Source organism: Epinephelus moara, chromosome 5 (assembly GCF_006386435.1).
Source record: "Epinephelus moara isolate mb chromosome 5, YSFRI_EMoa_1.0, whole genome shotgun sequence".
NCBI lineage: Eukaryota > Metazoa > Chordata > Actinopteri > Perciformes > Serranidae > Epinephelus > Epinephelus moara.
The window spans coordinates 41,172,196-41,311,568 of NC_065510.1; the positions used below are offsets into that span (position 1 = coordinate 41,172,196).

General features: G+C 40.0%; 6 protein-coding genes and 2 non-coding genes across 9 annotated transcripts in view; 2 read left to right on the plus strand and 6 right to left on the minus strand.

Annotated features, from left to right (window-relative positions):
- dlc1 (DLC1 Rho GTPase activating protein) overlaps nucleotides 1-15,392 on the minus strand; it is a 126,943-nt gene extending 111,551 nt beyond the window's left edge. Inside the window, exons 1-4 of the mRNA XM_050044088.1 lie at nucleotides 14,799-15,392; nucleotides 11,797-13,804; nucleotides 2,229-2,363; nucleotides 1,529-1,642 (exon numbers count right to left, since the gene is read on the minus strand). Of these exons, the coding sequence (XP_049900045.1) occupies nucleotides 1,529-1,642; nucleotides 2,229-2,363; nucleotides 11,797-13,737 (2,190 nt within the window). The 5' untranslated portion in view covers nucleotides 13,738-13,804; nucleotides 14,799-15,392. The remainder of the gene's footprint in view (nucleotides 1-1,528; nucleotides 1,643-2,228; nucleotides 2,364-11,796; nucleotides 13,805-14,798) is intronic.
- Nucleotides 15,393-30,457: 15,065 nt separating this feature from the next.
- LOC126390802 (choline transporter-like protein 1) lies at nucleotides 30,458-45,813 on the plus strand. Its single transcript, XM_050045268.1, has 16 exons — nucleotides 30,458-30,712; nucleotides 30,983-31,069; nucleotides 32,246-32,388; nucleotides 33,481-33,617; nucleotides 34,592-34,685; nucleotides 36,648-36,817; nucleotides 37,484-37,573; nucleotides 38,974-39,116; nucleotides 39,351-39,537; nucleotides 41,514-41,682; nucleotides 41,845-42,001; nucleotides 42,601-42,684; nucleotides 42,781-42,918; nucleotides 43,762-43,998; nucleotides 44,979-45,053; nucleotides 45,295-45,813. The coding sequence occupies exons 1-16, from the start codon at nucleotides 30,689-30,691 to the stop codon at nucleotides 45,316-45,318; spliced, it is 1,959 nt and encodes a 652-aa protein (XP_049901225.1). The 5' UTR covers nucleotides 30,458-30,688; the 3' UTR covers nucleotides 45,319-45,813.
- Nucleotides 45,814-53,181: 7,368 nt separating this feature from the next.
- Nucleotides 53,182-78,663, minus strand: spock3 (SPARC (osteonectin), cwcv and kazal like domains proteoglycan 3). The gene is made up of 11 exons (XM_050044331.1): nucleotides 78,513-78,663; nucleotides 78,230-78,352; nucleotides 64,550-64,589; nucleotides 61,078-61,186; nucleotides 60,261-60,369; nucleotides 60,005-60,113; nucleotides 58,823-58,936; nucleotides 58,522-58,743; nucleotides 57,431-57,493; nucleotides 57,186-57,323; nucleotides 53,182-55,523 (listed from the first exon to the last, which is right to left on the minus strand). The coding sequence occupies exons 2-11, from the start codon at nucleotides 78,350-78,352 to the stop codon at nucleotides 55,366-55,368; spliced, it is 1,185 nt and encodes a 394-aa protein (XP_049900288.1). The 5' UTR covers nucleotides 78,513-78,663; the 3' UTR covers nucleotides 53,182-55,365.
- Nucleotides 78,664-91,305: 12,642 nt separating this feature from the next.
- On the minus strand, nucleotides 91,306-100,461 carry LOC126390676 (ladderlectin-like). The gene is made up of 7 exons (XM_050045080.1): nucleotides 100,416-100,461; nucleotides 99,248-99,347; nucleotides 98,501-98,569; nucleotides 97,843-97,934; nucleotides 94,885-95,001; nucleotides 91,659-91,758; nucleotides 91,306-91,406 (listed from the first exon to the last, which is right to left on the minus strand). Exons 1-7 carry the CDS (start codon nucleotides 100,428-100,430, stop codon nucleotides 91,339-91,341), a joined length of 561 nt encoding a protein of 186 aa, XP_049901037.1. The 5' UTR covers nucleotides 100,431-100,461; the 3' UTR covers nucleotides 91,306-91,338.
- Nucleotides 100,462-106,848: 6,387 nt separating this feature from the next.
- LOC126390449 (ribosomal protein S6 kinase beta-2-like) lies at nucleotides 106,849-123,155 on the minus strand. The gene is made up of 16 exons (XM_050044767.1): nucleotides 122,808-123,155; nucleotides 121,473-121,527; nucleotides 120,044-120,081; nucleotides 119,828-119,942; nucleotides 119,315-119,383; nucleotides 118,921-119,068; nucleotides 118,183-118,240; nucleotides 116,176-116,276; nucleotides 115,505-115,595; nucleotides 115,139-115,229; nucleotides 114,260-114,367; nucleotides 112,746-112,808; nucleotides 112,036-112,113; nucleotides 111,638-111,745; nucleotides 111,044-111,156; nucleotides 106,849-109,689 (listed from the first exon to the last, which is right to left on the minus strand). Exons 2-16 carry the CDS (start codon nucleotides 121,524-121,526, stop codon nucleotides 109,512-109,514), a joined length of 1,413 nt encoding a protein of 470 aa, XP_049900724.1. The 5' UTR covers nucleotide 121,527; nucleotides 122,808-123,155; the 3' UTR covers nucleotides 106,849-109,511.
- A 5,433-nt stretch (nucleotides 123,156-128,588) lies between these two features.
- trnak-uuu (transfer RNA lysine (anticodon UUU)) lies at nucleotides 128,589-128,661 on the minus strand. The gene has a single exon. It is a non-coding gene; the product is annotated as a tRNA-Lys (tRNA).
- Nucleotides 128,662-129,887: 1,226 nt separating this feature from the next.
- On the minus strand, nucleotides 129,888-129,960 carry trnat-ugu (transfer RNA threonine (anticodon UGU)). Its single transcript has one exon. It is a non-coding gene; the product is annotated as a tRNA-Thr (tRNA).
- Nucleotides 129,961-130,728: 768 nt separating this feature from the next.
- The window catches only part of LOC126390025 (E3 ubiquitin-protein ligase DTX4-like), a 43,193-nt gene continuing 34,548 nt past the window's right edge, over nucleotides 130,729-139,373 (plus strand). Inside the window, exons 1-2 of one of the 2 annotated variants that reach the window (XM_050044094.1) lie at nucleotides 130,729-131,066; nucleotides 132,243-132,469. In XM_050044094.1, the coding sequence (XP_049900051.1) occupies nucleotides 132,259-132,469 (211 nt within the window). In that variant the 5' untranslated portion in view covers nucleotides 130,729-131,066; nucleotides 132,243-132,258. Of the gene's footprint in view, nucleotides 131,067-131,468; nucleotides 131,948-132,242; nucleotides 132,470-139,373 lie in introns of those variants that run through there. The other variant, XM_050044093.1, reaches the window with a different exon arrangement.

Here is a 139,373-nt window from a genome sequence, read left to right on the forward strand (position 1 = left end):
AAAAAATCGCCAAAAATGAAACCAACCGTGATGGACTCAGCCGATGGGCGATTGGCAATATATTCGTCCAATCGCCCAAGCCTAGCCGGTGGCCGGCAGGTTTAACCTGTGTAACAGCAGCAACAGAAAGTTTGCTGATCCTGCAGAGAGTTGGGACTGTCTGGTCCCCCGGAGTTGTGGTTTTTATGGAGTTCAGTTTCCAAAACTGCTGCCCACTCTCCTCCTGGTGAAGTGGTCTGTAGAGGCGAGGAGTGAGGCACTTTGCTAACAAGAGCTAAAGGCTCACGGCTATGGCTTCAAGTTCACGTTTATGTGACAATAGCTAGAGCCTTGAATCAGAGGGCTAAACAATTAGCAACATTTTATCTCCATCCCTGAAACACTTTGCCGATATTGACATCTTTTATTTGGTTTATTGTCAGATTCTTGTAGACTCACTTTTTGATAAGCCTGTCTTCCTTTTTTGGGTTGCTTTGCAGTGTAGGTAGTTGTTGCCAATACTGGAATAGCAACTTTATCTGCAGGATTCTCTGGCACTGAGTCAGTCTATTTCTAAAGGCACGTGCACATGCATCTACATTTGTATAGCAGCCAACAGACACGCCCTCTCTCTGAAATGAACCTGTGATTTACCAAAGTCTCCCATCAAAAGCAGAGCCAAGAGGAAGAGCAGCAGTCTATTTTCTCTCCACATGAATTACAACATGCTTAAAGGTTATTATGGGATTTTTGCCCAGTGATGTCAATATAAAACTGCTTACCCTGGCTTTAACGTTAGTTTTATTTTTATTTTATTTTTATATTTCCATTCAAACAATTGTAAGAGCTTGCTTGAGTGCTAAGTCCACTGGCTGCCGGCCTTGTTCCCTTTGCCCTCATTCTGGAGGCAACAGCAGAGCAAGACTGACAAAGTCATTAAGTGAGCAAGCAAGAGGTTTGAAGACACACGTCTCACTTGAAGCGNTGTGTTTGCTGTTTGTCCAAAGATGAAAAAGTTTGTTTCATTTGAAGCATAAAACGTGTTTAAAGGTCACTCTGCACTCAGCTAAAAGACTGTGGAATTGAGAAGAACCAGAAACTAAAACATCCTCAACTGTGTATAATTTATGTTTCGAGGTTTCAAAAACTTCCAAATAGATTTGGAGCTCCAGTTTTATCAAAGTTTATAATTCCTTTAATTCCTCTGGATCTGGGATAGTTTGTGAAACTGTAAATACTGCAAAAATAAAATTCATACTTTCCAACCTGGCCATTTCAGTTTAGATGAAACACAAAAAAAGAAAAGTAAAGGAAGAGTGTGTGTGTGTGTGTGTGTGTGTGTGTGTGTGTGTGTGTGTGTGTGTGTGTGTGTGTGTGTGTGTGTCTGTGTCTGTGTTCCTGGGGGGGAGGGATGTCTTATTTGATCTCCAAGCAATCATGCTGTTCATATCTGTGGTATAGAAAGTGCAATCTTTCCAGATGTGTCACCTCGTGAGTTGCTGATTATGGTTTTAATGTGCATTGGAGTGATATAGAGCTCCTGACTTACCCCACTCTTAGGTTTTGCTCCGAGGGCTGGTGCGGGCCCTGAAGTTGAGGCAGCAGGAACGTGTGGATGAGGTGGATTTTGTGATGCTGCTGGCACAGATCCTAAATCAAACTCCTACACAGGTAAAAGACAAAGATAACAATGTAGGTATTAAATTGTTGGACATGAGCATTGATTTCCTCTAATATTTTGGTGTTTCTTCATGATGATCAAGAGCATAGACGAAATGCAAATGCAAAGTACACTATTCCTAGTGTCTATAGATACTGTTACATCTAATAATGGTCACCAGGGGACAGAAATGATTACTGTAGGTGAGGGAAGGTATGAAAAAATTAATTAATGGTGGTAATTTCCACCATTCATTGGCTGCAAAACATTCACCTAAACCCATGAGTACATTATGAGACAGTTGGTTCCTGTGCACAGATATGCAAAGGGACCCACCACCTCTCCTTTATCAGTTTGTGTCTCCTTGTGGTTGTTCAGTGTCTCTTTGAAGTAATTTGAGTCTCTTCCTGGTTGATGACATTTGACATTTTGCAAGTGAAGGCCAGGGGAGCCCTTGACACTTTGGGCTCCCGGACCTGTGCCCTGTAGGCCTGTTCAGCAATCCATCCATGCTTGAACGTGCTGTAACACCAAATTTACATAAAGAGTTGTTTCCAATGCAGTAGAAAGGTAACATGCAAGTGTGTACCAGGAGTTGTCGTCGATGGAGGGTCGGGGTGCTGTCCATAGAGGAGGTGGCACTGAGGGCATTCTCAATTTCCTGGTCCAGCTGGTCCAGCTTCATCAGCAGCAACACCATTGAGTCCAGACGAGAATGCTCATGCTGAATAAAGAGAGACAATAAATTTAACTGTTGCATTGAGCTCATATATGTGGAAGGATACTACTATTACAGGATGTTTTTATGATGCATCATGGGAAACTTTATTTCCATTTCCATCCTGGGCGACTGTGACCCAGGGTGTCATCCATTAATTGCATGGTGGTTTGATCCCTGTCTCTTCCTGTCCACATGTCCAGGTGTCCTTGTGCAAGTCACCATACCCCCACTTGCTCCCAACGGACAGGTCAGCACCTTGCATGACATTTCTGCCCCATCAGTGTTTGACTGGGCGATTGATTCCCCCTTTTCTACCTAATTAGATTAAATTATTCCACCAGTTTCCATCACATCATTTGTAATTGAGGATGTGTCAGTGGAGGTCATTGCACAACAGAAGTAAACTGTGGTAGCAAGATGGCGGCTCGCACTGTTTACCTGCAAAGTTTTTTCTGTTATTACAAAAAAAAATTTTTTTATCCAAAATCAATCACAAACAAACTATTAAAGAGACAACTGCACAATCTTTTTTTGCAGATGATTTCTGACTTAATGTCTCTGTTGTTGCCTTCTCCACCCTCTCTTTCCAACCTGTAGAATGTGACACACCCACTGATATTGTCACAGTTTGCACTTCAGGTCAAGGAAAAAATGCTTTTTTTTGGTTCCAGCTAGGAACCAACTTTTCAGGTTCCAAATCAATTTATCTTTCGTCAAAATGCAAGGCGGTACAAAGAAAGGTAGAAAAGCGCCATAGAAATGCAGTCCATATAGCCCCCTTCCTCAGTTATCTGGGGATGGAGAAAGTGACAGAAGAGTGCCACTAGTGACAGCAGCCAATGGTAATATACTTCGATGTTGGAACAAATGGAGATGTTTCTGACATGCACAGGATGACAACATTTATTTTTCATGAATACAGAAGTATCCACTGCTTTGCCTTTCCGCACACACCCTGTGCATTTAATATTCATGTCTTTTGTATCATCTCTGGTCCATTTTTAATCATATGACTTCAGGACTTCAGATATTCTCCCTTTAGTCCTCTAATCTGCAGGTTTCAATTATCCGTTCTGACCCTATGATAACAAGTCTCACACTGACCTCAGGTGGCGTGTCTCCAGTAAGACAAGCTAAATGACATGCAATCCAGCCCACCTTCACACTCCACCTACCACTCTGTCTGTGTTTGCCATCCCTCAATCCTGTTTTGTTTGATGCCGTATAAACCCTTGTCTGGAGTTCAAAAACTTGTAAAGCCCTTTCTGGAGTACTGAGCATGGTATATGTCTTAATTTCCTTCGGCCTATCTTTTATCCTGGCTTCGGGTGTGGCTCTCTGTCTGAGCTTCTCTCCCGACTAGAGCCCCAAGAAATGACATCACACAGCTGGCTCATTAGTCCCAAACAAACCTTGTTACAATCTTCACTAACAGACCCTGTTAAACACTTTATGAGGTTGAGCTCATGGGACATACAGCCACTGGGATTGTATGTTGGAGCAAAAGGTATACAGACATGCGAGTGAGCCTGTTTTTTTTTATGTGCTGTGTGTGTTCCACAGTGTGATATGTTAGAGAGAAATGTCATTGTTTCATGTAGGATAAAGTGCTAAACATCCCCTGTGAAGTGGCTGATGTGGCTCGATATTGTTTCAGTAAAGTTTACAGTGGGTGTGTGCAGATGACAACATTCATATGAGCTGTGACTAATGCTAATGTGCGTGAGGTTGTCAGGTTTATGGATCCTAGATAGAATCCGCATCATGATAAACAAGCTCCAGCCCTGCGCCTGGCTCCCTACTCCAGCCCTAATAATGTCTTATGACTTGCGCTTACATTTATTTTCCAGTTAGTTCCCAATTAGCCTGTCAAAAGCAGCTCCTATTGGGTTTGCTGAGAGAGCGAATACACATCGAGGGCCATGTGTGTCATGGAAATGTGTCTCACATTGATGCATTCATTGGCATTCCTAGCTAGTGGCAGCACACATCACTACGTTCTGTCTCCTTGGCAAAGTATCACAATGAAACACTGTGTCGTGGTAAAACAATGACATCTTTACGAGGCCTCTCTGAATGAACAAAAGCATCTGGCTCGAGATGGCAATAACAACCACAAAACAGCAGAGGAAAAAAACAAGTGCAGTGCATGTCAGGCGCCTCGAAGAGGCAAAGTTTTTTAGGGGGCATTCTGGTGGTTTGGGTGTTCTCAGAAGGTTTCTTTTCTCTCTTTCCCATCTTTTGAGGTTTTTCTTACATTCCTCTCCACTTCCTGTTTTTTGAGATGGGAGACAGTTCCCACACTGTTTGAACTCTTCAACCCCTCCTTCCCCTTTACTTGCTCTCCTTTTACACCCGGTGGCCTGCATCCCATTTCTCAGACCTGTCCACTAAAGCTGTAGGTGGTGGTAACTTTTATTCAGAAAAAAAAAAAAAACACAACTGCTTGTCATAATTCACACAGCACTAAATGAGACGGATGATCTGTAAAGACATCATATTCCTCTGCCTAGTTTATTGCCTCGTAGTGTTTCTAGTGGCATTACCACATGTGAACAAAAACAACAAACCAGAGCTGAGGAGTCTCAAACACAGCTGTCAATCACTCAGTACGTTTACATGACACTTGAAAAAAACAAATTATTGCCTTAACTGGACAACTGAAGTGCATGTAAACGCCTTACTCCGACTAATATCGGAGTTCTCCAACTCCGATTAAGACACCCAGATAATGCGATTGGAATTCGATTTTCTCCAGCATGTATACGCCTTAATTGGAGTTAAACTAGACAATGCATGTGCGCATGCTCCACACCCCCTGCACTGGCATATGACCCCGGAATAGACAAGACATGCTATTGTTGTAGCCCTCCAACAGCATACGGCGTTCTTGTCTGCCTCTCGAAATCACCATGACCATGAGGGATAGCGCGCACCTTATCTGCACAATCAGTAACACGTACATTACGTACGAGATGAACAAAGCTGTACGATTATCCATCTTGCTGTTGTTCGGAAATGCCGGTCTGCCGCCTGACTCCAGTTGTTTATTATTAAGTGACGTAATAGGTCAACCAGAAAGGGGGCCGTATTAACCCACTGAAATGACGCATATCGCCACCTAGTGTTGAGGAGGAGGACATGTTCCTGTCAGTAATTCGATTTTCTCAGTTGCATGTAAACTGGGACAATCGAATTTTGAGCATAGCTCAATTAAGCTGTGCATGTAAACGTACTGACAGATCTTTGACTGCAGTCAAACTAGGCAGTTCTGACCAATTATGAATCAAGATTGTTACTACATTGAGTATTTCTCAAATGTTTTTTTACAAAGAAGTTTGTGACGCAGCTGCCCTGTTGGAAACACTTGAGCAGAAACAAAACAAGGCCCACTGTCTGCAGAAAACTTTCTCATTTTACAGCTCAACAGTACACTGAACAGTCTTATGAAAAGATTTGAGTTGAGAAACAGGCAATGCAATAACAGAATCTGGATTCATATTTGATCAGCACTGCCTAATTTGACAGTTTGACTGCAGGTCACGATCAGTGATTGACATGACTGACAGCTGTGTTAGAGACTCCTGGCTCTGATTTATTGTTGTTGCTGTTGTTGCAGTGCTGGATCTAACGAATACTAGGGTTGTAACAATCCATCAAACTTGATCAATATATTGATTTAATGATCAACGATCACATTTCATTGATGCAAAGTGAAAACATCGATTCATATCATCTTATTAGAAAGGTCTGTGTCACTGTCAAACAGCAGGAGGCAGATGGTAAGCAGCCCAAAGAAACAGGATGAGGATAAGGTTATTTGCTTGAGAATAAATCAGCAGCAGTGTGGAAATATTTTGGATTTCAGAGAAAATACAGGTCGACAGACAGAGCACATGGTATATGTAAACAATGATGTTATGTTATGAGATAAAATATTAAGGAAACAGACATACTTGTCGTCTGGTTGGGCATCTCACTCTGCTAACTTATTGCAGAAACACAACAACATTAGCTGCTCTGTTTCAACAATGTTTGGCTGAAAAAACGTGCATGCAGGCTAAAATTCAACTGAGCTGTTCTGTCTAGAGATGCAGTGACTTAAATCAATGATGAGTAAGAAGAAATTAGAAATAATACATGTAATTTATGAAAGTCTAATTAAGGTAATGTTAAAGTGCTTAAAGGGGCAAAAAGCGAAATCGTTTCACCGCTAGGTTCGCTGTTGTGCACTGCCTGTAGACCAAAACAAAGTGTGTCATGAGCCACACCTCCCTCTACCTCTGCTCTCCACCCCCCCCACTCGCCTCGTCTGTGCAGCCGCAGCATCTCCACGGACTATCACATCCAGACGGTCCCAGTGTTTCTTCCGCAGGCTCCACTTCACTCAGCTGCCCGATATACCCGCTGCTTCTTCCCACATTAACCTGAATAACAAACCAGTGCTCGGTGCTCCGGTTGGATCCAAACGGAGAGCCGGGGCTAACGTTAGCTGGGAAGCTAGCGGAGGCTAACTGGCTGTGCTGGCAGCTGAGTGAAGTGGAGCCTGAGGAGGAAGCACCGGTTAGCCCCCACATGAACGTACATGAACGCGCAGCCGGACCCGCTTGTAAACAATGGGCTGGAGATCAACACAGAGAGAGGGTGTGTGAGGTCATGTTATACTCCAGATGAAATTACACCTCTAGTTCTTCACATAGCAATTTTTTAATTCCTTCAATCTAGAAACGATGAATTTCGCTTATTGCTCCTTTAAACTAATATGGTGACTAGCAAGAAACAGCTGGTTTGTCTCTGAACCTTTGTAGTTATTGTTGAGATGAATTTGATACATTTGTTCAATGATCTTGTTAATCCATGTTTTCTGGCTGTTTGGAGAAGTTTGCCTTCAGGGCTCTGAGCCAGATATATTTTTTATGAAAAAGATTATGGTTTGGGTTAAAATGGAAACATTTCTTCCAGAAAGGTCTTTCTGAGAGAAAGCCCTCAGGGCTGACTCATCCCATGTGCTGTTTTATGTGTGTTAATGGAGTCAGTTTCAAGTAAACTTTACTGCATCTGACTAGTTACAATTATTTACAATTATTTATGTGCTGTTTTTATTTTCTATGGCAAAAAGCAAAAGAGAAAGGGGTTGGCAGCTTCTTCTGTAACAGACTGTGTTAAATGGCCATACAGTTTCCTCTCATATCAATCACAGGCCACTGAATCTCACTGAATCAAATCGTATTATGGCAGACTTTGTGATATTGGCAAATATTGTATTGCTGTCCAAAGAATTGATACAAGATCATATTGTGATGAAACGAATGATTAACACCCCGAGTGCCACTAGAAGCAGGAGTAAGAGGACGAGAGACATGATCTTTTCACAGTGATGTGTCTAATGTACTTCTCTGTGGATATAGTGACAGTTTCAGAAAATATGATAAAACGTTATTTTCATGTAAGCTACTAACTGCATTATTTCATGTAATCTACTAACTGTATTATTTTCATGTAAGCTACCAACTATAGCTTTAAACTGGGGGTCTCTTTCTTTGCTGAGCTAAACATAGGGTTTAGACAGTGATGCATCAAAACACTGCATACACTCATTTAATATAGGTATCTCATTAATGAAAAATGAGCAAAAGACAAGCATTTAATAAATAAATAAACAGAGAGAGGCAGAAAAGGAGACAGAGAGAGCCCTGAGATGATGATAATGTTGTCACATAAACGACAGTTGAGCCAGTTTGGCCCTGAGGTCGAGATAAATCCTTGTTGCTAAAACAAATAAACAGTAACAAAGCCCACTATCAGGCTAATCTGAAGCCATTATTCAAACCAGATGGGTTTATTTTACAAAGTGAATCTGGAATAACAACACTGGGGACATGATCATTTGTTAGTACAATATCATGTCAGAGATAATTCCAGGTTGCTATTGCCATTGTCCACTAACAGAGAATAACATCAGTTCTGTCACTTCCTTCATGATATTCATGAGCGTCTTTTCCTCTACATGCTGAATGCAGTATGTTCCCTGCCTTGGGGATGATAATGTTAATTTTTACTGCCTAATTTCCTTTCTGTCCTCATGACCTTCCCTAAAGCATATTTTCTCAGTGAACTGGCTTCATTCTGCATGTAAATACACCCCATGGTGAAAACCCTGTGGTGCTGTCAAAGAGCAGGCAAGCCATCACCATATGGTGGATGAATTGCTTTGGCGCCTTCCACTTTATGGCTGAACTCCTCTGCTTGAGTTCCAGGAGTCTTTTTTTTCCGAATATTTAATCCAAAGGTTGAAAGTCGTCCTAAGATTGAAAGTGGAGCCAGTGGTAATAAATGCGGCACTGGTTTTCCATGTCCCTGCGCTGGACTGTGATGTCTCGTTTTTGGCAGCTGATGGAGTGACATCAACATTGGTCATGACTGAGAGGGCCTCCAAAGTTTCTATGCAGAATTTATGTTAAACTAATGCAGTGATAGCACATGAAAATATCTGGGACTACCCAACTCACAGGCTTTTCAGGAATACAGATACAACCAGCGTGTCATGCCAACACTGAGTGGTCACATCTGTTACTCACTTAGCACCAAAGCTCATGCCATGCTTTCCATTTAAAGAAGTATTTCACTGCTGAAAAGATGGTCTTTTCATAAAACTGGGCTGTCTATGCCATAAAAAGACACAAATACTTTTGAAATTGGTAGAGAATACAGAGAAAAAGGGCTATGGCTAACTTTTGCATAAGAGTAGGCTCTGGCAGCATCATGATATTATGGTATACCAGGGTATTTAAAAATCCAGAAGGTATGCTTTTCAACACTCTCAGAAATAAAGTCGCTCATCTTTCTTTAAACTCACTGCATGTAGTGCACAGCAAGTGCCACCAGAGGTCATTCTCTGGTCTGTACTAGTGGAAAAGGCAGCCTGTAGTGGTGGGGATAACGTCACAGACCTCTAAACAGCCAGCAAGCAACGGCAGAGAGAAAGACAGAGCGGGAAAACAGCATATTTTTAACATCTGACTCAGTATATAAAGTGATTATTTTGACCAAACTAGAGCTGGAGATTGTTGGAACAGTAGCCTAACTAAATAAATGACTAACAAGACAAACCAAGATGGGTTTGATGGGTTTTTTTCTGTCAAATTTGAATGAAAAGTGATTTACCGTGAATTAACGAGGCAATGAAGCTAGTTGTAATTAAGTGAAAGAGAAAAACTTGAATTCAAATGGTGCATGGTTGTGATTCTCTGTTTAATAATGAAAATAGGTGTAAGAAAAATATACATTTCTATTGTGAGTTTCTATTGTGTTTTTATTATCCTATAAAAGCTGAGGGAGCTTGGGAAAAGCAGTGGGTGGTCACATGTGGGGGGAGACACTACTACTGTCATATACAGTATACCCTGGTGAAACTTTAGGAAGGTATGAACATATTAAAAATTAGATACTTACAACATTTGAAGCAAGAAATAGACAACGCAGTAATAGAATCTTTGTTAATATTTGCCTTTTTAAGTCTCTGTTTACACAACACAGGAAACAGTAGGGTGCCCGCCTTTTTTTCACAACTCTTGTAATACAGCCAAACTGTGCACTAAAATATGTTTCTATAAACGTTTTAGGCGAGAAAATAGACAATTAAGTAACAGAGTGTTCTAGGGATGCATGGTAATATTGGCACATCATCATCGGCCAATATTGGCTTTAAAATGACCTATCAAAATCAGCCAACATGCTTACTCTCAATTTGCACAGTGAATGAATATTACATACACTGAAAGTATTGTATTTCATGTCACCATCTGCTGGTGGGTCATTGTGATAAGAGTATGCATGAATAATAAGATGTTAATTCCAGTACAGAAGAGACTTGATGATCACAAATTAGGGAGGGAAAAAAGGTGGATATATATCTTTATGGGTTATCAGCCGAATAAGTTGTTATATGTGGGCATATTGGATGTCTTTGTTTATATTTGATCAGCACTGCCTACTCTTACAATTTAATCACAGTTTAAGAGAGAGAGCGAGAGAGGGGTGGCTCTTTCGCCAGATGGCACGTTTTGTTACCCGGCAAATGAGCAGGGAGATCTGGGCATTGGTAGGATGGAGGTAAGTTTACTATAATTCATTTACACACACCACCCACATTGTTATGATACAAAGCTTGTTAAAAATCAGCAATTGTGAAAGCCATTTATCATATCCTGCCTTGGAAAGAGGGCTGTCGTAGTGTGTACTAGCATCAGCATGACATCACACATTATCTGTGTGGACAGATACAGAGCAACTGCAATGACAATACTTTCGAGCAAGTTCAAAACAGTCTAAAACTGAACATGATGAAACAATACCGGTGCAGCACATTGTCACATTATATAAACCATGGGCATCAAAACGTCCCACACACTGACCAACAAGCCACTATCAACCGCCACGTTGCATGCTTCAGTGTAACACTCTGTTCATGATATCCTATCACAGGAACGCAGCTCAGAAAATAACTGATGATTATGATTATCTTGTTTGTTTTATACTGAGATATAATAGAGAAAAATCATAGTGATTAATGCTTAGCAGAACTAAACCTAGATGTCTACAGCCAGGTCTTTTTGGATGCACTATTTCTCCGTTGAAATACAAGTTCCAGTGTTCTTTCTGATCTCCGCACCCTCTAATTTTTATAAAGAGCACACTAAACCTGTACAGAAACACAGCCTTTCGAACAACTCAAGCACAGGACTTTTGGAGAGGAAGAGTCACTGTTCACAAGCGGGTAATGGTCTTCAGCTAGAATGTATCACAAGAATCTAACTTTCCACAATAAGGTACTTGTCTAAACAACATGCCTGCTTAATGCGCCCTGAGTTGTAAATAATGGATTTCTTGTTGTCATTCCAAAAAGGCCAACACTGCAACTGCTAATAGTGGATAAATACTGTGTCCGTTCTTGGACTGTTGCTTTGTTTCAACAAGCCCAAGCCCTTATTACGTTTTTGGCACTTTCCCGTACCCGTCTAGCACGCTAGCTAACAGTGTGTAAATAACACAACATACAGTATTTTGTGGAGAGAGCAGTTTAAGCCTTTCAGCACAGAGATTACATGATCTTCCAGCCCCCTCTGTGTTCATAGTCTGCATGCCCTTATAGGACCTTGTTTTGCAATGAGCGGTTGAGAAAGAGTAAAACATTTCACAGATCCCCCCACTCACAGATCTGTAAGCATGTGAGAGTGAAGTCATTGTTTTCCAAGACTCTTGCCAGAGTGTGGGACAAAATTCATTTGAAGGCCGTATATGCCCAGAGGGTGTCAGTTCATTAAAAAAAAAAAAAAAAAAAAAAATGCCAGAGTCATGATTACTACAGAGAAACTGAGACAAAAATCAATTTAAACACCAATTAAGATTCACTCTACATCTATAAACACAGCCTTACCTTTCTCATGCGCACTTTGACCCTGTTATCCTCTTTTTGATCTCCAGGCTCATTCGTTTCATCTAAAACGGGACTGACAAGTTGTGTGTCACTGTAAATAATGGTGTGTGCAGCCTCCATTCTAGAGACTGTGGCTTCTGGCCTGTGCTGTTCTCTCTGACCATCTGCCACCTCAGGGCCAGGTGACTCACTGAGGTAACAACCAGAGGCCTGGTTGCCATGGAGTCCCTCTGGTGAGAGCTCATCGTTGACCTCTGCAGAGCATGCTGGCAGGTTTTCGGTGTGCTGATCAGAAGCTGCAAGTGTATCATCAGTATGAGAGTGCTGAACATGTGGATTTTGGGTGAAATCTGAGGCAGTGTTCTTTTGAGGATCCAGTCCGGGGGTGTCATCTGGCTCAAGGTGGCTAACTTCTGGGATAGTACCCAGTTTTGAACTGCTATTTTCCAAATGCTGGGCTACGGCTTGATCCTCACAACAAGCCAACTCTTTGGACACTGAGCTTTCATCAGTGTGTGCTATTGGTTGACTTATGGAGGTTGTTGTTTCCACATTCTGCTCTTCACACTGAGTAATGTCTGTCTGTACAGGGTTGCCTTCTGAATATCCAGCATCCAGTTTTTCAGATGAAACGTTGCTGTTAACGGTCACAGAGCAACACTGACCTTTGAAACAGATAACAGACGATGTGATTGGCCCATACCTGACTTTTGCTTCTTTCTCGCTGCCTTCTGCTTGTGCACTCTTCTCTCCCTGAGGCCCGTTCATCGCTGTCATTTCAACATTATGCTGTTCCAACAGTGTCTGGTGGGATATTTCACAACCATGAGCCTGATCCAATACCACAGTGCAGTCATGATGATCCTGCTCTCCTCCTTGAACGTCTCCTGAGTGATGCTTAAATCCTGTATTTTCATTTAGAGTTCCTGGGTCATTTAATCCATCCAGCTTGTCAGCGGAATCTGCGCTCTGGCTTTCAGTTACTCCTTTGTCACATACTTCATCTGCCACTAAAGTCACAACTGGGTCCACAGTTTTGGTAGCCTGTGACATCACATTATCGCTCTCCATCATATTAAGTGAACTGTGCTGAACAGGTAAGGTTACACTTACACCAGCATAGCCAGAGCTGGAAATCTTCTCTTCCTCTACATCTGGAAGGTCAGTTTGAGGTTCCAGTTGAGCAGCAGAGGACCGGTTTAGTGTGGCCTCAGAGATTTCAGGAGGTCTGCTGTAACCCTCTGTATGGCTCTCCTTTGTTTCCTGATGATTTGGAAGGTTGCCAGGCTTCTCACCAGCAGATTCAGACAGTGGAGGCCCATTGTTTGAAGAGATAGAGATGCATTGTTGCTCTTTACGTGAGATATGTGGACTTTTTAAGACATTATCGTCATTGCAGATGCCCTGTCTCTGGCTGCTGTCTGTGCCAACTTCACATTCACCACTGATGGCTTCCTCGCTGTGACTGCTGCTATCACTTGCAAAAGAAATATTTCCCCTGGACATCCCACTGTTTGAGTTACTGTGAAAATCTCCAGAATTCTCCATGTCCTGGAGATGCCCTGATGCAGTGGAACTTTGGGGAATATTAACGCCTACCAACTCATGAGGGCCATGAACTGAATCCTCCTGCAAACCCACTGGAGCTTTCACAGTGCTTTCCAATAGCTTCAACTCATCTGATCCAGTATCATCATTCGCAACAGAAGCTGCCACCTCAAGTGTCTGAGCCAGGTCTTCTGTGGTCAGTTGGTGGCAGCACTCTGGCATGGAGGCACACCTCGTCCTTCGACCTTGTTTGGAAGCCCCTGCTCCCATCCAAGGCCCCTCACTGTCCACCCCATGACAGCAGACCAGGTCCAGATCATCGTAACTGTACTGTAATCCTGAAGCATGAGTTACATGCTCCTCCCAACTTCTTTTCCTTATGGCTACTGGCATGGTGGACAGCCGGTGCTATCCCATAGAGCTGCTTTTGACGGCAGGCGAAAATGGAGAACTGGATCTGCTGCAATTGAGAAGAAAAATTGGGATAAGAAATAGCCAGTGTTCGCAAGTCATGAGTTACTGAATGTGCAGATGACAATATGGTAAATAATGTTTCACTTTAAAAGTAAACAGTTGGAGTAGAGGGGTGTATTCATACTGCATGCACAATTCCCTGGAAAGTATAACCTCTGCGGTATCTGCATGAAACGACAGGATTCCCAGTTATGTTGATCGAACATGGGATTATCTGTTCCAAATTTCACATCACAGCGTGCTGTCTGCATTGAATGTATTTGATCTGGAACAGTTGTTTTTGACAGCTGTTCAACAATGAAGTTTTCAGGAATAAAGCCAACAAAGCTGCCCAGATTCTCAAACATCTAGATAATCATCAAGAAATATGCAAACGTCCCTTGTTTACTTTTCAACATCTTTACACGGTGAACTGTAAACCGAGCCAGTTTGTCAAATTTACACCGCAAACATTCAGTACGCATTAACTTTAACTGTGCAAAAGTGGTCTGAAAAATCCAGGGTGTTGGTTAACTGTCATTCTGTAGCACCCATACACCCACAAAAATGACAATGATGACACTAAAGGCAGTTTAAACTCCAAATGACATTCAGTGTCCCTAAACAGCTGGGTCTCCACAAGCCAACATTATCATAATACATACTGTGGTTCCTATTACATGAATCAAATCCAGCTCTATACTGCGCTTTTTTTTTATTTTCCCTGTTGTTCTAGGTCAGAATGTTCAGAAGTAAAGGAACACTGGGATTCAACAAGCAAGATGTACTCGGGTCGAGCTGAACATCTGCTATATTAAAAAAAAACATGACTGAAGAATAAGAATAGAGTAATGTATCATGAGTGACCGAGAACTAGAGACTTCTAATCTAACTTCCAAACAATTTTTCTATCATTTTTTATATGTATCGAGAGACAATTTTTCAACAGATCAGATTTTCTTAAGGAGTTTAAGTGAAACATTTTTTCTCAAATTTTTCACCTTTTGTTTCCTCAGTAGAGGAGCTGGATGATACCAACTGCAATCTGCACCCTCTGGCATGAACCTGCTCCTGGTTATTAGTTAAATAAGGGAGGTTACAAAAACATCCCAAAGCAGTTGCTTCTTCTACCGACCATCGAACCAACAGCAAAAGTGACACCTCAGTACATTTCAGAGCTGGATGCTGGAGTAACAGTGTTTACTTCTTGTAAATTCTCCGCTGATGGCACGTTTTACGATATAATCCAGCAGCTGTATATTCAGTAATCTAACACCAGGTGATAATCCAACAAACAGATTATAGATCCAGTAACTTCTTCGAGTACAGTTATCCAGAGATGTTTCGCCAGTTGCCTTTTCATTCATCCACAGAGAGCAATGTGTTCTTGTTTGGGAAATATGAGTCCATCTCTTTCCAAGAGACTTGACATCTGTTTTATTTTGTGAGCAGTCCTTAGTCTATGTTTCTGCAAGCTGTTTTCTGGACTCCAGTCAGTGTCTTCGCTGTAAAACTGTCGGAAAGGTAGTGAAGCCCCCAAAGGCAGGCAGAAAGCCGGGGAGCGGTGAAAAGTCCAAAGACAACTTCCATCTTGATCACATTAAGGTTTTTGCTGACGCTGAATGCCAAAGAGTCGGGGTGGTGTAAGAGGGGCCGGGTTTTCTTTCCCCCGCTCCACCCCTGCTCTCCTCCGTTCTATCCCTTTTCTCATCAGGTCCCCTCCCTGCTGGTTTTGACAGGGAGTCTGAGTCACATCCTAGGAGCCCCATCCCCCGTCTCACAACTCACCCATTTATTCACTCCACCCTCCTCTCATGGACTTCTCTCTGCCCACTATTTCAGAAACTTCCTCTCCGCTTCTTCGCTCACAACTTGTCTCTTCCCTCTTCTCAGAGGACTTTTGCTTGTTCTGCCTTAGCTTGCTATTTAACTAAACTGGGCAAGGCTCCCACCAGTTGGTTTAGATTAGTAACAGACAGGCTGCCTCGTAAGACGTCTGGCTGCGGGCCAAGAGATATTGCTCTAATGTTTTGGCAGTTATTTCTGAGGCATGCTTTTTTTTTTTTTTAAATTGTCATCTTGTAACTCTACAAGCATCCTTAACCAAACATTCTGGCACTAATGAAAAAAAGCCAAGCAAGGTATCTTTGCAGATATGCTTTAAGAGTGCATTTTTCAACTATTCTGTAAGACTATATAATATTAGTAACTTTTAAAAGGTGGTATGGCAATGGGGACAATGTTAAAGGTGCTATCAACCTGATATCTTTGTTTTATAGTAGACCAAGGGGAAGGAAAAACATTTAAGGACCCAAATGCCAGTAATTCATTTCCTAATATAGTCATTTGCCAGAGGCACACAGCAGAAAGTAAAGGCAAAGCCAAGGATATTTACACTTTAATGTCCCTGAGATAATTTAAGACAAATGTAAATCAGCCAATCTTGTCTTTGAAGTCTGATTGAGGCAGAGGGAGTAAAACTAATTAAATATTCCTGACTTCCATTTGCAGAGCCCATCTCAAGTTAAAAACCTCAAGGGCCCCAAAACCTCCTGATTTACATAAAATGTGCGCTATATGAATTCTAACAACACCACCTCCATTCAAGTGCTCCATAAAGTTGTGTCACCTAGTTTTACAAACTCAGGCTACGACCATATTTATCAAGACTATATTTAATTGGGGTCAGTTGCACAAAAAGAGCAATGCATCAAAACACTAGGGACAATTGGCCTCATTCACTAAAATGTCCCTAGAAATGTTCTTACTCTGCGCATACAACACATACACAATTACCATCAGATTCATGACAATTGCACAGCGGCCAATTTCTTTCTTTCCACCTTGCATGTGTTAGTGAATCACAATTATTTTACACTCAGTACGTTTACGTATGCACGGTGAAGTCGAGCTACGGTCATAGCTCAACCAGGGCATTTCATTGGACCACTGTCCTTATCCCAGTATACAAGCACAGGAAGGGAAATGATTTATTGACCGAAGTATATCTGACTCTGCTACGATACGGTGTAAGTGGCGATATGGCCCCTTTCAGCTTGTAAGGACTGTTTTCTGGTTGACCTATCATGTCACAGACCAAACAATCGCCATTTCGTGTTTCTCTACCATCCATGTCTTTGAAAATATTTAACTCTTTCAGTTGACACAGCATGAATTGCGTCTCCTCATCCATCCAAAAATGCACAGCTCTGGATACAGATTTCACCATGTTGTTACTGCCTTCTTCTTCTGTTACAGATTTACTGCTATTCGACCTCCAGGTCAAAGCCCAGGGCGAAAAATGCGGAGCATGCGCAGAGCGCCTAGGCCAGTTTGTCCAACTGACTGTATACATGCAGGAGTAATTCGACTCCCAATCGCATTATCTGGGTGTGTTAGTCCGACTTTGAGGAATTCGATTTAGTACGATTTCAATAAGACTAACATGTTTACATGTGTTTTAAAGTCCAGCTTTAATTTAATTTCCACTAATGTCATGTAAACGTACTGACAGGCTTGTGCTCACTATTAGCAATCAGCATGCTGCCACGTTTCCATTGCACTTTATAATTGTCCAGAGATGTATCATGGAGAAAGCAGTGACATTCTACACACATATGAAGGCCCTGACACACCAGTGTGGGACTATCAGTGAGAGTCTGTGAATGTCTCAGCAGTCAGAAACAGCTGGTAAAACCTCACTTCAAACCTGTAACGTTATGACATTACAACAAAATTCAAGATGCTCATAGAGTTATTATTAGTATGACTGTTTTGACCACCACCAACAGTGCTGGGCTACCGTATGGTTCAATTAATGTTAGCCACAGTAGCTGTATGGGTAGTCGACTCATCTAATGTTGATGTAAGTTAGCTAGCGTGAATAAAGCTTTTGTACATTTCCTCATCCATAAACATGATTTCTGCCTCAGTCACATGAGGTAGACTTTCATTGGAAATGACCACACGCAACTTCACGACATCGTCAAGTCCCTCTTTTGCAATTGTTTTGATTGAGAAACGGCAGAAATTACATACTGTAGTATGGGTGTAAAACTTTGTAAATGTTTGACATGCTGCTGAGTAGAATTAAGATTAATTACACATGAACTTTCTCATATCCTCCACTGAAAGCTAAGACTGGGACGACACTCAGTTTCTGTAGTCAAATAGTTTAATTATGACAATAACTGATGAGGATAGAAAAGCGTCACATTAACTCATAAATCAATTTTTTTTTTTAAATTGGTGTCTGTTAAAGCCTTTTTTTTAATGAATGTCATTTTAATACACTATGCTTTTAGTGTTAGAGCTGTGTGTTTACATCTTCTAAAACAGCAGGGCCTTCATCATTTGTGTGTATGCATGGTCTGAGTCAATTCTGTTCAATATCAATGAATTCCAGATTTGTGCATAAAATGTCTGTATGTAGTTTTAAACACAGATTTGTGTGTATGCACTGCTTGTGAATGAGCAAGAGAGAACTGGGATGAAGCCCCCTCCAACTGTCCCTGCAACCCCGGCCTCTAACCTCTGGGTCATCCAGATGTGAGGTGAGGCTCTGGATGAGTCTGTTCTTAGGGGCCTCGCTGGGAAACTGCACTCTGCCGTCAACGCTGGCTCTCCGGGGACACAGATGGTCGCACTCAAGGAGAGGGATCCAAGTTCAACAAAACTCCTCTGTAGCATATCACATGATGCGCTCTGTGGTTACGCCGAGTGCAGTGTAACAAAATGCAGATCTTTTCAGTCACAGTAGCTTCCATGTGGATATGGCTGGTGATTGAAGTGCAGAGGCCGACACAGAGCATGACTCAGGCTATCCACTCATTACCGCCTGTGGACATCCAACACAGGCCTATAATTTAAGGCTCCCCCTCCAACAATCCTGCCATCCTATGCAGCCACAGGGCAACTGGTCTACGTCACAATGTGATCCATCAGTGACACTGTGCAAACAACATGTGTGAGACTAGATACTCATCAGCAATGTCTCTGTTTGTGTGTTTGTGTGTGAGATGCGAGCGTAATGAAGCATTCAAATTGGAACTTAAGAACAAAATGTATCTTGAACAAATCTAATCAGCCATGAGAGCAGCTCTGTGAGGCACACAGTGGTGGACACAACTCTATTACTTGAGTCAAAGTATAGATACTCCTGAACAAATATCACTCCAATACAAGTGAAAAGTACAGCAGTACTTTCTTTTAGAAATACTTCTGTATATAAAATTATACTTTATATTTAATGTTAATGCATAGTTGTATTGTTGCCATAATGCATTTACAGCTTTCTTCATTTCAAAAATCTCACACGTGGACATCAGATATGGTCGTAGTGCTCTGGTGGTGAGGAATCGTTATCTTTATCTGGCACAGCCATCATTACCACTGACAAGTTCAAACTGAACTGTTCAAAAACTGCAGCAAGCACTTTGAACGCGACAGACAGGTGTAATAGGAGTAGTTTACTGTGACTGATTTCTCCTGTGACAAACAGCATATGGCCTATCATATTTTAGAAAAGAAAATCCATCTGCTGACTTCAAAGCTATGCTTCAAAGTTACAGAGTTACAGAATTAGCTAGTTAAAAGAACCTTCATAGAAATGTAGTGGGGGCCAGAAGTACAGCATTTGTTTTCCAAATGTAGTGGAGTAGAAATCAGAAGTTTACAAAAAAATTAATAGTCAAGTAAAATACAGATACCAAACGGCAACCTCTGGGGCTGACATGTTGGGTCACTTGAGGCTGGCCACGAGCGAGTCACCCCCATGTAAAAATGCCCAACTTTACAGCAGAAATAAACATGTTAACAGCCTGGTTTCTACAGTTAATTTCTGCATTCATGACAACTGTAAGGGGGTGGTTTTCTTTATAACTCACCTGTTGACATTTTATTAAGGCTTAAAGTTATGAATATTTAAGAGCTAGGCTGCTTTAGTGCCAGGCTGTTTGCAAGGCATCACTACAGTCTATAGATCCACTCCTCGCTTCTCCACAGCTCCACCCTCTCATCCAAATATGGTCGCTTCTGGCTCCAAAAAAAACAAGATAGCAATGACTGAAATACCAAATTCAAAACTTCAAAACGGCAGTTCACATACCAGTGGGTGATGTTACATTAGTTATGTCCATTTGTTTTATGCAATTAATGACAGATACTCAAAAAAATGCCCTTAAGAACAGTACACAAGCAAATGTACTTCATCACTGTCTACCCATGGAGACACAGCTGTGCTTTGAGGGAAATGCAAACATGCTAACACACTAATATTAGTTGGGTTTCTGTTCAAATTTAGCGCAAAATTTAAAAGAAAATCGGCAAAAGAAAATGCTAATTTATGCAATTTTCTTTTGCCGATTTAGAGTGCTTCCAGGGATGATGCTTTTCTATAGGCAAACACGAACGTAAGCATTGCCCTGGTTCCTTCCCCCATTGTAGGGATTTTTCCATTGGAAAACCAACATCTATGATTATTTTTTATTCGTTTTGTTCAGGAAGATAATGTTAGGCTATAAATAAGGCTGTTGGGCCGTGTTTGGGGGGATGATGTACTGTAGTCTCATAAAACACGTCATCACTGACGTGTTTTAAGGCACAGAACAAAACATGAAAGTCTCTTAAGCTTGTGTTGACCAAAGACCTTATTTCAGGCATCTAACCAAAAACCCGTAAAAAAAACGACCGACTTTGAGATGGGGGATCTGCAAGTGCAAAAATGCTAATGCTAACTGATTTACCGGTTTTTGCCTTCTCAAAAATACATTTGTAATTACAAAAGAAGTCATGTTAAACTAAAAGTAGTGCTATTTGCTATTTACTGTGCCCTCAAAGGCCCCCCGAAAAAAAGACCAAGTCAGTAGCAATCTATAGCAAAAGGATGTACTTATTATACATAAACTATAAAAACTAAAAATAATTAAAAAAAACACTATTCAATTACATATTATTATTACTATCTTATTTTCTTTGGTATTTTCATCATATACAGATGACACAGAAGACTGCTGGGTAATATACATGTTGATGCTGTCCAATGTAAAGTCTCTATTTGATCGTTACATCTTCATTTATTTATCAAATTTGTTTCCATTGCACTTAGTTGCATTTAATCCATATGCCAACTTTCCACCTCCCCCAAATGTAAAATATTTTTTGCAATTTTTAAAAAAATATTATTTTTATTTTTGGTATTTCCACTTTTATGCCTAAACATTTGCATAAAAAAAGGTGAATAGAGATGCACCTAATGACATTGCTAACATGCTGTTTATAAAATTAAATATTTATTATGTTTGCAATCTAATTTAAGCGCAGTCACATGCTAACATTTGAACAAAGATATCCTGTTTCATTTTTGTAAAAATTTGTGTGTGTAGTCTCTTTTGGAATCTGTGTAAATGACTGTATATGAAAGTTATGTCAGAATGTCTGAGTATTTATCTGCCCTTTCAGAGTCGTTGGTATAGGCCAGACTCTGTCTGAGGACGAGCATGAGCATTCACACAGGCATGCAGCATCATTGGTCACATGTTCAGAGCGGTCACATACATGGTTAAGAAAGACCTATTCATGATTCACCCTATAATCCCCCACTGTTCGACCCCTCGCCTTCTTAAGTGGAGCAGTGAGGGTCCAAAGGAAACAGCCTCACATTCCTCACTGATATAGTTTATTATTGGAAAAATAAGCCAGTCTAAATCATGGGCATTGAAGAACACAGTGTTTGCCCATGGAGGAAAATGTAGGTGACGCTTGTTGAGAAAAAAAAATCCCGTCCCTCCCTTAACTGAGTCATTTTAAGTCCTTGCATATACAAAGACTGCTTTGAGAAGATTGTGTTGCACCCATTTTAAGGCTTCTTTAAATAACCATTTTCTACTGTATTTGCCTAGTAGTTATGTGAAGTTGTAAAAACAGATCTTGGGGTTCATTTACACTAAAAAGAAAACTAAACAGAATGCCAGAAGCTCATCTGAAGATCTAAAAATAACATCAGCAAACCACACCAAGATCCTTGCAATCCTTTCCTGTCACTTGCTATGCCCTGTGGTTAACAACTCCTTTCCAAAAGCCTCGAGTCATGCCGGTTTAAATAACAGCGTTTGAAGCCCGGGTGGGAACTTGAGCAATTGCAATATTCTTGAATGAAACATCCTAATGTGGATGATGCAACTTCAGAGCATTTAAAAAGACAGTTGAGGGCTCTGCTGCCGTCTTAATTAAAAAATGGTCTTTAATCATCTGGGTCTAAATGCAAGAAGTCATCGTGGGAGAAGCCGAGGGGGCCTTGGCCACTGATCATGGGGACTATTACCGTGGGAACAGGAAGTACAAGTTATTGAGGATACAGACCATAACAATCTCCAGGCTAAAATAATCTAATCTTCTTGTGAGAGGATCTGTATGTGTGTGTGTGTGTGTGTGTGTGTGTGCGTGCAAGAGAGAACGTTATGTACTGTACATGTGTTTGTGTGACTGGTGCAGAGTGCTGTAACATCTTTGGTTTGTCAAATCATATGACACAGACTTGTGTCATCAGGGCCTTATATTTTTTATGACGACAGTGGAAAACACTGTCTCACACACTGAGAAAGTCTCATCAGTGTCCCATGACTGGAGACTTAACATCAGCAAACATAATCGTGTAAATACCAAACCACCAACACCGTCAATAGAGAGGAACATTACAGTCTGTTAAGGCTCCAATGCTCTGGCTTATATCTCATACTTTCAAAACACATAATACCACGCACACCAGCTCCCTGTTTTTGTGCCGCTGCTTGTAAACATGATATGCCATTTATTAATATTGGAGAGGCCTTTATGTTGCTTTTAAACCTATAAACAGCGTTATATACAGGCTAGTGATGTGTGCGATTGATCGACTTATCGATTAAATGTTGCTACCCTCTCTGCTCAACTCCAGAATCGGAGGTGGAGTTTGGATTTTTTTGCAAACCGTGGATATGTTGCACTTACACATTGTTATGTAGCTGATTCATTGAAACTTTACATTTCAAAAACGCTGTGGTTCACCTGTGTAGGCACAGGCACAAAAACACATAGTTATGTTTAGAAAAAGATCATGTTTTGGCTTAAAATACTAATATTAAAAAGCCACAGGTTACTAAAAAAAACACCCACGTTTGGTGCCTAAAAAGCAGCTGGAAACAGTGATGACTCACTAAAAAACAACCAGTTTTACTGTTGATCTAGCACAGCGGTCTGCAACTTGGTAGGTGTCACATCTAAGCAGCATTTAAAATGCGATTTGGTTATTAAAAAAAGTGAATAACAATTTCAAATGGCTTTTATATGCACTATTTTTTCGTATGTTTGACCTTACTGATTAAACTGTGCTCAAGTTTAAGTGTTTTTCAGTGTTTTCTTACTTTTCGACTAGTTGACGAGTTCAATATTTCTGTTTAAATGTCAGTGAAATTAGTCATCAGGAGCATCCCTAATATAGGCTTATTCAAAAAAAGGATACTAATATACATGTAACAGCCCTAAAAAAGACCTTGACAATGCCACAAAATAGAGACTTGAATGTCCCAGAAAATTCCCCTTCTGAAAAACAGTGAGTCTTTAGGCATGACCTCATCCTGGACAAGCAGGCATAAACAGAAACTCCAACCAAGAGAGCTATGACAAAGTTTAAAGGACTCTTGCCTCTCCGTCTTGCTCTCTTTGGTTGTTTGTGCCTTGGATCTTCTCCCTCTATATGAATAGTATCTTTGAGTTTTGTGTCTTGTATGTGGTGTGTAGATGTGTGGTGTTAGTCCTCTTTTCAGGTGGTAGAGAGGAGATTGGTGTGGATCCATATTCATCACATGTTTACGATCTATCCACTAATATCGTCACTCTGTTTTTCTATACTGTGGTTTTACTACTGTTATTTCTGTCTACCTTTTACACACATCTATTCCAGGAAGGATCCCTCCTGTGTTGCTCTCCCAGAAGCTTTTTTCCATTTTGTTTCATCATTAAATTGGTTTTTGGGGAGATTTTTCTTTATCTGAACCAAAAGTTTTAGGACACAGGGTGCCTGTGCTGTACAGATTGTAAAGCCCTTTGAGGCACATTTGTGACTTCTAATTTTGGGCTTTTTAAAAAAAAGTGGACTTGACTCACCTTTCAAATCAAACAGCCTTTATCTCAGAGATATCCAACTGGTTTGCAGTTAAGATTACAACATCCTGTTTGGGCAACAATTACATCTGAATAAAGACAGAAAAGATACAGTTTCTTCAAAGAGGACATGTGAGTCAGGGAGCACTGCAAGGAAATGCAGCATGTTCTCAGACAATCAAACTGTATCTCAGACAGATTGTTCCACATGGACCGAGGCAGGACTAGTTGGCAACAACAGCTGGATTTCATCTATGACTCAAACAAATGCCCCATAACCCTTTCACCAGGAGCACCTGAGCACATTCCCACACTTCTGTAGGCTCAAAACATGCGCAAGAGTACACATAACACTAATGTGTACATTAACTTTAAATGTGGTATGTGTTTCACAGGCTGGTATTAAAAACATGCTGCCATGTGGTAAAATTACACTGGTTTACCAAGCAGATGTTTGAATTTGCTTTTGTTATGACCTTTTCTTTCAAGGAATAGTCCTGATCTTTTGATGTGGGGTTGTATAAGGTACTTATCCATAGTCAGTGTATATGCTGTTGGGTGGCTTCAGTGTTTAAAAGTGTTAGTTCAGATTCACCAAAGTCTCACAAAAACACAAACAAACTAGCTGATGGAGGCAGGAGTAAACCAACAGCTGTCATGTTCAGCAAGCTTAAATTAGTGTTTTTGTCAGTGGAGTCTGGTGGCTTAGACAAGAGAACTGATAGGGAACTGAAACCGTTACCAGCTTCCCAGTCAGAATTGGCTGTCTGATGGAAAATACTCTCAATATAGTGAACACTTCAACTGTTGTAGATCTTTTAAGGTGGGACTTTTTTTGGTGGCTAAAATACATTTTGTGACTTCCCCCCGTCTACAGCAGTAGATTGCTTAGCTCCCTTGTCGGTACTCTTCTACAAACTGGGGCGTGCCGACTGACATCTACTGTATGTAATGCACTGACTATGAATAAGTTCGTCATACAACCCCACTTCTAAACATCTTTACTATCTCTTTAATATCATCCCAAACTCAAGATTTTGAGTTTCATGAGATGTTCCACATGAATGAGAAATGATATCAGTATTGGATTTCAACGGCTCATGTTGGGAGATGCGCTGTTCGTATTAACAAAGGTCAATTAATTCACAAAGACTTCATAGTGAAACTGGAAAGTCAGTAATTTATCACGACCCTTTCTATCCAATTTTTTTTTTTGAAACATAAAATAAATAATAAAATAAAGTCGGTGCAATGTAGACACTCCAAATGATTTGCCTTTTGGAATCCTCCAAAGCTTGACATCCTCTAACAGCTTGGATCTTAAAAGCATCTGAGAACATACAATATTTATCGTTTTGTCTTGTTGTTTATGAGGAATGATTCCTGAGCTCGGACCAGACCTTATGAGGGCCAGGACAGTGACGTACTGCAGCCCCCTCTCGCCCTCCCCCACCCAGGATTCTGCTGAACATATGCTGTGCTGGCACCGACTCTTCCAGTAGAGATCCAGGAAAACGTGTTGTCCTTGGACACCGTTGCCACAGCAGCATCAGCAGGAAATACTTGAGACCAAGAGTCAGGGGATGAGGGGCCAGGAGCTGTTTCATCATATGATGAGAGAGACCTCCGAACACTTACGTTTCCAAGTGTAACCGCCCAACATGTGCCCTTGTTCTCAAACATGCATTCAGAAAGCGTAGTGTTCATCATCAGATGTTCTGGACCTGCAACATCTCAGTTTCCTTGCTCTTATTTTTGCTTTTTATCCATACCGACACAATGATAACTATATCAGGTATGAGGGAAATGTGCATGTGTATCTGTCAGGAATTCAGTTTTAAAATGGGATTATCTGTGAGGTCTAAGACAGGAATTTTGTCAGGGGTGCACCTTGTGAGAAGTGAATAAGATTGCCACAGTTAAATATTTACCTTCCCTTCCGGTCTTCTACGCAGTGCAATGGAAACATTTATAGTGCAATAAGAGCAAAAGGACAATAATACACAAGGCGCTTCTTCTTAAGCAAACTGTTTGACATTCCAGCCCACTCAGGAAGAGTACAGGTCAGGAAACCTTCAGTATGAGGAGAAGAAACCTCCTGAAAACCAGCAGGCAGGGGGGGAAGCCTTCTTGAATAAGATGCTACTTTGAAAATCTTGTTAGGAACCAATAACTATAACACTTTTTTGGTAGTATGCCCAACCAAGTACAAGCAACATAGGTCAAGTGTATCGGGGTAAAAACTGCTGTTCCTGAGACAGGAACAGGGGAGGTTTCAGAAATATATTGAACAAAACTTTAAACGCAACACTTTTGTTTTTGCTTCCATTTTCCAAGGGTTTATGTTAAAGATCTAAGACTTTTTCCATGCACTCAACAGATATATGTCTTACAAATTTTGGTCAAAGATTTGTTAAAATCTATGTTAGTGAGGGTCTTGACCTGACAGCAGAGTGTTGTCTTAACCGACTTGTGTAGTTGTGAGGCTGGTTGGATGTACTGCCAATTTAATGGAAATGGCACTGCAGGCATCTCATGGTAACGTCTCCTCTTATTGTGACCATGCCAAGGCACACCTGTGTAGCAATGATGCTGTTTAATCAGCATCTTGATATGCCGCACCTGTCAGGTGGATGGATTATCTTGGAAAATGAGAAGTGCTAACTAGCAAAGACAAAAGTGTTGGGTTTAAACTTCTGTCCAGTGTATAAAGATGCTTAAAGATAGAGCACAGGCACAGGATTCAAGTGGGATTCCAGATCACTAACCTTTGCCGCTGCTTAGACTTGCAAATATGTGTGCCTCTCCAAAGCTCCGACCACATGCAGTGATGTTGCACAGTGAGTGAGGAGGAGACCATCCTTCAGCTGGAGTGCCTGCAGCAGTCTCTTTGTCAGCGGACATCCCCACTCAACTGCCTCTGAGCAAAGATGAAGTCCTGTAGTCCCCCAGCAGCAGGGCCACCTCAGTGTCTAAAAGTAGCCTATTCAAACAAAAAGCATTTGATGAAAGAACCTGGCTGTGATAACATGGCACAAACTGCTGGGGGCGACAAAACGTTACATTTGTCAGTGTGGGTCGTTGTTTTACATACAGATTAGCACCATCTGCTATTTTAAGTTTGTATTTGTCTGTGTGGATTATTTTTGGAACATTGTCAGCTAATTTAACATGCTGGAAGAAAGCAAATTCAGGACTGTGAGGTAAAAATTGCCTGAATTGCGTGGTCCACCTTCTGCTGCTTGCACTTAGTGTCCATCTTTACATCTGCTCTGTCAATGGAAATTAATTTAGTGGTTAACATAAAAGCAGCTTGTGGCAGGAGCCACAAAACCTTCGTTTAATGTAGATTTTCCAAAAGGAGAAGCAGACTGCTCGCACATGAGGGAAAAAGAATAACATACAGTTACCAACTTTTACCAAAAAAAAAAAAAAACTCATGACATGAGCAAAGACTGTGTGTGAACGTGAAGCTCATCACGATTTACCTTTTATGGGTAAAATGTCAGCTGTGCGGTGGCACGGTTAGGTTTGCACGCTGGCAGTTCCCCCGGTTTACGTTACTTTTAGTCAATTAATTAAGCGTTATTTGTCTTTAAAATATAACTGTCTTCAATTATGACACACAAGCCTGGCCACACTGTGAGTCATGTTCATCCTCAAGTCACAGTTCGCCTTCATTTCTCCATTACTCCAGCAAACGGCGCCAAATTCAACACGTGTGTCTTCTCTACATGCCTCCAGTTTATTACTGTTATGCTGCTTTCACTGCACCTTGTAACTTTGTAAATCCTGCATGTACTAAGTAAGCTGTCTGAGTCACTGGCTCTGTTAAGGTCTCTCCTAAAAACGTACTTCTATCGGAAAGCATAGCTTGACTTTATCTGAGCTGTCTGTCTATTTGATTGCTATCTTACTGATTTTAATGACCTTTTATTATCTTGATTTTAGCTTTGGCCTTCCTTATTTTATCTGTTACTAGATGACATTTTATGACATGTTATTTCTTTTACTCTTCTCGTGTTTTGATTGTGTTTAGTTTTCTTGTATAGCACTTTGTAACTGTGTTTTGAAAGGTGCTATAAAGATAAAGTTTATTATAATAATAATAATAATTATTATTATTATTACACTTTTGATGGGGGAACATTATTATTATTATTAATTAATATTACTATTGATTATTTATTATTATTGTTATTATCATTATCATTAGGCCTATTTGTATTTGCACAATCTCACAATTGATTTTCACGTTTTTCTTCACATGCACATGAATTTAGTTTAAGTCTTTAGCACTCTATAATGTAGCTTATTTCAGATTCTTACTGCATAATTCACTCTGCAATTGTGTGTATATCTTTGATATTCAATTGTTCATAGATACCACATGCTTGATTGTGGCCCTTGTAATTTCTGAGTTGCGGGCATTTTCATGTCATACTAGCTTCAGTCTGTGGGCATGTGGGACTAGACTATAGTATTTTTCTTTGATATTGTGAAATATATACTGTAGGACAAAAATAGTAATTCCATGCGCCTGAAGTCTATAAATATAGTATGATAAGATAAGCAAGCCCAGAGAAGAAATTCTACATTTCAGTTGGCACAAATGAAAAGGAGTTGCTATAAGCAATTATATAAAAAATGATGTCATAACAGGGGTTAATTATCAGTTATCATTTTGCTTTCCTTCCTTTCTGTCTTTCTTTTCTTTTTTGGAATCCCGATTTCCATTTCTTGGGGAAAGACATGACAGTGTGTACGTTGGTGCTCCACCAGTATAAGCAGTCACTCAGGCTCTAGCTGCAATTAGAGGTGAATCCCAATGTAGGGGTGGACTAAACCATTTGGGGGTGAGAGGGGTCTCAGAGAGCCTCATACAAAGTTTAGTCTGTGAACTGATTTATTCCACCAATCTTTTTATAATTCAAGTTTTTATTGGTTTGAAAGGCTTGGTACATGGCATACATATATTATTTTCCAGGACATACAAGAATACAAGGCACATATTTTTTTATAATATGAAGGTGGACTCCAGTGCATAAAAAAACTGACAAATTAGTCTTGAAGGAAAGAGAAGAAAACAAACTAACAAACAAAAACATGTCCCGCATATGTCCTCATACATCACTCTACAGGGTCACATAGTCACAGAACAAGTTCATAATTATGTAGGCTTATCTTCCATTTTGATATGAGTCCATATCGGGTCCTAAGGAGATACTTCTTTTTCCTGATCGGCATTTATACTGAGCATACACTCATGTCTTGCAGTGTCTTAGAATAACTCGACAGACAGTTATTAGACCCACAATAATCACAGGAAATGCACACTTGGATATGTTTGGTATTTGCGACCGATCCCCCAGAACCAAACTACTTAAAATTTCTAAGACTCTAATCTAGAGCGGCCTGACTGAACAACATTCCCATACACAGTGCAGGAAAGTTCTTATTTCAGTTTTACATCTCCAACAGCTATTGTTATTTAACAGCTTCATTCTGTAGAGACGTAAAGGTGTATGATAATATCAGTGCAGTACCTTATATTGTGTGAGCTTGCCCCTCACTTCTCTCACATATTTACCACATCTGGAGACAATTTTAGACCATCTGTCACCATCAGTTTCTTTCCTAAGGCCCCTTTGCCAAATCAATTTTACATTAGGAGACATCATACAGGAGGGAGTTAGTTACTTTATACAATTGTGAAGCTTTGTGGTTTTCTGGTGGTAATTTGGGATAGTTTGCAGTTATGTTATCAGCTATATTGTAGGACTTTGACATAATACAACTTCTTATCTGTACTTCCAAAAATGTCCTTTTCCTACCAAATTAAATCCCTCAACCAGATAAGTGTATCAAAGAAATAAACGATCCTCAAACAACTCACCAATGGTGCATCAACCACAGGAACGCCACTGCTTTCAATACACAGTATTTTTTCCAATACGGATTGCAGAGTTGTGCCACAGTGAGGAGTAACTTTGTAAATTATGTGTTAGTTTTAACATTTTATGGACTTTGATCCACACATCTGTTGAATGGAGGACTGGGTTTGTAATATTACTTGTTGTTTGAGATAAAGCAACAATAGGATTACATGGTGAGTACAGCTTGTATTCAGTGTCCATCCAGAGTGCTTTATCTACTGCATCATCCCAATATTTTGCTGTTTTAGCCATTTCAAAAGATAAGTGGGACAGTTTTGAGTCCAAACCCTCTCTCCTTGTGAGTATTCGACCAATTTTAATTTAGTTATGGCATTAATTACTTAAACATCAAAAATTGCAAACAAAATCAAACTTTTCATCCCAGGATTTTTGAGACTGGGCCCGGGTAATCAGTTCTACTTTTCTCCCTCTGTGACGCCCCTGCTATACAGCAGCAAAGATCAATATGTTACTTTAAGGCTTTGATGACAACAACAGCTGCAAAGTGTTGAATCTCCACCATTGCTGTATGTCTTCAGTTAGAACTTGATATTTCTGATAGTCCTTGAAGGCAGCACAAGACATTTGACTTCTTCCGTGTTTACCTGCAGCTCAAAGGGAGTTTTATAAATGGGCGTTAGTTTTTGAATTGAACAGGTCCCAAACAAAGGTGTAATTTGTGTCTTTGTTTGGTTTGCAGGTAACGGTAGAAAGAAAAGAGAAAGGGAAAAGGAAAGGGAAATGAGCCGAAAAAGTTTAACCGAATAAAACGAACTTGAAAGTTTAGTTTTCGTCAAAGTTAGCTGAAGTCGCTCAAAATGGGATGTTGTACCAGCACCGAGGTAAGTTAGCTGCAGCAGGATGGCAGCTGTGGCTCCCTTTAAAACTTGAAAACTATGGCAGTAATTCGCGGAGGAGTTTGACACAGCGTGTGTAACGACAGCGTCACTTCTTGAGTCAGTGGCAGCATTTTGTTTTACAGCAACAACACAGTGGTTTGTCTGCTGATTGTGGAGCACCGGGCGAGCTACTGCAGCAGCAGCAACCGCAACTAAAACAGAATTAAAGCTATCTGTGTCTTCTCTTATTGTCCTTTATTTATGCCTTGGCAGAGCAAACGTGACTGGAAACCGCTGGAGGAGCGCAGTTGCACGGACATCCCATGGCTCATCATATTCACTGTGTTTTGTATTGGGATGGTAAGTTTTAACTGAGTTTCCATTTTATCATGTCCACCCGGCTAAAGCTGATGCAGTCTAATACAGTAACTATAGGAATGCAGCAGCATTAAGTCATTCACCAGAGGTAAAATAGTCAATTTGTGTTCAAACGTTTTACAAAGAGGTTGATTTAACTTTATGGTAATTTTTGGGAACTGTATTTGTGTAGGCTACAGGGTTGGAAATAAGCACCAGCCATCAGCCAAATGCCTCTAAACTATGTAAGTAGCTGATAGATTAGTTTCGACATAGTTTGCCATTGAAAAAGGGTTATAAATCACAATTAGGGGTGTTAATATGGCCCCAAATTAATATCACAATATTTCAAAGTATTTTTGCAACAATATTCTTGACAATAACACAAATTAGTAAAAAAAAAGAAAAAAAGTTATTAATTTAAGAAGAATTCAATATGTCAACAAGTCTAAATATCGCAAATATGAATTTTTCATAACATTAACAATTATGCCAGTATTATCATGAACAATATAATATGGCACACCCCTGATTGCAATATATGACAATATGTTTTATTGCAATGAGCAGCATACACGTTTAAAACTGCAGTAATATTGTTTCGCGATTTAAAAACTTTGTCAACAACTGTTTTATCTAACAGGATTTTTTTTTTCAGCTCGTTCATCTCACTTCAGTCATTTTATCTGCAGCAAAATGTATCCAGTGGACTGAAAAGGCAATTGATAATATTATTCTAGTAGACCACCTTAATTTGTATTTTTAATATTAATGATTTATTTGATTGAAAAAAATTGATACATGGCATTATGTGACAATACGATATTGCCACACAAAAATATTGCGATACTATGCTGTATCATTTTTCCCCCCATCCCTAGTAGTTTGTGGTGCTGTTTAATTACATTGTGCTGTACTGAAGATTGTTTACCCTAACACATATAAAGGGTGGACAAGTAATTAGAAATATGTGTTAGTGTAACAAAAAATCAGTTTAACAGCACCACAAACTACATCCTGGCAAATTAAAACTCAAGTTTTGATTCTAGATTCTTGTCAAGCATAACCTACTAAAGAAGAGTGCATGGGTCGATCTGATTATTGACATAGTAATGCCATGTATTTTATATTATCCTGCAGATAGTTAACATGATCTGCTCTAATCTGTGTCGTCCACAGCTGTGTATTTGTGGCTATCCCATCGCCACAGGAGCTGCGTCCAGGCTTATCTCAGGATATGACAGTTATGGCAACACATGTGGCAAGAATAACACCAAGATCGAGGGGGTACCCCTCAGCGGCCGGGACATGACGGAAAACAAGTTAGTCTGATTTTTTTTTTCTCTCTCTCTTTTAGATGACTTAATGTAAGACATAGGAGTTTATTTACAACAAATTCATGCTAAAATATGTAGCAGCAAATCCCTGATGTCCCTGAAGTATTTTCATTTGTTCTGTTTTGGTTCTGATTTAGTTACCTGCAGTACATTAAAGTAGAAATGTTAAGACCTCTTTTGCCCTCTGTAGATGAGTGTTGGTGGCAGAGAAGAGGCGTTCAGCATTACTTGTGTGCATGCAAGGATTGCATCATGTAATCCTTATCTAATTTGCTACAAACAACTGGATACTGCATTTGTAAACACTTCAGTTTACCTCCCATTCTGGCTTAGATAGTTGATAAGGTTCAGCTGCCCAGATCGTGATGTACTTACCTTCACCTGAAAATTACACATTCCAAATAGCAGCGTAATAATTCACTCTTACACAAAAGTTGTAGAAGCTACCAACAGACGTCTCATGTTAGGTCTGTTTGAGCAACTTCATTATCATAAATTGAAGAGAAGAAGATGTCATAGTCGGAGGGCTCACGTAGATTAATATCAAGAACACAGAGCTGTACTGACTCAATTTCGCACTGTACTCTGCTGTTTGAATTCCTCACATATCTGAATGAAAAGCATAGTTTAAGGGCATATTTCTGGCACTAAGAAAGCCGAGGTTAATGTGTATTTTTATCACCCGGACAGAATTGTCACAAATTCTCTCCTTGTCATAATTTATGTGAGAAGTATTTGATGTTATTCCTCCATTTGGGCAGTAGCTCTCCATCAGCATGCAGCCTGTAGGCCCAGTTTTACTGGAACAATGGGTCATGCTTTATTGATGGGCTGATTGCCCATGGAGGCTTTGAATAAAAGGCGTTTCGGCTACAAAGACGGATCTGTGTGGCAGGGTAGCAAATGTCACCATCTTTCATTTTCTGCCCAGACAGAACAGCCCCAACTGGCATAGTAATAACCAAATATACAGATTTTTTTTTTGTCAAAGTGAAATAGTTGGTTATTTTGAGGGTAAATGTGTGACAGCACTTAATATTTAACAGTTAATGAACATGAATTCTTTCTTCCTATCAGGTATGTGTTCTTTCTGGACCCTTGCAACGTTGACTTAGTTAACAGGAAGATCAAGTCTATTGCCCTGTGTGTCTCCAAATGTCCTGCTGCTGAACTCACGTCTTACAGTGATTTAAAGCAGTTTGCTCTGAACAATGGTGAGAGAAAAACAGAAGTAAAAAATATTTTGAAAAAGGTGGATCCTACTTTCCCATGGTTTTTCTGGTTTCTAAGTGACAAAAGGAGACAATTTTTGATATTGGTTCAGTACAGCATGTGGGCCCCGTCAAGGTACATCCAGTAAAAGTGCTTGTTTTTGCCACTAACAGGATTGTTACCACAAATGTCTCACAACATTATGGAAAGGATCCTCCAGAGAAGTGAAACATTTTTCCGTACCTTTCACTTTTTCTGGTCTGTTTCATGTCCAAGTCTCCCTAAAGGAGAAGTCTCATTCTGAAATCTCGTGAAGGTGACTTGTTGCAGGAAGAAAACGATGGAAAAGTTAGTGAGAGTTGGAGGGAGAAATGCCAGTAATAGTTTGTTGTGTTAGTGTATAGATAGCTCATCTCGCTGTTCTCTAAAAGATTTAAATGTTGTGGCTAATTTTGGCACTCTGAAAAAGTCTGCAAGATTTCAGAACAAGACTTCCCCTTTAGCGAGACCTGTAGACAAAATAGACAGAATCAGCCAAAGTTATAAAAAAATGTTTCATTTCTCTGTAGGGTCCCTTCCGTAATGTCATCACACACTAATAATAACAATCTGAGCCTGTCAGTGGGAAAACGAGCACTTTTAAACACTTAAACTGGACACACATTGATGTGACACACCTGACCTGAGTAGTTACATTGCAGCCTGTTTCACCGCTACTGGCTGCAGCGCTCTCTCTCAATACTGGACCAATTTTAAAAACTGTTTCCACATGACACCAAAAATGGGAAAATAGGGTCCAGGTTAAAAAATACCAGAGATACCCTTTAAGTGAGAGAGTTCTGTTTACTGATATTTCCATGTGTTTATGAGAAATGTTGGACTTAATGGGATATAAATTGATGACATTATAATTACTTGCTGACACATTTTAAATATTCTGAACTTGTAATCTAATTTTTGGTTTTCCTGTTGATAGGATCTCACCTCTGCTCCTATGATATTACTCCTACAAGATACACGGGCCATGGAGACAGATTTACTAAATGTCCCAAACTCCCTGTTGTACCAAGGTAATCCTGCAAATCCTTTAGGTTTGAATTAAAGGAGCTGTATGTGGCGTTCAGAGCATAAAACAGCAGCAAACAACTATTTGCTATGTAACGATGTAGCAGACTAATGGCATCCTGTGCAGAGAACGAAGTCAAGCTCCCTCTGTGTGTGTTGTAATATGAGTTTCTCTGTATGTTGTCATTGTAGACGGCTATGTGTGCATGTTAGTGCATGTGTGTATCCCACTGGCTGGCTAATTGCCACTGCTCTGCACTGTGCTCTATGGCAGTTACCTTTGGCAAGCCCTTTGAAAATTTAATTAATAGGTCTGACTTGTAGCAATTTAGTTTTCACTGGTCAAAATGACATTTCGACATGTTGGAATGTTAATTTAAGATGTCCACGGAACAGTTTTGACATGTTACAAATATATTTTCACATGTAAAAATGACATTTCGACGAGTTAAAACTGATGGATATCTTTAATTTAATTATAGATATCAGTGCTTTCTTTTTTACTACTAAGAGCAACAATTACAAATAGCACAATTATTTCAGATATGTACATATGTCATTAAAGATATCTACAATTACTTTTTGACTATTAGGAAGTTTCTGATTTCTAAAATTAAATTATAAAAGCAACTGTAGATATATCTCAAATATGTGCCCGCATATACCCTGGAGTGCTACTAGTGTAGAAATAATTTTCACTGGTTACAATTGTGTGTCAGATATCTGAAATGCAATTCTAGATATCTGAAATTACATTCATAGTCAGAATTCCAAGCCACCCTATCAATAATTTAATTTTGACTTGTCAGAATTGAATTTTAGATATCTATATCATTTATGATATCGGTAATGTAAGAACAGTTGCCTGTATATAGAATGAACATTGCCACTAGTGAGAATTGAATTGTTGATATCAAGAAATAACATTTTTGAAAAGTGAGAACGAAGTTGTTGATATGATTGATTAGTATTGCAACTAGTCGAAATGACATTATGGATATGTTGACTTGGAAATAGAACAAGTCAAAATTGAATTACAGATATCTGTTATTGAGTGTGAATAGAAGTCAATGGTAAGGTGTCGACTAGTTGTAATTAAGTTACAGATATCTACAGTGAAGACTTTCACTACTAAGAAATTCATTGTTATCAAGAATCAACATTTTGAGAAATGAATTGATGGCATGGTTGTGCAGTAGTTAGCATTGTTGCCTCACAGGAAGAGGGCTCCTGGTGTAAACCCAGGGTGGGGGGTTCAAACCCTGGGCAGGGGGGTGCCCTCCATGCAGAGTTTGCATGTTCTCCCCCTGTCAGCGTGAGTTTTCTTCGGGCACTCTGGCTTCCTTCCACAGTCCAAAGACATGCAGGTTCATTGGTGACTCTAAATTGCCCCCAGGTGTAAGTGTGAGAGTGAATAGTTGTCTGTCTCTATGTGTCAGCCGTATGATAGTCTGGCGATCCATCCAGGCTGTACCCTGCCTCTTTATCAGTGTCAGCTGGGATAGGCTCCAGCCCTCATAGATATGCTCAGAATGTCACATACACCTCCTTTAAAATGCTGGAATGAGAGGTAGGGAGATGGACAGACAGATCACTGGTCCAGTGAGTAAAGTTAAAGATGGATGGCGTGACAGCTCCCTCCATGTAAGCGGATGGGACATAGGCCAATCTAAAAACTCAAACTACACATTAAAATCTTGTCATTTTAGTTAGTTTGTATCACGTTGATGTTCAAGTGTTCATTTTTTCTGATAAGTTTGGTTAAATAGTTTGATGCTATAAAAATGAAATTTTGTTTGGTTAATTCCAAAACAAAATGTCGCACAAATGTGCACTGTAACATTCTCCTACACATTCCAGGACCAAGTAAAGACTGTAGATGTAGTGCTATAGTCCATAGTCTTCTGCTTCAAGACTTGCCATTAAAAAAAACTAACCTGTGTTCTTCATCTTTGTCATGTCTGTAGTAAGCCTATCCCAGTGCTCCACCGCTGTATTCCTGTGGATGTTGGCTGCTATGCTGAATTCGCCCAGGCATTCATCACATTCGTCAGTGACAACACTGTGCTGCGGCGGATCGTCGCTGGAGTCATGGCCAGCAAGGAGATCATCATGGGCCTCTGTGTGCTGGCTTTAGGTATAACACATGGTTGCATCTGGCTAACAATATACATGTAGATATTTTGAGTGAATCATTAGTTGTTTCTATTAGATGACAAGCAACTGGTGTGGTTTTATGTTGTTATTGTTGTTGTCTGCTCCCACTGCACTGCCAACAGGATGGCTCATGAGGATTCAGTAGGAAGGCAACTTTCGGAAGCGAAGCTATTTTTGTCGTAAAAATAACAGGAAATGTCTGAGTGGTTACAGCCATTGTATCCGCTGAAGTTTAGCCCACAGGCATTAATTTAAGGTCTGCTCTAACTCCTCCCATTGGTGCAGCAGAAAAGACAGATCCCATGTCAGTTTGAGACATCTTTTTTTCTCAATTATTTTATCTGTGTTGTTTGGTGGCATAGACTGTCAAGGCTACATGATTTAAAGCAGTCTCCACAAATGGGATGTCTGGCCTGATCTCATTCACTCACTGTTTAAATGATAAACCCATGGCTCAATTACATGGCAGTTATAGTGTTCAGTGTGTTTATTTTAATTTAAGATAAAGCAATATTTTATCAAACCTTGTAAATATGTATGTATATATATATATATATATATATATACATAAGGATATAGATCATAAAATTAGCACTTTTCATGATGTAACTTTTATATACTCATATGTTTGTCGTTTTTTTCTCAGTCCTGTCCCTGATCCTGATGGTTGTCATTCGTTATATCACCAAGGTTCTGGTTTGGATTCTAACAGTTCTAGTAGTCATCGGCTCCATAGGTAAGCAATTTAGACATTTTAAAGGAATACTTCACCTGCAAAATGACCATTTGTATATCAGTTACTTGCTGTGTGTTATGTTGTTTCAATGAAGAAAACTTTGTTTTTCTTGCATGCCTCCTCGTACTTTTGGGCATGTTTTGGTCCCCAGATTTTACAGCAGAGTGAGTGCTCTTCACTTTCATGCTGCTCTTTGGTACAGGCAGCTGTGGACACAATGCAGCGGGCCAGAGGAGGAGAGACTTTTCACAGCGCAATGCCGGGTTCGCACTGAATGCAGAAGCTTCCTGATTTGTTAATTGTCGCACAGCCGCCCGTCAGCAGTCGCCTAACTGTTCACACCAGAGGCCTGTTTCTCTGCTAGTCATCTAAGCGATCACATATAGAGCTTTGTCTCTGTGTGTGTGTCTGTGTGTCCACTTGTCCCTTGCGCTCTCTGTTTAGACACAGCGGACATATACATGGAAGCGTAGGATGCATATTTTATTATTTATTATAGTCAGATCATTTATATCATATCTAATATATCCTCTATATTGTTCAGAATCGATGATCAGTGTGCTTTCTTGCCAGATTCACTTTCAGCTCATGGAAAAAATAGACCAGATACTTAAATCTATTGCTGCAGATAGCAAGTTGGCCAGGGAGCTCGGCACCGAGCAGTGTCCATTGTTAACAGCCCAGTCGGTTAACATGGGTGCCGAAAGCAAGCGGGCAGCGCTCCCTAGAAAATCGGCATGCTTAACGGTGCTTCCACATCCAGTGCAAAGTCGGTGTAAGGCTCTGAGATAACGTAATCTTCCGCCCTCTGCTTAGAAGTGGTGAAATTACATGTCACAGCAACTTAATAACACACAGTTTCTGGCTTTTGTGTCATATCTAGTGTCTGCGGAAAAAGTTGTGCACATTTCCCGTCTGTTGTTGGAGCATTTAGCTTGTTTACTATATCCCTGTTGCTGTCACTGAGCGTCACGCTGAACCCCATTAAACTCTGAAAGTCTTTATTGAAGACAAGGAACAAACAGATTCGATATTCGAATTGAACAACCAAATCTGATTTGACGGCATAATTCCGAGTCAGGTACAGCCTTAATTTTGGCTAAAAAATGTTTTAATATAGTTTTGCTGTTTTTAAACTTTATTTCAGTTCATGAAGAGTGTTAGCTTTTTGAGGGGGATTCTCCGTTCACAGTGGAGGCATGCAAGAAAAACAGTTTTCTCCACAAAATCAAGGCAACACACAGTGAGCAGTTGATGTGAAAAAGACCATTTTGTGATTGACATACCCTGTAATATATGTTAATATTTCATTTTGTTTAACTCAGTTACATCACACTGATACAAAATAACAGCACAGGGTGTTTTATACTTGAACTCTTTTCTGCTCTGATGTTTTGCAGGTGGGACAGCCGTCCTCTGGTGGCTCTATGTTGACCACAGGAAAGCCCTTGACAGTAACACCTTATCAGTATTTGGGAAAGAAGTGGCCTCAGACAATGTTAAGGCTCTGCTTATATATGCAATTGTTGCTACGATTTTCACGGTATGTTTGAGAGCATAGGTACCGCATGTGTGCATGCATTTGGTGATAGTTGATATCCTGTTTACATGTTTTTTACAGTTTCACAAAGTACTTAATAAAAAAACACAGTGTGTGGTTAGATGGTTAAACTTGTGTCTTTTTGTAAAACTGTTCCCTAAAATGACAGGAAATGTCCATCTCTGCAGCTCCTTTCAGTGAATTCATTAGATCACAATTCTTTGCATAAAACTCCAGGTGGTTCTCCTGCTGGTGATGTTCTTCATGAGGAAGCGTGTGGCTCTCACCATCTCCCTGTTTCACGTGGCTGGTAAAGTGTTCATCCACCTTCCCCTGCTGGCCCTGCAACCTTTTTGGACCTTCCTCTGCCTCATGCTCTTCTGGGTCTACTGGATTGCTGTGCTTCTCGCTCTCGGGACTTCAGGTGAGACAAAGGCTGGTGGCACTGGTTGTTCATTTCTGTGGATGTTTGTCAAAACTGCATTTGTAATTTAGCATGATAAATTGTTGTATACATGCTTCAGAATAGTTTTGTATTATCTGTGCAGCACACAGACTACAGTAGTTTGCAGCATCAGTGTCAGCGGTAGCGTTCCCAAACAAGTAGAATATTAAGTTTGTTCCTTGTGACATTTTGTCCTGGTTTTGAGGCATGACTAAACTCCCACATTTGGAATCTTGTGCCAGTCTCGTGATGTGGGAGGATGGAGTCAAAGAACGACTTCTCTCTTCATCTCCCACTTCTCTTTTCTGCAGCTGATTTTAAATTCCTGCAAAGAAGTATTTAAAACAAAAGGCCAGTGCAAACAAAGTCAAAACCTTTTCTTGCTTTCTGTTTGCTATTTTATGGATGTATAGTGGTGAATATTAAAATGTTTGTAATCATATTAATGTGGTAGTTTTTATTTCAGTGACATTGAATTTTAGTTGCTCACAGTGAAATCTTGTCTTACCATATATTATATGAAAATATACTCTATAATGAAGCTTTCCAAAAATGTATCTTTTGGTTACACTAGTTAACCTCTTTCACTTCCCCCTCCCAGAGACCCATTTTTTTCTTTTTTAGGAGGAACAGGGGATCATTATGGGGTGATAGCAGGTCAATAATATATGTCCCATAGTAGGGGTATACCTCATCTGAGAGCTGGGAATCTGAAGATTCATTTGAGGTGCAGCACAGTGTGTCAAGTTTTTCTTGTTATAAATCTGTAAAAAAATAAACGTATTTTGTTTTGGTGCCTATTCAACTTTGAAAATTTAGAGTATAGTGGCTTAGAACATTATGATGAACATATATGATGGCCATTTTCATGCTCAGTTATGTCTCAAAAATTGTTGCAGTAATTTTTTTGGTTGATACCATTTGTTAAATAGATTTGGTGCAACATTAAATAATTTTTATGACTTGAGAATTAGTTAAATGGTACCAAAATACCACAACAAGACATCGGGGACCTTGAGGAACACCACAGAAAAATATCTTTTGCATTTCTTAGTGTTTAGATAGCGAGCATTTCTGTTCTACAAAGTGCTGAGAATCTCCCTTGTTGTCAATATACCTATGAAAGCCACCACATCATCTGTGTGCTCCAGGTCTCTAGTTTGTGGTCATAACATTTCATGAGGCTGGGATTATCCCTGAGGTCACTAAAAGTGAGGTCAATTTGGGAAAGAAATGCCTCAATACAATGAAATGGCTACTATAGGGGCTAACATCATTACACATGAATACAGTTGGGCTCATTGAATCCACAAGAGTCTCAGCTTTCTAGTCATACTCAATTTATGTAATTTAATACTGTTTAGGAACCCCAGCATGCAGACATATTCAAATACAGTGGGCAAAAATACACATTTGTACTGCAGGCAACAAACTACATGGTTTTGCCCGAAACTGTATGAGACTAGCATAACACAGACATGTCTGTAAAGGGAAGGCTTACAGGTACTTTTTAAAAAAGAAAAAAAATCTGGACTTGTTTGACGTTCTTCCTCTCTGAGGTATGGAAAATTGCTGTGCAAAGAGGAAACGTTGCACAATGTAAATGTGAGAAAAGAATGTGGTAAAATACAAGTTTCCGGTTTATAAAGTATGGTATATGTTACTGTGCATTTCACACAGTTGGTCTCCAGCCAATTTATGTATTGTGTTTAATGTTCATGAAAAGCAGTTGTGACAGGGCAGTCAGTCAGCTCAGTAGCTTGGCGCAGACATACATTAATTACAAGTAAAAGTCAGACAGGTGCAATTTATTGCAATGGTTTCCAGATAGGATGCTAAAAACTATTAAGGAAATATACAGTTGTGTACAATACACACGAACACTTCCTGTGTAAAATGACACTGAGTGAACAGTGCTAGATCTGACCCAACCTCCTGCTCATATTCCTTCACAGGGATGCCAGTAAAAAACAACTCTACAGGTGTAGTTGAATATCAGATGCAGGGGCCTCTTCAGTACTTGGTGTGGTATCATGCTGTGGGTCTCATCTGGATCAGTGAGTTTATTCTCGCGTTCCAGCAGATGACCATCGCTGGAGCTGTGGTCACCTACTATTTTACCAGGTACGAAAGGAGTGACAGAAAGTAATTTGTATTTCATCACATGGAAGACTTTGTGTTGTCTTTGCTGTCATGTTTTTTTGATTATTCTATTTTTAGACTATATAACTTCAAGTCTATCCTGTCTCTCTCTCTCTCTCTCTATCTCTATCTGATTAACTTTAGGAATAAATCCCAGTTGCCAGCAACCCCCATCCTCTCCTCAATGTTACGTGCCATCCGCTACCATCTGGGTACTCTGGCCAAAGGCTCCTTCATCATCACGCTTGTTAAGATCCCTCGTCTCATCCTAACATATCTCCACAGCCAGCTCAAAGGAAAGGTGAGCTGTGACATTTATGCAAAGTTTATTGAAAAATGCTGCAAACTCTGTTATGGTCTAATTTTGAGCCTGGAAGCAGGATGTCTGCACGTCCTTAAAAAAGTCTTAAAATGTCTTAAAGTCAATTTCAGAAATATTACACCTCAGTGTAAGTCATTAAATAGTCACACATTCTTATTCACAAGATCTTACTTGCTACAAACTTTACCTAACTTAATCATTCATCATTTAACTTCATCATCTTTTCTACATCAAAGTCCACATTTCTGATGTTACAAATCTTTAAACCTCCCACTGAACCTAATACTGCCTTTTTACTTTATACTTGCACTTACCTAATGGCAAAATGTAGATTAATGATAACCATATTCCAACATAAAACCTTCCTTTTAACTTACCTGCAATGCTTAAATTAGAAAAAGATCATTTGTGTAAAAATCAGTCCTGAATTTGGTTTAAAATTATTTTGAAAATATCTTAAAACACTTTAAACTCAAGTGTCTGATACCTGTAGACACTTTGGTAAGTGGACATTATCAACTTTTAATACACACATTTTAATTGGTTTGTTATCCTGTAATGTCTGTCTTTTCTCACAGGAAAACGCCTGCGCTCGCTGCATGCTGAAAGCTTGTGTCTGCTGTTTGTGGTGTCTTGAGAAGTGCCTTGCATACTTAAATCAAGTAAGTAATTTCAGGTTGGTAAAGGGGGAAAATTTAGTATACTGTACAGTGGAGACAAGTTTTTACAGTGTACATGTTTGTATTGCTTCATTTCAGAATGCTTACACTGCGACAGCCATCAACAGCACCAGTTTCTGCACCTCTGCCCGTGAGGCTTTCGTTATTCTGGTGGAGAATGCCCTCCGAGTGGCCGCAATCAACACTGTGGGCGACTTTGTTCTCTTCTTGGGAAAGGTACTGCACAGAGACATGTTCTTTATTATTGTCCACTAGGCCTGTCAAGATAACTATGCTATCGACTTAATGTCATATATATGGACATGACCTTTATATTGCCTGTTGTGTTCACATGCGTGTTTGTTTATATAAGAATGTCACCAAGAATGTTTTTTTTTTCTTTTTTTTTTTCTTTTCCCTCACCTCTTTGCGCCAATCCGGAAATTAAAAAAAAAAAAAAAAAAACACTTCAAAGACGACGCAGTGTAGCTGACCGGTAGCTGCAGCTGCACTTTTGGAATGGAAAAGTCATTGTCCTGATAGTTGTCAGCTTGGCAACCCCTGGCAACGAGCAATTCAGTGCATCGTTTGTAGTTTTACCCTTCAACAACTTCATCCTCCACTTTGCAAATCCACCAGTGAACTGGCTCCCAGGCCGTCCATCCCCGGGAGCCGACTGCAGCACAGCGGCTGGATGAAAGAGGAAACTACTGTGTTCTTAGAGCTTCTTGAAGCTTGCCTAATAGTTGCAAGAGGCATCACTTGGTTTTGTTTATGTTGGAGGAAAAAAAAGTCTCAAAGTATTTTTGGGCTACTCCTACAAAATTACTATAATTTTATATGTACTTTTTTCATATTCCAATAACTGAAAGTTCATTGCTCTTTGCAAGGGTGTGCTTTTATTATTATGCTATTATACTGTTATTATATTGGGGCATAAATCTGTGACTATATATTGTCCAACATAGGTAGTTACTGTGACAGGCCTATTGTCCACTAAAACAATGTTTTATCTGAGATACTTTCCCAAACTAAACTGACCTTAATGTTTTTTAACTTCTCTTTTATCTACACTCTCAGATTCTCGTAGTCTCCTGTACAGCTTTCGCCGGCGTCCTGGCTCTGAACTACCAGCGGGACTACACCGTGTGGGTCCTACCTCTCCTCATCGTCTGTCTGTTTGCCTTCCTGGTGGCTCACTGCTTCCTCTCTGTCTTTGAGAATGTGGTGGACGTTCTCTTCCTCTGCTTTGCTGTGGACACAAAGTACAATGATGGCAGCCCTGGACGCGAGTTCTACATGGACAAGGCCTTAATGGTAAGAGGATAGTGCATGTAAAGGGATATAAAGGCTAATGACTAATGATGTAACAAATAACAACCCATACGAACAGATTAATCCTAAAGTAGTACATACAAGTTATTTAAAGCGAAAGTTCAGATCTTTTGAAGTGGAGGTATATGAGGTACTTATTCATAACCAGTGCATTACCTACTGTACCATGATGGTTTGGAGAAGCAGGCAGGTGTACTGCCACAGAAACAAAGCAATCTACTGCTGTGGATGGGGGTCAGCAGCAAAACCTATTTTAGCCACCTAAAAAAAATCGGTTTCATATCAGTATTTTTGCTGCTTTACCAGTCAGGCAGTCCTTTACCTTAACAGCTTCAGCTACCCATCTATGCGCTCTTCAAAGTCACCAGACACATTGAGAAAAACAGTAATGTAAGGTCCCTGAGCACAGGAGCTGCTGCTGCTTTGATCAGTAAGTTAGTTTGTGTTGTTGTATGACTTTGGTGAATCTGAACAAACCCCTTAAAACGCCAAAGTCACACAAAAACATAAACAAAATAACTGATGGAGACAGCAGTAGACCAGTGCCTCCTGAGTTAAATCACTGTTTTTCTCAATGGAGTTTGGCTTTTAAGAGATCAATATAATGGCTTCAGCTCCCAGGTGGAAATTGCTGTCTGACAGTAAGGTCTAGTGGTGATAATATTCTAAATATAGCATACACTTAAACTGATATTGATGTACGTTTACACTAGGGGACATTTTGTGTAAATTCAGATGTGAATATTTGGCACTCGGGAAAAACAAGATGAAATCCAAAAAGGGTATTTCTAGTTGGCATTGACATTATGAACTTTGAGCACCATTTTTCCCTCAACACCCAATGCTTTCTGATTCCATACCATGACACTTCTATTCTTGTTCTTGTAACAGCAACATACATATTCTCTGAAATAAAAAAAGATTAAAATAAGTGTTCTTAAACTCTGTCTCTCCCTTCTTAGGAATATGTTGAGAACAGTAAAAAACAGGGTTTGTACAAGTCTGGTGATGGAGATGGACGAGAGATGAAGCCCATGGTGAGTTGGAAAATCTTTGTAGTCTTCTCACCATATTGTATGGAAGCTGCTTCAGTCCAGCTGGAGAGCAAGCACAGAACAGTCTTGAGCAAAACATAAAGCGTAAACTGGGTTCATGCCTGTGACGTTATTCAGAGCAAGTAAATAAGCTAACCGCCAGGCTGTGTGTGATTCCAGTACTTTGTTTTGTGGTTTGAAGGAGAGTAAATATATGATTGTTTTTTTTTTCCATTTCTTGCAGGCACGTGGAGGGACTTCAGCTTAACATCAGAAAGTCGGCCAAAACCACTAAAAATACACCAAAGTTTAACTCAGAGTTTATCAACATTTCACTCCAGGGACATCGGAAAGATAACAATGCATTTTCTACAGAGGCTGCAAAGAGTTTCAGCTAAAGATGCATTGGGTTTTATTTTTTAATATATATTTTTGAGTAAGAGGGATTTAAAGTCTGACACTAATACATGTTGCTGTAATAAGGCAAAGGCTTTTTGGGTGTGTTTTGTCATAAATAGATAGGTTTGCTTTTTTTGTCTGTTTCCTAAGTAACTTTTTTCTCTTTTATTCCTTTTAAATAATACGAACGTTTTGACATGGTTTAACATGTTTGGCTCTCTTTATTACAGAATTAGTGTTAGCTATATTTTAAATGGTTGGGTGTACATTTTGTAATAGATGGCTAACTGTTTTGTCAAAAGCTGTTCAAGTTGTTTTATGGTTCCTCAAGTTTTATACTTAAATAAATTAAAATGCAAAGTTGTATTGTTTGATCTTTTGTCTTTGTGTATACCACCCTGCATGTCACATGGAGTGTCTCCTTTCTAGCCACGGGTCTGTTGCAGGTTACTTCACTGAATTTTGACTGAGATATCATGCACAGCATAGCATGTACGGTCAGTGTGGTATTAAATCCTGGTAATTATACTGCACATCAGCCACTTCTAGTCAGCAGGGGGCAGCTTATGAATTGAAACATACAGTCTAGACTGTAGACTCCTCTCATCTTTTGCTGCAGGGTTTTTATATTCACACAGTTACACTAACAATAAAACAGGCAGTGCAGATTTAGTAACCTATACTCCAAGAGCTAAAAGAGATGTGGACTTGGTAGACCTTTTTAAATGGTAGCTAAAAACATCCATCCATTTTCGTAACCACTTCTCCTCTTGAGGGTTGAGGAGGGGCTGGAGCCTATCCCATCTGACATTGAGTCAGAGGCAGGGTACACCCTGGACAGGTGGCCAGACTATCGCAGGGCTGACACATAAAGACAGACAACCATTCACACTTAGAGTGACCAATTAACCCATCCCCAACCTGCATGTCTTTGGACTGGGAGGAAGCTGGAGTACCTGGAGAAAAGCCACTCTGACATGGGGAGAACATGCAAACTCCGCACAGAAGGGCTCCCTCTTGGGATTGAACCAGGAACCGGCTTTTAACAAATGTCACTCTTATTATTATCTTTATTAAGTCACTTATTTTTATTATTCTTGCTTGGCTCTGTTTTTGTTTGCCTCTACTAACATCTACTTTCTTTTTTATTGTCTAATTTTGTTGCTTTTGTTTTAATGTGTCGCATTTTCAGTTTTGAGGCATTTAGATCTGCATCCCTTGTATGAAGAGTTTATTATTGTAATTATAATAAATATTTAGTTTTAGATTTACATAATGCAGCAGCTGTAAAACGAAGTGCAGACAGGATGTATAATAGAAAAATGGAACACCAATTTGATATTTTTGCTGAGTTTAGGATACAAATATCTGTTAAGGATGTCACCGTCAAGTCCTTGATCCCAGATTTCAGGGTCTGCTGACATAAAAGTCTAAAAGAAGACAAGGCTTTAATTTATTGTAAAGAAGCACATAAAAAGCAGCACTTACTGCATCAGCATGGTCCATATGATTTACCAAAAACAATCACGCTAAGGATGCCCAACTTAAAGTAAGTGACAGATACAAACTGCAGATTGAGTTCCTGAACAGATTCCAGGTTGAATGAATGAAGTTAATTTTCATTTTTCTTCTATTAAAGACTATAATTTAAATCTTAACACAAAAAGTAAAACTATTCATCTGCCTACTGCACTGCTCAGATGCAGTTCAGACAGCAAAACTGTTAGAGGATGAAGCTGTGGGGTCTAACTTTAACCACCTGAGGGCAGCAAATCCTCTAGAATAAAAGACATTTCCATGTGGCCCCACTTCAGATGTTCAAAAACAATGAGAGCAAAAATACAGTTTTAAAAGTTTAGACTTCTCTTCATTCACATAGGGAATAAAAGCTTGTTGCCATTTTGATTTCTTGTTGCTTTTTGGACATCATTCCACATTTCATGACCTAATTTGATTTCAAAAAGACGAAACCTGAAGTTGGTAACTTCTGGAACATTTGGGCAAAGATGGGGTGTTGACCATGGTGTTGACACAGGGCCACTGCAGGTCCTTAAAAAATGTCCTAAACTCAATGTTCTGAATATCAGACCTTAAAAGTCATTTAAATTTTTGAAATTCCACAAACACTTTATCTAATTTCATTTATCCATCTTTTCATTTGTTTGAATAACATTGGCCTGTTGGCAAAATGTAGATTAGCCTAACTCACTCTATTAACCATATTCCTACATAAAACCTGCCTCTGGATGAGACCACATTAGGGGTGTAAATATATGTATATGTATATATGTCAGTGCAGGCAGTGCAGTTGCACTGGGGCCCATAGGGTGGGTGGGGTGTCTACACTCTCTCTCTCTCTCTCTCTCTCTCTCTCTCTCTCTCTCTCTCTCTCTCTCACATTCACCTTGCAAGTGACTCAACTTGCCACCTCAGAAATACACCTGTGTTCAAAAAAGAACACTTCTTAAAATACAAATGCTGCCGTCTGCTATATATGCCCTTGTCAAATCCATCTCTGTCAATGTTTCTTTTCTTTTTCTTTTGTGAAATAGTCAGTAGCAATCTATAACAAAATGATATGTTCATTTTACATTAACTATAAATAAACTTTCTTTTTTTTTAAATCCATTAAATTTTTTTTTTTAATTTGGTATTTTTGTAATCTACAGATTTGCAGTGATGATTGGTAATATGTGTGTTGATGTTGTCCAACGTCAAGTCTTTATGTCATCATGTGATGATACTACAAAATATACAGTGACTGTTTTGACCCAAAATCAGGCACTAGGGACCGTTATAATAGTGTGCACTAGGGCCCATTCCAACCACTGTATGCCACTGGACCACATACAGTATACTTATCTTCCTACTTATGTGTAATGCTTAAAGATGTAAAAGATGATTTGTCCAAAAATCTGTCTTAAATTTGATTTAAAATGATCCAGAAAAGGTCTTTAAAAGCATTCAGTGTAAGTGTCTGATACCTGTAGACACCTTGTTACATATACACACTCTCTCTCTACATATAGTGCTGACGATGGCTGTATTTTTTCAGATATCTCTAAAACAATTTTCATCACATATTTTAAATGTATTCTATCTCAGTATCTCCACCAAAGGCAGAAAGACATGTTTTGTGCCTGCTAAGAAATGTAAACCTATTCTAAATGAAATATTAAATGTATTTTTTTTCCATGCAGCATCTCAGATTTAGAAGTAAATTATTGAAGTTGTGATACCTTGTACGTTAAAAATGTTTATGGTCACCATGGAGGTGGACTGACCTGCCATAAATCTAATACCACCTGAGTGTATCCACAATCTACTGATGTATAGATCACTGCGTCATCCCCTCCAGTTTCCTTCCAATCCAGCATTGACCAGGCAAGAATCAAGCCACTAAGCAGTTAGGGGTTATTGATGGAAGAGCTCTCTCTGCTCACTGCTGTCTGCCTCCATAAAACGCAGGAATCCAGAGGAAAACAGCTCGATGGCTGCAAGTGAGTCACACCTAAGTGGTTTCTGTAGTACTTAGAAAACACCAACCATTCCTGGAAATCCTTAGTCATTGGATAGAAGGACGGGAAAACACGTTCTGCTAGAGGCCGCCTCGGCAGGATGCAGCAAGATCTGGTAGCCTGAGGAGGAAAATTTTTATTTCATAATTCACTTACTGGAATTATTTTGATTTGGTAATTATAGTGAACAATGCAGGCAGACTTCACAATGTAAGTTAATGGTTGAAGATTACTGACCCATGAAAGCCACATCCTGAAAAGCATCTTTTACATATCATTCAAAATAAGACTACAGAGATCACATTTTTGTGAATTATGCTGTATTTTGGACACTGGGGGAAGATGTTAAAATACCTTTGTCTCTATTGTAGCCTCTCAAAATTCATTTTGAATGCCTCCTATATACATGTATTTTTAAGCCCTTTTTATATTTTAAAACCTCTGTCTCAACACACTCTGAGGTATATGTGCATTTTATTTATTTACTTTGCAGGACAGGTGCAGTATGTCATACTATAGTGTTCTCAGCACACAAGCAGTGTATGAAATAATCATCTGCTTCTTGACAGCAGCTCTAAAGCTCTGATTCAACTGGTAAATAGTTTACAACCATTAAACCTGTCCTGCCCCATCCTATATGGATGGATGTCTATTGTTTGCGCTGACTCAGGCGCTGTAACATGAGCCTGCTAAGTGTGTGTGTGCGTGTTGGAGAGTGTATTGACCAAACAGTGACTTCACCATTAAGGTGAGCCTTACTGCCTCCTCAGCAGCTTCGCCCTGGACGCTCAGTCCAGGCCTTTTTCAATGGTACTTACATTAAGTACACAAACAAGACTGCAACAATGGAAAGAGCTCACAATGCGTCTGTAGACGTGCAAACACAGGGGAAACCTCTTATACAATAGGAAGTAATGTCTGTGATCATGATTATCATCATAAGAGGAAAGAAACACGGCCACACACGTGTAATTCAGTTTCTAGTTTCTCAAGCCACAGAGAAACCAACAACCATCACACCATCCCAGTGTATTTTGTAGCAGGGCTGGGAGACATAGTGGAATATTTATTGTATGATTATTGTATGAAAATTGATTTCTCAGTATGCCATGCTATGGCAAATGGATACAAACAAGAGCACAAAAAAGTATTTGTTTATATATATCTTTTATTTTTATTGAGCCAAAGCACACGATACATACAGTGCACTGATCAGTGCTCATTTCCATTAATTTGAAAAAATTATAAAATCATATTCATGTAAAGTCACAGATGATACAAAAAGATGAACGAACAGTGTCAAAAATTTAAAAAAAAAAAATTTAAAAAGGAAAGGAATAGCTGACAGATAAGGCAGTCCAGGAACATTTCCTACCTTTATCTTCCCCCTTATCTTTCAAAACCTCTCCTGTTTCCTGTCCTTATTTCACTCATTAACTCATCACATAAAATGAAACAGTGGATAACTGTAGGCTACAACCATGGATAGATTACTTAGCAGGCTTACCCAGCCTGTTCTCATTCCCAACTTGTTAAATCTCACCGCTTTGTCAGCTGACTTTCAGCTGGGAGCCCACTGTTAGCTTCCTGTGTGAATGTTGAGCCAAACCATGATGTTTCTTTAAAACCTGTTCTTGTTGCACAAGGACATACATTTAAAAATGAGGTGTTACTGTGTCTGACCTGTTTGTCTGTTTTGTGTGGATGAAGCCAAATCACTTAAACTGTGAACCAAATCTACCCTCAGGTACAAATAAAGTTACCTTACCTTACCTTACCTTACCTTACCTTACCTTCGTTGCAAGTGTTAACATTTAAAGACTGTATGTCTCCAACAAGCAGAAACTGTACATTTCCTGTGAAAACGGAAGTGTATTTTTGAACAGACACTTCATGTCACAAGCAGATCTTCACAGGCCAACAACAGATGCAAGAGGATACCTAGCAGGTAATAGTTAGACATTGAAGTCAACTGACAAAGTGGCGATGAAGAGTTGGAATGAGACAGCATTGGCCTCCCGGGCACAGGCCCAGGGGCCCTAAGTGTCATGGGCCCCACTGGTCCTTCATCTGCAAAATGTCACTCAAAGTACTGTAATATACCGACCAGGAAAAGACTCAAAATGACCACAAAGAGACTTCTATGTGAAAGGTGTGACGTGATGGGTTGCCAAATCATATCATGCTGTGGGAGATTGCCCTTTAAGACATATTCAGCCCAGCTGCTAGAAGAAAATGTTGGCATCATACGTTTCTGCAGACCATGTTTCATACATAGACTATCATATCAATGTTAGAAGTGACATGGTATATGAGCTGACTGTCATCTGGAGGTTAGAAGGATGGTGGATGGTGTGATATCTACATGCCTGCAAAGCTTCAGACCACTGTTTGAAACCAACAAACATCAAAGCCGGTTGTGATTTAGCAGTCATTGCTGTGTTGCCAGAGGCTTTTCAGCCACCAGACGTGGGTGTTTTGGAGTGACCTGTCACTATTCTTCCAGTGACTATTTTAGCAATCCGTTGCCTTTTTTCCAGCGGCTGTTTAAGTGACCCATCACTGTGTTTCGAGCAGCTTTTAGGTACGGAAGCGGTTGCTTTTTTTTTACAGAGACATCACTGCTTTTTCTGCCAAGATTGTGACCCCCAGACCAGATATTTTCAAACCAAAACATGATATTTCCTGACAATAGCCAAGAGATTTTTGTGCCTACAACCAAACCTAACGTTAACCACAGTGTTGTTGAAACATAAAGTGCCAGTGTATCAAGTACATAATAATGTGCAAATGTAATGTAGCAGTTTGCAGAAACGTACAATACCAACATATTTTTTTGCCGACTGGGTTGACATGTCTTTTTCTTTCCAAATGTACTGATTAAATCATGTTTTGAAGTAGGAATCGTAGTTTCTTTCCATTGCATACGTAGCAGTAGGTTTTTTTCCTGCTGTGAGGGGACAGTGAGAAAGGAACTGTTATTGAGTTGTGGTGAGTCTTTTTTCATGCCTCTGGAAGCTAAGGTTCAAAGATCATTCTTGAACAAGAAGTCCTTAAAGTTGATCAAAAAGCCACCAAATGGACGTTGTTGTCAGCATTGTTCCACACTGAACTGAGATAGTCCTGCTGCTGTCATATACGTCAGTGCCAATATATCATGTCTAAGAACACAAACTTAGTAGATGATCCCACCTCATACAGCAACAATAACTCCGGAGTGTGGAGGTGATAAAAGAACCTGCGTCACAGAGTATTGCTTATCCAAGAAACCTGATTTCCGAACATCATAAGTGCTTCCTGCAATTTGAGGCATTTCCCATCAGCGCTCAGTCATGCTGTCTCCCCATACACTGGCAGATCCCTTTTTATTGTTGGACGGCCTCCAAAGGCAGGCTCCACTGTGTGGAAATTAGCCGCAGAGATGCTATCTGTCCACATTTCTATGGTCAGCACACACAGGCAGAGGAAAAGTGTGTGAAAATGAACATTTGATATTTACCCAGTGACTTCCCGATCTGGAACTGCTGACCATTCCTGTTGCCAACACATACACACACGCACACACATGCACACACACACACACACACACACACACACAAACATTCACTCATTGTGCGACTTTCTGTAGCCTGCTTACCCTGCACTGTAAAAAAAAATGTAGTAGTGAAATCAAAGGGAAACAAGCTTTTCCAGGTCACTGAATGTGCCTTTTTACTGTACTAACTCATTTAGTGTATGTGTTTTTGCTCTACATGTGTTTACCTGCTGTGTGTGTGTGTGTGTGTGTGTGTGTGTGTGTGTGTGTGTGTGTGTATGCATGCATGTATGGTGTGGCTGTGACCATGGCTCATAAAATATTCACCTGTTCTTCTCCTACATAATGCAGTAATGTTTCTGCACAAAGAACACATTGCCTACAAGCGAGCAGAGTTTGTCACTTGAATTGGTGCATAAATACTTTCAGCTTCCACATATGACAGGTGTTGTGTCATTTCATCATTACACATTTAAAAAGCAGCTGTACACCCTACGCGTTTTCTCAGTTCCCGTATTTGCATATACTTAAACATCCTCAACTTTTATAGCACAGACCCGACAGCTTGCCTGCGTTTTCCTAAAATGAAGCTCGAAAACACAGAACCGAAACACGGAAACAAGAGTTTGCTGCGGTGTCTGTCCTCCAAGCAGCACTCAAGACTCTGCAGTCAAGCAAACGTTGGTCAATATAGCTTTTATTTCAGCAAATCATACATACACTGTAAAAAAATGCATCTGTATCATAACCTTTAAACACTATCAGAGCTGTGATGACAGTGTGTGATTGGTTGAGAGTGGCTACAGTGTCTGAGGTCATCAAAACGATTTGCATGTCATCACACTCATGAAACGGCACACTTTGAGACTGAAATGTTTCCCAGTTTCTAAAGTGAATTGAAATTCCAAGTTAAAAGGAATGAGGGGAGCAAAGACAGAAAAGAAAAACAACTATTGGACAGTTAGATGGCACTTTTCAGGTCTTAACATGGAATTTCAACAGATGTTTGATTCAAAATGAAGCCCGAAGGCAGATTAGCAATTGAAAATTAACACAGGAGATCAGCTAAAATTAACATAGGAGCCCAGCCAATCCCAGGTCTGAATAAACAGTCTTGGGACTTGTCAAGAATCCACAAATCTGAGATCAGTTTCAGTTTTCAACCCTGACAGATATACACTATAAGTAGTTAGAGCAGATCAGGTACAAATCAAGCTTTTAAAACAAAGTAAAAGCAAAACACTGCAAGATGATCATCTTCTTTTTTAATATATATATAAAGCTGTCTAAACCAAAGCTTCCTCTAGCCAGTGTACTAATATATAAAACATTTTCAAATCCAGCTGATTCTAAGTGTTTTTATGCCTTAACTGCTAAGTATATCTGTGCTTCTCTACATTCTAGCTATCCTATGTAACAAATCAAAAGATCTGAAATATGGCCTATGTTAACACCATCATAAGAGAGACCCAAAACACAAGCCATACCAAAACCCAAATAGTATCCGAGCTTGCCAGTAAAGCCACTCTTATGCAGTGTAATGACGAGCTTAAGTCAGTCCAGTGAGCATGCTTCTCACGCTATCACCGCCATTTGTCCTTACCGGTAAAAGGCACCTTACCCTTTATCTCCCACCAGACATTTTCAACAGGTCTGCATGGCTCCGTGGTTTTATTACTGTGCAAGAGATTTATTCTGTTACGCTGTGTGCTCAAATCACGTTAAGACTCACATCTGATAAATTTAAAACATCAACTGCGATGAGGTTTTGTTTGAGCTCACTGACGTATTAAAGGTCAGTAAACTTTTTGTTTTTTTTTAAATCACAGACTTTGTGGCTCAAGCAGTTTATAACTATGCAAGTGCAGTTTCATCTGTACACGCTTGAAGGAATTTTTCACCCTCAAGCTCCATTATGATTTGAGTTCCACAAAGGTTTCGCCTCTGGTTCTACAGACTGAAACAACATCACGCAGGATTAGACATGCTACGACAAATCTGTTTCATCTTCTGTATTTCTCCAACAATGGATTAGAAAAATAGATAATAATATTTTCCCCCCTAACACCACCGGCCAAGCAGTAATTTGTCTTTCCTTGTTGCTGAGCCTTTGAGATGATTTGACTTGATTTGTGTCTCTGTGAAAACAGCTAGCATGTCGGTTCTGATTGTTATCCAACTCAAACTGTTTTTTTGTTGTTGTCGTTGTTGTTGCCTTAATTCTCCTAATGAAGCATGTCTAACTCTTATCTTGTTTTTCCACACAGTTACAGTCACAGTTACAAATCAAGATCAAAAGAAACCTAAAGAGTGCAATATTCTCTTATCTACATCATCAACATCCCACCTATACACAGGAACATTTGATAAGGAGTAAACGGGTGGGGGGAGGAGAGGAAGAGGACGAAGGAATCAAGAAGGGGGAAATCTCTTTAACATTGCGCCTCAGGCATCAACACACTCAGGCATCAGAGTGCTGCACAAGGACAGGACACACTATAAGACATGGACTGTCCAATGAAGGGAGAGGTCTTTGCACATGTGGCCAAATCCAAAGCAATGGACTGGTCGCCGATAAGTCCTTGTCATGGTCTCTGGTTGGCACACACACAAGTGAACGAGTGCCATTAACCGATCATATTTTTTACTTAGAGAGGAAGAGAAATCATAAACGTTTGCCAGGAATATTGGTTTTTTTTCTTTTCTCTTTTTTTTTTTAACGTATGAACAAACAATACACAGAGAGTAGTCCATAGGCTGTTAGTACGATTAAGTATCTGCCTGGGGAGTCACCTAGAAACGTGCAGTTTGACCAAACAAACAGTTTTCTCTTTTTTCTTTTTTTGTAATTTTTTTTTCAAAATTACGACAGATATTCGTCGTTGTCGTCATCATCATCCTCATCTTCGTCGTCCTCATCGTCCATCCCAGCCTGGTCATCAAGGACAAAGGAATCTTCGTCATCATCGGTGAACAGCGAGTCTCCGCTGCCGAGGTCCCCAGAAGACTCCAAAATCACGCCTAGAAGCAGAAAATAAATTAAATCACACAACTTAAGGGGTCATCTCAGGAAATAGTTAGTAAATGGTTGTATTAGAAGATTGACACTACTTTCATCTGTACACGGTCAATATGAACCTTAGGTTAGCTTAGCTTAGCATAAAGCAACCTAGCCTGGCAACCTCACAATGAGGTCAAGGCTCTTTGAAGTAATCATGCATACTGAACACATAAACCCTATTAAATCACAATTTGTTCATATGCTTCAGTGTTTTTAGGATTTAAAAAACATTTATCAGTTTTGACAGGTGGATGTTGTTCTTTATGCTGAGATGAACTATCTGGCTGCTGGCGGTAGCTTCAAATTGAAGGAACAGAACTCTTAGCAAGCAAGCAAATTAATCTATCTCCCAAAATGTCCCTCTATTCTGATAACAGTTTAATGATACAAATACATCGTGGTGACAGATTTAATGCGGTACAAAAAAGAAAATTGTTGACACCAAACGGCAACGTCCAGGCCTGAGGATTTAAGCCAGTGCAGAAGTGCCTCTAATGGCCACTTGAGGCTGGCTCCAAGAGTGAGTCAATCCTATCGCTTAATTTCAACATTCATGACAACTGGATGGGTTTTTATATAACAAACCTGTTTAAATATTATTAAGGCTTAAAGTTCTGCATAATAAAGGGTGAAGTCGCTTTGAGTGACAGGCGGGTGCCATCTGTTGACAAGTGGTTACAACACCAACAAAGCTGGTTAGGTAACAAAGCCATGGCATAACCCTTGAAGGTAGTTGTGAAGGGCCCTGATCAGAGACTTGACAGGGAATCATTAAAATCATCAAAGAAAATAAATTATTGATTTAATTTTAAAATTTTAATTGTTTATTATAGTTTATTTGGAGTAAGCATGTAATTTTGTTACAGACTACTGGCTATTTTACAAAAGTTGGCAATCATTCATAAGGGCCCATTCTCCACACAACACATTGTTGAAGGGCCCACTTTCTCTATGCCCCCCCAACAGGCTCCAGTGCAACCACATTATCTTCACTGTCTATATTTATGCCCCTGCCCTAGATTCATAGTTTACAGATGTAGCCATAGCTGTCACTATTTCGGTGTGTTTATTGTAACATTTTGGTTGCCTAAAAAAAACTTGTTCAGCACTTAGTTGTACTAAAAGACCCTCTAAGGAGTTGAATATTCTGTTTTTCAAGTAAGTACATTTTGTTGTAATGGTTATAAGCCTTTTTTTCACAAAAATTAGCATTAGCATTATCATGGCTAGCAAATTTCTTAGGATAACACAGGAATGGCCCGCCTTATGTTGTGTTCACACCAGTTGAATGACTTGAAATACAGAACTTAAGTGGAGTTTATGAAGCCAGTAATGCAATTATGCCTCATACACTTATTCATTAAAAGTTGAAAAATCTAAACTACAGCGACCAATTCATGCTGTGATTCGCTCATAGGTAACCATAGCTGTAAATCTACCATGCTATTCAAGCAGCTAACATTAGACTTAGCTATGTCCGTTATTTTATACAGTCTGTGGCTGACATGAAAATCTATGATTTATTTCCTCCCTGATGCCTCAACCAAATCAGGCAGTATCTCTTTGCTGTGTCACTCACACACAGAAACATGATACTCTTTTCTCCCCCGAGTTTTGCCTACCGCAGTTTGCAGAGCCATGGGTGCGTGAACCTGCCACCTCGTTGCCATAGCGATCCACACACCAGCACTGGCCGCTGCTGCTGTGACACTGGTGGGACCTGTAGTAACCTTCCTCATCACAGGATGGCAGGTACTGACCTATACATACAAGCCAAAATACACAGACACACACAAAGAATTAGGATTAACACACGGTTTACGTGTGTGTGCTTTTGTGTGTGTTTGAGTGTGTGTGTGTGTCTCACCAAGCAGTTTCTTCCCTGCTGTCTTTTTGTTGATACTGGACAGCTCTGCTTTACAAGGGGAATCTGAAAAGGAGAGACAAGGGACGCTGGTAACAAACTGCAGAAGTCTGCTTTTCTGGGAATGCATCTGTTTGAATGAACTTTGCTTCCTTTGTGTACTTTTTGCTTACGTGGTGTTGTTTGTTATCCTGCAGTCTTTGCTTTAACAAGTGCAGCTCCGGTGACTCATCTGTAAATACTGTTTCTTTATGACCAAAAAAGCTAATTTTCGTCCGTTGTCTCATACAATGGCATTCTAATGCAATGTATCACATTGTATTTTGCCGCCTTTCATTGTATTATACAGAGTACAGTAATGTATTCTGTACATGTCGAGGAAGAAAATGCCATTTTGATTGAATGGAAGGTGTCTATTATTTCTATGTCTGTGGAAGTTACATTAGATATTTAAAGTTCTGGTTAATTACAACTTGGGTCTTGTTTTAAGAGCTCTGGCTACAGTTTCTATCAGGTTATGACAACAATCTGCATATGTAGAAAAATCAAAGTATGAAAGAGCCAACAAGTGGTCGGGATGAGAGCCAGCACCTCCAAGTCTGAGGCCATGGTTCTTAGTCGGAAAAAAGTGGATTGCCCCCTCTGGGTTGGGAGAGAGTTACTGCCTCAAGCAGAGTAGTCCAGGTATCTTGGGGTCTTGTTCACGAGTATGTACGAGAACAGCTACAGTAAACACAGTCAGTCACAATTAAGCCTGAGAGTTATTCTGTTGTGATGGATGTTTACAACGGACAGTTTAATAGTGGGTAATAATTTTCCCGTTTGCATTTAACTTCTCTTCCAAATATGGTTTGGTTAACTTTAGGGCTTTGTTTTAAATCCGCATGATTGTCTACTAATGTTTCATACTTCTGTTTCTTATAATATATGAAAACTAAGAAAATAAGTTGCATAAAATCAGAACTTTGTTTGTAATATCCTGCATCACAAGACACTGATTGAACCTGAGTGACATCTGTGTTTGCATGAATATCCAGGTGTGAATACATTGGGAGGGGTTTGTATTTGCATGTAAGTGCAAGGAGATACCATACCTGTGTACCTTTGGAAGCAAGTGCACCACTCAGAGCTGGTTATAACTTTGTCAGCACGTGTATCGCAGGATTTGAAGAAGGCGTCAGAGCACGGCTCGTTCCTGTCCAGGTAGAGACTCTTAATCTCTGATTGGTCCAGCTGGACGTCAAAGTTTGTGTCCAGCCGGGAGAACATCCAGCCCAGAGGGTCCTTGCAAATAGGTGACGCCCCGACCTCGAACTCTGCAGGGAATGCATAATACATGAAAAAAATGTTGTGCATTTTCTCCTTTCTCTGCTTTGTAAATGCCACGTGACTCACTGTTCTTCTCTGGCTTCTGGATCTTGACTCTCTTGTGGTTGCCGTTCTCGTGCAGCGCTCTAAACCAGTCTCTCAGACGACTCACCACCTCCTTCAGGTCCGACTCACTGCACACTGAGGAACAACAACACCAACGATTAATGATGATAAAGTGATACTTTATTGTCTCCCTACTCAAGGGCGTCACTTTGTATTGAAAAGTGGTGGGGACATAAGGGCTGCGGTAAGAAAAGTTTTAAAATGATCTTATGTGATTTTAGGCAGTGTAATGGGGGGATCAGTGTGAGGTCAGAATAGTTAATTATGGTGGATTGACATATCTTAGGCTACAAGGGCATAGGTTTTGTTTCAACATTAGGGGACACATAAGAAATGTGGGTCTGGGGGTTCTCTCCCAGGAAATTAAGAGCATCAAACACTTCATTTCCTGCATCTTTATGCACCAATTTAGGGTGGAAATTAATTTATGGAAAAGAAAACTCAAATGTCTAGCCTAAGGTGACAACATAATGGAATATAAGGCAATAAAGCTCTCAGCTATTCTGTATTGCTTTCAAATATTTATTCTCCTGTAGATCAGCTTTTCTCATTTACTGTTATCCCAGCTGAGTCTACACACATGTAGGCAGGATTTACTCTTCCGTCCTTGTTTGTTTTGGAAAGTAACCTCTTTTTAAATGTAGTGCGGCATCTTTTCACATCAATGACACATTCATTTATTTTTAATTCATTTAAAAACCCCTGGACTTTTATAGCTTGTGTGTGCTGTGTGTTCACACTGAGAGAATGGAAACTTCGTACAAGAAGAAACTGAAGAATCGGATAAAGTTACTGATAATACATGTTTTTGGGTCATTTTAGAGTCAGTGGGGCTTTTTTCAGGTTACTTTTTTTGGCAATGCACATTGTTTCTCCTATATTTACATTGCATTGTAAGTTTTCTTATTGTGCAAATAAGCCTTATGGAAATAAGAAGTCAGGGTAAACTTTCGCACAGCTGCCCTGAAACTTGCTGAGATTTAGTGTGACTTTATCAGGGCAGTAGAGCTTTAGCTTGCCAGAAAGGGAGCTTTAACAATGGTTTGGACACCATGGAAGACTTTCTAATTGAGGAGAATTTACTGTTTCTCCTGCAAAATATCCTAGCTTGCAGCGTGCAGTGATGTGTGCAGAACTGTATACCTTTCTTCTCTGCTGAGCTCTGTTCAGGCTGAGAGGGGCAAGGACACATGCCAGAGCACTTCACAGCGATCTTCTTTCCTGTGATGCATGCCTGGTACTCTAACTTGCACTGAGCAGGAGCGACAGACACAGAGACAGAAGGGACGAGACAGAAGAGGAAGTAAAATCAGGATGTGCGTCTCATCAAGAGGAAATGAAAAGTAAAATGTGTGCTCAGATGTCTCTATTATGGGAGAGAGCCTGTGTATGCGGGTACCTTGGTGGAGTAGGAGTGGCCATCAGTTCCACAAACAGGAGAAGGGTGAACCACAGGGCATGGTTTGCACTTTGAGCCCGGACTCTGGTACAAACTGGCATCTTTGAAACTAGAGAGGAGATTCAAAAGCCTTATGTCACACCCACACACTGAACATCTGACTGCATGCATATAAAAAATATTTCAAATGATGTATTATTGGACGTTGTCTCCATCATACCCAAACTAATATTTCTAAGCATTTTGTATCTGTGATGTGTTTTCTTGTTCTTACATCCATTTCAGAAATGAGACAAGGATTAGGATTTATGTGTGATTATTTTCTGATTTGCTGGCACTGTGCAGTGGTAATTGTGTTGTTGCTAAGAATGGGAAATGAGGTCAGTATGGCGTTACTGTCCTCTGTCCAGTCTGCAGTGTCCCAGACAGACACACACACATACAAAGCCCATTCATATCACTTGGCAGGACTTTGTGTCCGTTGTAAGGCAGTGCCAGTGCTGGGGTAATTGGACTAAACAGTAATGTCGCACAACAATCACAAGAGAGCCAGGCAACCAGTGGACCAGCTGGAAAAAAGAGAAAACCAGTCAACCCTCTGGTGCTGCTGCATGAATAAGAGAGAAGAAAAAAGCTGAGGAAGGAGAAAAGAGATGGGAGGTGATAAAGAAATTTGATTTGCTCCTAATCCACTGCCAGTCGTGTCTCATTTCTGGCACCGAAATATCTGAATGCATATTTAAAGCACAGCTTCAGAACTTGAGCCTGTTTAAAAGAGCAAGTGTGTGTGTTTGTGTGTGTGTTTATGCATTCTTACCTGACTCTCCTCTGGCTGACACAAGTGGCAGTCTTATAATCCTCAGCCACACACACCTTGTGGCGACTGCATTTGATCTTCAGACAGGGGTCTTTGGCTGGATCAAGGCCTAAAAACCCACACAAAACAAGATGTAGAGTGAAAACTCTTTTCAGTGTGCATATGCATATTGTATATGTGTGTGTGCAACCAAAACACAGCCTCTCGAGCTAATTTTATTGTGAGGAATATGTGCCATGTGTGCCTGTATTATTATATTTTTTATAGCGTATTTTAGTTTGGTATTCCTTTTTTTTTTTTTTACATCTAATTGTTGAGTGTAAAGTTTCACCTTTAATTATTTTTAGTTATTATCTTCTTTTTTTTATTTATGTGGATTTTGTTTATTATTATTATCATCAATAATAATATGAATTGCTGGAGACCAACCACATCAGAGAGGGGACAGCTTTCTTCTTATTTACTTATTGCACAACTGGAGCTTTTTACAGTATGATTACAGTACATTATGTTGCAACACATTTTCGTCAAATATCGCCGTTTGGTCAGTAGACTTTCACACGCAACATAACCTTCTGCATCTCTTGTTGATGTTCCGCGAATGCCGTGTCAATTTACACTTGTTTCATGCAAGTGTATCTTTAAAATACACTAACGTTTTCACTGAAGATGAATTGTTTCTGCTTATTAGATGCATACAGTCTTTTTTTAAGATTATTTTTTGGGCTTATACATAGGACATCTCAGAGAGATAGGAAACATTGGAAAGAGAGGAGTGATGACATGCGGCAAAGGGCCACGGGCTGGAATCGAATCTGGGCTGCTGTGGAGGACTCAGTCTGAAAGCTTACAGATACAGCAGTACCACCAGAGATCTTGGAGGCAGTGTAGCGTTCAAGCAAGACACAACCATAGGAGACAAAGAACAATATACAGTGAAATTAGTGAAAAGAATTCTACGTCGACTTGTCGTGATGTATATAATGGTCTCACAGACAACTGATGTCTGCAATGCTGCCTCAGTGTAAAGGTACAATATTATGACCTCCTCCACCGTCGCTTCGTTTGTTGTTGTGTGAAAATTATGACTCTGCCCTCTATTAGCTGCATCTATGCCATCATAAAGAACACATGGAAATATGAAGGTTGTGATGATTACAATATTTGAAATAGATGTATCTATTTTCGTACATAAAGGGAGTAAAAATGAGCTTTAATAGTCAGGGGTTTGTTGGACCCGTCCACCTGCCATCCCACCTGCCCTATAGGGGACTTTCCAGCTCCTTACATTACATTGTTACTGGCAGTGTTTCAAACTGACACTGTCTGGCAGGTTTATAAACTGACACCGCACAGTGGTGTATGGGTTGGTTTTACTGTTTGTGTTTTTTCTTTTTGTTCTTCTTCTTTAAATTCTACACATATTTCTAATTCTTCTCCTTTGTTCTATGTATACTGCTGTTAAATGTATAAAACCAATAAACACATGTTTACAAAACACAGCGTCTCTAGCTAAAGAGCTTTAAAAAAAGACCTAGCCCATGAGCACAAACAGAGAGGAAATCTTCCAAGGTTACGTTTCCCTTTTGTTCTTTGAAATCCTAGATCAAGGATTCTTAGTTAAACCATGTACTTCCTTTTCATTTTTACAGATTCAAGCTGTGCAGAGAGGTGTTTGAGATCTGTGTGTGTGTGTGTGTGTGTGTGTGTGTGTGTGTGTGTGTTAATTCTAGCCACTGTCTCTTCACTTACTGGCAATGCCTCTCTCACGCTGAACTGAAAGCCATAATACCATTAAGTATCCTTACAGCTAAAAACAGATGGAGCTGGTAATAGAGGCTACTTCTGACCTTAAATCAGCCCTCACTAAGTGTCACTCTCATGTGTGTTCTTGCTGAGATCCTCAAACTGATCTGGGATCAGATCTCACAGCTGAGGGGCCATATGCTGCCTTGAGAGCTGGTTTTAGATCTGACTGTCAGACTGAGGGTGTGATCCTTGATGGTAAAGACAAGCTAGCTGTTTCTGACCGCTGGTCAGTCTTCAGTGTGGCACCTATGGTGCAGGATCTAAGGCCTTAAGCTGATCTCAGAACAGTTTGTGAATGACCTCTGCTCTAAAGAACCTTACTGTAATCCCTGAGCAGCTTTGGCAGATTATCCGGCCTCCATCCTCCCAACGCAGCATCTAATGCTATTGTTTTCCTGACATGTCTGTGTGTGTGTGTGGATGCATGTGTGTGAGTGTGTTTGAGGTTACAGTGATGAGTGAGAGTGAATGTGTTCATGTTATGGTGTGCCTGGATGTGTGTATGAGCTTATCGCTGTCTGTAATACAATGGGGAATTAGATGATCAAAGAATAGAAAATCATCGTCAACAGTAGATGTTAGCTACCATCGTCAACATAAATCACCTGGTTGATGTAGTGAAAAGAACTGAGGATAGCCTGGAAATAACACACACTCACATCATGGGTGGATAATGAGACAATGGGCCCCTGGGCACAAACGTGCAAAAGGTGCCACCACCTCAGCATTTTTTGTAGTTTTGTGTCTGTTTGTGGTCATTTTGTGTCTCTTTGTAGTTCCTTTGCATCTCTTTGTGGTTGTTGTGTGTCTCTTTGATGTAATTTTGTGTCTTTTTGAGATATATTTGTCTCTTTTTTGGTCGTTTTGTGTCGCTTTGTAGTCATTCTGTGTTTTGTTGTAGTTCCTTTCTATCTCTTTGTGGTCATTTTGGGTTTCTGTGAAGTCTTTTTGTGTCTCTTTGTTATTCCTTTGCATCTCTTTGTGGTTATTTTGTGTCTGAGGGGTATATTTGTGTTTTTTTGGCTGTTTTGTGTCGCTTTGTTGTCGTTTTGTGTGTCTTTGAGATATATTTGGATCTTTCGTGGTTGTTTGTGTCTCCTTGTAGTTCTGTTGCATCGATTTTTGGTCATTTTGAGTCTCTTCCTGGTCAATATTTGTTATTTTGAGTGATATTTTGCAGGTGAAGGCCAGGGGGCCCCTAGACCTATGCCTGATAGGCCTATTTAGTCATCCATTCATGACTCGTATCCATACACCAAGTACTGTGAATGTCAAAATCTGTCTGATTTTTTCTTTTTTCTTTTTACCAGCATGACCTATAAGGAAAAATGATCCAAAGATCTAATGCTAATAGTTGATCTGTACAGGGGTACCACCTGTAGTCCTAGCATTGCATTTCACTTTATGTGTTCATCAGTGAGTGATCATCACTGTCAGAACTTTTTTTAAAAGTTATATAGGTAACTGCCTGTGTTACCTAATACAGGTACCTTACACATTCTTAACTTTATGTATTCATTTACACTTTCTATTCCAGATTTGTTCAGCTTTGGAGGATGTATGAATTCTCTTTGTCCTTTCTCATGTTTTTTCTTTGTTTGTTTGTTTGTTTTATCACAAAGCCAACAGCACAACCACTCGAGGCTCTCTTCCTCACACCCACCTTGATCGAAGGGCTTGGATGGAGTCCATGTTCCAGGCTCCTGAAACAGGGTTAACCAATAAACACAACCATAAAAATTCTGTTCAAATGACACTGAGAGTAAATAAGACATGACAAATACAAGACTATTAAGCTGTTATACAAACCTCCACTTCCTTTAGTAGAAAGCATTACACAGAGAGAGAATAAAGGGAGTTCATTTTGATTAGGCTTTTCTTTTTGGGTGAAAACATTCATAATGAAATATACTGATGGAAATCTGGGAAAGACACACCAACACACCATCATGTACAAACAAATGGAGCATGCATTTATTTAGTCAAGATAATGATTATGTTGTGACATCAGCTCTCGGCATAAGAAGGGGCCTGTGTGTCTGTGTGTGTGAGTGTGTGAGCAGTTTCATGTAGGAACTATTTTCTTTCTATCAAACGACACCTGCCAACCATATTACCATGCAGGAGGAAGTGTGCCTCTCCTGCCAGCTCACCTAGCACCACTGAGCTAGCTGATATTACAGCTCAGCCAAGGTGGACAACATTAATGTTTACATCTTTTGATGTCACAAGTACGAGCCTCTTAGTCATGAGTAGATGCACCCTTCCTCTTGCATGTTGAAACAGTTGGCGGGTGTAGTTCTGTAGAAAGAAAATAGTTCCTACATGAATGTGCTCACTCTGAGTTTTTCAGATATATGGTGCTTGGAGCACCACAAGCCGAGTGCCGTCTAGTTCCATTTTAACGGAAGGAAGGCAGACAACTCTACAGCTAATATCTGCAACACTCTGCAACTCACACCAAAACAATCAAGGAAAAATATGTATCTTTTAAATGGGGTGAACTGTCCCTTTAAGGAATTAAAGGGAATACTTTAAGAGCACGTTTTCACTCAAATGTTCTGTATATAAAGAAACTACCACACTGTCAATTCTTTCCCAAAATGGTTTCAGAGTGAACTGTTTTTTAAAGCATTCCCAGATTTAGTCATATGGTTCAATCCTTTGCCTGTGGATGTGTTTCAGCAGTCGAAATAAGGATTGCATGGAGGTGAGTGATTTGCCTGCTTTTAATAGCAGGACAAGGAGGAGACACACCCAGGGGGTGCTGGCTCATGATGCAAGTGTAAAAGGAGCTTAAGAAACAGTGAGCTGTGTGTCTCTTTACTGAGTCTGAGTTCAGACATCTCATTCTCTGGTTTACTCTCAGTTCCTTCTCTGGGCATTCATTCAAATCCAATCCTGTGCTGCGTTCTCTCTCATTCTGTCACAATGATAACCTGTTCTGCACACGTGTGTGTCCGTGTGTGTGTGTGTGAGAGAGACTCACTCAATTCTATATGCCAGAATAAATAGAAAAATAACATCTTATCAGCATAAATCCCACAATGTGGCAGAGCGGAGACGACTGTCTTATCCACCACATGAAAGCTCTTTATTGAAGATTTGCACATTTTCATGTTCTCCACCAACAGGGTGTTTCAAACTCAGTTTAATGTACAGTTCAATAATTTCTGTGGACACAATGACCTCACCCTCTCACATGTACAGATTCTTTGCATGATTGTTATATATTTTCTGCATATAAAATTTACCATGGACATGGGTGGCATAGACAGCAGAGAGCTGAACTGACACAGGAAGGCCAGGGTAACATCAATTATAAAGCAGTTACCAATGATGATGCAGTAAAAACTAAAGGAAAGTGAAGCTGAATGTGCTTTAGAAAAAGCCCTTCAAAAGGCCCTTGTTTTACTTTTGTAAATCAAAATGGATCTTGTTTCATTGACTGTTTCACACTATTGCACTGTATATTAATTTTAAAAAGTAACACAGTGACAGCTGCAGTGCTAATACTGAAGTAGTAATGTTCCAAGGTTGTCAAATACCACCGCTTTGTCATACCCCTCAGCATCTGATAGGGACGCACAGAGCACCCTTTAGCGTCTCTGTGTGACACAGAGCTGAAACACATTGTACAAGCCCATCTCACTTCTAAGTTGCTGAATACCAGCACTTGGTCAGTGACTCCCGGTGTCAGAAACCGACAAAAAAAGCTGCCTGCGGTGTCAGGGGAATACGCGGCAGGACAACAACATAAGTTAAGGGGGCAGAAGTCTGAGTAGAGCTGGTGGGAGGGGTGGTGGACGGGTCCAACAACCACCGACATGCATCTGGGAGGCTGGTGTTCACTTCCCATATGATAGTAAAACCAAACCCTGTTCTTCTTTCCTAAACCCAACCATGTGCTTTTATCGGCTTAACCAAACCACATGTGTGTGTTGGCTAAACATAGCCTCTTGCATTTGTTGTTGAAGGAAAAAAAAATCAATTCTCAGTGTACTGACGTAGTGCATTTATTTTGAAAGAGACTATATGCAAATTATACATTTCATGTGGAAACGGAAGTGTGTTTTGAAAGCTAACAATGCATATAACAGGCTGAAGTTGACACGGTGTCCCAGAACGTCAACAACCAGCACACCCAGGGTAACTTGCACATCATATCACAACGTGGAAAGTATGTGACGAGGTCGGAGCGAGAATGTGTTGCACTGTAACAGGTGAGTAATGTTGTGAAACGCATGCCGTTAGGTTTAGACAACAATACTACTTGGTTAGGTTTAGAGAAAACATCATGTTTTGGGTTAATTTAAATAGGCTACATAAATTACATTTTGTTACGTTAAAATTTTTTGTTTCATACAGGACAAAAGTACTTAAGTTGCGTAAAGATAGGTGAAAACAGTACTGACTTTTGGTTTCACATGGGATACGAACAGTGGTAGTGGTCTCCTGAGTGAAAGTCCAATTTTGGTTGAACCACCCAACACCCCTCCCTCCCACTCTATGCGGATCTTCTCGCTCTGTGTACTCCATCAGTTGCTCTCAATGCTAAATATTGTCATGGATGGGTATTGCACTGGAGTTAGTTAGTCTCAAAAAGATGCTAAAAGGTGCCTTTGATGTTGATATCACACGCCAAGGGGTGTGACAAAGTCACAGTACTTGACAACCCTGGGATGAAAATGGGCTGATTGTTGACAGTACCAAGTTCAAGGTTACAGTGCCTGCAGGGCAAAAAGTCAGTGTGTGAGTTTGGGTATGCTGAAGGGTGACTGGTTGAGAGTGAATACCTGTGTAAGTAAGTTCATAAAGATGCGGTACTACAGTACACTGTACTACTTCAGATTGCCTTTGGTATGAATGTTGGAGCAAATGTGGTGTTGATTTTAGTCTGTAGTGCTCCCCACGTGTTCTGGCTTGACAAGTTAGCAACACATGATGGAAGAAAGCTTCAGTGCTGGTTGAAATCTGGTGGTATATGTTATCTTGCTGACCACTTCACTGCTGTTTTGCAAAGTTAACAGTTTTTTTTGTTGTTGTTGTTGGTTTTTTTAAACAGGCTGTACATTTTTCTTCAGGAAGCTAAAATACATTTGCATGTCTGTCATCTGTGGCAGAAATGACAATGACACAATTTCGAACCTGCATTTCATGACACTGATACTTTTTTTGTTTTTGCGAGTACTGTAGTTTACTGTATCGCCTCAAACATTTATTGTTAACTGTTGCAAAACCCAAAGTAATTCTGTTTTTTCTTTTAGTATATCAGTGCACTTAAATCTGCATGACCTATACTGAATGCAATTAATGAAGAATTGTTGCACCCTTTATTGATACACATGCTGCCTGATTGGAAGGGTTGCATATTATATTTATACAGTACTTCCCGCACTGTGGACTGTGAAGCTCAATTTAGGTATCTTTGCATCTGTGCACGTATGTCCTAAAACCCTTGTACTTTGATACTGTTTGCCACAAGATCCGAGTTATTTTTCAAAAGCATGACTTTAACCATCAGGAAGTTTCCCATTGTCTCACTTCCTTGCACTCCATAAGGTGAACAGGGTCAACACTGGCTTTTCCTCAGCTCTAATTAATTTCTTCTTCTTGTCCTTCATTGCTGGCCCTTTGTGACCCTCTGCATCTTCACAGAGTCTTCATTACTAATTGCACCACCTCTCCCTCTCCACCTTACAATTCTGTATAGGTCCATGTTACAATGAGAGAAAATCCCAGTCCAGTCGCCAGAGGAAAATGTTGGCATTGTACGTTTCTGCAAACCACAAATTACATTTGTATGTTTCATGCATATCATATCATATCATATACTTGTTTCTAAAGTGATGTAGTATATGAGGTGACTTAATCATCGGGAGATGGAGGGGATGGTGGATGGTGTAACACGTAGGCGAGACGCCTGGCAAGCTGCTAACACTGTCATGGCTGTGTTTCCAGCGGCTTGTTAGCCCCCAAACATGGGTGTTTTTCAGGCAACCATCACTGTTTTTCCAGCGGGGATAGTGCCACCAAAACCATGTATTTTCATCCAAAAACATATTTTTTCCTAACCATAACCAAGTGGTTTTTGTGCCTAAACCTAACGACACATTCACCACAGCATTGTCCAAACGTAATGAAATGTAAAGTTTGAAGGTACTTGCCATATAATACTGCACAAATGTAACATATCCACGGTTTGCAAAACTACATCTATAATTACAATAAACTGTTTTTAACTGTTCTGATTTTTTTAATTAAATTAACAATTTCTTATTTTCTTTGGTATTTTTTGTGATATATAGATATGCAATGATGACGGCTGAGTAATATGTATGTTGAAGTAGCCTATGTGATGAAACGATAGCATGCACTAGGGCCTGTCATAATGGCATGCCCTGAGACCCATCATAATTACCTTACACTTCTGTGCAATGCCAACATTTTTCTGGGGATTTGGTTGGAAAATCTAACACTGGCTAATGGCTCTCTCTGTTTCTTCAACCCAGTCTCACTGCAAAGTCATCGAAATGTGACGCTTGGGCAGTGACTTGTGGCGCCAAACAACATGTTTTTGTTGCCTCAGCCCAACCACATGCATTTGTTGTTGAAGGGGGAAAAAAACATCAATTTGTCCCGACGGTAAAGTTGTATCGACGTATTGTGTTTATTTTTAAAGAGACTATGTAAATGGTAAATTTCCTGTGAAATTTCCTGTGAAAACGGAAGTATAATTTGAAAGAAGACAATGCATGTAACAGGCAGAACTTAACGCAGAGTCCCAGATTGTCAACAGCCGATGCACCCAGTGTACCTTGCACTTTGTACTGTATGTGGACATGGAAAAACCATGACCAAACATTGGCATGTGACAAGGTCGGAGTGAGAATGTGTGGCTTTCTTTTGTTTAGAATTTTGCACAATACGTTACCATCTTAATATGAAGAAAACCACATCAATCTTAGCAAAGATAAAGCCAAATAAAGAGGTACTTTTGTTTCTGTTCCCCTCTAGCACTGCAGACTGCAGACCATTGAGACTGAATAATGAGAACATTGCATTATGGGGGCCAGGCCCTCTAGACCAGTCAAGACAACAAAAGTGCTTGCGGTCTGATTCCTTAATGGAATCAACAGACGTACGCGAACACACACGGAAGTACACAGAAGCACGCACACACACACATGTCCATGCACACACATACACAGTTCTATAAACAAATAAACTTATCACCACAACACTGACTGTAGTGCCAGAATCTGTCAGCACTACAAAACATCAAATAACTGCATGAATGCACTTCACTGCACATGCAACCAGCCACCCACTTTCCAAAAAACCACAGAAAACCCAAAATTCAACAATAGGTCTAATGGCCTCCTGAGTGTACGCTAAAAATAGTAACTTTTCAATTTATCTCTCCATCTCTTTCCACCTCTGTTCCTCTCTCTCCCTTGCAGTGAGAATAGTCTTTTCCCCTCATGTGCACAAACACACACAAACACAGCAGTGTGTGTATTCGGCTCTGTTGGCTATAACATCCTTATTTACTGGTGAGCATACTGATACTACTATAGAAATCAGTCTATAATATGTTGCCTTTGCCTTCTCCACCTTTATCTTGGATTTTCACACATCCCTACTGATTGTGTCTTAATGGCTTCCTTACCTTTCCTGGCTCCTTGCTGCCTTCCCCTACCATCCAACAGGAGAAATATGTGCATGTTTTCACTATACTGACTCTGCTTGTCTTGCTCAAGCTTGTCGCATGCATGCACGCACAAACACACACGAATACACACTGAGGTGCTTTGAAGTGGAAAAGGCCTCAAGCTCTGTACCTTCCCTACATCATTCACCCTCCACAACCCAAACAACACAGGACAGACACGCACAGCGAAAACACACAAAGAGAGAGAAGAGGATAAAAAGGTGTTCTCTGCTCTAATGAGGCTGGTCTAAACTATTTACTCCCATATTGCACAATTAAGTGTCGTGCTGTTCATCACACATCCTTTATTGTGTTTTTACTTCCATTGTTAAAAAACCCATCTTCCTTCTCAGCTTATCTCTTTACTCTGTGGCGGTGCTGAAAGCTAGACAAGGCTGAGTAAGCGGAGCAGAATGTCTAAAAAACTTGAGATGGCACCAGTGCAGCAAAGAGAGCCCCAGGCCTCTCCAGCCATCCTAACAGGACGCACTGTAAATCAGTGGCCAAGATCCTATCTAGTGCACTTAGCAGGAGACCCACTTATGGCTCTTGCTGAAAGATGAAAGCTGAAGTACAAAGTACATGTCAAACATGTAAAATTTAAATCTAAGTAAAGAGAAGTTTGGCATAGAATACCAGTGCACAAGATAAAAAGGAGGTGTACTGGGTGAAAGAAAAAAAGTACAGTTATGAATATTGTGCTTACTTGATTTTAGGATCAAGACAGGGCTGACAACTCTGAATGCAAGTAAAGATTTTCATCCCAAGCTAAGATACCCAAACTACCGGCATGATAAATAATCACATTGATGTTGGTCTTGAAGTCAGTAATCATTTAAAGCAACAGGATTAAGTTTCACCAGCTGTTTGTAAATCCAAGTCCTTCTTTAGTGCTTAGTTAGCTCATAGCCAGTTTCAAAGTAATGATTTACCAAACTGTGCTGCACCATTCAAATGTAAGGAATGTCTTCAGACCATAGTCATGTGTAAATCTGCTGCTAGGAAACATCTGTAGCTCTGCCCAATCAAAAGCAACTAACATTTTAAGACTGTTAGCCTAATTTTGGAGGTTGCTATAGCATCACTGTGACACAACTTCCAAAGTTAGGCTAATAGCCTTAGGAGCCGACCACCCTTGACAAATGTTTTATTTATATATGCATACATGAATAAACATGTTTCAGGGTAACTAGTAGGCTATTCATAAAGTTCATGGTGAGAAGGAAATATCTGATTAAAGGTTCTGTATGCAACATTAACTGCATTAATACAGCAGAAAATCATTATTTGCTATAAAAAGATAAAGTGGAATAGTGCCTGAGCAGAGAATGAAGTCAGGCTCCCTCTGTATGTGTTGTGATCTGAGCTTTGCTGTGGTTTGTTGTGGTAGACGGTCCAGCGGCACATGCATGTTTGGGTGGCTGTGGCTCAGAGGTAGCGCGGGTCATCCACCAATTGGAAGATCAGTGGTTCAATCCCCGGCTCCTCTAGTCTGCATATTGAAGTATCCTTGAGCAAGGTACTGAGTAGCAGGTGGCACCTTGTATGGTAGGCTCGGCCACCAGTGTATGAATGTGTGTGTGAATGGGTGAATGTGACTCGTAGTGTAAAAAGCACTTTGAGTGGTCAGATGACTAGAAAGGCGCTCTACAAATGTAGGTCCATTTGCCATGTTTGTGCATGTGTAGGTCTGCACTATTACCACGCTGGCAAAGGTCTATGCAAGTGGTGCTCAAAGTAGGCGGAGTCTGCACATAATTTAAAAGGCGTCTAAGCCGACGCATAGGCCAGATAGCCCACTCAATCGATGCAGCAAAAGCGGCATGTACACCTAACTCCACCACATGGCTGACACAAACACATCATCAGGGGTGGAGCAGCTCTGCTGTTCTTCCCTCTTGTATTTGCCAATATTCTTCTTCTCCTTCTGAGGAAATCTAACTTCCCATGCACGAAAGCAAACCAGACTTGGCACATAATTCCTGTCCCATGCTAAACTTCCTCAATGGGGATTAGGGGCCAACAGTCCTGATGGTGGCGCTACAGCGACTTTTTAAATTTAAAAAAACTTTGAAAATTCATAACAAATCACACTTGTACACTCTAACCTAGAATACATTTTTAAGTCCATTACTCCTTTTTTAATCAAAAACTGTAAAACTAATTAATCTTATCTCCAACCACATTTTTTGCTCCATTCACACCAAACTATACAGTATCTCCAGACTGTCCTACACAAACACATTACACAGGTTTTGGAATGATAAAAACTTGAGCCCACATTGCATCAAAATGCCTCACTTTAAAGAGTACTGTAAACAGCTATTGCAAATTTTCGCTAAATAAAACTCCAATGTCCAAAGCTGAATTTTTGACAACATTTTGAATTCTGCACTCATGTAGCCTGTAGCAGTCAATGGTTAAAGAGCAGCTTTAAGCTTTTATGTATTTTTTTTTTTTTAATGGAACAATCAAACATTGTAAAAAAGACATTCCAGGTATTTTCTTTGTTGTCTAGATGAAGTATGCAAATTCTCAGAATTTTGTCTTGATTTTTGACATTAGATTGAAATCTGCCTGCACCTTGGTGGTTGGCTGTATCATATTGTGAAGTCACCTCTAAATTCTACAGTGGTGAGGTGAAGAACTGAAAAGAGTTGCTGGGGAGAGGGACATCTTGGGGTGCTTTGTTTGGCTTACTGCCCTCAAGATCTTGCCCCCCAGGTAAATGGATGAAAGTAGATGGATGGATGGAGTGGTGAGGTAGCTCAAATTAATAATTGATTCCAATTGAGCCATTGATCCTGAAAGGCTGTGAGTTCAAGTCCCAAGTAGTACAGATTAAACATGTTTTTGCCTCCTCAGACATTGTGCCATGTGGGTTATAAACACACGATTTCAAAGACATTTAAACGATTATGATATTTTTTGCCTGGAAAGTTCTACTGATTGATCCTCATGGATTTATCTGTCTTCCTCATCTTCTTCCTTTTCCTCATCCTCCCCTTCTTTTTTATTCTTCTCCCTCTCTTTCTGTACACTTCTCCATATGTATGTTTAGCTTAGCTATTAGGCTTTACGCACAATTTTCATTCGACAGGAGTAGTCCCAGCACAGATAGCTCAACTGGATCACAATTAGCAATTGCTCTTCTTCTTGCTCTTCAAAATACCCGGCCCCAATTCATTGCTGCACAACAACTATAATTCATTATTGCAATTAAAGTCTTAGCCGTGAATAGTGGAGTACAATGCAGTATTCTATTAAAAATGTATGAGAGCAGCCAGCAGGTGGTTGCTTGTATCATTTTTTTTTTCTCTATGGCATAGTTATCTTGTCAGCAATTAATGACACAATTAACCTTGATCACTCTGACAGATCCATGCTTAGATTAATGATGATGCCTCCTGACGCACCTCCCTTGCTGCTCTTCATCACCACTTGTCGGATTGCACCCCGGCTGCAGAAAAAGGAGGGTTACCTGTGCATTCCACTGGCTAGCTCATCGCCGCTGTAACTGCACTCATCCAGCATGTTACTGCTGATATGGGGATGTCATCATCAAGTGTAGCACCCACCCTCCCGTTGCCCCCTGGTTAACATGGTTACCTCTGTCCGCACTGTTGCCTGTTGTTTAGTGCTTTTTATGGGGTTAGCACCGTTAGCTGCTAGTCACCAGCTTAGCTACCTCCATGTTAAGAACCATGACCAAACAATTCATATACTCATATACTTTAGACTCATATACGTATACAGCCTTTGAAGCAGCGTAACATTTGATGACATATTATATTTCACTGCAAATCTGTCAGTTAGCACTGGTAAACATTTAGTAAAAATTCATTTCTATGTAAAAACTAGTTTGTGTGGTGCAAGCCATCAAAAGATCAAATCACTTTTGAGCTGTAGGCAGGCTAACCTTTCCACCTCCTGAAAAAAAGGCTATTCCAGAGGAACAATTTACATGAACTGTGTGTGTTCACTATACCATCTAAAGCAAAAATATAGGACTCATTACATGAGACTTTATCAATGCAAGAAAATGTTTTAATGGGCCTGTATTTTAAACAGGGTTTATGACCCCTGCACATCTGGAAACATGGTTGTGATATAAGCCTAATTGACAACAAATATACAGAGAGAAAGGTGAGCAGGATGCCCTGTCTGCAGCCTGTCACTGCTTCTCTAGTCATTTAGTTGAACATCTTTGTATAGCCTACAGTACTGGTAAATTCCTATGTGAGAGAATGCAAAAACAAACACTCAGTGACACGCAGACTATCTGGGACACAGCACAAAAACAGGAAGTGACAGGCACGTACATACATCCAGAGCACACATAATGCTTTTGTGCGCCACCGCTATTTCTAATGCCTGAGCCTCAAGGTTAAAACACAGTTGTGAATGCACACAGAACCTTCAGTCCACCGCCAACCACCTCACTCTCTTTCATCTTTCCTTTCCACTCTCATTACCCTGTCCCTCCCTCTCAAGTATCCATCTATCTGTCTGTCTGTCTGTCTCCTTCGTTCTGTTCTGAATAGGTTAATTATCCTCTCATTGCTAGTGGGGGTATTTATAGACCTCTGTTTGCATTAACACAATCACCAAGCTCTCTCTCTCTCTCTCTCTATCTCACACACACACACACACACACACACACACACACACACACACACACACACTTTGTCTCACTGTATACATCTCAAACAGTTCCAATCATCTTAAATAGCACAGCACATGGCCAATCACTTTTCCTCACTAGCATTTGGTCCTGACACCCTATTTGCATAATCCAAATCCTGCTCAATAGCTGGACCTGAGGTGAGTCACATGGGTCCACCTGAGCCGATGGGTTCACACGCTTAAGTGTGACAGACAGGGAAAGTGAGAGATAGAAAAGGTCTGTTACAAGCTATATGTAAAACATAAAACAAGTATATGAAAAAAAAAGATAGCACCTGCCCTTATCTTTGAAAATTAAGATAAGGGCAGGTTGCTCCTGCTTTTGTCTCTCTCTTTCTCTGACAGTGAATATATCAAGGGCACTAACTCAGAGAAAAATCATGCATGCATGTGTGCAGCATGGTGGTAAAGCCCCTCATTAAAGCTGGTGTGTGTGAAAATTGTATTTTCTCTGGTGCATGTTGTTTTTTCTAGTACAGCATCTGAGCAAAAAACCTGTTTCTCATAATTTATGTGTGTGTGTGTGTGTGTGTGTGTGTGCATATGTGCATAGATGCTTGATTTTGTGTATCTGTATGTTTCTCTCTCTCTCTCTCTCTCTCTCTCTCACTCTGTGTGTGTGTGTGTGTGTGTGTGTGTAGGCCTATGTGTGTGTGCATAAGTGAGTGCAAGTGCAAGCATGTACAAATCACTGCTGCTAGTGTGAGCCCATTTACTGTAATCTGTGGTTAGAGGCAAGTTATCCCTCTGACAAATACTCTATTGCATTAGACGTAAACAGACTTTTTCCATATTGAACTCTACTCATTTGTGTAACATTCATTCATGAATAAAAAGTAATGCTTTCACAGTCTTTCATCTGTAATCTACAGCCGATAAGTATTTTTTATTATGAGCTAAAAACATAACTTAATGTGTTTAAGGGTCTCACAACTGCAAAAATGTGTATTTTTCTGCACATATACTGAAAGAGTGATGTCTAATGAATGAACCTGTGTGACAGTGGAAAGCATGATTGCTAGGGTCATAGGGGCTTAGCCCTGAAATAGCTGAATGAGGTAGGGTCAGGCATCTATTGACAACTATTGTAATAATAATAAATTTTATATAAATCAAGTCTTTTTCTTCCTCTTCTCCTTATCATTATTATCATTATCATTACTTCAAACACATAACTGTTAAAAAACAGCCCTTGCTTCTTGTAACATAGCATGTATGAAATGAATCAAACATAGAGCTGTGACATATGGAGAAAATCAAATATCACGATATGTTTGGCAAATACCTTGTTATCTACATTGTGACAATACTGTAGGGTTGTTTATTGGTGCTTTACACAATGAGGGGTCATGGGTATCTCAGCTGACATTGGACGAGAGGTGGGGTACACCCTGCACAGGTCACCAGACTATCACAGGGTTGACACATAGAGACAGACAACTATTCATGCTCACATTCACACCTACAGGCAATTTAGAGTCACCAACTCACATAACCTGCATGTCTTTTGACTGTGGGAGGAAGCCGGAGTCCTCTTGCTGTGAGGCGACAATGCTAACCACTGCACCACTGTGCAGCCCAAAATGCATATCCAAAATCTAAGACAATATCCAGTCTCATATCATGATATCGATACTATTATACAATGTATTGCCCTGCCCTAATAAAAGCAAAGTTATATTTTAAACAATTTATAAGAGGCTCCTCCAATGGACTCCCCCTAGCCTGTAATGTATTGACATTTTATTTCACTTTGGTCAAATATTTCAGGATGTGTGCCTTATGGAACTATAAATTCAATAACAAAACTCTACTTTAAAAAGCTATCAGTGTGAACTTTCCATATAGGTACAATTATCACCTGCCAGATTTTATGGCAAACATAGCAAAATGCTTGATCCAGTTTGGAACATATACTCCAGCCACTCTTTATTTGAAATAAGAGCGACATTGTAAAATATTTGTCTGTTCTTTCACAGTAAATTACTGTAATTTTTACAGTAATTTGTTGAAATGACAGCTGTATACTGTGATCTCACAGTAGTTATGCCTGCATATTATTGTGATTTAGCAGTGTGCTCCTGTGAAATTAACTGCAACCTCACAGTATGTTCCTGTTAATTACTGAATTTAACTGTAATTTCGCAGTTTATGTACATTTGATTACTGTGATTTAGCAGTATGCTTTTGTAGGATTACTGTATTTCACTGTAATCTCACAGTTAAACTGCTGCTTTGTAAAATTACTTTATTTACCTGCATGATTTTCACAATAAAATTCTGAATTTGGTTGAATATCACAGTAAAGCCTGTGAAGTGATAATAATGGAAGCATTATTTGTTATGAAATATTACATATTGTAACTTCCGGGAAATAATTTGCAGTGTATTAAGTGAACTATTAATTTCAGCTGCTATTGTATGAACACGCTGGTTAATGTAATGAGGCACACCTGCGGGACTCCTTGTTTAGGATTCAGCCCTTCCACTGGTGTGTCGCCACTACCTTGTGGCAGGTGTTCACTCCTCTAAACAAAAAGCACATCCAGGCCTCACTGCTGCGGACGCCCTCCCTCATACCTGCCCGTAATCAGGCCCTTTAACGGGGACTCAGTGGTGCCTCTCGGACAGCTAGGCTATGTGCATTAGTATTTCGCAGAGGCCTATCTCTGCTAAGCAGGGACTGCTATCGCGAAAACACACTCACAGGCAAGGATCATCCCAGTATCGTTAGTGTATTTACTGTTTCAGTGGCGCGGGTGATGGACGTGTGACAAACAGCACAACGGGCCCCGTGACGCGTCGCTTGGACACAAAACGAGGAGCGCATGATCACAAACCAATGAGGGTGGCTACAGGGAGAAAAAGGGGGGTGGGGGTGGTAAATGAGATGATGAGGAGGGGGGAAAGCGTTATTAAATGTTAGACAAAAATATCACTTACATCTCTGAATTTATCCCATCTCCCAGCGAGCCACTTATCATCCAAAAAATTGCCGCTGTCGGAGCGAGCGGAGACGTGTCCGAAGGCGACGGCGCACACACACAGCAAGGCGACGCTCAGCATCTGCGGACACACAACAACAGCACGGAGAGAGGACATCGGATCAGACTGGAGGACACCGCAATCCCGTTGGAAACAGAGGCAGTTCAGTGTGCATCACATCAGCAATGAACACCGACCGTCAACACTGAACACAGAGATGCGGAGGTGTTTTTTCTCATACCTTGTCGCATCAGCTGCTATCCAGACTGTATGTGCTCGCTGCCGTTTTCTGTCACTAGTAATAACAGCCCTGTCCTCCCTCTCTCTCGCTCACTCTCTCTCTCCGCACCGACTCTCTGTGCGCAGCAGAAAACGGGAACGCGCATGGCACCGTGCGCGGCCCCTGCGCTCTGTCTCTCTTTCCTTTTTTTTCTCAGCCTCTCCTCAGTGCGGAGGAAACAGTCATGATGGCTCACTGTGGGCTGTTATCAGGCCACCGCAAAAGTGTCGTGCACTGATTGTTTCTTATGAAAAACACATTGGGCAATCCTATGATAGATAATAAGACGGATAAATTACTCATATCACGGCAAACAACAGATTTTGTAGGAATGTTTTATTGATGGCATGTAAATAAAACAACAAACAAAACAAACAGAAAACAACCATACTGTAAGATCACTAAAAATACAAAGATTTAAGTGTTTGCTTTCCAAAAGAAATATTAGATCAGATCAGTGTGTGTGTGTGTGTGTGTGTGTGCATGCGTGTGCGTCCTTTACTTCTCCCATGTTTCTGCTCTGTTACAGCCATCACATGGGAGCCGCTCAGGCTTGTTTGTACAGTAGTGACTCATGAGAGAGTTCCACTTACATTCCAGGCAGAGGTTAGCTCAGGACTGTAAATTGATGCTACAAGATAACACGGTCTCCATATGAAATGGCCCACTGTGGATGATTTGTGGAGGTGGGTGGAACCGCCCTCTGTCAGTTGTAATCTTCTCTAGAACGTTACAAAAGCCCCAAAACATTCTTCCTCAGAGCGGTTATGTGTGACTGAAGGTGTTTCGAGGGGGGAAATTTGTGGGTGGTGCACTTGTTTTAGCAGGATACCACAGCGACTGCTGCAGTTTTGTCATTACAGCATACAGATAGATGTATAGATGGGATACAAATGAAAGAAAACTAGGATTACCTCCCCACGGTTGTATGCCTTCACCAACCAGTCAGGGCACGGTTTACATCCATGTTATCCCAGACTCAGATGTAGCCACAGCAGCAGACAATGCTTTAAATATGGTTGATGCTACAAACTAAATCTAAATCACGGATGCTTCAGCACAGAAGATCTGTACAGTCAGAACAGTTTCAAGATGGACATCCAAGATTAGTGTCCCCAGTTCAGTATCTGACCAAATGTCTCTCCTTCTGTTAGTTATGGTGTTGAATAATGGCTAGAAAATATTATGATGTAACACTGAAGTTGACCTTTGACCTTTTGGATGTAAAATCTCATCACTTGATCATTTTATTCTATTTGACACTTGTGTGAAATTTTGTCATAATTGGCATGTGAATTCTTAAGTTATGGCCTAAAACATGTCTTGTGAGGCCACAGTGACCTTGACCTTTGACTACCAAAATCTAATATATATATATATATATATATATAATATTAAAAAGCACTCTTTAAAACAGTGTTACAAAGTGCTTTACAAGGCAGCAAAATAAAACAGACACCATAACAATAGGTTTTAAAAGAAAACAGGTCAAAAACAATGTGGTGTATAAAAACTGGGGAAATAAAAGACAGAAATTAGAAGTCTGTTAAACTCAGGAAAGGCTCTCCAACAAAAGTATGTTTTAAGAAGAGACTTAAAAGAGATCAGTGTCTCAGCCGACCTGATTTCCTCGAGCAGATCGTTCCAGAGCCTCAGGGCCCTGACTGCAAACTCTTTGTCCTCTTTAGTTTTCAGCTGGGGCTCTAGAACAGACAAATGACCTCTGGCTGAGGATCTCAAAGTATGTACCAACGCTTACAGTACTAAGAGGTCAGAGATATATCAGGGAGAGAGGCAATGAAGAGCCTTTAGAGTAATCAGTAAAATCTTAAAATGTATTCTAAAACATACCGGAAGCCAGTGTAAAGATGCTTAAACAGGGGTGATGATATCACATTGTTGTTGACTCCAAGTGCAAAATATAAAGAAATTCCCTCAAGGTGTTCTGTAGATATGGTAGTCTATATATATGGCATATGCAGAAATCTGGACCCTGTGGCTGGACCAGTTGGGAATCACTGGCCTATATATTCTATAAGTCTCTGGAGTGAATATTATTCTTCCAAAAGATATTCCCTTATCTGGTGTTAAAGTGTCATTTAAACCCTTTAAAGTCTACACTAAGAAAAAAATAAATGGAAAAAAAAGAACTCTTTGTATTTTTTGTACTTGTATTGTACTAAAAAAACCAACACTTTTTTTTCCTAACAGACCCCAGAGATTTGAATATATAGGCCTTGATTAAACAATTGATAAGTCTCTTCATGGTAATTGTAAAACAGAAGAAAAAAAAATGAAAACCCTATTGCTAATGGTAGTATGTTAGCATACCAACATATATCAAGTTGTTACCATGGAATTAGTAGTATTACCAGTACTAGCATTATTTCCACATATTAATTCTATATATTACAATACTTTGAAAACATCTCAGAAAAAATCATACTGATACAATTTTTGTCATTGAATATATAATGAAATAACATTATATATATGGTATTAACAATGATGAATATCTTTTTTTTTTTTACTTGATAAAAATTGATTGATTAAAAATTGTAAATTCATTATCTTAGCATCACTACCTTTACCATAAAAGGCCAATGTAATTGTTTGGTTGAGCATGGCATTAGACAGTACAAAATCATACTTCTAAAATTATTTCAGCATATCTATATAGATATATGTTGGATAACATCAAATGTACCATTTAACAACAAATGAATGATCAGAAATGGCTTTATTTTGTGGCATATAGTCAGTTTCAATACATTAGCTTAGCTTTATCACAAAAAGACAAATGAGACTTTTTTAAAAAAACAAAAAAAACCAACCTTATTTTGTGTTCATGTATTTATTTGTTTATTTATGTTGTATGACATTAGATAAATCTCTTTGAGACCTCTTACACTATAACATGGAGAAAAAAATATCTGTACCTTTGAAAATCCCACCACACAGAGCCCTCACGTCTGGAGTGGATTTTTTTGTTACGAACTTCCTGTAGGATGCAACATGCAAAGGCATTTACAGACACAGCAACATCTGGTGGATTTTTAGCATAACATACCTAAACCAGAAGGTAGAGATAACTCAGTCAGGTGGAATTAAGCTCAACACATTTTTCTTCCAGATACAGTGACTTTAAATGTGCTCTACCAAATGGCTGAGCAGAGCGTTAACATATCAGGTCAGTATCTCCCTTACAGTTTTAACTATGTTGAAATCTGCTGACTGTAAAGGCCATAGCATATGATTCACACTGTTTTCATACTTATGTAACCATACAGTGACCCCTCGTGCCCTGTATGTATACATCTGCATTCACTGAAATGGCTCTCCACTCATTTATTCAGGATTTCTTTGATTTGTTAACCAATCTGTAGCTGAACAAGATAAAGAAATGGACTGAATGCAGTGGAAATAAAAGAGCAAGAACATTGCAAACATGGAGAGGGTGGGCAAGTTAGAGAATATTAATATTATTTCCAGGCTCTTCACAGAGAAGCCTGATGGTCAGGAGGGTCACGGCATCATTATGCACAGTTGCTGTAGAAACCAACCTTGACCTCAGCTTCACATCTTCATCTTCATAAGAGGCTGTGGAAAGAAAGTGTGTGTGTGTGTGTGGGCATGTAGAAAGGATGACAGGGTGCAGCTATTTGAAAGTCAAATTAGAGCTAAGAAGCATGCATGACTGCATCACAGAGACACACGAGGATGCATCATGGGGCATACGCAACTGAGATGCTAACTGCATAAGCACACACAGGTACAGACAAGTAAAAAATGTTTGATGTGAGCTCTGTGTTCACTCCAACAGGAAGTGTGTGACATGTAAACAGGAAACTGGTGGTAAAGGCACCATTGTGGTTGGAGGCTTCAGTCTTCTTTGAAGCATGCTTTGTCTTCTCAGATCTGCACAAGGTGATCTAATTTTGGTATGACAAGATAGTTGTGAATATGGCAGTGTTTTGGACTGTGGATGACGCGGTCATTCTTTTATGGCTTACTGTTAGCTTGTGCTTTATGACATTTGTGCAGATGGAAGCAGTAAAAGAGGTGTTTTGTGTATGTGTGCGTGTGTGTGTGTGTGTGTGTGTGTGTGTGTGTGTGTGTGTCTTACAGCCCAGGGGTTCATACATTATTCAGTCTCAGACATTAAAGATGTAGATGTGGTCAGAGACATATGCAGGAGAAACACACAGAGCGCTCACACACACACACAAATCCACACAAGCATGCCCACACACACACGGACGTCTGATGCTTAACGAAACTCTTTATAGATTTTTCATTCCACTGTAATTTGATTTTTCTTTTTTTTTTCTCCTGTGAGTAAATTCTTGATCACACATTGTTGACTCAATCTCTACGCAAGCAGAGAGAAAAGATGAGAGAGGAAGGAGTTGAAGAAAAATTAGGACAAAAAGTGTGTATGCCTGTGTGTGTGTGTGTGTGTGTGTGTGTGTGTGTGTGTGTATTTGGATGGGAGAGGCATGAAACGTGTCTCAAGGAGCTGAGATTTCACAGCCCAGTGACTCCGTCACTGTGCACCTGCTCACTGAGACAGTGGGAGGGAGGGAATGAGAGGAAAGAGGGAGGTGAGGTGAGGGGGTTTGGGGTAAAAGGGAGTTGAAAACCCATAAAGACAGAATCAGGGTGGGTGTTCCAAAGGAATTTATTTGGCAGAATTGATAAAAAACTGCACAGAATAGCCCACCATGCAATACCCTATCTTTGTAGTTTACTATGAATATGCCACTTTATACTTTACCATACAATAGCACATTAGACCACATAGATCAATCCATTCTTTATTTGTCACATGGAATTGCTGCTTTATAACTGCTGCTTTATAATTGTCCATGTTGCCAGATGGTTCTGGTAATCCATGGTTCCTGTCTGTGGAATGATTTAACTGTCCACACATCCCGACCTCAACAAGACAACCGTATGGTCGCTCCTCCTGAACATGAAGCTTTGCAACTGCTTGTCAACAGTGTTTAGCAGTGATCCACAGCAGGAACAGGACAGCACCTCACATTCCCACTGTCATAACAGTCCTTATTCACAGAAAGCATGCACCTCCTCTCCTTCTCTCACCAGAGTCCTCTGCTCTGTCAGATCGCCATATAGAAAAAGAGACTCTTGGATAAATCATGCCGTCCAGAATTTAGCCGAACTATAGTTCATTCATTCATTCATCTTCTAACCGCTTCATCCTCTTGAGGGTCGCGGGGGGGGATGGAGCCTATCCCAGCTGACATCGGGCAAGAGGCAGGGTACACCCTGGACAGGTCGCCAGACTATCGCAGGGCTGACACATAGAGACAAACAACCGTTCACGCTCATATTCACACCTACGGCCAATTTAGAGTTATCAATTAACCTAGTCCCCAATCTGCATGTCTTTGGACTGTGGGAGGAAGCCGGAGTGCCCGGAGAGAACCCACGCTGACACGGGGAGAGCATGCAAACTCCGCACAGAAGGGCTCCCACACACGGGATCGAACCGGCAACCCTCTTGCTGTGAGGCGACAGTGCTAACCACCACACCACCGTGCCTCCCCCGAACTATAGTTAATCAAAGGATATTACAGTTGCTGAGAAACCTCATTCAAACGTCAGCTCAATTAGGACAGGTGTGCTTCTATTGAGATTTTTGATATCATTCATATTTTTCAAAATATTCAACTTTTTTTTTAGGATTTTTTTCCCCATTCAAATGAATGGATGGAATCTTCAAACTTCGCATAAATTCATGCTTTTTCATGTATTTTCAAAGCCTATCTCCTCATTCATACATTCACATAGATACTCCCCTCAAACTTTAAAATGTTCCTCATCTTTCGAACATTCTTACTTCCATTCAACTTTCAAATCCCATTCAAACTTTTATGAAATATCAACACTTGTTTAAAGCATGGTAAAAATGACCTTCTAAGGTTTTATAATGGGTCTCTATGGGCGTAATGTTTCAGAGCTAGAGTGGGGGACTCAACTGTCAGAGTGCAAAGAGCTTCTGAAACATATCTCTTTAACTCGCTGTCACACCCAAAATTTTCACTCTACATACATCATTTTTGGTCAAAAATGGAGAAAAACGTGTCCCCTTTCAATAAGTGTTACTTTGGACACAATGAGATTTACGCATTTGGCACAGTGAGCCTTAAAGTGAGAGAAACTCCACAGACTGACATATTAAACTCCATGTCAGGTGAGACCAGAAATTTCTGAAAGACAGCAGATCATGCCAGTCTTCTAACCTGCAACCATGCTTACCTTTTTGACACTACAGACACAAATTTCAACAGGTTGTCCTCTTTCTCAGGGTATACAAATTCTAATGATCTGGGTTATCGTTTTTGAGGAAATGTCAGCAGTTTGAGAGATGCACCTCTCCTAAATCTCTATGAGACTAACTGCCTCAGCCAGGAGTCACTGAGCAGTTATTACCATGGCAACCACTCTGACACACAAACACACAGTGCGTGTATAGAGAGGACAAAAGCAGAATCTCCATTTTAAACACCATGTACCCATTATATATCAGTGTTTTCCATCTATCATATACTACAGCCTTACTGTACTTGTAGTAAATGTTGTATTAAACTTTTCAATGACATTCATACTAATTCGACGGCTTTCAACTTTTTCAACTATTTCTATCACTTAACCTTAGTCTTAGACATTAAAGCCAGCATTGCAGCGTAGAGTAAGCTTTTCAAAAAACCTTCAAATATTCCACATCATTCATAGACGCATGGTTTTATTCAACATTTCAAGCGAGCATTGCAGTGCAGCGTCAGCTATTCAGCTTAAGCATTCAGATCCACAATTTCTTCTGGAATTGCATTCTCTAGTTCCTACCTGACATTGTTTTTCAGGGGACAGGTGTTTGTGTAACAGACCCAGGTTAAAATGTGCTGCAGTTGAGTTACATTGAGGCTGGATGTACGCTGTTTTGCCATATGTTGGTGTGAATTAAAGAAGATGAAACTAGACGAACTGTAGCTCACTTATTACCCGCAAGCCAAAAGGACTGGAGAATGCTACCAAACAAGAAATGACAAAACCGAACCAAACCACCATGGAAACACAGTGAAAGGTCACCAACAAACAACTGGTTTTGTTGTTTGTTGGTCTCAAACAGTCAGCAGTGGTCTAGATAGATAGATAGATAGATAGATACTCCACAAGACATTAAATGTAGTTTGATTAAACTGGGTTTGGGTGCAAAGACCACACCTCGAACACATCCCACTTCCACCCAAAAGTACTTGAGTACACTTGGTCCATTCTCTCTCTCTTCGATGCATTTCTTACATCCCACTCGCCCAATCCCTTTTTGCCACTTACATCTTTTTCTCTCCTCCTTTCTGCATAAAGAAACCAGCAGGGGCTCGATCTGAGGCAGAGTTTACGAAGAGACAACTCCCGGGTTCCCTCCTGCGTTCTTGCCTTCAACCAACACAGCCGTCATCACACTCACCTAGCCTTCATCCCTTCATCCCTCAACCCTCAATCTTTCATCCCTCCACCCCTCAATCCCTATCCGTTCACTCCTCGACCCTCACCCTTTCATCCCTAACCCTTCATCCATTAATCCCTCAACCCTCATCCCTCAACCTTTCAACCCTCATTCCTTCATCCCTCATCCATTCAACCCTCATCACTTCATCTCTCGTCCATTTCACCCTCGACCCGGACCCATTCATCCCTCACCCTTCACCCCCTCATCCCTCATTCTTTCATCCTTCATCTCCAACGCTCGTCCCCTCATTCCTTGACCTTCATCCCTTCATCCCTCAGTCCTTATTCCTTCATCCTCATCCCTTCATCCTTTCCTCCAAACCCTTCATCCATTATATGCAATAACTATTCTAAATCTGTATCTTTATCTTATTTCTTAGTGAATTTAAATCTGACTCAAGTAAAAGTGTTTTCCTTGTGAACATACAGGTTCCAAAACAACTGTCTTTGATAACAAGCTGCCATCTTCATGATCTTATTTCAGTTTAATCATTTAATGTTTGCACATATGTACATGGATATAACAGGTTTTTTGGTTTTCACAAACGTATGTTAATAAAGGGAAATTTTCAAATTTAGAAGTACAAAATAAATGCACAGCTGAGATACTGAGGCTTCCGGTGGGCACCATATTTTGACTCAGTTTTTATGGGTTTGGAAATACATCAAGACAGTTGTGCTTGCAGATTTGCATATCATAGAAGACTTTACTACAGGCCTTGTTGGAGGTCTGCACTCTGCTTCCAGATACACCTATTCTTTTCCTACTTTGGCATGTCAAAATGTTGTCTGTGAAAAAGGTCTTTTAAGCCATCATTTGTGTTACTTACACCTGTGCTTTTCCTCTTGTGACATGTGAAAATGTCCTAAGTGAAAAAGGACAGTCTGCATGTTGTACCAATGACATTTTCATTTATTGGAACTAAGGGGCCTTGTCCATGAAAAACAGACCCAACCAAAAGTACATCTAAGTACATGGACAGGGGTGTCCACACCTACACTTGGCCTTGTAAAATATGCCCCTCTCTCTTGTTTATTCAATACACTCAATTGAATACACTTCAATGGTATGAATGTCAATTAAACAGTACTGTGAGTGATTAAATTACAATGTAGGACATAATAGAGTATTATAATAATAATCTCCCTCTCCCTCGCCTCATCTGTCTGCTTCCATCATGATGGAAGCAGAGAGGTACCAAAGAGAGAGAGAGAGACTCAGGTGTGTCTAAATCTTTAATTGGATTTCTTGTAATCTCTGTTCTTCAGTGAAATGAAACAATTGGGTTTTGTTTCACCGCAGCTCTAGTAACTGTTTCATGCCATTTAGGCAAAATGGAAACAACCATGTTTTGTGTGATTTTGGTCAGAGCTTAGTACGTGTGGGTGTGTACACATTATGTAGGCGTATGTGAGTGTTTTGAACATGTTAATGTGTGTGTGTTTGAGAGAAAGAGAGAGATGGTGTGTGGGGGGTGAGTGTGTTATCTTGCAAAGCAGACGTTTTGGAGCAGAGCTGAGACTATAAGGTCAGTGTGTGTGCTGTGTTTTAGCCCCAGGATGAAAAGCTAATAGCAGAGTAATGACAGAGAGGGAAACTGCAAACAGGAGATAAGGCAGACAGAAACAAAATGGCCAATGCTGAGAGGGCTGATTACAGAGCCAGCGAGCGAGCATAAGAGAGGAGAAGAAGCTAAAGAGAGAGAGAGAAATAGATGGAGAGGGAGGTGGGAGACAGAGGAGGATAAGCAGTGTAAATGGATGGATCTTCTGACCCCTGGACTCTTGTAAGTTAGCATTTAAAATATTTCCAGTGAAAAGGTGACCCTGTCTTTCCTGTGACCCAAAAAGCACAAAAATCACTTTTATGATGATGTAAAACTCCAAAGAAAGAGAAATATACCTGCCTTTCTGAAGCTGCATAGATGATTACCTGAATGACTTTGCTTTGGTGCTATCTTCATGCATCCAGCTGTACTTTTCCATTTCAGTTACCATTCAAATATTATGGCATCTGTCTTCCCACAATCGGAAAGGTATCTAGTCTCAAGTTTCCCAAGTCAGGGGACATAACAGGATGCCTTTGATCTGTAGATGGGAGAGTCAGAGTCACATGAAACATATTAAAGGTTGTGCGTACACAGAGAGCCTTTGTATTGATGTTCAGGGATTAAAAATAAACGCAATTAAGACTAACAGGAAGACTGCTGACAAGAATTTTATCATGTGGAATATTATGAATCAACTGATGGCAATAGACCACTGATTTTTTTTGTTTATGGTGTTTGTTCTCCCCCTTGTGGTGATTACATTACACTTAACAGGAATACGTTGGGACGAAGAAGCACACTTTTATTATTCAGCTGCAACAAGACTTGTGAAGTGCATATCCAAACTGGAGCTCCAAACTGAATTCATGTAAAGAAAATGAAAACACTTAGCAAAAGAGCTTTTAAATACACTGCCCATTCTGTCTTTTACAGAAGGACCTGAAATTGTCAGAGCTGATTACTAAGGGGAATTTAAGTCACATTTAAAGAATCGAGAACCTTGGTCAATGTGATTGCTTCTAAAATTTTACAGAAACCATTTAAGAAGATGCATGTTAATGCATCTTAAAATAAAACAAAATTGGATAATGTGTTCACTTGTATGACAGTTGTATTTGTCTGTATTTGTTTTTTATTTATTATTATAATAATGTGTTTGCTGCCCTCTTGGCCAGGTCACTCTTGAAATAGAGACTTTCTCTCAGTCTCAATGAGACTTTTTACTTTTAAATACAGGATCTATCTTCAGTTAAATTAAAATCGCTTTCTCTCACGACTGTTTTTATGTTTTTGCACTTGTTTTAACTTGTTCTGTTATCACCATATTGCATAATTTTAGTGATAGAAATGGAAGCAAGTGTATGGGGATGGAGGCTGATGTAGGCCAAGAATACACAATCTCTATAGTATTTAGTATATTGTACAATTAAGAAGTTGGAAACAATTATTACAATGTTATACATACATACATACATACATTTTATGCTTGTCCTTATTTTCTGCCATCTCTCTCTCTCTCTCTCTCTCTCTATATATATATATATATTTATATATGTATATATGTGTATGTGTGTGTGTGTGTGTGTGTGTGTGTGTGTGTGTAATTTTCTTTTTTCAGACCTAATTTTTGACAAGCGTGTGTTTTCATCGCCCTGATGCTTGGCTTTTGTTCTGTTAGCTCTTTGGTTGATATAGCTGCATACTTTTCTAATGTAGGACAAGGCTATTTAGCAGGGAGTGAGGGCTCTGTGAATACAGCTTGTGTTTAAAGGGATAGTGCACCCAAAATTCAGCCATTATCTACTCACCCATAGGCTCTGGTGAAGTTTTAGAGTCCTCGCAACACTTGCGGAGATCCGAGGGGAAAACAGAGTTCAAATGACATTTTTCCAAACAACTTTTTATGTCGGGCTTCAGGACACTTGGATCACTACGGGCGAGCAGTATGGAGATATTTTGTGGATTTTTTCATTTTTGGGTGCATTATCCCTTTAAGTCTTGACTATGCTCTTACTCTGTGAGATTTCACTGTGAGAAGTCAATATCTTGAATAATATCCCAAACTAGAAAATATGAGAAAATAGTTCCCTTTAAAGAAATTAATCAAATACTGACATATAGGCGTACTACATGTTTTTTGTTAAGTTTCTCACACCTCAAACAATCACAAAGGCCTTGCAACTCCCCATGAAGCTCTGGCGACCCCTGGTGGGGGTCAGGCTGGGAACTAGTGGCTTCGACAATACTAAAAGAAACATCTCAGAGGGTGAATATAATGTAGGTGTTCCAAAAGTGGTGCTTTTGAACATTAAAGCATGTAAAAATGTTAAAGTAGGAACCCAATATACAAGTATGAACCTGACAATGAGAATAATGGGTTCTCTTTGAGTATTTCTATTTTCTGCTGACTTCTACTCCACTCCATCTCAGAGGTGTACCTTTTACTCCACTACATTTATCTGATAGCTATACTCGTTACTTTGCAGATTCAGATTACCAATACATTACATAATCAAGACTTGACTGGTCCATGTGAGGAAATTTACAAGTTACATAGTAGTATGTAAAAAAAATATATATATAAAATATACAGTCAGGCAAATTAGTATTTAACACGGCAACATTTTTGTTCACTGAACATATTTCCAATGCAGGTATTCATATGGAATTTACACCAGGCTATTAACTCTATAAAACTACACAGATTTAGAAATCATAACAGTTCAATACATTAAAAGTTTGTACAAGTAAGTGGAATAAGACACAAAAAAAAGTATTGAACATGCTAACTGAAATGTATTCAATAACTGGTGGAGATACTTTTGTTTGCACTGCCAGCTTTAAGATGCCTCCTGTATGAAGAAATTAATTTCTCACAGTGTTCAGATGGGATTTTGGTCCATTCTTGCACAGAGACAGTCTTTAAATCTAGAAGATTACAGGGCCAACTGGTGAATCCTGATCTTCAGCTTCTTCCACAAATGTTCTATTAGGTTTAAGTCTGCTCACTGACTGGGTCAGGGGGGTATATTTTGGATAGTTTTCATTCATTCATTCATTTTTCTTTTGATAATTTAGATTCTGCTGGTACCATGAACACAGCTCCATACCATGACAAATCCACCTCCATACTACACTGTATGTGTGCTATTTTTAGGGTCAGATGCAGATCCATTTCTCCTTCAAACATGACAAGTCATACTATTTGGACCTTGCATTCTGGTGCTAAGAACAATAGTATTATAACCAGTTACATAATAAAACCTAAAACATTCCAGAAGCTGGGACACTCTAGGAGTAGTGACATGCCAGAAACATTCCAAGATTATTTTAAATGAGCAGGAACAACAGAGGATGCATCTTTGTACTGAAACAGACAGTTTGGAAATGATACTGGATCAACTAAGAAGAGTCAGTGTGTATTAATGCAGAGCAGACTGGGCAGCAGATAAGAATCTTTTGATTAGTGTGTAAAAAAATTGATGTATAAAACTACATGATATATATATATATATGTATATATAATGAAAAATAACCAGCCTGGAACTCTGAGATGATAAATGACTGTTTAATTTGCTTGGAAAATTTGTACAAGAAAGATGCTTTTCAATTTTGGTAAGAATGCATTTTAAATGTGCACCTGACTGAAATGTTCCTTTAATTTGTCTGTCTTGTGCAGGATGCAGGTTTAAGTTGTTCTTTCAAACAACTTCATTCTTCACACAAAACGAAGGGAACGTTTGATCACAGTCGTAATTGCTCCAACCCTCTGTAAAGATAGAAAGAGAGGAATTTGCATACTGTAGTTACAAAATCTTAACGTGTTGTCATGTTCTATACAAAAGTGTACAAGTTTTTGTTTTTTTTTGCAAAAGTTATGCAGAAATGGCTCAGGTCATACTGCATTGGTTGAAAAGTATATGCATAATTCATAGATCTACTTCATGGTGGTGAAAATTGACTGAGAGCATATGTTTTGGTTGGTTCAAGAAACCATTAAGTATATAAGTGTGTTTCTTACCATTGTTCAGCGTTGAAAGGCATGGGCTGGAACTGTCTGGTGACATCTCAGTAAAAAATCCTGGATAAAACCAGGAGCCATCGAGCCACATCCATTGATCCTGGAGTGATACGTATTACTATTATTAATGACAAGGCATGATGGAGTTATCTTATTTCTAAGTGTGTTCGTGACACTATCACTAGAATATTTGTATTTTTTCACATTTGTTTTTGACTGTGGAAAAATAAGATGATTCAGCTAAAAATGAGTGCAGTTGGGTGTTATGCTTGATACTACCAACAAATGGCACCAAAGTAAGGACTTCTACAATCCTAAACATGTTGGGTGCTGATTAAATCATTTTCATATATTAGGTAAAATAATGATGCTTATTTGTCTTTTTGCTGAGAGTTAGATAAAAAGATTGATGCCCGTCTCATGTCTGTGCCTCCATTACAGGGCTTGCACCAGGAGGCAATAAGCAATGCAGAGAACACAACCAAATGTTTCCAGGGGACAGCATAAAGTGATGCATAAGATAAGATTCTGTATTTTTATATTCTGTGTTTTGGTTTCTGTTTGAAGTAGTACTGACCAATCACGTTTGAACAGCAGGTAAGCAGTCCACGTGGAGAGGTGGAACGCATTGGCTGAAATGCAATCTCAGCTTTTGTGTAACAAGGGGTTCTATATAAGCTAAAAAATGTATCTGCGTTCACATGCAGATATCTCGGTGCACAGAGGAGGAAGTCTTAGCTTGGATATCCTCTAGCTACACTAGATCAGCCTGAAATATTGACCCTCACCCCAGAGACTATATATACTGTATATATATATATATATCGTCATCAGACCAATAGCCGATGGGCCCAAGGTTGCTGCCCAATGGGCTGCCTGACCCCATATGTCAGGTCAAAGCCTAATCCCAACCATCCTTGCACATGCATAAAACAAATCAGGTTCCCTGTACAGATCAGGCAGCGACACTGCCAATTCAAAGGAATTGACTAAATACACACAATGAATTGGAAAACATTCAACATTATGTTAGCTGGTTACTTTCAGAACCCATAATAGGGGACAGGGGAAAGTTAAACTAAAGGTAGGTTTTGAACAATGTAACATTGCTGGCTTTGTCTGTCTGTTAAAGTGATGGGGTTTTTTTTACACAGACATTCTGTAGTTGCCTGTTTCGCACATGATCTGTAATGGCTGTATTCAGACATGAAAGGACCTTTAAAGAAAGATGATCACAATGATCCCACGATAAACGTACACCTAGTGAGTATTTCTGTTATAAAACTAAACTAAAAACTAAAACTAGGTGGAAAAAAAGATATTAGTTAGGTAAAATAAAAATTAAAAAACAGACTTTAGAGAAAACAAAAAACTGACTGAAACAATATTATGTACATAAAACTACAAAAAATTACAGGCAATGCTTTTAGCTTAAGTCTTAATCAATTTTGTCACATTTGTCAACAAAACAAGCACGAGGAGGCAGTGGTACATGTTCATGAGTACTGGGATGTCTGCGTGACTGTGAGTCAATTGCCTTCACAGTGTTGTGTTTATATTGTAATACCTATTCTGAAATGTTTAAGTCTTGCCCCTGACGAATACTCCCCATAATATAATTAAAATCTAAAACTAATACTGAAGCTAATAGCAACTAAACAAAAACTAAACATTTTTAACATTAAACTGAAACGAGGAGACACACTCTGGAAACGAACTGAAACTACAATGAACTTCTAACAAACATTAAAAACGAAGTAAATATAAAAAGAAATGAAAAATACAAAACTATAATAACCCTGCGATGTATAAGAAGGAGTGGAGGTACTGCTGGAAAGTTGAATAGTAGTAATGATATAAAGGAAGAAGAGTATGTTCTATTCTCTTGCAGGCTGCAGGGTTTGGCTAGTTTGCCCTGCTTAGTGAGGTAATGTTGCCTTTTTCTTTTGGGGCATAACATGCAAGGTCACAGATTTTTCACAGAAAACACTTCTTGGTCTAATGTACAGATTTACTGAATTTTCTCTAGAAAAGGGCAAAAAAACTACCATTGTAAAGAAATACAATCCAAATGATAGTATAATAATGTGACTCTTTACATAATCCATTCACTTAAAGGAGGGGATTTAGTATAGTGAAACATTATGAATTGAAAGGCACATAAGTGCTTCCCTTCTGTACAATGTTTCAGTAATGTTACAGTAATGTTAGCAGCAAAAGCCAATAAAAACACCAAACTGAGGAATAAAATGACAATAAACTCTTTATACTCTATAAACTGTTTTTACAGAGTATATTAAAGATATAACAGTTTCCATATTAAAATGTCTAAAAACAACTACATATAACAAAAATACAAACGCAGCACTTTTGTTTTTCCTCCTATTTTGCAAAGGCTTAAATTAAAGCTCTAAGACATTTTCTATGCACATAAGAGACTTATTTTTCCCAACTTTTGATTGAAATTCTATTTTAAATCTGTGTTAGTGAGCACTTCTCCTTATCCAAGATAATCCATCCACCTGACAGGTGTGGCATACCAAGATGCTGATTAAACAGCATCATTACTACACAGGTGTGCCTTAGGATGGTCACAGTAAGAGGCCACTCTATAATGTGCAGTTTGATCGCACAACACAATGACACAGATGTCATCCTGAGGGAGTGTGCCATTGGCATGCTGACTGCAGGTGAACTGAATTTCATTTCACTACCATAAGCCAGTGTTGTTTCTTTTAATTTAGAAGTGCATCCAACCGGCCTCACACCTGCAGACCACATGTGACCACACCAGCCCAGTACCACTACATCAGTGTCTTCACCTGCAAGAACATCTGAGACCAGCCACTCGCACAGCTGATGCAACAATCAGTTTGCACAACCGCAGAATTTCTGCGTCAACTGTCAGAAACTGTCTCAAGGAAGCTCATCTGCATGCTCATCATCCTCACCAGGGTCTTGTGTAAAGTTATTTTAAGCTTAGATTATTTATTACGACAGACAACAGGACTAGGCTACCCAACAAAGGAATTTGCCAAATAACATTAGCTACAGGAGCAGTATGGGTAGCCAGCTCATCTACCATGATCCCACACTACTTCACGTCATTAAAAGTCCTTTAGTTACTGTTTTGATTGAAACACCCCTAGCAGCAGAAATGTGTGTTTAAACTCTGTAAATCAACAGCACAACACGAAAAAATTTATAATGTGCTTAGTTATCTCACCTCAAGGTAGAATCCACCTAGCCAGGATGGATTACCAGAAGTCTGCTGATAGAGGAAGGAGTACTCCTGAGGGCTGTGGACAGAGACCAGGCTGGCTTGGACACCAGCACAGTAAGCCTGGTGGAGATAAAGAAGACAGAGAAGGATGAAGCATGGAATAGAGCAGGAGATGGAGACAAAGAGGGGAAACAAATGCCAAGGAAGAGGTAGTAACAATTATAGAGGGATAGAGGTTACAAATAAAGACAAAAATGAATGAAGGAGAGTGAGAGATGCAAGAGGATAAGGAAAGAAAGTCTTTGTGGGAGGAAAACAGTGATACAGTGGGATAGTAAATTCAGTTTGACTGTGTGAGGTGTGTCTGTTGTTAGACTCAGAGATCCCTTTTCCAAATGTGTGACGACTTTAAACCTTCAATAACAAAATTTTTTAAACACTTAGGAGCAAAGGAAGCAAAAGGGACTACAAATCCTGATCAGCTCATTTGAGGTGGATGAATATTAAAATTAAAGCAACACAATGGAGGATTGCGCTTTTTACCTCACAGGGTCCCCCTACAGACGAAAAACAGTATTGTCTTACAATTGTGTTACAACTGTTGCAAAAATCTTTCTGGGCGTGCATTTGTTGACAAGCCAACGATACCGGTGAACTTCCTGAAGCTGGCCGTGTAATGCGCGATCATCATGTCTTCAGAACAGGTCAAGTAGCCTTATAGCATTTTGTACATACATGATTAGGCCAATTGCTTTATTTATTTATTCATTTTTGAAACTCAGAAATGAGTTGCTCTCTGCATGTCAGGGCTGACCTCCTCACAGTGCGTGCGCGCGCACACACACATACACACAAACTCAACAAAGTGAAGTCAGACAGCAGCAGAGAGGCCATGGTGCAGATGAAGGGAATATGACTTCAAGATGACTCTAGTTGACGACAACTACGCTTGTTACTGTAAGTAAGTGCGATAAAACCTCTGCCAGCCAAGCCAATACTTTATCAATACATGTGATCAGCATGTAGAAAGCCATATTTCAATCTGCTCTGTCCGCAGTCTCTCATTCACCGCTATTATGATTTATGATCACGGTCGACACAAGCACATCGCGCTCGCGGTGCTAACAGCAAAGTGTGAAAGACAAACTAAAATGAAAGCTGTCTGTATGTAGGCTAACACTTTATCTTAAAATGTACCTGAGGCAGCCGACCTGCACACAATGAGTCTCCTCAGTAGAGGGTAACAGCAGTAACAGCGCCAGGTCACCATCGGTCGGGCATCCCTCCTCCTCTTTCATCTCTCGCCAGCGTGTGAAAGCCGGGCCAATATTAATCCTTGTTCGAGCTCTTGTTTTATCGCTCTCCCCTTTTTTTTTTCTTTGTCTCCTCAGACAACACCTTCACCTTCTTCCTTTTCTTTGTCACTTCAGCCATGACAACCACGTCTAATTTCGTTCACCTCGGTTCGGCTACGCTACTCTAAAGAGAGGAGGGGGATATGATGTATGCCGTAAAGTAGCCAAATTTTGTAGTCCTTTTTGTGTCCGGGTTCCTACCCAAACCCTGAAACTGCATAGTGCCAGTGCAAGTGAAACAGACGCTCTCAAGCAATGATGGAGGTGTCATCCAACCTATTGTGAGTTGATGTACCATCACAAGGGTCTTGGATATATATTTTGAGGGCTCAAAAACTCCATTGTGTTGCTTTAAAGCTGAATGTCAGCACTTAAAATACAGCAAGGACTATGAGGGTTAAGTACAAAGTGTCAGATTCCACTTTTGAAAAGTAGTTTAAGTAATCCAGAATACCATGAATTGAGTCACCTAAAATCTTCCCTCTGTGGTGATCATCTGTGGTGTTCCCCAGGGATCAATTCTTGGTCCTCTGTTTTCTATTTAAATGTTTCCTCTGGGTCAGAAAATCTGTAGATATACTATTAACTTTCACAGTTATGTGGACGACACTCAATTTTATGTTCCAAGAAAGAAATTTCAAGAGACTAGACCATATCACTCCCACCCTTGCAACACTACACTGGCTACCTGTTAGGTGTACAATTGATTTTCAACTTAAATTACTTTTAAAGTCCTACATGGCCTTGCTCCTACATACATCATAGATTTACTTACACCCTAAGAGCCTAGGTAGGACCTTCTTAATTGTTCCCACAGCCTGCCTCGTTACAAAAGGAAACTGGGCATTTTTCCTTAGAGCCTCCACAACAGTGGAACTCCCTCATGAGTAACTTTGGCTAGCAAACTCAGGTTCTTCTTTTAATTTACTCCTAAAAACATACTTTTACAGGGAGGCTTTTCTATAGCCAATCTGTTGTTTGTCTACCTTCTATCCCTCTTTTATCAATTTTATCATTTTTTTTATTACACACCCCGTTTTATCTGTTTGTAGCCTAGCCTAATATTTTTATTTATGTTATTGCTATTTTTATCCTTGACAGTGTAAACTATTTTATCTTGTTCTGTAAAGCAGTTTGCAACTGTCCTTTGAAAAGTGCTATACGAATAAAGTTAATAATTATTTTCCAGTTATCTCAGTTCTTTAAAAAGAACAGAATGCTTGTGGTTACACTTGTAAAGTGTTTGTGATTATCCAGCTAAGGAAGCCTGTACTTTTGCAGGTTTAGGCCTAAGAATTTGTTACTCTGACAACAGTTCTACATAAAGTAAAGCCTTAAGCCTTCTGTGAAAAACTGAAAAGTCCAGGTCTGTATCATATCAAAAATGTAATCACGGTACAATAACTTTGGACTAAAAAGCCAAAACAACAAAATATGTCACCGTCCTACTTGTCATTGTGAATATCACAACAGCAAATAATGAGAAAATGTCCTTGCTCATGAGGTTGATTAAATTTGTATTTCTCTAACCTGTGACTGCATGTATATCTATTTAAAAATAGATAATATAGACACACTGTAATGGCAGTTAAAATTGTATATTTACATCAGCGTCAGGCCAGGTCAGACTATTATAGTTGTAGTAGTAACAGCGGCCCTGGAACTCTGTCCAACCTTGAGGACACACCATGTCTGATGCTGTGAATGTCAAACAAAAAGAAAATTATACATCTCATGTAATTTACAACAATCCTGTGGGTTCACATCCATATCATGACCTTTTCAGAAAATATACTGTCTTTCTTTTGCTTTTCTACTGCTGGTCACTACTTCCAGGTACATATGTTACACAGCAGTAACACAAAAATCTTCTCAAAGTAGAGAGAACTCACATACTTCATTCATTGTTTGTGAATGAGAACAATTCTCCATTAAAGCCAAAGACCAAAGACATGAAGTGATCACTTCTGTTGATCAAACACATGTGAGTGGAGTGTCAAACCAAACACTTTCAGGCTGTTCTGATAACTACATAATTTTTAGAGCCTTGAATCATGTCAGTGCCATGATTCAAATAAAATGCCAAAAGAGATGGCAAAGTCCTTGTCAGAGTAATGACAAACAATGTGATTATAAAAAGCAATTTAGCGTAAAGGATCATTTTAGCCTTTGTCTCACTTTGAATAGATCTTCTTCACGTTGTAACGTCATCATGAACCACCCTTAAATATTTTTCTGTGATGCAAAGAAATAAATTGACTTACGGACTTTGGAGTTCTTCACACAGATGGAGGAGAGGCCACTATCGTAGCACTGAGAATTGCTCCATCCCGCTGTGGAAAGAGAAGATTAGAAAAATGCCATGAGAATAATGGAGCAGAGCGTTACAACTGTGCACATAAGAAACGCCTGCACTCACACAAGTGTCGCAAAACTTTGATTATTCAGTTTGAAAATGAAGTCTATTTGCCTGGGTCCAGACTTAAGAATCTGCCCACTCCACCGAGTTGGAGTTGGCTGCTTTGTCTGACATCATGACATGAAACAGCAGGTTCTTGGTTGAAATAAAAAAGCAACCAATGAGTGCTGCAGGGACACAAATGATTTGCCTATCAGCGCCATGGATGGGACTAACGCCATTGTCAAGCAGTGCACCAGAACCACTGAGTAGCAACAAGTATGTTGGCATGGCTGTGTGAACTTAAAATGATGATTAAGGCAGGTCTCTAGTGATTGGTTAAGGAAAATCAAATCCCCCTCACCAACAGAAATTGGTTAGAGTGGACACAATATCAGACTGAAGATGGAAATGGAATGTAAGTTAACAATTTTGTCTGATATCAGGAAAGTAGTCCATGTATGTGTTGTGCTAAATCATTTTTAGAGTCACTTTTTTTTTCTGCTTTCCACTGGCCGAGGGTCATCAGGCAACTCACTGCTCTTGTCTGTAAAACCCACTTATACACACCTATATTAGGGGTCCCTGGACCTTCATGAGTGTGTTTTCTTACCATAAGTGTTGAGCACTAGGCAGGGGTTGCTGCTGTCTGGGGCTTCGCTGCTCCAGCTGTTATTGTAGAACCAGGAACCATCAATCCACAACCACTGTTCCTGGAGGGAAATGATGAGTTCATCACCAGTGCTCTTTTGTACAGTGGTAGCTAATTTAAAATAACAATCAAAAATATGAAGGAATAAAAATCAAATAGTAACAACTTTGTGGTGTTAAAGTTCCAGTGTGTAGGATTTAGGGGGGTGTATTGGCAGAAATGGAGTATATGATATATCATCAATCATTAATCAATCATCATTTATTTGTCACATGGAAATTATACATAGTACAACTCCAGTGAAATGTGAACCCATCAGTTCCTTTAAGTTGTGTACTGTTTTTCATTGTAACTTTCATTGTTGGCTGATGCTTCAAAATTGTCCCTGTTTCTGGATGGTTCTGGTAATCCGTGGTTCCTGGCTGTGTAATGGTTAACTGCCCACAGATCCCAACCACAATATGACAGACAAGGGGACGCTTCTTCCTGAATACAGCAGTGCCACACCACAGTCATGTCTGCACGGTGAAATCTTGTAGCAGTTATCCACATCTAGACTGGGAGCACCTCACATTTCCATTAACACACCAATCCTTTTGCACCGTGAAGCACACTTCTCCTCTCCCTCTCTAACCAGAGTCCTCTGCTCCATTGGATCGGCAATAGAAAAGGAGCTGCCTGGTTGAATGACACTGTGCAGGATTTAGGCAACTTTCAGTGGATCAAAGGATATTACACTTCCTGATAAACGCCTGTACAATGGCGAGCAGGATGCTAGATCAGCTGGTGCCCATTTGTCTTCATCTTTCCTTGATGTTTACTGATGTTTACATTTGAAAACATCTACCTGGCTAGCTAGCTAGCTAAAAGTCAGCAGAAAGAGTTCACAGTCCATGAGTGCATTTCCTTATCCTGATGATGACCTGCAGCCAGGCGCTACTATCGTCCAACACCAACCACAGAAAGCACCACCAAGGCTCGCAAAACAGACATAAAAGCTTGAATTTAGTACAATTTCAGCAGAGCTGACAGAGAGGCAGCTGGAAGAGTCCATGCCTCCGTCAATTTATAAGTATGTTTTCTAAAGTGTATAATCACCTGAAAATAAGAATTGTTGTGTTTTTGTTACCTTACAATGAGCCATTTATATCCACATGAGGAGCAGGATGCAAATTTGTGTTTCACAGGATAACAAAGGCCTGCCATACTCTGCTTTACTCCACCTCCGAGTGGCTCACACTGTCATTCTTACTGTAATACTAACCAATCTCACCCCTCTTGTCTAAGCCTAACCAATCCAACCAAGGTAGGCTATGAGTAGCCAGTCAGAGGAAGAGTAGGGGAGGTCATGCCTATCCTAGGAAACACAAATGCACAAGCAGGTCCTCATCCACGGAGTCTGCCGTGTTGAACTGCCATGTTTCTACAGTAGTCCAGAACAAACAAAACACTGGCTCCAGATAGGGCCATTCACATTTTTGCATTGGCGACTCTTGTTAGTAGCCCCTCTGCGACAAGAGCTTTGAAAAAAAACATTGATTTTTTTTTTTTTTTTTTTTTGTTGACTCGAAACTGCTTTATTCAGTGTTTTTACTGCTTTAAATCACCTGGTCCCTTTGTTTCAGAGAGGAGGAGACCTCTGCAGATAATTCAGCCCCAGTAAAAACCCCCTTTATGTCTGGATTGGAAATTATCAGAGAAAAAGGTGAGCACATAATAGAAGGTGCTGGGCTATAACAGCCCGTCTGTAATGTGCCAAACAGGATAGGAAAACCCATGATTTGTAATGTAAAACTGAGACCTCTGCAGTTAAATCTCACGGTAAAACTCTCCTAAACAATGAACACCAAAGGAATCCTACCTCCCAACCAGTAGCACAAATGCACATAGGAAAAGGTTCTGCTGGTTGCTATTTGCAATCCTCACCACTCCACGCCACTAAATCCTACACGCAATTCCTTTAAGCCTCTCTTTGTTTCATGTGTTAGCAAGTGCCCACAACCTAAATGGAGCCAACAACACTTCCTGAGTGAACCCCCTTGTAAGTTCCCGCACAACAGACCATACAAAAAAAATCCTCACTTATCAAATGTCATTACCTCAGTCTGGAAAACACATCTCAAAACATGACGTTATTCTACACATTCCTTTAACCATTCAGCTTCCTCTCTTGTCTCTAATGCCTTTGTTTCTTTGTGGTGCCGCAGATCACTACCACCATTAGTCCGTGGGCCAGGCCAGAATTTGCTATGACCTAATATGGCAAAACGTCTTTGGTACCAGTTTGTTTGTAGGGTCCATATAAGAAACGTGACAACTGTTTTAAATGCACAGCTTTACTTATTTGTTGTCATCATTGTTTTTGACATTGTAACACTACAGTATCTGCACAGCAGGTTTGTGTGCAGTGTATTATCTTATTATACCAATACCTGCAAAAATTAACTCTCATACAAAATGACACATGTAAGACTATAAGATATAAAAGAATCTGGACAGGTTCTATGAATTTGTCCACTCTTGGCTAATATAGAAACATGACATGCTCCCATCAACGGTTGGTGTCATTAAAGGTTGACAGTTTTGACTAAGCTTATCATGTTGAAATATCTACAGATATAGACTTCTTTTTAATATCAAACTAGAATTTGCCACTATGGGTAGTAACAATTCTGGCCTGTGTCCATGGACTACAAAACTAATAATTTTACATTATAAACATTATTATGATATGTTTTGTACCGGCAGATAGAAACCACCAAGCCAGGCCTCCTGATTTCCATTATTGTTGGTAAGTTGTTGGAGGAAACCATACTCCTGAGCACTGTGGACAGAGACCAGCATGGACTCAAGTATGGCACAGTTGGACTGGTGGAGGGGAAGAGGACAGAGGGACAAAAAGAGACACATTAAAGTCTTCCTGAAGTGCATATGGTCCTGCTTTATTAAGACAGCATTTTCTGCATAGAAATTAAATGGTAGATGTAAGGGTAAAACAGGCTATACACCTCTATAAAATTTAACAATCACGATCACATCATGCTGCTGAACACAGCCACATGTCTACCTGTATTGTTATTTAACAGAGGAGCTAATTGTTGTTTGACAGTGCATATTGCTCCAGTTAGAGACTGCAGCCTGCTGCCTTCAGATGGTTGTAAAGGAAGTCTCCCAATTGAACAAAAGGCTAACATTGTAATGCAAAATACATAGTATTTGTCATAGAAGAAATGAATGCAGAGAATCAAACAAATAGATCATTAACCTTGCGTTTTCTATTGATAGTGTGTTTGGTGCTGTAGCGTCACTGAGTGTTTACCAGAGCCTGAGGCCAGGTCATCATCTCACTCTCAAAGTAGTAGCAACGTCCCTGGAACACCGTCCATCCCTCAGGACACATAATCTGGCTCAGTGTGTGAGGAGCCCCTCTAGTGGTGAATTCAGTAGTTTGTGTTGTTGGATATGGAGAAGTGAAACAACAAGGAGTTGATGTAATTGTAGTGAATGGTGTAGTTGATGTAGTGGTCCATTCGACAGTGGTAACAGGGCCATAAAGCCCCGTCACTGTATGTGTGGGTGGGTATGTAGTGGTGGTCCATTCGACAGTGGTAGTAGTGTCATAAAGCCCCGTCACTGTATGTGTGGGTGGGTATGTAGTAGTGGTGGTCCATTCGACAGTGCTAGTTTCGTTCTGGGTTACTGGGACTGGAGATGTAGCAGTGACAGCCTCTACAGCGGGAGGCACTGTGAAGAAAAAACAAAAAGCGTGTATTAATTTTAAAAAGACTATAATGTAAAACCCTCACACAAGATGTTTACATTCACATCAGCCACATATCAACATGTCTTTTGCCAATGTAATTGATATTAGCACAAAGCTAACATTAAGCAAACCTGAGGGAATAAAAGAGATTTCACAATGTACAAGTACAACAAGACAAGACATTAAGTTGGGACAATTGAGTTGCTGGATATTCATAATTTCATCAATACAAAGTGGGGCTGGGGTGGTGAGGGGTAATTTCTGATAGTGATCTGATACTGACTGATCTGATCTGAATAGGATCTCCTCAGTCACCTAAACTGACTCATCCACAGTGTTTTGTGGTTTACTAAACTGATTTCATTTTCTTTGTGCATTAGATATGACAAGAGATAATTTGCTCATGTGCTCTTATGAAGGTGAGGCCATGTGACATAGTCGTCCATCGTATTAAAATTACTAGATACATGTCTAGAGACTTAAACTGTACTGATCACAGCTTGAGTACAGATCTTAATTCACTGCAGTGAGGTCACAACAAAAAAAAAAATCAGCAAAACCACATCAGAATCAGTTTTCAGTCTGTTGAGTGAAGGGTGAAACCAAACTAGAATTACTGCCTTACAGTTGTATGCCTCCAGGAACCAGTCGAGTTGCACTTACAGTTGATATCCATGTCTGTGAAAACATGGATGCTTCACACGCATCTTCTCCCAGCAGCACAGAAGATCTATACAATCAGCACACTTTGACCTTCAACCACGAAATTCTATAACTTCACTGTTGAGTCCAAGCAAATGTTTGTGCCAAATTTGAAGAAATTCCCTGAGGGCCTTCTCGAGATATTGTGTTCACAAGAATGGGACAGATGGACGGACAACCCGGAAACATAATGCTTCGGACCACGTTATTATTATGTTTATATCAGTAAAAGAAATCAATAACTTGATGAATTGATATATATTAAAATAAATAAATAGAAATAAAACTTTAACCTAATCTTCTGTGGTAGCATTTTTTGTTAACATCTTTTGGCTTTTCACTCTGATGTTTACAAGCTGCTTGGGTTTTGTAGTTTTGTAGGCGATGTTAACGTCTGTATGACAATGAACCTATAAATGTTTATCTAAGATTGAGCAGTTTACATTTGTAAGGGTAGTCGCGGAACTTTCTTGTACAGAACATCTTCCACCAACACAATACTGCATTGCACATGGTCAGTAAGTCATTTGAGGGGTGGTTGCTATGGTTCCACCAAGAAGGGTGACCATCCTCTGCTCAGGACACCATTACTTCACTATATCTTCAGATAGCAAATAGTGGTTTGCTGTTTTATTAATGCTGTGAACACTGCAAAAACACACTTAAGAGCACCCTCTGCTGAACCACAAATCAAACTACTCAGGCTTTAAATATTCCAGCAGGTCAAGAAGGGTCATTAGAGTTCAGATATTTTCACATTGAAACAAAAACCTAAATTTGGAATTAACCTGCTGCAGAGTTGGTTGAAAAGTATGTGTATTCATTACTACAGACTACATCTTTTACAGTACACATAGTGATTTGATGCATGTCAGTATAATAAATGTTCAGTGCAGTGCAGGTTTGAAATTACTGAACTGTAAATACTGCTGTGTGGAGATGTGAATTTGCAGGGGAAAATAAACTCTAATGTTCATTCAAATTCAAATGTTCTTGATAAGAATACTTTTGCCTCAGAATGCACTAGTTTACAGACCGAACTGTGTCAAACAAAGCAAGGGAAGTTTATGTGATGGGCAAATGTGAATTATTATAAGTTACCTGACGCAGCCCTGACAGAGATGACAACACCGAGAAGAACACAGAGGACAAGAGATGACTTCATGGTGGTGAAAGACGTGTTCCTGCCTGTGAAGAAAAAATTAATTACTCAGCGCTTAAAATTCACCTTTACTCTTATTATGATTATGATTTGGTGAAGGAGGCAGCAAAAAAGCTTACCTGGTTCTGGTGAATGAGAAGCGGTCTTCGACACTGAGATCCCAAACACTTCTGGGCTTTATAGCCCCACATCACATCAACGCATTTCAGTCTGACGTTTACTAAGCATGCATGTGATAAACTAATCAGCACGTCCACTTTCTGATCTCAATCTATCTGATCTCAATCTATCTGTGTTTGTTCAAGTGTTTCCAAGAAGCTGATGGAAACAAAGTGTATTACTGTTACCATGCTGTTTAAATGTTGTATTTTTCCTAGGAAGTTAGAGAGCCCAGGATGAAATCCTAACCCTGTGAAGCTTAGTGTACACTATGTTTGTGAATATAAGCAGAAATTACCAGGTGAGCACCATTGACTAAAAATGAGAGGTTTGCATGTAGTGTTTTAGGTGGATTTTTAGTTTCAAGGCAATGGCATGTGACCTGGAGTAGTGCAGGTTGAGTCTGGTTGCTGGGAAATAAAAATAAATGGGTTGCTAATCAGTCAGTGAAGGTCACAAGTGAAATCAGGCAGCTTATCCTTGGAGGTTCACCTCATGGTATTTACTACATTTACTGTATTTGCTGTAGATATGCCAGTAATTCACGTGTCTTGGAAAATACGTCATCAAATATATCTTTACATGCCCCTGCACATTTAAAGCCAAAATTGACATAATAACGTTGCTTTGAATTTAATTGTCAGAATAAAACCTTGAAAGGTGTCGTTCTTTGTGAAGACCCCACGTACAGTTATGTGACTCTGCAGTTCCTTTTGACCAAGGAGCATTTCAGCATCCTTCAGTTCATTACTTTGGTTTTTCTGGCCTACGACGTAACTGTTTTTGTTCAGTGTTACCATGCTCATCAGTGTTTAAATCTGCAAGCTGATGTCTAGGCCATATTGGGCAGTGAAAACAAGCTGTAAATAAAGCACTGACATTTTAAATTGATATTTTGAACATGCAGCAGACAGTCACCTATCCATTTCTTCAAGCCGTATCTGGTTCTTTAGCATCTAAATGGTTCACTCCAGCTAATCACTAACTTTGTTGTTAGGTCTGGTGCTGGGAAGGTAAAATGAATGGGGCGGCTGTGGCTAATGAGGTAGAACAGGTCGTCTAATCAGAAGATCGGTGGCTCAATCCCCAGCTCCTCCAGTCTTCATGTCAAAGTATTCTTCTAAACCACTGGACAGCCTTGCCCCATCTTATCTAACATGGTCAACATATATTTGCCTCCTAGGCCCCTAAGATCCTCTGATTCAAACCTCTTGCTGCTCGCCTAGGGCACCAAATGTGCTAGGACTGCCACTGTTAATAAGCAATGACATGCTAACATATTACACTTGATTACAGTGGCTGGTTTTAAACAGACATTTGCAGTTCTTCTGTTTGGTCAAATGAAAATGACAACAGGTAGGCCTAATTATCATTTCACCCACCCACTGTGCATGTGTGTGAATGTGTTAAATACAAAAATGTATTACTTCCATGTTGTGTGCTGAATTAAAAGCTGTATTAAAAGTAAATATGCTCAGATGGAGATCATAATTACAGTGGTAGACTTTAACAAAGCAGTGGACAGATGATGCAGCTTTGCCCCACGTCATATTAAATTGACGTTGCTTTAAAATGACAGCTCCGAGACGAGGATGTCTCATTTTGTTAAATGCAACTCCTCTCAACTCACACTCTTCCTGGACTCTTCTGCTCGCATCTCCTGTGGGTGGGACTAAGACGTGAGGAGAGGAGCCAAGGAAGGGAATTGAGGAGGTACAAACTGGGAAAAGGAAAAGACCTTTGGTCTCTTTGAAAACAAATAATAGTTTACAGTCATAAAATACAGAATATTCTTTATTCTTCAGTGAAGACCATGACAGACAGGCAACATGTTGAAGTGTTGAAGCAAATGGATGATTTAGCCAACAAATATAAGCACATGTTAACGTCTTCAGCCATGTTAATCACAGGAACTCTTTTTACTCCAAACAATACTTGAACACTTCCATTACCACAAATTATATATACATCAATGGATTGAGAGCAATAATTGAAAGCTGTACAGTTCATATATTGTCTAAAGGGGAACAACGGCCAATTAAAAAATGTATTATTGTTCTGGAGGCTATATAACATGATGGATAAAATACTACAATCTGCTCTTGTACGCGCATATTGTGAGGGTGCGCCAGTAAACCAAGTAGTCATCGCAGTAAACAGTGACTGTCTGCCAGTGATGATATGAACGGAGTATAGAATTTCAACATTTGCAATTTAAATAAACGTGCAGTCACTTCAAATCTATTTTATGTTAACAAAAACAGTTAAAAGACAGGAAACTGTGTGACACCTTTCTGACCTCTTTCGTCTTCCAGTAGTTACCAAGTGCTGTCCACTGGAACACAGAAATCGCAGCTATCCTGTAGTTTCCAAGGTCAAGAACGACACACCAGTAAGGCTTCTTGAAATATTCCCATCCACGCTCTTCTTGGTCAACAAAGACCGAGTACTGTAATTCTGAAACTTTCTATAGCTTAATATGCTGTGCCTGGTGCTAGCCAGAATTCTCTGGTGAGTGGGATGTCCATCACAAAGTGCGCTAAAACCTGTCATGGCTTTCTCTGTTCCAGTGGACAGCACTTGCATATTTGCTTCACAAACAGTTTAAATGGCAAAAAAATAAAAAATAAGGAAGAATGAGAACAGAAACATTAGGGCTTCAGCAGTGAATGATGCTGCTTGGATCCCTAAAATTGGCTGTTGTTTCCTTTTAACCACTAATATACTTTGTTAACCTAAAATAATTTGTAATATTTTGAATTGAAATCCCTGCTCAAGATTATTTCATCTCTGTGCCTTGAAGAGCTGCCTGTGTTTAAGACTCATGCATGCTTAATGCTTTATTTTTTATTGTACTGTATTGTAGAGAAATGCAGTGAGATGGGCCATAATTTGGTTGAATTTACCTCAATCTATGAATGATTTATTCTAAGCAAAAAAAAAAAAGCTAAAAGAATCTTGGCATCAAATGAACCTCATAACCTTCCTGTGATCTAAGTGCTGAATTAGTGTTTGACTAAGCAGACCTGCAGTGACAGCATCACCCCCTGAAAGTTTGTCAGGCAATGACAATTACTTTTTTTCAAATACTACTTGACTTAGATTTTATGTGTAAAAATACGTTTGTTCAGTAACCCAAAATACTTTTTATACATTATCATCTGTTTTTAGAGAGCAAAGCTTTTAACAGCCTGCTCTGACTGTACAGTATACTAATTATACGAATCTATGCACTTATGTGAACACATGGTAATATGTGGATTACTATACAGGGGCTATTTTGATGAACTGATGAAATACATTACAACCTTCTTATTTACCTAAATAAATAAATACATTATATCCCTCTTTTTAAGTGCACTCTGTTATAATGTGATTGGTCCATTTGTACAATATGAGGATAGGATGTGTTAAAAGCTTTGGCAGTAGTCATGAATATTCTCTGCAAAGAAAGCTGAGAGAAGTGAAAAACACTGATGAATGTCACCATATTTTACACAGAAATGTTCACTGTAGATCCAGTATGACATTAGTGAAAACATTATCTTCCATGTGCGATGCAGCATTTAATTCAGTAGATTTCTATATGGTATAGTTCCACCCCAAACACATGAACAAATCTTACTGCTTTTGCAGTCAAGATTTTTTGATGGCTGAGGGTCGGTTTCACAGTTCAACCATGATGGAGAAGAATCAGGACTTCAGTCAAATGATCCTTCATCAGTTTTCTGATGAAAACGTAAGCCTGTGATAGCCGACCTCGTTGCACAAAGTGAACTAATTAAAAGTTGACAAACTAATTAAATGAAAAAAAAACAAACAAAAAAACAACCTCATATCACAGCTTCCTTTTGCTGTAATTTTACTAGCATCTACAAACAAAATCAAACTGTTACCAATCAATCCATCAATGACCTGACCTTGACTCCTCACAGTAGATTCAGTGAAGCTGGTAAAGAATCATTGGTTCTGTTGCCCTCTTTCCAGTGATTTTCATATAAAATATTGATATTACGGCATTGTTTCTCATATCGGTGCCACAGTGTGAACTATTAGTGCAGAGATATGGAAGCTAGAAATCAAAGCTTTACACACTTAAGTGACCATCTGAGATAGTTAAAAATAAAAGCATGAAATTCGATGTTGATCCAGTGAATCTGTGTAGATAGATATATGACAAACAGGAAGTCCTGAACCCTAAGCCCCAATACTACTGGATTTGTTTTCAAAGATGACTGTGGAAAGAGAAGTGCAAATGGAGAGCTTTCCATTTTTCACGGACCTCTAATATGTTCCACTTCAAGAAAGCATGATACAGGCAAAAACACTTCAGCTCTGTGCCTCAATACTCACTATATACTACGAAATTGAGTTCCAATAAACACAAGAATCTGACCAAAGGTCTTGCAGCCCAGGCTGGCTCTTTGAAGATTTCCTCCTCATCTCCGATGTCCCTTCTGCTTCTTGTTCCTTGCAGGCGTCCTGATCGGCTGACTGGCAGTTCCGTTTTCCAGAGGCACAGAAACTGGAACTGCTGGTGGAGAGGTGGGAGAGAAAAGGTCCGGCTCTCTGTCGATACTGGACTTGAAAGGTCCAGCTGGGGAAAATTTCAGGGGACTGAAAGAAATCGACAAAGAAAAAGACAGAGAAGTTATAAGAAATATAAGACGGCTGGGAAGAAAGAAGATTAATAAAACTAGAATTACCACCTTGTGGAGGCGTACAAACACAAGGTGGTAATTCTAGTTTTGTTTATATTCTTTCACCAGTCACGTTGCAGTTATGGTTTACATCCATGTCTGTCCAGACTTACATGTAGGCATGACAGCTGACAATGCTTTAAATATGGATGTTTCAGAAGAGAACCTACATATTCAAAAATGTGGGTACTTGACACACATCTTCAACCCAGCAGTACAGAAGATCTATACAATCAGCACAGTCTCAAGTAGGAATGCACAATAATATCGGTATGTCATCGGTATCTGCCAATATCGGCTTTAAAATGAACAATTAGAGGGGCGTTAGTAGCTTAGTGGATAGAGCAGGCGCCCCATGTACAAGGCCGCAGCGGCCTGGGTTCGAGTCCAGCCTGTGGCCCTTTGCTGCATGTCATCCCCTCTCTCTCTCTGTCCCCCTTTCACACTTGGCTGTCCTGTCCATTAAAGGCAAAAAAATGCCCAAAACCATATCTTTAAAAAAAAAAAAAAAAAAAAAGAACAATTAGAATCAGCCAGCATGTTTTTACTTATTTTGCACAATGAATGAATATTACATACTCTGAAAAGCGTTCTATTTCATGTCTCCATCTGCTGGTGGACCATCATGATAAAAGTATGCATGCATAATATGATGTTAATTGCACTACAGAAGAGACTTGATGATCACTAAAATTAGGTGGGGAAAAAGTAGATATTGATACTGGTATCAGTTATCGACTAAATAAGTTGTTACATATCGGCATATCTGATATTGGCAGAAAACCCAATATCAAGGTTCCCTAGTTTGAAGGTGGCCACCAAAGATTAGGGTCACCAACTCGGTATCTGACCAAGTGTCTCTCCTTCTGTTCCTAATGCTGAATAATGGCCAGAAAACTGTTTTTGCAGAACATTATGATGTCACAATGAAGTTGACCCTCACTTAATCATTTTATCCTACTAGACATATGTGTAAACTTTTGTCATAATTAGAGAATGAATTCTTGAGTTAAAGCCAAAAACATAATTTGCGAGATTACATTGACCTTGACCAAAACCATATCAGTTCATTGTTGAGTGTCAGATGGACGTTTGTGCCAAATTTGGAGAAATTCCCTGAAGTCCTTCTTGTGATAGTGTGTTCATGAGAATGGAACGGATGGACGGACAAGCCAAACACATAATGCCTCCAGACACAGCTGCTGCCAATGCAGAGGCATAAGGATTTATAATTTTTACTTATCTTATCAATGAGAACAGAAGTAAGTTACCTGATGGGTGTGCGTGGGCTGCTGTTGTGTCGGCGTACAGGTCGTGTTCGTGGTTCAAATGAGAAGCCTTCCTTTAGACTCTCTAAGACCGATGGAGCCACGTAGGTGAAACCCTGATGGAAAATGATCATTCCTTCTCAACTGTCACTTATAGATGAATCATGTTACCATGTCACCGCCTTCCTCATAAAAACAGGTGTTCTTTTTTAATACCATATTAAAATAGAGGACTGCAGTGCAGTTAAAGGGAAACGCTGCCAATTTTCAACCAGCCCTGTGTCATCGCAGTGTGTGCGCATGAATGGTGTTTAGATTCCCCCTATGCTGCATCCACCCACAGTTTCCCACTCATTTGCTGCCAGACTTTGATGACACTCTTTGTGTCACCTGTCATAGCATAGACGGGATGCTCCGGGCACTCGCAGCACAGGGAGAGCCAAAGACCATTTATCTGTAAACACTGTAATTACACAAAGCTGGTTGAAATCAACAAAGTTTCCCTTTAAGTAGGAATTGAATAATTATTATCAATCAAATATTTGTTTCGAGTAGTCTATGGTTTCTAGTGCATCAATATAAAGAAGAGAATCTTACAGCAAAGGCGAGCTCTGAACTGTGGCTGAGTGTGGTATCGTCCGGACTGTCCACCGGTGTCTGTCTGGTAAATCTGGTGTCAAACTGGCTTACATCCTCATCTGACTGCTGCAGAGACCGATGGGAAAACAGAGGCAGCCAAAAAGGTTAAAGAGAAAAAAAGAGTGAGTAAGAAAGATGAGATTTATTAGGGTGTACATAAATATGGAGGTGTGCAAAAATGTAAGGTGAACATGACAGAAATGTACTTTAGGTGGTAGCTGAGAAGAAAAGAAGTCATGAAAGAATGAGAGGTGAGTTGCTGAATTTACTCTACTTGCCCAGAATAAGAGGCATAATATTAACTTGACAAACTATTCAATAACATAATGGGCACAAAATGACAACTGATGACCTACCAGTTGTGGCTTATATGGCGGCTCCACTCTCTTGTTCAGCAGGTCAGTCCAGCTGATATGCCTGAAGAACGGATGTTTCTGCAGTGGAACAAAATAACTCATTTATATATTCTCTATGTCCAGCAACATGTACATGAATCCCTAACACCAGGGAGCTGAGTCCATGTTTCTTTTGTTTACAAGCTCTGGTTTTGCTTATAACTGCGCAGCATTTCAATCACGTCATCCACATCCATTAATATTAGGGCAGCGTATCTATGACAACCATGTTACTGCTCTATGAATACAATGTGAATTCTGCTTTTATTGACACACACTAGTGGAGGTTGTTTTGAATCATTACATTCAATATATCTTAGGTTCCTGATTATATTTTAGCTTGTCCAGTTACAGTTCATGTTAACACCAGGTAGAAAGCTAATGTGGCCAATGGTGGTGGAGAGAGAGCAGGTCATTTACTAATCCCCAGCTCCTCCAGTCCAAAAGTCTGGCAAATTTTGAGTGTGAGTGTGAGTGTGTGAGGATGCCTCAAATGAGTAGCAGGTGGCCCCTTGTATGGTTGACTCAGCCACCAGTGTTTAAATGTGTGTGAATGGGTGAATGTGACATGTAGTAAAAAAGGGGTGTTTGAGTTGCCAGGAGAGCTAGAGAGGCGCTATACAAATCCAAGTCCACCCATATTGGAAAATGAGTGCGAGTGAAAACCGTACCTGAATGTCAGCACAGTCTGCTTTACTGGAGCCAAGCCGTTGGGCTGGATTCTTCTTCAATAGCTAGGAAAAACAAAGAGTTGTGCACATCACTTTAAAGATGGAAGATTGTGTGCTATAGTACGTTTTGAAATCCCTTGTTTAAATCTACCAAATAAAAATTAGTTTTCATAAAACTGTTTCTAATGAGCAGTCACACTAGGAAAAGATTAAGATTATAAATCTGTCCCACTGACCGTATTACAATGAACATATTTAACTGAAACTTTACCCGATTTTAATTGGCATAGAGGGCTTTTCTTTTAATTCTAATGAAAACAATGTTTGCTATAATATTGTTAAAGGGGAACGAAACCCCCCTCTCTGGGCATTACTCCGCCCACAGCTTGATTGTGGGGGGAGTAATGGGGGGATTGGGGAGGAAGGGGACGGAGTGAAGATTGTCCCTCGCTGCGGGGAGAGAGGAGAGGGCTTCCCCAGAGGTCGGCCTCTTTCCTCTCCCCTCACTTAGACTTATTTTCATTGTGCTGATGGTGGCTTGGAAAACCGCCCCTAACTGTGTCACACGGGCAGAAGGGAAGGTGGCCGGAGTCTTATTTTATCCTACTTGGTTCTATTTCTCCCTCTCTGGGAGCCTGGGCTCACCGTGCAGCAGCCCACCGCATCCATCCATCCATCCATCCATCCATCCACCCCTCCCTCCCTCGCGGCCCCGCACATATACAACCGAGGCTCGGCTCTCTCTCACCGCACAGCGGCCCTCCACATCCCTCCCTCGCCGCCCCGCACATATACTCCCGAGCCTCGGCGCCTCTCCTTGACCAACTAACCTAAATACTATAAACACACTACTAACTGTAAACCTACACTAAAATACACTATGCTAACAATACAATTCGACAAATTACTAGCTATTCTCTCTGCTCTACTACTCTCTCTGCTCTGATCCAACCTACTCGCTATCAGTTTGATCACTGCGGACAGAATGGTTTTATAGTAAGGGGAGGAGTAAAGGGAGGAGGGCAGGCTTTAGCGTGGACGGTTAGTGACGTCATTCGCCTCGAAAAAGAATCATTCGCCTCCAATGTAATGTAATGTAAATTCAAATGTAGTAACCAGGTTTCAAGCTGTAGAGGGCACTCCACACCACATTTTTAAAATAAAATGTAGATTTTCAACAGTTTGCACTAAACTGTCAAGATTTTGAGTTTTCAGTCAGTAACACTACTATACAACCAGAAACAATGATTATCAGCTGAAAAAAATGGTTTTAGGGTTTAGTTACTCTTTAACATTTAAGGCCAAAAACTGGCAGACACACATACCATCTGTTCAGCTGCACAATAAAGATAATATATATATATATATATATATATATATATATATATATATATATATATATATATGTACATATCATTAAATCATTTGAAACCAGAATTGAAACAAAAGACAAAAAAAAAATATCTACATTTAGACATAATTTGTGTCTGTGTTTTTGTGTGTGTTTTACAGACCTTCTTGATGAGGTCCCTGGCATCGATGGTCAGGTATGGGGGCAGATTGAGTTTACACTTCAAGATCTTATCGATGGTCTTCTTCCTGTTTTCAGCTGTGAATGGAGGCTGGTGGAGAAACACAGGAGGGAGTCAGTAGTTGCTAAAGGAAATCAAAACTACTGGTTTCTCTCATTTGTTTTAGGGTCAGGTAATCGATCAAGTTATTTTGCCCCCAGTTCCCGATCTGAGCCATTTAATATCAAGTATCTGCCGATACCAAGTCCCAATCCGATACCTCTATTTTCCTAGATAACAGTGCTGCACAGTGCACACAAGTTACAGGAAAATCAATCCAATGTGTATGCTTGACAGCTGAATAGCTCTATGATGCATTAAGACAGCGAGGGTCAATCAAAGAACTGCAATACAATAATCGGTGGTCAGATGTTGCATTCTGCCAAAAAGCATGCAGAGTGGACGCAAAACAAAATGTGTCAACATATTTACGTGTTGTAGCAATGAGGGTTTGTAGTGAAGTAGGCCTATTTCAGCAGTTTGCCCTAATTTACTTATTTATACTTATCTTATTTGGTAAGTGTTGTCTTCCCCTGGTTTTAAAGGCTGAACACTAAAGTGATGTAATTTTCTGAACTTAAGATACTGTGGTAGCTGAACTTCCATTGGCCTTCACCCACTTTGCCATTATGTCCTCATTTCTGATGATTACTTATCAAAAATCTCATAGTGTGAATATTTTGTAAAAGCACCGAAAGAAGAAAAAATATCATGATATTTGATTTTTTTTCTATATCACCCATCCCTTATTGCAGCCCACCCCCATCTCCCATCACAGATTCCTCATAATATTTACTGTTCTCTTTCACAGAACTAACTTACTGATCCTGTCATCATATCGTACATCAGGGCCCCAAGGCTCCACCAGTCTACTGCTCTGTTGTGACCCGACCTGGTTAGGATCTCTGGAGCCCTGGAGGAGAAAGAGATACACAGAGAAAGGAGACACTCAGGAAGTTATCAGAGTAAAGAAAAATGTGTGAGGATGTGTGTGTGTGTGTGTGTGTGTGTGAGCAGGGCCAAATGACAGAATTACTGTTAATATTTTGAATGACTCAGAACATATTGATTAAAACAAACAGTAAAACAGTTTACAAAATGGCATTATACAACTTTGCATTTATGTTCCAGAGTTTATAAATGATGCTACAATCTCTTGTATCTTATCTTGAGTGTGGTGTTACCCACATGTACTCTATGGTGCCACAGAAGGTGTGGGTGACCGTTCCATCATGAATGGATTCCTTACAGAGGCCAAAGTCAGTAAGCTTGATGTGTCCTTCAAAACAGAGAAAAGCATACTGAAGTCACACTGTCCATGATTCATGTGTAAGGCTGACTTTATATTAGAAATAAGAGGAAATGACACTGGAAACAGGAAACAACAAGAACCAGTGCTCACGTTGATTCAGGCTTTAAAGGTCATTTTTAATCAAATTGAAGTATTTAAAACTGGTATATTTTGAGGGAGATGAGATCAAAATTTCAGGTCATACTTCTGACCTTAAAAAAATAATCCTGAAAAAAAAAAATGCAATATAAAAAGTTGCAGAGTTGACTCTGCAAGCTATATTTTAATTTCAGTAACTCTGGATGTTTTGGGGCTGTGTTTAAATTTGATTTTCACTCAAAACTTAATTTAGCTACGAGGTCACATTTTGCTTACTGAATATTTTACAAGTGATTTGATCGATCAGTTTGTGCCCCCAAAAAATAACTGACTACACATGAATTCTGAATGCCAAAAACTGATGTAGTTATGATCATTCTTCATTTTAAGACAGTAAATGTTTTACTTTCAACAACATTAAATTGAACTGAACTGTACTGATGACATTTATCCACGTGTGATGTGTTACCTTGGTGATTAAGCATGATGTTTTCAGGTTTGAGGTCTCTGTAAATGATCCCGTTAGAGTGGAGGTGACCCAGGGCCAATGTGATCTCTCCTAGATAGAAACTACACACAGACATAAATTATTTGACTCAGTGATGAGCGACAGACTGATCTCACCTAAACCACAGAAGTAAGACAAACGAGGAATGAAGCAATATATCATTAACATGCTTAAGAAAACCAAGAATTATCACCCCGCAGCTGTATGCCTCCAAACACTAGTCAAGTTTCTCTTACAGTTTATATCCATGTCTGTGAAAACATGGAAGCTTCACACACATCTTTCCCCTGGCAGCACAGAAGATCTATACAATCAGCACAGTTTCAAGGTGGACACCTATGGTTAGTGTCACCAATTAAGTATCTGACCAAATGTCTCCCCTTCTGTTCCTGAGATATGACGTTGAATAATAGCCATAAAAATGTTTTATGCAGAACATTATGATGTCACAGTGAAGATGACCTTTGACCTTTTGGATATAAAATGTCATCACTTCATTATTTTATCCTATTAGATATTTGTGTGACATTTTGTCATAATTAGCATATAAATGATTGAGTTATGGCCAAAACCATAATTTGTGAGGGCACACTGACCTTGACCTTTAACCTTCGACCACAAAATTCTAATCAGCTTATCCTTGAGTCCAAGTGGGCATTTATGTCAAATTTTGAGAAATTCCCTTAAGGTGCTCTTGAGATATCATGTTCACGAGAATGAGACAGATGCAAGGTCACACTGACCTTGACCTTTGACCACCAAAAGCCAATCAGTTTATTGCTGAGTCCAAGTGAGCGTTTGTGCAAAATTTGAAGAAATTCCCTCAGGGGGTTCTTGAGATATCATATTCACGAGAATGAGACAGATGTTTGCCATGTTAAAGCAAATGCTGAATGAATATGCAAAAAGTAAGGGGAAACTGAATTAATGAAACAAAGGCAAGCTTTTTCTCACATCAAGATATTCACCTCTGCCAAGGGATTGTATGTTTTCAGTGCTGATTGTGCATCTGTTGGTTTGTCAGCAGGATTACAGAGAAACTACAGGCACAATTCTCATAAAACTTGGTGGAAGGGTATGGGCCAAGGAAAACCAGTGGAATTTTGGAGCAGGTTGGAATCACAAGGCAGAACACAAATTATTTTTCACTTTCGTTAAATGTGCTATATGCGCACAGCCTTCCACTCAATCTTGGCGGAGGTCTGCACTCTCTGAGCGCTTTTCTAGTTTGATTTTGTGTCACTTCTTAACCTTTGTCTTGAATTTAATTTCTTTTAAATCAATTTAAATAGCCAATCATTGACTGGATTCACTAACATAACACTGTCGGCAATTCTTCCTAAATACCCCTATATCAGTTTTCTTACTTTACTTATTTTCTTACTTTAATTTGTAAGTCATTTAACATATGAGTTTATGTGATCTGTATCCGCCAGCAGTGTCACATTCTTTGTCACCAATGACTTGCGCTCAGTTCAGAGCAAAGATTCATGATGAGACAAAACTGTTTTGGAATGTTGCAGAGAAAAGTTGCAGCAGTGTGCACTAGCTGGTCTGAGCTCGACTCAAGCCAGCTGATGGTGTCACCTGCAACTCAGCTGGTCAAATCGCTGGTGGCTGGTTTTAGAACATAAAGCACTTAACCTGTTTCAACAGCCACTCAGCTTGTAATGAAGTCCGCTGGTCAAGTCAAAATGACTGTAGACAGGTGCTCCGTCCCCACTGAGCGCTCACGGTGTGCTGTGTCGGACAGTGGGTCACTGTTGCTGCTCGCTGTATGTGCTTATGCCACCCACCCCTCCGCCATCTGATGCTTGTTTTCTTTATGTTTATCACTGTTTCATCATACTCGCCTATATATTGCAAAAGCTCTTTGGCTGACTGGTGGGTACTACAAATGGACAGAGAAAGAGGTAACTCGTATACCCTTCACTACACCACTGCTTGTAATGCATCTATGGTCCTTACCAGGCAGTGTCCTCCATGAAGATGCCTTCCTTCTCAAGCTGCATGAACAGCTCCCCTCCTGGTGAGAAACATCAACACAGATGAGTTAATGGGGTTAGTGGCATTAGAGAATATTCCTCCCAACCATTCCTTCATTTCTCCATTTATCAGTGCTGCATGATAAAAATCATACTTTCATAGTCATGGCAATATGAACATAGGCGATCAACACTGCAAGCACTGCCTGAAACACAATAGTTTTGTTTACAACCAGCATCAGGGTTTGACATTAACATCCACCAAGCACCAAATTTAGTAGATTTTACGTTGGGCAAGGAAATTTCGACGGGCTATCTGCAGAAATTGTACTGAAATAGTAATGTAATAAAAAACTATGCTAAACTGCATTTTGTGTCATTAATAATCACATTAAGTCATCACAAGCACCGCATAATCGTGATTTCAATTTTGAACAAAATAATCGTGATTATGATTTTTTCCATAATTGAGCAGCCCTATTGCACATCACAGATTTTTCTCATATCATGCAGGCCTTTTATTCATGCCTCTTTTTCTTCCTCCACCTCCTCCCTTTCTATCCCTGCAAACAGCCCTGTGGCCATACAGGCAAACAATAAAAGGGTTCCCATAAGTGGTGTACACAGTGTATGCACTAATGTTGGTCCATATTATCTGTCTCTCCTCCTATGTTTTTACCCTCCACATCCATCAGTTCACCCCTCAGTGCCTCTGTCTTACCACTCAGACATTCCAGTATGAGGTAGAGTTTTCCCCCAGTCTGGAAGGCGTAGAGCAGATCCACGATGAACGGGTGCCTCACCGTCTCCAGGATCTCCCGCTCCGCTCGTGTATGGGCTGTGTCTTTAGCATTACACACTATCTTTGCCTAAGGACAAATGAACATGACAAGCGAGCACATACAGTGTTGAAAGAGGCATAGAAAGGGAAATATAAAGAGTTGGGGCAGGAAAGAGAGGACAACAAATAGAATGAAGTGAAGAAATGAGAGACAGATAAAACATAGTGTGGAAAGGATTGCATTAAGAACACGCGGACAAACAGAGACAACTTCATGTATTGTTTATCCTACAATTTGTGTCTTAGGAGGGAGCTGTGGACTGAGACAGAGTACCTTTTTCAGGACCTTCATGGCAAATATGTTCCCCGTCTGAGCTCCTTGAACCTTCCTCACCTGAAAAACCTGAAAAATAGGCATTTTGTTTTATGAATACCACAAAAAGTAGTATGTGTTGTGAAAAGTATTTTAGGGGATATTTTGCTGCTTTCCAACCAGGTCTGAGTCACTGCAGTGTGGGGAGTGTGTGCAGATGAACTGTGTTAAGGTGCCGCCACCAGCCAGCCAGCAATTCATTTACAATGAATATTACTTTACGCTATGTTCTGAAATTACTTTTCTGAGTAGTTATATGGAAAGCAAGGGGGTGTAAAAATTCAGAGACAGATCTCGCCTCAAAAAGGGCTCAAAATTGCATGTGCGCGCGCGCGCGCACACACACACACACACACACACACACACACACACNAAATTCAGAGACAGATCTCGCCTCAAAAAGGGCTCAAAATTGCATGTGCGCGCGCGCACACACACACACACACACACACACACACACACACACACACACACCTTGCCATAGGCTCCTTTTCCCAGCACCGTTAAAAGCTCAAAACAGTCAGGTCCAACTCTCTCACTGTCTCTGTTGACACTTTCACTGGTCAGCTCCACCTCCTCTGTCTGAACACTGGAACGAGCAAGACACAGGAAAGAAGCAGTACTGGTGTAAATACATTTGTGTACTATATCATCATTCGTGTTTTAGAGTGGATAGTAATTTTAACTTACTTCTCTGGTTCTGTCACAGTGAAGTCACAGACATCATCCTAGATGGGGAACAGCAAACCAATTACAGCTGCACAACATATTGTTGTTGCTTTTTCTTAGCATGTCATCATTGCGATGTCAACTTGCATGATAAACACAAAGATAATGCTCTTAGGATTTTCTGAGTTAGGTGAAAGAGAGTATCAATAGCAAACTACACTTCAAAATGTAACCATCACCTTTTTTTCTCATTTGTACTTTTTGTGTTTACTTTAATGTTCAATTTGTTTGATAAACAAATGTTAGAAATTATTTCATTTAATCTTGTATAATTCAACAGGGAATTTGCAGTATTTTAGCAGTACACTGAAAGCAGCAGAAAACTGAGTACACTAATATACATTTATTTATTACTGTAAGTAGTATTGTTATTGCCATATTCATCAAGGTTATCATATATCGCATGATTTTCTCATATCATGCAGCCCTAAAACTAAAGAGGTTAGAAAAGAGAGTCCTTTTTTTCTCACTTGTCATACACCTTAACCAAATGCCCCTTAAAGGACATTTTAACCCATAATTAGACAATACATGTTTGAGTGTTTAAGTGTTTAAGATATTAGCCGTAGAGATAGCTAACTTCTCTCCAATATAATGGAATTAGATGACACTTGGCTTGTGGTGCTTAAAGACCGAAAAAAATACATCTGAAAAAATCAACAGCAACAGTAATTGCTGTGAGCAGTTTAATGTAGAAACTATTTTCTGTCTAACAAACTACACCGCGCAGAAGGAAGTATGCATCTACTGCTAGCTCACCTTACACCTAACGTTACAGCTCAGCCGAGGAGGACGCCATTAGTGTCCACATTATGCACTGTCACAGGCACAAGGCTCTCGTCCATGAGTAGATACATGCTTCCTTTAGAGCGGTGATACGATTGGGAGGTGTAGTTCAGTAGTAAGAAAAAAGTTCCTACATGAAACTGCTCACAACAACATCTATTGATTATCTTGAGTAAGCGGGTCATGATTTCTGTAAAGAGACATTGCTGTTGAGTTTTCAAAAACATTTTTTGGCACTTTGAGCACCACAAGCTGAGTGCCATCTAGTTCCATTATACTGGAGAGAAGGCAGACATCTCTACAGCCGATATCTCCAACACTCTGCAACTCACACCACAACAATCTAGACTGATAAACAGCACTGCAGGTAAGAGGAAAAATACTTGTTTGATTTTGTGGTGAGCTGTCCCTTTAAAAACATAAAGCGATGTATTCCAATTAAAGCTTGACTTTCATCAACAAATGGTGTTAATAATGCAGACTGAGTTCAAAACTTTTCTGAAGCTGAAACAACTTGCGATGAGGCAAATCAATTACTTTCTCATTCTGTGTATTTCAGATAACTGATCAGCAGTAGTCTTATCAATGAGCGGGGAATACAGACCTCTGTATCACTGATGTCCTCAGTCTCCAGATCTATGTCAAACACTCCTGCCATCCTGTAACAGAGATTATGGTAAAACTGTCTGTGTTTCATTCAACCAGATGCTCATTATCAGTTTCATCCCAATGCCAAACATAGAATTTCTGTACAACTATCAAACATGCACATCTCCTGAGGAATAGGCGACAAATAAGTCTGTGACTCGTTCTACACTGACATTCATTCCCCACCCCGGGGTTCAACCACCCACCCTCAGTTTTAACCTGTAACCCTCTTGCTGTGAGGCAACAATGCTAACCGCCAGACCACCATGCCGCCTCTACACTGATAGTTACAACAAAAAGCAGATGTAATACAATACAAAATGCAACACCAAGTTTGAGGTATGCAGATGCAAAGCATGCAATATTCAAGGACTAAATAACAAAGTAGAAAAGCAATGTATATCAAATGAAAAATACAACATATATAAAAAGTTGAAACTAGGTAATAGTATGGTGCAAAATACAACAAAAACATCTAACAGTAAGGTGCAAATAGGTGCAACCAATATATCCAATAATGCAATATGTTTAATAACCCAACTAAGTTACCAGAATGAATAATACATAAAGCATGGTTCCTTGTTTGTACAGTGTCACATCTGACGTGGTTGATGTGAGAGAGCCAGGGTGCACAGTTATGTTGTTTAACCACAGTTTACACACGACTGATCCAGTGATCCGAGAAATGTTGAAACACAACACATTAAATGAACTTACTGTAGCTGGCTGTTGATACCAGCAGTGTTTCGTAACGTTAAACGTGTGGGTTACTCTGAATCCAGAATACTTGGCCCATCCAGAGCTGAACGTTAGCCTAGCCACCACATAGCTGTTGACTTGGCAAAATATGATGCCGCTACATCTTTCCAAACAAACCTTGACAGCCGTGTCCCTGTGTCCGAAATGCTGTGGCTTTAAGTGAGGGATGTCATTTATCTCAGGTTACACACGGTTAAGACCTGTCAGAATCAAATGCTTTGAGAAAGGTAGCTAGCTTAACTTCTCATGTTAGCATGCTGGCTAATCATATGGCAACCAAAACAACACGTGAGTGGAACTTACATGACAGCAAATGTTTCATGAACTAGACTGCTTTAAGGTTAACGTTTCCGCTACAATTAGACTAAACGTTTGTCACGTTAGGTCGCTTCTTGTTACTGGTTAACAGTGGCTGACAACTGTAAATGTGAGCTAACATCACGTTGACAGCTGGTTTGACAGGTAAAATTAGCACGCTAACAAAAATGCTAATACTAGCTAGCGTGTCACCCATATATACATTTGGCTTTACCTATAAACGCTCCTTCATCCGGTGGTTCCTTATCTCAGTCCGCAGTCCAATCGTTTAAACCCTAGGCAGTTTCTATACACAAACAGCTGTGACCACCATTGTTCTTGTTACACTTTCGTCAGAGAAGCACAACACACTCAGCTGTTTAGGTTCCCTTCATTCTCCTCTGACCCGCATAAAGCGCTGAGATATTGGCTGCGTTCGAATATTTGAAAATATCCTTTCCTAGCCACTTCTCCTTGCCTGGGTGCAGTCCAGTTCTTTATATCCGTCCACTCCACTCAGGACGAGGTGACAGATTACCAAGGTGGAAACGGAATGTAACGAGTTCTGTCTGATATCAGGCAACACTTTTCCTTGGCCTCGGTGGAAAACTTCATGAAGTAAAGGGAGGGAAGGAGAATTCATAAGGATCAAACTCTCCCTCCCACTTTATCTCAAAGACTTTTAACCCCAGTTCCAAAGCTTGGGAAAGATCTGCTTTGCATCAACAACTGGCGGCCAGTTTGCCTTCTTAATGATCACAAAATTCTACAACACAGATTTTTGCCAATAGCATAAACTCTGTTTTGGACCACATGATTGATCAAACTGGTTTTATGAGGCTCAGACATGTATCTAATAACATAAGGCTTGTACTATCTTTGCAGAATTGCAGCAATGTATTGTATTGTATTCACATGTTCACATCACAATACACAGGTCCCCACCTTAATAAAATAAAAATAAAATATTGGTAAAAGTTCTTTTTTAAAAATGACAACGCCACAACAAGCACACACCACCATCTGAACAAGCATCAGCTAATGTAATCATAATTATAAATAAACTACTACCAGTTCTAGTATTTCAGTGTACTGCAGCTCTGCATTTGGTTTGTGCAAGTGGTGTTGCTGTACCCCGGCAGAAACCATTGCCTGACTGCTGTGGGTATGTACAATCAATGTCAAACATTGTATCATGTCCCAGGTCCAGCCTGGGGGCCAATTGTGGCCTGCAGACCGATTGTTAAATGGTCCTCAGCTTGTCTTTGAAAATATACTATATGACTAACACAATAGTGATTAATCAAGCATGATCACTTTGCTTTTTTTTTTCATTTACTTTGCAATGGCAACAACAAGTAGGAACTATGCAGGCGGAACAAATGTTTTCATGAACAGATGGTAAAAAAGCAAACAAACTAATACTCACCTGTAAAATGTCGCAATGTTACGCTACATTCCTGTCAGAACGGCAGGCTGTACACACCGTGTATTAGTGAGCAAACAGCCTGTAGGCCTACATTCTGTGCATTTTCCACTCACTAGCTTTGCGTAAAGATAGCATGGTTAATGTTTTCATCAGTTGTTGATGGGAAACTTATTGTTATAACACCTTACTAATAATGCATGCAAAGTAAACTTTAATGTCAATACATCATTTTGCACTGGAAATGTAATCGTGGATGTAGAATTTTGCAGTGTCAGTAATTGCCTAGAGTGGAAACAAATGTTTTGGGTAAAAAATGGCCTATTTATGTGTACTAATCAATCAAACATCACTAATGTTAGCTATTATTGCTAAGTAACCTGCAGTTAACTAGCCACACATTCACCCAGCCACCAACAACAGTGCTAACAGGTGTATTCAGCTAATGTCTTTATTACATTATATTTGTTAGATAGCCAACACGAAGTCTGAGAAAAATGTCATCAATGTTGTGCTGCATGTGCAATTTAGGATACATATAGACAGTAAAAGCTTTAATGTTTTGTATATTTGCATAGTAGACTGTATGTCTATACTTGCTTTTGGTAAATAATATAAAATATAATAAATATAAACATTTGAATTTCAAAGTTTGAATTTATTTGCTCCCCAAAAAACATGTAGACTCATGGTTATGACCTTGATCTTCATCATATTATGAGTTAACATCGTCAGTTTGTATGAAGTAACTCATATTACAAGGGTTACCAATTATTTTGCTGCTTTGCCCTACTTTTCCTCTGATTGGCTAGTATTCGTTGCTTGGTAAAAAAAATGTCACGGTAAGCCAATCAGGGGCAGAGGAGGGCGGGACACGCTTTCACTCTCTTCGGAAAAACAGAAATTCGCGTGCTAGACAGTTACTGTCTGGCGAATGATGTAATATCAACATTAGAATTCGGTTAGCTGTTCAGTTAGCACAGATACATTTTCCACTGTCAGGTGGCTTTACTCACAACGTGGAAAGTTTTAGAATCCCACCTCTGACATCAGCTGTTGTGCACGGGACTTCTGAAGTAACGTTAAGCTAGGCTATGTCTTGAAGTGCGGAGATGGAAATCACGTCACACGATAAAGAATCCTCCATTTTGGCGTTTCACTGAACTTCAGCAGGTGAGTGCAGAACATGAAACTGTTTACATTAGTGAAGGAAGAAGTGAGTGTGTTGTGGACTTTGGTGGAGTCTGCTACCTAACGTGTTAAAGACCAATTAAACAACAACGAGCACGTTCATTGAACCTGAGTGTGGGGGATGGGTGGGGGCTTCTGTCCATCGCTATACCATATGAAACCCAGATATATTTTCTTGTATGTAACCCGCAAAACCACATATAGCTACAGTAAGGATGTACAAATTTATAATATAAGCGAATGTGTTTATGATAATGACTGCAAAACAGTGGAACTGTATGTTCTACAAGTGACTCAGAGGAAAAATATAAAAAGAGAAATGAAGAGGAACTAGGATCGATCCCAGAGGGACACCAGAAGAGTGGGGGGCTGTAGAGAAGGAAACTCCACCAACTGCCAAAGTAAAACCTCTACCAGAACTTATGTCAAAATTGCTTGGCATGGCTTTTTATTCAAGAGTAATATGGAATTTCAAGGAAACAGGAGAGATCAGCCCTACTTTGTAAAGTTGCCCAGTTTTTTTTTTAATGTTAGTTAACAATATTATTTCAATCAGTATCAAATGTTTTTTAAGATTAAAATCAGCATGCTTTGGTAAAGTCGATGTCCATTTGATCCACCCTGGGGTTTATCACCATACCTGGTTTTTGGATGACAATTTTGCCTGCTGCTGAAGTCCAACATGTCCAGTATGGTTCAACAGTCACTTTTAGCTGTACCATCTGTAGAGGGCATAAAACGTATAAGTATTGGGCACATGACATAAGTATTAAATTCTAAAACTGGGGGGAATAAAAGCTATCACCAAGAATGCAGACCAGACCATAAATAGCAGCTTATCACCTGACTCCTCTTGAGATGCAAAGTTGGAAATGAGTATACATGCTGCTGCTGAGACACACATGCATGTTGTGCCTCGTTAAGCTTGGAAGAAGGGAAAACTCTGCATGTTGTAACTACAGAACAGTGAGTATTATTTGATATGTCTTCATCTGACTACAACATTTTCTCAGGGTTTCAGCTGAGCCGTCATTTCTCAGTACTGTCAGTGAACTGATCTCTGGTACTGAGAACCACTACTGCTGAGGACAGAGACCTGGGGCTGTGCTGCTGTATTGCCAGTGTGAACACACTTTTAATAGATGGGACAGGAACCATGCTTCAAGGTAAGAGAATATGTTTTGCATTGTGGTAACTTTTTTTTACAGCAAATCTTGAGGTTCCTCTTTAACACTTAGAGCCCTATTATGTTAAAATGTTAAATTTTACTCTGACATAAGTATTTCAGACAAGTTTACATGCCAGTCAAAGCAAATTTACACCATGTAACTAAGCCTGTCAGGCAGGAATTGTTCTTCATGTCATGCACAATTGCTTGTAGGAAGTACAATTACCTTCCCTTAAGGCCACAGATTTCCCTACATGTTTATCACCTGTAGCTGCAGGCAAATGCACTCTGCATCATCCACACAGCACCTTTCTGTGAGGCTTGCAGGACATCCTCAGGCTTTGGCCAGCACACTCTTCTTTTAATTAGGATACATCAGATTGTATTTTAGAGGTAAATATAAATATTTCTAATCAACATGTCATCAGGTCCCTCAAAAGAGCTGGAAAAAAAATATGTTCCCCTCAATAGTCAGTGTTAAACTGACTCCAAAACGCACTGCTTAGTGTTCACTGAACTCCTCCAACTTTATGTTGGTGTATTTGTCCACCCACAACTGTTAAAACAACAGATCAACAGATGCGTGCAGCTCATGAGGGCGTGCCAAGTTAGGCCTGTTCGGTATCATCCGCACCATGCAGGGTTTATGTTTCTGACGGCTATATAATATTTCAGAAGTCCAGCCACTACTGGACATATGTTTTAAATATCCATATCATAGCCACATTTAAATAGCAATAAAACACTGAACATTAAATTACTTGAAAATTACTTGAAAATGAAGTGTAGTGCATTTAACAGAGTGACTAATCAGAGGTTTATTGGCAGAGACAAAGGAGGGAAAGGACTCAGTGCGCCAAGCTTCACCATTAATCGCCAAGCTCTCTGTCCACCATCTGGCTCGCCGTGGTGGATTGAAGAGATTCTCTTATCTGTTCTATGAGGAGACCCCAGGTGTTTTAGAGGTCTTCCTGGAGAACGTGATCCATGATGCTGTCATCTAACCACACCAAGCTCGCTAAGAGGAAGATCGTGACTGCTGTGGATGTGGCGTATGCTTTTAAGAGACTTAACGTTTTGGTGGATAAATAGGTGCGTTGGAAATTGATATCCCAGAAGCTTGTCTGCATAATATAAGCTTATTTTTAAGTCGTCTTGGCAACATAGGTCAGCATATCTTATTGGTCACACAATATTAGGCTATCTAATATGCTATTAATTTATTTATTTATTTTGCATATTTCCCTCTGGACATTTTGACCGTTGATATTTTCATCTGCCGGACAACTACGCATCAAAAAGCTGGCGTATGCGGACTAATGTAAACCCTGATGTCATCTACATTTGTCTGATCAACTCAAGAAAAACATTGTCTGTTGAAGTTGCCTCATCACTATTACAGGTGTAAAGTATAAACCAGTGTTTTTCTGCTCTTGTCAACAGATCTTTGTTTAACTGTAGGCTACATCCAACATGTATAGTAAGTATAGTATAGTATTGTATGTTATCTTCTCTATCTCTGCGTATTCTCTGTGCCTTTACAGGACTCTTTAAGTAGTTATAATGAAATACAGATAGTAATACTAAGTGTAAGATAATGTTTACCAATCAAGCTCCTACATTTGAGTGCAAATTGCGACTCGCTGTTGATTCATCCAGCACAAATTAAGCATATGTCTACCACGCTTAAAGACCTACCAAGACATGCAGCATAATACAACCAGAGGAGATACAGAGCCCCTTTTTTCAGGGGAAGTCTGATAATATGAGGACACATGAAAGTGTGTTTTCATTAAATACAATATTGACAACCAGGCATTAAAAAAAACAGTGAAAGTAATTTCAGGCTCTTTTGGTTTCTCTTTTACCACTGATACTGTGTGGTTGTGGGTTTTGGGCAGCTGATTGATCGTGGTGCTGACTGTTTACATTACCCACTGCAAAGCAGAGTCAAACAAGGAGACCACCAACAAGAAGCACACTGCTAACAGCACCCAAAAACACAACACCAACCGTAGCTAATGCAGTAGACCTTTTTAACAGCAGACATTTGAACATGTCCCAGCTGGAAATGCAGTTTTTGCTCACAACATTTGTAAAGGCTCTAAAACATCCACACTAAATGGAATGCAGCTTTGATTCATGATTTTAACCATGGCTGTGCTTGTGAATAGTGTAATTAAAGTAGAATTATAGAACAATGAAGGAAGACTGCTGACGCAAAAATTCTCCGCCCGAACAGGGACTTGAACCCTGGACCCTCAGATTAAAAGTCTGATGCTCTACCGACTGAGCTATCCGGGCTCTGACAGAGGGTCACATGACCATACTATATGTATTTTTCTCAGGCACTACTGTTGTATTGGTCATGTCTTAGTTCAGCCCGTTTGCCTGTTGAACAACAACAAAAAAAAAAACCATCTCCAAGCCCAGTCTGCAATGACAGAAATCATTAAGGAGAGTAATGTAGGTAATGAAGGAAATGTATTTGTAGGATTTACATTTAGGTTACTTCAGTAACTTACTTCCCACCATAAAAGATAACTTTAAGACTTGCGGTGCTTTACCCTTGTCTAAAACTTCTCCTTTTCTATTAGCTTAACTAAATTATTTACGGCAGGCAGTAAGGAAATTGTTTGGTTAAATGGAATAACCCTAGTTCTGAACTGAGTGAGGTATCTTACTGAGGGTAGCCCCTTCTTACATGAGCAGTCACAAAAGCTTCACTACACTACTATGATAATCTGTACTTTTAAGTCTGAGGCCATGGTTCTGTGGATTGCCCCCTCTGGGTTGGGAGAGAGTTATTCCCCCAAGCAACGCAGTTCAGGTATCTGGGGGTCTTTTTTACCAGTGAGGGTAAAATGGAGCAAATAATGGACAGGTGGGCTAGTGTGGTGTCATCAGTGATGCAGGTGCTGTGCCAGACTGTTGTGGTGAAGTGGGAGCTGAGCCAGAAGGCAAAGCTTTTGATTTGTGATGTCTGGAGTATCTTGGGTGTACTGTAGCTCCTTGCATAATGAGGAAAAAATGGCTTTAATTGCTTAATTGCTTCAGTAATATATTAGAACTGTCTTATTTGTTGCCACAACAAATTACATGTAATAAAACTGTTAAAATAAGTATCTCATTTCACCTACCTCCTAAAATGGAAGTAGTCTGAAATTAAGTCTTAATGAATTCTTGACAACAAATATTTTTGAATTTTTATGATGATAGTAAATCTGAACTAAACTTGAATCTTTGCTTCTGTAAAAAGCTGAAATGAAAAATATAGTGTTAATTCTACAGTGCTGTTGAGGTGTTTTTGAGCAAGTATCATGTTGAATAAATCGTTTTCTGTAGCCAGCTATTAAATTTATGTTGTGTAATGTTTTTCTTGTTGAGATAGTTTTGTGTTTCTGCTTTGGAGGGTGTTCTTTACAGATTGATGTTTGTGAATGGTTTTAAAAACAAAACCTGGCCACGTTTTTACCACAATGTGTAAAGTAAATGCGCAGTAATATGTCCAACAAAGAAAAATGTTCACTAGGCCCCTGCGAGATTTGAACTCGCGACCCCTGGTTTACAAGACCAGTGCTCTAACCCCTGAGCTAAGGAGCCTGTGATGAAGAAAAGTGACGTCACAATCGAATTTATTGTTGACACGCGAGTGTTTGCTATTCCATAATAGTGTTCGGATTTATTTTTGTCAACATTTTTCCAGTGTTAAAAAAGGGCCACGGAGTGCATGCTGGGATACGTGCTGAGCAGTGACACAACATTGCCAAAACTGGATGAGCAAGTTATAAGAATTTTTTTTTTTAATAATAATAAAAGAAAAAAGTCAAGCGACAAGCACACATGTACTTTATTAGCATTTATTGACGACATAATATTGAGTACGCGCCCTCTGCCTGCGCTGCATTTAACTGGCATAATGTCGGCTTTAACCTGCTTTAAAAATAATGTTAAGTTTCCCATGTATCCACCAGGTGGCAGCATGTGACCACCCTCAAGAAGGGCCTACACTGTTGACTTTACTCTTAGTAAAAGAAACTGCCAGTCACTGACTGTGTAAGTGGGCAAAAATAAACTTTATTAAGCGTTATTAGAAAATAAGTATCATTATAGGAGCTTGACTTTAAAATTATCCTGTAAGTGTAAAATAATGGCAGAAAAAAAAGTTTTTAAAAGTCAAACAAAACTATGTCAAATAGGCCATGGCGTATTAAATAGCCGTCGGTGGTGTTCCACGGTGCGTGGATCAGCAGGGGGAGGCATGAAATGTTTAAACAGACCGTCCTTCTATTGGTTGTCCTCCCCCCATCCCCGATGTTACGGGCGTGGTGACGGGCCGGAGCCGGCTGCTGTCCCCCCACTCTCCTCTACAGCCTCATACCAAGTTTTCCCATGGTAAGGTAGAGATGGACGCGAATGGGTAGCATCAGGATAAACATGGCAGAGTTTATTTCAACGAATCATGGATGTACCATGTTCCTACTCTTAATCCTTTAGAGGGAATCTAGTTCCTCTCTGTTTGGACTTTGCATCTTATTATAAAGACAAGTAAGGGGGATTTATTTTGTAGAAGGAGAGGAAATAAAGAGCCATGGTGGAGCCGAGAGGACGAAAGGGGAGATTTAATTCATCAAGAGGTCTGTGACGATCCTGGATTTTGTTCCAAGTGTCCTGGACTAGAGAGAGGACGCAGAAGTTCATATCAACAGGTGAATGTTTGATTCATGTCCTGCTCTTTCTGTGCAGTAGTGGAAAGGGCTCTGCATGAGTAAACAGATAACTAAACTTGTGCATATATACTAAACAAGTGCTCAAATACAGCGTCAGTACCATCAGTACAAACTCTGAAGTAAAAAGTGGAAATAAGAGAAACGTGACATTAGTGCAGTCGCTGCAAATGACTAATAATAACATAAAAACATCGCCGTGGACCCAAATATATACGGTACAGTTTACTAGTGACATTTTGTTAACGGTATATATCCCCAGTGTTGTGTTGTGTTGTGTTGTGTTCCTGGGATGCAGACCAGTTGAACCTGTTCTGATCTGACCCGGGTTGCAGAGTGGTTACTACTGAGGTTGCGCTGTTGGAAGCCACTACTTTTTCAACATTTCGGTAACGTTACGCTACGCCTCAAACTACAGGAGAAAAACACACACTAGCTGTTGCTATCTACACTCTGACGAGGCTGGTTCTGTCGGGATTTATATGTAGACATATCTGACTCACGCTCTACGAGGAATAACAAAGCTTTATTTTTTTAAAAACATAATTTTTCCCCACACCGAGGCGATTTCTTCCTCCGAGGCGAGAATCCCACAAAAGGCCGTCGCTGGAAATCAACGACAAGTCGGAGAGGCTATCGGTGTGTCTGGAGCCAGGACTAGCAGAGACAAACGACACTTTTAGGCCGCTTCATTGTCGGTTTGTTTCGCGGCTGGTGTAACGTTAACGTCGTATTACGGTGTTATAACAAGGACAGCCGAGCGAGGACCGTGATTTCCCTCTCCGCTTGGCCATGCGAGGAGCTCGGGTATTCACTGAAGAATGTTTCGCCTTCCCCCGGCGTTAGCTGTGCCGCGGCTCCATGTAAGATATAAACCTGGCTTTGTTTTAGCTGTGGGGTTATATTCGGCCTGTATGAATTTATCACGAGGGAGAAAACCACCCTTTCATCCAGAAAGGGACATATTAGAAATGATATCGGAATAAACAGGCTGTTGTGTGCATATGGCACCTTGTTTGCAGTGTTGTTGGCCTCTGCCTTGAGCAGACAGGCTTTATTTTGGCAAACAAATTCCTCACTCATCTCCGAGGGGCTTGGCGATACTTCTAGCTAACAAAGAGTGTTTTCCTGGTATTTCATCGTTCATTTCTCCACCAGGGCCAACAGTAACAACATGCTCCTGGCCTCTGCCGTGGTGGTGTGGGAATGGCTGAACGAGCACGGCCGGTGGCGGCCCTACAGCCCCGCCGTCTCCCACCAGATAGAGGCTGCTATCCGGAGCAGCGACCCCCGCGGAGGGAGCGTGGTCCTTGGCCAGGTGGACAGCCGGCTCTCGCCGTACATCATAGATCTCCAGTCCATGCACCAGTTCCGACAGGACACAGGTAAGACAAGGGAGGTGCTGGGAGCTAAAGAGGAAGAGGTTGCACTGTGCAAGCGTGTCATCTTTGGGGCTTTTAAGTGGAGGTCCAGGACCATAAACTCCCCTTGTAATAGAAGACAGTGCCAGTACTAGCTTAAAATGGTATTATGGCACCATGGGGTGTTGTGTATTACTGTACAATCTGCTTCTGTGGCATCTGTGTGTTGTTTGCTGCTTCATGGTCATGACTTTCCTTAACACCTTAATGGATAATTGGTATTTGTTTTAACATGGACCCTATTTTCCCATGGTTGTGTGTCCAAGTGACTAATAAGATCAATGATTTTTGCTATCGGTCCAATATTGAGCGAGAGCGCTGCAGCCTGCAACGCGAAACAGGGTGCAATATTACCTTGACCTCGTCGCAGATGTGCCCTGTCAAGTTATGTCCAATAGAAGTGCACGTTTCTGCTACTGACAGGCTCAGATTGTTATTCTAAGTGTCTGACAGCATTATGGGAAGCATTCCTATGAGATAGACCATTTCGTTAAAGAGTGAAATTGGTAGAGGGAAATCTACCAGACTCAATATAAATAAATAGTAATTTTATCATCGTAAAACGCACTTAATTCAGAGTCAACAAAACTCACAAAAGCCTGCTTGGTTCGTATTTTCACTGTTCCAATAAATCACCAGCTCTGGATTGGTTAAAATAAACATGTCATTAAACCAGTTAGATGTAAAAATCTGCTGGCTCCATACACTCTAAAATGTCTGGTGGATTTGACAATGGTGATTTTAGGGCTGTTTCAAGATAAACAAAAAGGATCTTACTTTTTTAAGGTCTATCTCTGTATGGATCCTTTCCAAAGTGGTGAGACACTTGCAATAATCTGAGCCTGTCAGTGACAAATACAAGCATTTGTAGTGGATGTAAATAGAGGGTGCGAACATGCCCCAACTGGTTACACTGCAGCCTGTTTTGCTGCTGCCGATGCAGCCCTCTCGCTCAGCACTGGACCAAGTTCAAAAACTGTTGTTCTCATTAGTCACTTAAACACAAAAATATGGTAAAACAGGGTCCAGGCTGAAATACTGCAGATATGCTTAAAATAATCGTCGACCCAAAAACAAGCCACTACGCATCTACACTGTGTGGTACAAGATAAAGGTGTAATGTCTTCTGAGAGGCAGAATCATACTTCAGTGTATTATTTGGGATTGAGTCAAATTGCCCTGTCACAAATGACCCCAACTCAGTTTTCAGAGCTGAGCACTTTGCATTTCTGACTGAAACTCTAATATATCAGGCCAAATGTAGACTGCAAAGTACCACATCTGGGTATTTTCAGTGTAGCTACATTGAAGTTTGATTAGTCTTACCAACTCATACAGAGCTAAGCTGGTCCAAAGACTTGTGGGGCTTTGGTCAAAGTAGGGGTGATTGCTTCTGTCAACAAAGTCAATGAAGACAGTTAATAGCATGGACTGATTTGTTAAAGGCCCAATTTTTATATATTTTTTTTTAAAATTACTGATTGGGAATTTAAATTCAAATAAACCTACATTAACACAAGCAACTGTAAAGTTTGAGTAAAAGGAGAAAAAATAGGTTTTTGTTGGTTTAACAATTTGTCATTATTGCACCAACTGTCACCACTTTTATAAACAAAGCCATAACATAACCAGAAAACATGCATAACTTTGTTGGCCCCTTTTTATTCTCACAAAGTCACCACTATAGACTCAGGTAAAACCTGCAGATGGGTTATAGAGAAAGAATTTCTTGAACTTATCAACTTGAATTAGTTTCTCAGCAGTATCCCATAACATAGTGATCGGATAGTTTTCTCTGGGCAGGAAAATGTGGCCTTATTTACTGTGTTCATTCAGTTTAAATGTGATTACAGTCTAACACACATTAAAGGTACCTCATGTGTTGTGTAGACAGGTCAAAAGACCTCTGATTGAAAATGGCATCCATAATCACGAGCCTAGTTGCATGCAAGGCCAGGCTGATATGGCAGATATGGGGGGGGGTGGCTTAGCTGGGTTGAAATTCAACATTGTGATGGTGTGGAGCAGCTGCAAATGACCATCGCACCACTGAGTAAGCAGCATTCTTTAGCCCTTATCCACAAGCACTACACACACATGCAGACACACAGCCACACAGCAGCTGTACACTCCTGACCTGAAGAAAACGAAAGAGACCTTGATTCTATGGAAAGAATGGAATATTTCAAGGCCTGATGAGCAGAGAGTTCACTTTAGTTGTTCTCCTCTGTAGCCCCCCCTTCTTCCCCTCTAGCTCTCTCTCTCTCTCTCTCTCTCTCTCTCTCTCCCTGGGGTCTCTCACCCTCTCCCCTTTTCTCTCCCTCTCTTGTACAAGTTTTAAGTTTCGTCAATAGGCAAAAGTCCCAAGGGCCTTTCGGTATTGGCTGTGACATGGGAGAGACAGAAAGATAGAAGTGTGTGTGTGTGTGTGTGTGTGCAGTGGGGGGTTGCAGCAGGAGTGGGAGTGGTTGTTGCAGAGTGAGTGAGATAATTGAGGAGTCTGTATTCTCCCTCTGTCTTTGGCTCCTCCACCATTGTTGGATTTTGTCGAACAGATGTGAGTTACTCCACTGTGGCTATGAGACACACATGGGAGGTGAAAGTGAGAGTTTCGAGAAGCAGAACAGACCTCGGAGGCAGAAGAGAGGGGTTGTTAGGTTTGGGGTCGCTCGTTGTTTCAAGTTCAGTAAATCGGAAGATGATGGGAAGGAGGAAAGATGAAGAAAGCAGTTTTAATAGCGATTTCTAGGTTGGCAAAATACTGGGACTCTGACACTCCATTATTAGATCTTGTATTTTTCCTAGCTGCTTTTAATTTGCAAGGCACAATGTACAAAACATCCACGTACAAAGGTTCTCCTTTGTTTTAGCCAGCATTGACCGTTCGTTTTTGTTATGAAACTTGTTGCTAATTTACGGACTGTAGTGCTTAAGTTACTGTGGACTTTTGCATGCATGTCTGTATGAGTTAAGACATGCACACAGGAAACATGGGGGAGAGAGAGGTATGACACACAAAAATATGTCATTAGCAATGGATAATTTCGTCAACGTTTTGCTATCTGGGTTCCCCAAAAAATAATGCTGTGTATTTACGGTATGATTTATACAGTTTTTCAACATGTAATTACGTGGATTATTTAGCCATGGACAGATTATCAAATTATTTTGATTAGTTTGAATTTATGATTTTCACAATGTGTAAAATGCATAGACTGAATGAAATAATAGGCATAGCCACTGTGACTGAAGCATTTTGAATCCTCGAGTTTGGCATTTTAACTATCACCATCTTGAGGTAACACCTTGCAGACAGCCTGTCACTCAGAGCGGCTCTGCCCTTAATTATGCGTAACTTAAGCCTTAATAAAATATAAATGGGTGAGTTATAAAAAATTTCAACCCCTGCACAGTTGTCATGAAGGGGCAAATTAGCCATAGAGATCCAAACTGTTATTTTTCCTGTGCCAGTCTGTAAACTTTATTTGCTTGTGCTTATTCATTTGTGCAATAAAGTTTGGCATTGTAACAGGGGGTTCTGTGGGGATTGGCTCACATTTGGAGCCAGCCTCAAGTGGCCGTTTGAGGAACTGCAGTTTTTTTAGCGCTTTAGCATTGTTTTCATTATTCTGCTGCAGAGGTTGCTGCCTGGCAAAATGCCTATGGTCAAAGTTATTGCAGCACCCACAAAATGTTATTTTCAGTTAAAAAACTAACACAGATGTTAGTTGCATTAGTTGTTTTTAGTCATGACAGTCCCATAAAGTGGGACCCTAACTCGTAGTGAATCTAGTTTTCTCAGATATGAGAGGGACAGATGGGGACAGACGAGTTAAGTGATTCACCTGAACAGTTCGGTCTGTCCGTATCTGCCTGTGAGCTGACACTGCATTGTTAGCTGCTGGGAGATATCATTCTTATACACCAGGAGCAGATTATTATCATAAATATCAAAGTAAATGCCTGTGCTGTACTTACTGAAGATTCTAGTACTGCTAGTCCATAGCTGTATGGGATAACCAATACTTTTAGATATGCATAATGATGACAGCCTTAAAAGTGGTGCTGGTTGCTTAACTTCCCTACACATAAGAAACTGAAAAAGAGACACACAAAATATTGATGTAAATATAGAATTGCCCCCAAGCCTGAAATATGTTTGGCTGTATTGCCCAGTAACTTCCCTAAAACTGAAACTTGGCTTCTGTACTCGCTGTAAGCAGATGTGTTTTAAGGGACTCTGTTTTTGTGTTCAACAAAACCAACAGAGTGGTGAGACTGAAATATTGCTGAGCACATCAGTTTCAGTTTCTAAAATCTCCTAGTTAAACGTTTATGTATATGATAAAAGTGTTTTAAGCCTCTCAGCTGACAGTGTTTGGATCAGGATTTCCAGTATTTAGGCATGTGTCAAAAGTGAGAAGGTTATTTAGTGTCTCTGAATGTTCAACATTTCATATTTTATGCTGCTCATCTACTTAGCTCCTCTTTTCAGGTTATAGCCACTTGTTGCACACAGGGCTTGTAGGCTGTCAGACATGTTCATGCAGTGTTAATGGGTTTTGCATGTAGGCCTGTCACAGTAATTACTTTTGTTGGATGATATGTTGTCCCAGAAAAAATTGCATTTCAGACTATTTTATGCCACCAATCTAATGATAATATAGTAGCATAATAATGCAAGTACAACCCTTGAAAGAGCAATGAACTTTTAATTCTTAAGAATATTCAGACATTGAAATTGAAATATGAAAAATATTCAACATAATTTAAAAAAGTAATTAACACCTGATAACATATACAAGAAAGTACATATAAAACTACTGTAACCTTTATAGGTTTTTTGAGAAAAAAAAGGGATTCCCCTAGACAAGCTCAGCGAAACTACGGGAACACAGCAGTTTCCTTCAAAATCCAGCCGGTGTGCTACAGTCAGTTCCTGGGAATGGATTTACAGGGTGGAGGATGAAATTGTTGGAGGGTAAAACTACAAACGATGGACTTTTTGGCTCGTTGCCAGGGGTTGGCAAGCTAAGGACTATCAGGACTGTGCCTCTTCAACTTCAACGGTGCAGCTGCAGGCTACTGGTAAGCTACGCTGTGTCGTCCTTGAAGTGTGGTATTATTTTTCTTCATCACACAAGTAGGCAAGGGTGTAGAGAAAAAAAGGGGGACACTCAAGTAATGGTGGGGAAGACCCTGCTGTTTATTCTGGCGCCATGTTGGCTAAAATGTTGTTTACATTCTTGCGTAAACAAATACACATTCAAACCCAACAGGCAATATCGGGGTTAGCAAAACGATTGAGGTCATGTCCATATATATCGTATGATAAATCGATAGCGTAATTATCGTGACAGGAAGCAAGCAGGTGGGACATTGGAGTCTGTGAGAAGGACAACAGATTTCGAGCACATTTTGACACAGCGGCAAGATGTACAAGTCTGTTTTTACAGTCATATATTAAAGGAAGTTTCAAACGCCTGCCATCCATACCCCTCCCTGTGTCCTTATGAACTCTCCCATCATGCTGGTTCTCCCAGCACTGTCGGTTGTGGTTGGAGGAGAGCTGGTTTCCAGAATCATGGATGAAAGCCGCGCAGACACTCCCTGCAACACAGATAGCACAAGCAATAAGCTGACAACATGCAATGTTAAGGAAACCCCTCAGCATGGTTTCTCTATGATAGCTTTGCGACAAGTGGGAGCCCATGTTCCCAGAGACCTTCACTGCTACTAGAGTTTATTGGTGCGGCTTTCCTGCATCGCACTTCCCAAAGATGACCTGTCAGACAGGATTGTCAGTAGTGTGGCGGTGGTCTTATTTCTTGGATTGTTTGACCTTCTGTAGGTGTCGCTCTTTTATGTGACTGTTGAGTCATTGCTGCTTTCATTGTTCATGCTTACAACTCAGTTCTTTTTCATCCCAAACAAACAAGAAATATAAGACATATTGCTTCCTGTGTACCAGAGGGTGTGACAGCTTTGAAGAACTGTTTTGAAAAACTGCTTTGTGGTATCAGTTTGCAAGAAAGTAGACAAAAAGAAGCATATTCATGCAAAAATGTCATATCATTACCTTCAACTTAACAGCTATTTGTGATCTCATGCTTTTTTTCTCAGACACAGATTTCCTGTTTATGGAAACATGAACAAGACTTACTCTGATCACATACATGCTAAGGGTACATACAGTTGTTTCTGAAAGGGAGAGAAAACACAGGGCTCCCTGTAGACTGAGAAGGAGACTGGAATCTAGATTAACTTTGTGTTCCTTTCAGCTTTAGAGCCCCACTTATACATGTGTTTGTTTTCACTCGCAGTTCTGTAGTCAGTACAGCAGAAAGTGTATTTGATATGTGTGTATGTATATATATGTATGATACACAGTATATTTATATATATAAAAAAAACACATATTAAGCATAGCGTTGTTTCCTTATCTCGTATGAATATTTAACTGACTGAATTCCAAGTGATAGAGCAGGTGTCCTGGTAGCAACATATGCATTTTACCAGTCCAAGTAAATTATGATAAATTGAATAAATACAACATATTAAATTTATCTTTTTAGTTTAGCATGAAGCAGGAGTTGGGAAGGAGGTGCTTGTCTTTAAAATTGATGTTAAACAGGAAAGTGTCACACCGTTAGCAGCAGCCTCCACCTCTTTGTTCATGGCACTTTTAAAGACTGACTTGCCATCAGTTTCTTTGAGGGGCGTTTTTCAAACTCTGAGGGCATCTTTTTTCCTGCTCCTGCAGCATGTTGCTCCTCTCGTTCCAGCTGGTCCTGCTGAAGGAGACTCATTCCCAGACCCCCACAATGCCCAGGGGCGTTAGGGTCATGGAGGGGGGGGGGGGGGGGGG

Bases quoted from the DNA above. Each gene is read 5' to 3' on its own strand.
- LOC126390802 (XM_050045268.1), top strand. From the start codon at position 30,689: ATGGGATGTTGTACCAGCACCGAG. The intron at 31,070-32,245 runs GTAAGTTTTAAC...TGTCGTCCACAG, and splicing joins CTGTGTTTTGTATTGGGATG to CTGTGTATTTGTGGCTATCC. The intron at 39,117-39,350 runs GTATGTTTGAGA...ATAAAACTCCAG, and splicing joins TTGTTGCTACGATTTTCACG to GTGGTTCTCCTGCTGGTGAT.
- LOC126390676 (XM_050045080.1), bottom strand. The intron at 98,570-99,247 runs GTAAGAAAACAC...CTCTTTCCACAG, and splicing joins CCTAGTGCTCAACACTTATG to CGGGATGGAGCAATTCTCAG. The intron at 97,935-98,500 runs GTAAGTCAATTT...TGACATTCACAG, and splicing joins TGTGAAGAACTCCAAAGTCC to CATCAGACATGGTGTGTCCT.
- spock3 (XM_050044331.1), bottom strand. From the start codon at position 78,352: ATGCTGAGCGTCGCCTTGCTGTGTGTGTGCGCCGTCGCCTTCGGACAC. The intron at 58,937-60,004 runs GTATACAGTTCT...GTTGTTCCTCAG, and splicing joins GAGCTCAGCAGAGAAGAAAG to TGTGCAGTGAGTCGGACCTG. The intron at 57,324-57,430 runs GTGAGACACACA...TTGTATGTATAG, and splicing joins AGCAGGGAAGAAACTGCTTG to GTCAGTACCTGCCATCCTGT.
- LOC126390449 (XM_050044767.1), bottom strand. From the start codon at position 121,526: ATGGCAGGAGTGTTTGACATAGATCTGGAGACTGAGGACATCAGTGAT. The intron at 120,082-121,472 runs GTCTGTATTCCC...TTCCCCATCTAG, and splicing joins AGGACATCAGTGATACAGAG to GATGATGTCTGTGACTTCAC. The intron at 116,277-118,182 runs GTAAGGACCATA...GTCTGTGTGTAG, and splicing joins TTCATGGAGGACACTGCCTG to TTTCTATCTAGGAGAGATCA.